This window comes from Rattus norvegicus, chromosome 7 (assembly GCF_021556685.1).
Source record: "Rattus norvegicus strain SHRSP/BbbUtx chromosome 7, alternate assembly SHRSP_T2T, whole genome shotgun sequence".
In the NCBI taxonomy this organism is placed as follows: Eukaryota; Metazoa; Chordata; class Mammalia; order Rodentia; family Muridae; genus Rattus; species Rattus norvegicus.
In genome coordinates this window covers 22022154-22166332 of record NC_141540.1, presented here as the reverse complement: position 1 = coordinate 22166332, position 144179 = coordinate 22022154, and the positions used below count along the sequence as shown (strand labels likewise).

At 37.0% G+C, this 144179-nt stretch overlaps 1 long non-coding RNA gene and 1 pseudogene across 1 annotated transcript; one reads left to right on the top strand and one right to left on the bottom strand.

Annotated features, from left to right (window-relative positions):
* The first annotated feature begins 17974 nt into the window (after nucleotides 1–17974).
* LOC148004514 (large ribosomal subunit protein eL22 pseudogene) lies at nucleotides 17975–23801 on the top strand (annotated as a pseudogene).
* Nucleotides 23802–56059: 32258 nt separating this feature from the next.
* LOC148004513 (uncharacterized) lies at nucleotides 56060–139611 on the bottom strand. Its single transcript, XR_015624498.1, has 4 exons — nucleotides 139398–139611; nucleotides 63021–63084; nucleotides 57876–57934; nucleotides 56060–57062 (listed from the first exon to the last, which is right to left on the bottom strand). It is a non-coding gene; the product is annotated as an uncharacterized LOC148004513 (long non-coding RNA).
* Between the last annotated feature and the right edge of the window lie 4568 nt (nucleotides 139612–144179).

The following is a 144179-nucleotide window of genomic DNA, read 5'->3' as shown; positions in this document are numbered from 1 at the left end:
AGTCTTTTAATAACTATGTCTACTTCTTTCGGATTCTTGGGGTTGTTTAGATGGTTTATTTGTTCCTGATTTAACATTGATACCTGGTATATGTCTATTAAATTGTCCTTTTCCTACAGATTTTCCAGTGTTGTAGCTTTTGTAGTAGGATTTGATGATTTTTTTAATTCCTTCAGATACTGTTTTTATGACTTGCTTTTTACTTCTGATTTTGTTAATTTGGATACACTCTAAGTGAACTCTGCTTATTCTGGTTAAGGGTTTATTTATCTTGTTGATTCTCTCAAAGAACCAGTTCTTGGTTTTGTTGATTCATTTTATAGTCCTTTTCGTTTCTGCTTGGTTGATTTCAGCTCTGAGTTTGATTATTTCCTGACTTCTACTCCTCTTGTGTTTATATATTTCTTTTTGTTCCAAAGCTTTTAGGTGTGCTGTCAAGCTGCTGATATATGCTCTCTCCTTTATTTCTTCCTTGACCAAGTTGTCATTGAGTAGAGCATTGTTCAACTTCCATATATATGTGTGCTTTCTCTCATTATTGTTGTTATTGAAGACTAGTCTTAGTGCGTGGTGATTTGATAGGATGCATGGGATAATTTCTATTTTCCTGTATCTGTTGAGGCCTGCTTTGTGACCGATTATATGGTCAGTTTTGGAGAAAGTTCCATGAGTTGCTGAGAAGAAGGTAGATCCCTTTCTTTTAGGATGGAATGTTCTATAAATATCTGTTAAATCCATTTGGTCCATTACTTTTGTAAGTTTCTCTACATCTCTGTTTAATGTTTTCATGATCTGTCCAGTTAGGAGAGTGTTGTGTTGAAATCTCCTACTATTACTGTGTGAGGTGCAATGTGTGCTTTGAACTTAAGTAAGGTTTCTTTTATGAATGAAAGGTGCATTTGCATTTGGAGCATAGATATTTAGGATTGAGAGTTCATCTCGGTGAACTTTTCCTTTGATGAATATGAAGGGTTCTTCATTACCTTTTTTTAAAGACTTTTGGTTGAAAGTCAATTTTATTTGATATTAGAATGGCAACTCCAGCTTGTTTCTTTGGGTCATTTGCTTGGAAAGTTGTTTTCCAGCCATTTACTCTGAGCTACTATATGTCTTTGTCTCTGAGGTGTTTTCCCTGCATGCAGCAAAATGCTGGGTCCTCTTTATGTATCCATTCTGTTACTCTATGTCTTTTTATTGGGGAATTGAGTCCATTGATGTTGAGAGATATTAAGTAATAGTGATTGTAGCTTCCTGTTATTTTCATTGTAAGAGGTATAATTATGTTTCTTTGTGTCTCTTTTGATTTCATTGCAAGGAATTTGTATTCTTGCTTTCTTTATGGTGTAGTTTCTCTCATTGAGTTGGAATTTTCCATATATTATCCTTTGTAGGGCTGGATTTGTAAAAAGATATTGTGTAAATTTGGTTTTGTCATGGAATATCTTGGTTTCTCCATCTATGTTAATTGAAAGTTTTGCTGGATACAGTAACTTGGGCTGGCATTTTTGTTCTCTTAGGATCTGGGACATCTGTCCAGGATCTTCTGGCTCTCATAGACTCTGGTGAGAAATCTGGTGTAATTCTTATTGGTCTGGCTTTATATGTCACTTGACCTTTTTCCCTTACTGCTTTTAATACTCTTTCTTTGTTTTGTGAATTTGGTGTTTTAACTATTATGTGACGGGAGGAATTTCTCTTCTAGTATGTTTATGGGCATCCCTTTCTTTAGGTTAGGGAAGTTTTCTTCTAAAATTTTGTTGAATATATTTAATGGCCCTTTAAATTGGGAGTCTTCACTTTCTTCTATACCTATTATCCTTAGGTGTAATCTTATTGAAGTTCTTATCATACAGAATTTTCACTTGTTTGGTTAATGTCACACCTAGGTATTTTATGTTATTTGTAACTCATATGAAGGGTGTCATTTCCCTAATTCCTTTCTCAGTCTGTTTTTCCTTTTAATAGAGAAAGACTGCTGATTTGTTTGAGTTAATTATATACCCACCCACTTCGCTGAAGTTGTTTATCAGGTTTAGTCATTCTCTGGTGGAACTTTTGGGGTAACTGAAGTACACAATCAGTCATCTGCTAACAGGGATATTTAAATGTCTTCCTATCCAATGTGTATTCATTTGATCTCCTTTTCTTGTCTGATTACTCTGGATGTACATTGAGTACTATATTGAATAAGTAGGGAGAGAGTGGGCATTGTTGCCTAGTCACTGATTTTAGAGGAATGGTTTCCAATTTCGCTACGTTTAGTTTCATGTTGGCCACCGGTTTGATGTTATTGCCTTTACTAAGTTTATGTATGGGTCATGAATTCCTGATCTTTATAAGCCTTTTTTCATGAAGGGGTGGTGAATTTTGTCAAATAGTTTCTCGGCATCTAATGAAATGATCATTTTTTTTCTTTCAGTTTGTTTAAAAAATGGATTTCCTTGATGGATTTCTGTATATTGAACCATCCCTACATCTCTGGGATGAAGCCCATTTCATCATGATGAATGATCATTTTGATGTATTCTTGGATTCTCCTTTTGAGAATTTTATTGTGTATTTTTGTGTTGACATTCATAAAGGAAATTGGACTGAAGTTCTCATTCATTTTTGGTCTTTTTTGCTTTAGGTATAAGCATAATCGTGGCTCTATAGAAGGAATTGAGTAGTGCTCCTTCTGTTTCTATTTTGTGGAATTATTTGGACAGTATTGTAATGAGGTCTTCTTTGAAGTTCTGATAGAATTCTGCACTAAACCCATCTTGTCCTGGGCTTTTCTTAGTTGGTAGACTTTTAGTAACTGCTTCTATTTCCTTAGGAATTATGTGACTATTTAGATGGTTTATCTGTTCCTGATTTAAGTTTGGTACCGGTATCTATCTAGAAAATTTTCCCTTTGCTAAAGATTTTCTTCTTTTGTTGAATATATGCTTTTCTCATAGGATCTGATTGTTTTTAATTTCCTCAGATTTTGTTATGCCTCCCTTTTGATTTTTGATTTTATTAATTGGGATAGACTCTCTGTGCTCTCTTAGTCTGGCTAAGTGTTTTTCTATCTTTTTGATTTTCTCAAAGAATCCTCTAAATTTATGGGACACAATGAATGCAGTGCTATGAGGAAAACTCATAGCTTTGCGTGCCTCCAAGATTAAATTGGAAAAAGCATACATTAGTAGCTTGACAGCACACCTAAAAGCTCCAAAACAAAAAGAAGCAAATATATCCAAGAGGTGTAGAAGGCAGGAGACACTTAAACTCACGGCTGAAACCAACCAAGTAGAAACAAAAGGGAATATACAAAGAATCAACAAACCCAAGAGCTTCTTCTCTACTCTTAACAGAAATAAACCTGCTTTATCTCTTCCTTAGTTTTCAACTCTTGCAAGGTTTCTCTAAATATTTTTTTCTTCTACCTTTATGTATTTTTGAGCATCATGATTTCATGTTCCACATTTCTTCGTCTGTCCTATACTTCCCCATAAATCACTGAAACTATCACTCATTCATATATATTCCATCTATGTACAGTATTGTTTTAAATTATTTTATTTACTTACATTACAAATGTTGCCTCCATCTCCAAGTCTCTCATACTGGAGTTCTTCCTCCCATCTTCCCTCACCTTTATATCAGTGAGGGCACTCCCCACTTTCCAGAAGCTTAATGGGCTGTATAGCATTCTTAAGAATCAGAATTCTATATTCCCAATGATTGAATAAACATTCAGCAACACAATTCCTATTGCTGTCGATGTAGACAAATCCTGTTGATCTAATTCTTGGCCTATACATATACAAATACTATTATCTATACAAAGCCTATATCTGTACAAATTCTTACACAAATTCTTTTTGGGATTGTAGATTTGCCTGTGTTTATTACTACTTGTAGGAATAATTAACATGCAGAAAAGTATTAATGAAAGTTTTAAATGTCAACTCAAATTGATAATTAGTCAGACTTTCTTTTTAGCAGTCATACTACAATGCAGAAGATGTTTAGAACTGTAAGAGGAGAAAATGATGGATAGTATCCTAAAAGCTGCATATGGTATGCTAATTTATGTAATAGCATCAAGCCTAGTCAGAGATATAACAAAAAAATCCAGTTATCTATGCTTCCAAATATAGACCAAGGGTATCACTCATATAAAAAATGATTTCAAACCCTGTTGTTCTAATTCTTAGCATAGATCTATTCAGTAACCTATGGAATATAATTGATATCCCTATCTATGATCTTGCTAATATTGTTGATTTATTCATTCTGACTATTGTGGAAAACTAAGCAGACGAGTATAGATCATTTTTTTTCAAATGTGAACAAGGATAACACCTAATCCAAGGAATTGTTTTGGGAATTAAGGTCCCAGAAAGAGAGGATGGAGGAAAAAATCCCAGGGCACAATTTAATTTTTTCACGTCTAAAAAGCCATAATCCACTTGAAATCAAATTCTTATACTCTTGACCAATATCTTGTCTATAAAGTCATTTTCTTTTCAGTGTAATATTTTTATAAATTCTTTAAAAATTAATGAGTTTACAAAATGAACTTTGATCAATTTATCTAGCATTCTTTCCACTAACTCAATTATAAAAGCTATTTCTGACTACATACAAGGTTTTATCATTTTTGTTTCTGGAACCTCAAAGGTCAAGTCCATGCTGCCCATATATTAACATAAACATGGCCAACCAAAAATCAAGGTCAATATACCATGGTTGTAGTGAGTCTATGAAAGTTCTTCCTTTGAACCACTATATCATCAAGAAACTTAGAGTACCCTTAAAATGTATTTCTATTTCAATAACCTTGTTGTTTAAAGTAAATGAAGGAAAATAGTATTGTGAACATTCATAAGCCAGCATAGATATGTGTCTAGGTGTCTTTGTACAGGAGGACTTGAAAGAATGTGACAAACTATGGCTTAATACTGTATACTGTCTTCACTTCAGTTTCATTGTACTATAATAAACACATGAAACATATATAGCAATAATCAAAGAAAATATGACTTCAGAAAAATCAGTTAGAAAAATATGTAAATGAATGTAATGAAGCACAAGCTACATATTAACAAAACAATCCTTTCTTGGTACTATCACATACAATTTTGGGGCATGTACTGGGGATTAAATCTGAAAGTCTTAAAAGAAGGACAAAAGACTATATCCCAATTCAGGGTACACTGAGAAGTTTTGGTTCTGTATTTATGTTCTGATATGCCACAAGAATAACCATGTGCTATGAATTGAATGCAAATGACTATTACAGAAGGCATAAAATCATGTATAAACTAGCTTAGGAAATATAATTCATCTGAGGTAAAGAGTTGTCTACAGTTTTTCCTGGAAACTTTCTCACAGTTCCTTTTGCTATTGTTCACCACACATCATTCTTTGAGCATGGAACAATAACATGACAAATGCTAATTTATTCTGGTTCTGACCATTTTCAGTTTTCTGTAACGTATTCAACTATCTCATAATTATATGTCTATTAAACCTTGTACCAGTAAGACAGATAATCTGACTTATTTGATTATGTCACAAAGAAGCCAAGAAATGACAAAAATTAAGATTCTAGAGATAATAAACATGTTATGAATTATTTAAAGCCTACCAAAAACTAAGAGAAAGTACAAATTATGAGATACATAACTGAAGAATCATGTTCACTATGTGGGAAAATATTTTGCTTCCTCAACATATATGAATATAAAATGAATGTGTATATACATATGCATATACATGATATATTTATATGTGTGTGTATATGTGTTTGTAAATATGTATACAAATATGAACATATATGCTTGTATGTAATATTTTATTATTAGAGATTTTAATTTCACATGATGCTAAGATATGACTTTGTTGAAAAATTTCACAAAACAAACACATCAATAGGGCATTCCTCTTTTGTTTTTTACTTTTCATTTACTTTTTATTTTTTTCTTTTTAATTATTTTAATTTTATTTTGTTATTAATAATTTTATTCATTTACACTCAAAGGATATCTAACTTCTTGTTTACCCCTCCACAAAGCTGCCATCGAATACCTCCTCATTTCCCTCCATTTTGTCTTTATGAGGGAGTTTTTCCACCCACTCACCTATTCCCTCCATTCCACTCTAGCATCCCCATACGCTGGGGCATGAAGCCACAACATGATGAAGAGCTTCCTCTCCCAGTGATGTCACATGATGGCATCCTTTTCTACACATGTTTCTATTGCCATAGAGCCCTCCACGTGTACTCTTTGGTTGCAGATTTAGTCTCTGGGAGATATGGGTGGTGCCGTTATTTGATATTGTTCTACTTATGGGGTTGCAATCCCCCTCTGCTTCTTTAGCCCTTCCACATCTTTTCCATTGATGTCCCCAGGCTCAGTCTGATGGTTGGATGTGAGTTTCTACATCTGTATTGGTTAGGTATTCATAGAGCCTCTCCAGGTACAACTATACCAGACTCCCATCAGCAAGTGCTACTTGGCATCAGCAATATTGTTCTGATTTGTTGTCTGCAGATGGGATGGATCTCTAGGTAAGGTGATCTCTGGATGGCCTTTCCTCCACTCAGTGTTCCATGTTTGTCCCTGTTGTTCCTTTAGACTGGAATATTATAGGATTATCATATTTCAGATGGGTGGGTGGCCCCAAATCTCAACTAGGGAGGGAAGGGAATACCTATCTACTGTAAGTAGTCTCTACAGGTTCTATCCCCTGTTTGTTGCTTATTTCAGCTAAAGTCACCGCCACACACCCCATTGGGTCCTGGGAGCCTCTGACATCCCTGGCATCTGCGATTTTCTAGTGGCTACCCCCATTTGCCTATACCCAACTCCTACATAATTCTTTTCAATTTCCTAACCCTCTGTACTTCTCTCCTGTATATTTAAAAATCTGATCATATCACTCTTTCCCCTCCCCAACATTCTTCCTCTCAGGTTCCTCCCTCCCTCCAATTGCTGTGCATATTTTGTTCCCCCTTCAATGAAGGATTGAAGCATCTATATTTTGGTCTTCCTTCTTAAAGCTACATATGTTTTCTTGTTTGTATCTCCGATATTCTTAGCTGTTGCCCTAATATACAATTATTGTGAGTGCATAGCATATATGTACTTTCTTTCAAGGTTACCTCACTCAGGATCATATTTATTAGTTCCATTCTTTTGTCTGTAAATTTCATGGTGTCATTGTTTTTAATAGCTGGGTAGTGCTCCAATGTGTAAGTGTACCACATTTTCTGTCACCATTTTCTGTTGAGGAACATCTGTGTTTTTTCGAGCTTCTGGTTATAGTGTGTTACAAACATAGTGGAACATCTTTCCTTCTTACATGCTGGAGTATCTTTTGGGTTTATGCCCAGTCTTGGTATAGCTGAGTCTTCAGGTAGAATAATTTCCAGTTACTTCGGTAAACACCGGATTTATTTACAAAATGTTTTTAGTGGCTAGCAGTCCAACTAGAAATGGAGGACATTGCCTCTTTCTCTACATCATCACCAGTATCTACTGTCATCTGAGAATTTTTTATATTAGCCACAGTGAATGGACCCCCAGTAGATACTCAGGGTCATTTTGATTTGCATTTCCCTATGACAAAGTATGTTGAACATTTCTTTAAGTGCTTCTTAACTATTCAAGATACCTCAATTGAAGAGTTTTTGTTCAGCTCTGTATCCTTTTTTTAACTCGGTGATTTGGTTTTCTGGAGTCTGTCTTAAGTTTTTTGTGTATTTTGTATATTAGCCCTATATCAGATGAAGGATTGGTAAAGATCTTTTCCCATTTTTTACTGCTATTTTGTCCTATCATCAGTGTCCTTCGCCTTACAGAAGCTTTGCAATTTTATTAACTACCATTTGTGAATTCTTGATCTTAGCACATAAGCCATTGGTGTTCACTTCAGGGAATTTTTCCCTGTGTCCATATGTTTGAGGATCTTCCCCAGTTTCCTTTCTATTAGTTTGAGTGTATCTGGTTTTATGTGGTGGCCCTTGATCCACTTGGGCTTGAGTTTTGTACAAGGAGATAAGAGTAGATCAGTTTGCATTATTCTACATGCCAAATGCTGACCTCCAGTTGAACCAATAACATTTGTTGTAAACGCTGTCTTTTCTCCACTGGATAGTTTTGGCTTCTTTGTCAAAGATTAAGTGACCATAGGTGTGTGAGGTTATTTCTGGGTATTAAGTTCTATTTCTTAGATCTGCCTGCCATACACCAAGAGAACTTTATAACTATTGCTCTGTCGGGAATGATGATTTCCCCAGAAGTTAGTTTATTGTTGAGAATAGTTTTCACTATCTTAAGTTTTTTTGTTATGCGAGGTGAATTTGAAAATTAGTCTCTCTATTTCCATGAAAAATTGAGTTGAAATTTTGATGGGGCTTGTATTGAATGTGCTTTTGGTAAGATGTTAATACTGCTCATCTATGAGCATGAAAGATCTTTCCATCTTGTGAGATCTTCCATTTCTTTCTTTAGAGAATTGTTCTTGTCATATAGATCTTTCACTTACTTGGCTAAAGTCATACCAAGATATTTTATATTGTTTGTGATTATTGTGAAGGGTGTTTTTTCCTTAATTTCTTTCTTTGCCCATTTATCCTTTGAGTAGAGGAAGGCTACTGATTTGTTTGAGTTAATTTTATATACAGCCACATTGCTGAAATTGTGTATCACCTGGAGGAGTTTCAAGCAGAATTTCTGGAATAGCTAATATATATTATCATCTGCAAATAGTGCTATCTTGACTTCTGTTTTTACATTTTATAGAAATTTGATCTACTTATTCGTCTAATTGCTCTGGCTACAACTTTAATTACTATATTAAATACAGAGGGGAGAGTAGGTACCTTGTTTTGTCCTTACTTTTAGTGGGGTTGCTTCAAGGTTCTCTGCATTTAGTTAACGGTGGCTATTGCTTTGCTATGTATTGCTATTATTATGTTTATATATGAATTTGAATTCCCAATCTCTCCAATACTTTTTTAAAATTAAAATTATATATACATATATATATATATATATATATATTCAAATGATTTTTCAACATCCAATTAGATGGCCCTGTGTCTTTTCGTTTGTTAGTTTGAGTTTGTTTAGTTAGTTAGTTACAATGATGTATTTCAGACATTAAGCCATCCCTGCATTCCTGGGGTGAAGCCTACTTGATCATGGTGAATGATTGCTTTGATGTGCTTTTAAATTGGGTTTAAATGCAAGAGATTTATTGATTATTATTTTCAATATTTATAGGTGAAATTGGTCTGAGGTTATTTTTCTTTGTTGGGTCTTTGTGTGGTCTTGGTCTAAGTAAATGTTACTTCATAAATTAATTGAGAAGTGGTCCTCCTATTTCTATTATATGGAAGAGTTTTAAGGACTGTTGACACTATCTCCTCTTTGAAGATATGATAGGATTCTTCAGTAAAACCATCTGGCCCTGGAATTATTTTGGTTGGGAAACTTTTAGTGAATGCTTCTATTTCCTTGGGTTATGTAACTTTTTGGATGATTTAACTGATCTAGGTTTAATTTTGATATCTGATATCTGTCTAAAACGACATCCATTTCATTGATATTTTCCAGAATTGTTGATTAAAGGCTTTCCTAATAAGATTTGATGATTTTTTTATGTCTCACTTTTCATTTATTTTGTTAATTTGGATAATCTGTATGTGTCCTTTACTTAATTTGGCTAGGAGTTTATCTTGTTGATTTTTTCAAAGAACCAGCTTTTGGTCTTCTTGGTTTTGTTTTTGTTTTGTTGTTGTTTTTGTCATGGATGTTTTTGTATTACTCTTTATGTTTCTCATTGGTTGATTTCTACCCTGATTTTTATTATTTTCTGCCTTCTACTCTTTGTTGATATGCTTCCTTCTTTTTGTTCTAGAGCTTTCAGGTGTGCTCTTATTATGCTAATATTGGTTCTCTCTGGATTCTTTCTGACAGGCACTTAGTTTTAGGAATTTTCCTCTCAGTACCTCTTTCATTGGGCCGCAAAAGTTTGGATATGCTGTGTCACAATTTAAATTGAATACTTGGAATTCTAGGATGGCTTTAATTTCTTTCTTTATTTCTACTCTGACAAAGTTTACAAGTAGAGAATATTTCTGTTTCCATGCATATGTGGATTTTTTGTTCTTTTTGTTTTTATTGAAGATTGGTCTTTGTGTGGAGTGATCTGATAGGATTTCACAAGTTATTTTAATGATATTCTATCTGTTGAGATTTGTTTTATGGATGGATATATGGTCAATTTTCAAGAAAATTCTGTGAGGTGCTTAGAAAAAACTATATTCTTTTGTTTGGCTTTGTATGTATCTGTTACAATCATTTAGTTCATGACTTCTATTAATTTAACTGTGTTACTCTTTAGTTTCTATTTCAATAACCTGTGATTTAGTGAGAATGTGATGTTGAAGCCTCCCACTATTATTGTGTGACATTCAGTGTGCGTTTGGAACTGTAGTAAAGTTTCTGTTATTAATGTTGATGCACTTGCACATGGGAAGTAGATGATCAGATTTGAGACTTTATCTTGGTGTATATTTATTTTGAATAATATGAATTGTCCTTTCCTATCTCATTTGATAAACTGGATTGAAAGTATATTTTTTTCTTTATTAATCGAGTGTTTCTTATTTACATTTCGATTGTTATTCCCTTTCCGGTTTCCAAGCCAACATCCCCCTAGCCTCTCTCCCTCCCCTTCTATATAGGTGTTCCCCTCTCCATCCTCCCCCTATTACCGCCCTCCTCCCAACAATCACGTTCACTGGGGGTTCATTCTTAGCAGGACCAAGGGCTTCCCCTTACACTGGTGCTCTTACTAGGCTATTCATTGCTACCTAGGAAGTTGGAGCCCAGGGTCAGTGCATGTATTGTCTTTGGGTAGTGGCTTAGTCCCTGGAAGCTCTGGTTGCTTGGCATTGTTGTACATATGGGGTCTTGAGCCCCTTCAAGCTCTTTCAGTCCTTTCTCTGATTCCTTCAAAGGGAGTCCCATTCTCAGTTCAGTGGTTTGCTGCTGGCATTCACCTATGTATATGCTGTATTCTGGCTGTGTCTCTCAGGAGAGATTGACATCTGGTTCCTGTCTGCCTGCACTTCTGTGCTTGATCCATCTTGTCTAATTGGGTGGCTGTATAAGTATGGGCCACATGTGGGGCAGGCTCTGAATGGGTGTTCCTTCTGTTTTAATCTTTGCCTCCAATTCCCTGCCAAGGGTATTCTTGTTACCCTTTTAAAGAAGGAGTGAAGCATTACCATTTTGATCACCTGTCTTGAGTTTCATGTGTTCTGTGCATCTAGGGCAATTCAAGCATTTGGGCTAATAACTACTTATCAATGAGTGCATACCATGTGTGTTTTTCTGTCATTGGGTTACCTCACTCAGGATGATATTTTCCAGTTCCCTCCATTTGCCTATGAATTTCATAAAGTCATTATTTTTGATAGCTGAGTAATATGCCATTGTGTAGATGTACCACATTTTATGTATCCATTCCTCTGTTGAAGGGCATCTGGGTTCTTTCCAGCTTCTGGCTCTTATAAATAAGGCTGCTATGAACATAGTGGACCATGTGTCTTTGTTATATGTTGTGGCATCTTTTGGGTATATGCCCAAGAGAGGTATAGCTGGGTCCTTAGGTAGTTCAATGTCCAATTTTCTGAGGAACCTCCAGACTGATTTCCAGAATGGTAGTACCAGTCTGCAATCCCACCAATAATAGAGGAGTGTTCCTCTTTCTCTACATCCTCGCCAGTATTTGCTGTCACCTGAGTTTTTGATCTTAGCTATTCTCGCTGTTGTGAGGTGAAATCTCAGGGTTGTTTTGATTTGCATTTCCCTTATGACTAAAGATGTTGAACATTTCTTTAGGTGTTTCTCAGCCATTTGACATTCCTCAGCTGTATATTCTTTGTTTAGCTCTGAACTCCAATTTTAATAGAGTTATTTGTCTCTGTGGTCTAACTTCTTGAGTTCTTTGTATATTTCGGATATAAGCCCTCTATCTGTTGTAGGATTGGTAAAGATCTATCCCAAATCTGTTGGTTGCTGTTTTTTCCTAACCACAGTGCCTTTTGCCTTGTAGAAGTTTTGCAGTTTTATGAGATCCCATTTGTCGATTCTTGATCTTAGAGCATAAACCATTGGTGTTTTGTTCAGGAAATTTTCTCCCGTGCTCATGGGTTCGAGATGCTTCCCCACATTTTCTGCTATTAGTTTGAGTGTATCTGATTTGATGTGGAGGTCCTTGATCCACTTGGACTAAAGCTTTGTTCAGGGTGATAAGCATGGATCAATCTGCATTCTTCTACATGTTAACCTCCAGTTGAACCAGCACCATTTTCTGAAAATGCTATCTTTTTTCCATTGGATGGTTTTGGCTCCTTTGTCCAAAATCAAGTGACCATAGGTGTGTGTGTTCATTTCTGGGTCTTCAATTCTAATCCCTTGTTCTATCTGTCTGTCTCTGTACCAATACTATGCAGTTTTTATCACTATGGTTCTGTAGTACTGCTTGAGTTCAGGGATCGTGATTCCCCCAGAAGTCCTCTTATTGTGGAGGATAGTATTAGCTATCCTGGGTTTTTTGTTATTCCAGATGAATTTGCAAATATTTTTGTCTAACTCTCTGAAGAATTTGATTAGTATTTTGATGGGGATTGCATTGAACCTGTAGATTGCTTTTGGTAAAATGCCCATTTTTACTATATTAATCCTGCAAATCCATGAGCATGGGAGATATTTCCATCTTCTGAGGTCTTCTTCAATTTCTTTCTGCAGAGGCTTGCAGATCTAATTGTACAGATCTTTTACTTGCTTGGTTAAAGTCACACCGAGGTATTTTATATTATTTGGGACTATTATGAAGGGTGTCGTTTCCCTAATTTCTTTCTTGGCTTCTTTCTCTTTTGTGTAGAGGAAGGCTAGTGATTCATTTGAGTTAATTTTATACCCAGCCACTTTGCTGAAGTTGCTTATCAGCTTTAGTAGTCCTCTGGTGGAACTTTTGGGATCACTGAAATATACTATCATATCATCTGCAAATAGTGATATTTTGACTTCTTCTTTTCCAATCTGTATCCCCCTTGATCTCCTTTTGTTGTCTGATTTCTCTGGCTAGAACTTCAAGAACTATATTGAGTAAGTAGAGAGAGAGTGGGCAGCCTAGTCTAGTCCCTGATTTTAGTGGGATGGCTTCAAGTTTCTCTCCATTTAGTTTAATGTTAGCAACTGGTTTTCTGTATATTGCTTTTACTATGTTTACTATATTAGGTGTTTTCCTCTGGAGTCAGAAATGTGGGCAGTGTGTAGTCTCTTCTGGCTTCCCAGGCGTGTCTGCCTCTCTGAAGGTTTAGCTCTCCTCCCACGGGATTCGAGTTCACAGAACTGTTGATCCGATCCCTTCAGGTCCTGGAGGTGTCTGGAGCTCAGGGGACCTGCAGCTCCAGTGCCCCTATCTTCCACTTCCCCGTAAGTATATTTTATTGGATATTAGAATGAGAACTCACGCTTATTCCTTGGGACCATTTTCTTGGAAAACATTTCTGTCCAACCACTTAATTTTGAGAAAGTGGCTATCTTTTTCATTGAAGTGCCTTTTTAGTATGCAGCAAAATATTGGATCCTGCTTGTGTATATAGTCTGTTAGCTTAAGCCTTTTCATAGAAGAATTGAGTCTATTTATGTTGAGAGATATTTACGAAATAATTGTTGGTTCCTATTATGTTTGTTTTTATAGGTGGGATTGCATGTATGTGATTCTTTCCTTTTGGTTTATTGTGACCTGATTAATTCTCTCTCTCTTTCTCTCTCTCTCTCTCTCTCTCTCTCTCTCTCTCTCTCTCTCTCTCTCTCTCTCTCTCTGAGTATCATCCTAGTGATGGATTATTCCTTCTGTAGGTATCATTTGGGAGATAGATAATTTTTAATTTTGGTTTTCTCATGGAATATTTCAGCTTCTCCATCTATGATGTTTGAAAGGTTTGGTTTCTTCTTGTTTGTACCTGTGCCCATGGAAGGATCCTATTCTGCAACTGCCTCACAAGCTTCCAACACCCAGAACCTACCCCTCCTAGGGATCAAATCCATTTGCAGACTCAAAACCACAACCCTATTTCTGATGCCAGAAAGTGCTTGCTCTGAGAAACGGAGTATAGCTGTCCTCTTAGGATTTATTCCTGTATGTGACTAATACAGATAAAGATATCCACAGACAACCATTGGCCTGATACTGGGACAACAATGGAAGAGCTAGGAGAAGGTTTGAATAAGCTAAAGGAAATTGCAACCTCATAGGAAGAACAATATCAACTAAGTGAACTACCAAGACCTCCCAGAGACTACACATCAAACCAAAGAGTATACATGGAGAAATCCATGTCTCTAGCTACATAAGTGCATGGGACAGACTTATCTTTCATCAGTGTGAGGGGCAGGTCTTGCTTCTGAGTAGGCTTGATGCCCAGCATATAAGGAGGTTTCAGTGCTGTGCCAGGAATTGGTGAATAGGTGGAAAAGCACCCTAGTAGAGGAAAAAAGAGATGGGGTGTTTGCAGAGGTGAATCCATGAAGGGAGATATATTTTGAAATGGAAATGAATAAATATAATAAACATACCTTTACCCATGGACTATCTCATGATCAAACTCTTATTCTGTACATTAGACACAGTTTACATCTGAGCCACATAGAAGAGGCTAAGCCAGTCTACTTGCAGGAAAAGTAAAAGGTTTCCCAAACTCCACCTTCATCAGCACGCCAACCGGCAAGGCCAGGCCAAGTAACTTTATTTATAATACAAATAAATACGGTAGGACACATTGCCAAGGAACATTGGAAATTTCACCAAGAACTCGATATCCCCTAATGGATCATGAACCTCAGTCTGGATCAAAATGAGTAGAATCTGATGCTACCTTAACCGCTTTATTTTGGGACATTTTCAAATCAAGACTAAATCTACTAGCCTTTGGACTTAATTTGGAACAAGGAAGTGTTGCTGAAATCGGGTTTTATTTATGAGACTAGACAGGCTTCAGTAAATGCTGTGTGTGCCTTGAATGCACTCTCGCGCTTGTCTTCTGTGAAGAATTCAGTAGGAGACTCCTGTGATAATACAATAAACTCTTTTCCCGACCAAAAAATAAATAAATAAATAAATAAATAAATAAATAAATAAATAAATAAATAAAGACAGATGATTGTTAGTTCTTATTATGTTCATTGTAAAAGGTGATATTATGTGTTTGTTTCTCTCCTTTTGGGTTTATTTTGAGATGATTAATTTCTTGTTTTCATTAGTATCCTCTCATTGTCATAGTGTTTTTCTTCTAGAATCCTCTGTATGAGTAGGTTATTAGATATATATTGTTTAAATTTGGTTTTGTCATGAAATATTTTGGTTTCACCAAGTAAGATGACTGCGAATTTTCTTAAGCATAGTAGCCTGAGGGGAATTTGTATTTTTATAGGTTCTGCATGACATCTGTCATGGATCTTCTGGCTTTAATAGTCTCTATTGAGAATTCTCGTGTATCTCGTGTAGGTCTGCCCTGATATGTTACTTCTTGTTTTTCTACCTATAACTTACAATATTCTTTTTTGTTCTATGCATCTTGTGTATAGATTATTATGTGACAAGAGTATTTTCATTTCCAGTTGAATCTATTTTGTTTTCTGTAGACTTCTTGTAATTTACGGCCACATCTTTCTTTAGATTGTGCAAGTTTTCCTCTATGATTTTGCTGAAACTGTTTTCTGGTCCTTTGAGCTGGTAATCTTCACTCTCTTCCAATCCTATCATCCTTAGGTTTGGTCTTTTCATTGTTTCTTAGATTTCTTGGATGTTTTGGGTTAGCAGTTTTTATGCTTTGAATTTTTGTTTACTGTTATGCCAATATTTCCTATAGTATCTTATATGTCTGACATTCTCTGTTCTATCTCTTATACCAGTGGTTGATGCTTTCATCTGTGGTTCCTGACCACTTTCCTAGGTTTTACATTCCCTCTATTTGTGATTTCTTTATTGTTTCTATTTCCATTTTTAGATCTCAGATTGCTTTGTTCAATTTTGTCACCTCTTTGATTATGTTTTACTGCATTTCTTTATGAAAATTTTGTTTGTCTCCTCTTTAACCACTTGTAATGGTTTAACTGTGTTTTCCTGTGTTTCTTTAAGTGATTTATTTATATCCTCCTTTAAGGTCTATATTATTTTCATGAGATTGGATTTTAGATCACATCACACTTTTCTGATGTGTAGAGGTATCCAGGGCTTGCTGTATTGGGAGAGCTGGATTCTAATGGTATCAAAGTATATTGGTTGCTGTTGTTTATGATCTTGTGCTTGCCTCTTACCATCTGGTTATCTTAGGGTTTAGCTAATCTGCATATCTCTGTTTGTGACTTACTTCCTGTGTTTCAGGGTTGCAGCAGATCTTGTAGGAGCTCTCTGGGGCCAGCTGCAGTAGATCTCCTCAGCGATTCATAGATTGCTATGCTGACTGTGGCCATCTCCTAGAAGACCTGCAGACTTATGAGGAAGGAGCAGGAAAGCTTATCTGCTCTGTAGCAGGTGGAGACAAGAAAGGAAGTGACATCTGCACAGAGAGAAATGGCCCTGTTGCTGCTTGACTGCACAGGACTCACAATACTGTGATTATTTAGATTATTTGGGAGGGTGTCAATCATGCTCTCATGGTTGCAGTGGATCTGATGGGAGAGACTTGTGGTACTGATATGGCAAACAGGCCAATCTGCCTCAGAGCAGGTGCAACCCAGAACAGAAACGGTTTTCATTCAGAGAGATGGGGGTCCTGTCTGCTGGGATTCTTGGGGTCACAGCTGCTGCAGTGTTATGGGAAGGTCTTATGTACTGCCCCAAATGCAGCAGATCAACTGAAAGTTCTGCAGATGTGTTGAGAAGGATGAAAACAAGGCTATCTGGAACAGAGCAGGTGCATTACTAAAGAGCTTTTAAAGTCATTTTTACAGATTCCTCAATCTAAAATTTACCATGGTTTGGATGAGATCTTACTGGCCAATTCAAAAGATGTTACCATAGGAAAAAAAATATTTGATGATATAAAGATTATTTTGTTTTGCCAAGAACTACAAATATCTCATGAAAAAATACAAGGAGGGGACTCTGTTAATTAGATAGAGTAAAAGAAATGAAAATCCTCTATTGAATACAACACACATCACATTCTATATTTGGTTTTGAAAACATCTAGCAAAATAATGATCAAACACATCAGCTATAATAGGAAATGAGGTATCAGCTTCAGAATTTCATAAATAACATCATGATAAGAAGAAAATAACTTTAAATAAGATTTCTCTATCATATGGCAACAAGGGAAGACAGTAATAAGAAAATGTTCTACTTTTTCTTTGTATAACTAAACTCGATTACCTGCAGTAAATCAAAAAGTACACAAAGACAAAATTTTGGCTAATGCACTTGTTTTATTTTGCACAATTTGGAATATTAATGCACATCCACTATGAAATGTGTACATGTTTAGGATTTCAATAAGCAACTGTTTATGTCCTAAAAAGGCTGATACTGTCATTACAAACTTATCTGAAACACCAGTGACAGCACATACTGGCAAGAATATGGAGAAAGAGGAACACTTCCCCATTGCTGTTTGGATTGCAAACTGGTACAACAACTCAGGAAATCAATCTGTAGATTCCTCACAAAATTGGAAATAGATTTACCTGAAGACTCAGCTATTCCACTCTTGTTGATATACACAAAAGACACCCTACCACACCACAGGATCATGTGTTCTGCTTTGTTCATATCCACTTTACTTATGATAGCCAAAACCTGGAAACAACACAGATGTTCCATAATGGAAAGATGAATATAGAAAATGTTTTTCATTTGCAGGATGGAATACTACTCAGTTATTAACAATAGGGACAGCTCCTCTGCTCCCATGTTACCTGTGAAGAAGCTTGAGTCAATGGGGGACAAAAAAGAAGCAGGTTTGAAGTTCAGCTTTGACTTCACTCACACTGTAGAAGATGGAATCATGGATCTGCAATTTTGAGCAGTTCCTCCAGGAGGAATCAAAGTGAATGTGAAAGCTGGCAACTTTGGCAGAATGGCTGTAACTTTCAAGTGGGACAAGAACAATCACTGTCACTTCCAAGGTGCCTTTCTCCAAAAGGTATTAGAAATATCTCCCCAAAGATATTTGAAGAGCAACCTCTGAGTTTGGCTGCATGTTGTCAACATGAAAGAGAGTTATGAGCTCTGTTGCTTCAAGATTAACCAGGATTAATGGTAGAAGAGTACTAGGATTAAAATTGGTCTGCAATGTCTTATATTAATTCATAAAAAATTAGGAACAACAACAACAAAATGAAGACATCCTGAGTTTTGCAGGTAAATGAATGTAAGTAGAAAATATCATGCTGTGTGAGGTAACTCTGGCCCAAAAGTACATGCATGGTATATACTACCTAATAAACAGATATTAGCTAAAAATAGTACAGAATACACAGGAAAAAACCCACAGGACTCAAGATTTAACAAGTCAAATGACCCAAGCGAGGATGACTCAATCCAAACTGGAAGGAAGAAGATAACTATCATGGGGAAAGGGCAAAATGAGGTAAGGATCTGATAGGGGAAGGAGGCAGAGAGAGAAAATTGGGAACATGATCAGGCTATGATAGGGCATGATGGAAACCCTGAAGGCCAAAAGAAAGGATAGAAATAGGCAACATTGGGAGGTAGGAGATGGAGAGACCTTTAGAAGACACCAGAAACCTGGGATGTGAGAGACATTTAGGACTCAAATGGAGCGACCTTGGATGACTTGCTCTACAGTGGGGTGATGGAACTTATACAGTCCATCTCCAGTGGAGGGACAGGACATCAAGTGGAGGGATGGGTTTGATATCCCGCAGTCAAAAATTATGACTCAGAATTGTTCCTGTCTGAAGGAACTGTAGATAAAAAATTGGAGAAGAGAGAAAGGATCAAATTGGGAACTAGCTCAAGGGCAGGCCTGGGGTCCTGGAAAATTTACTGATGTTATCCTGTTCTTGCACATAGGCACCTAGCATGGCTGCCGTCTAAGAGGTCTAACTAGCAGCTGAAAATATCAGATGCAGATATTAACACCCAACCAATAGATGGAAGACAGTGACCTCTATAGTTGAATTGGGGAAAAGGTGAAAGAAGCTGAGGAAGAGGGTAGCCCCATGGGAAGACCAGCAGTCTCAACTGACCTGGAGATCTCTCAGACACTAAGTCACAACCCATGGAGCATACATCAGCTGATATTAGGATTCTGACACACATACAGAAAGGACTGCCTGGCCTACCCTCAGTAAGAGAATTACATAACTCTTGAGAGACTTGAGGCCTCAGTAAGTTAGGAGGTTTTCAGGAATGGGGTTGGTGGGGTGGGGACAGCCTCTTGGAAAGTGGTGAGGAGGAACGGAATGAAAAACTGTCAGATGGTAGAAGGTTATGGGGATAATGTCTGGACTATAAAAAATATTAAAATAAAAAACGAAATCATCATCATTGACAAGTGTTAGTGAGCCATCATTAAACATTGCCATATCTAGTGAATATTTTATTTGATTTGGGCTACTAGATATTTGTACAAATATCCTCTTCAAAAACTGTATCTCTTTTTAATTAGTTTCATTGTTACTGTGATAAACACCATGTACAAAAGCAACTTGGAGAATAGTGGGTCTATATTTTTATATAAAACTGGAGTGACATTTCTTTGATGAAAGCAAAGACAAGAACACAAACTAGATAGGAAAATGAATATAGGACATTATATATGAAGAAGTGTTTTTCACTGGATTGCTTCTATAGATTTATTTATCCTGATCTCTTATAGAACCCAAGACAAATATACAAGAGTTATCAGAAACCACATGGTGATGAGTTCCTTCAGATCACACATCAATCACCAATTTAAAAGAAAAACATATGGGTCTCTTTATAGCTTGTTTTTCCAGGGAATTTCCAGTATCAAAGCTCTCTCTTCTCAAATATTGCTGGCTTATGTCAAGCAGGCATAAAAAAGTAAGCACAGATCATGACTACTTTTCTGAGTACTCTTGATATTGCAAGAACTCTCTTAGCAAGGGACATATAGTTATATTTTCAACAGTTTGTATTGAATTTCAACAATGTTATCATTGCAAAATGAATCAACTCTCAGCAACTACTATGGATGTAAACTCTCCATTACACAGTTGTCTAATGTTCCTTTCAGTATGGATACTAAATTTTGGTATATTTTTACTATTGACAACAGGGCTGCAGAGGAGCACTTAGCCCATCAAGTCTCTATCAAGAATACTAAGCTTAAGTAAAATATGAGAGTCACTAGGCTACCTATTTCAACTAACTCTACCATTTCATGAAGACAGACAAGGAAATACACATCAATAATATTAAAATAATATGAACCATGGCACTTTATAAGGCTAAAATGCTTTATTTATCATATCTAAACACACTGCTAAGATTTCATGATTTTGACATGATTGCTAATAAAGACTAAAAATGTTAATGATTTTAATGGTTGTACTCAAATGTATTTTAGGAAGATCATATTTAAATCAATAGTAACCCAATGTCTCCACAATTTTATTTCTCATTAGAGCTTTCTGTATCATCAAATATGTTAGTCTTCTGATAAACTCGAACTATCTGGAAAATAGAGAGCATTTTCTTGTGAGTACCAGAAGTCTATTGAAGGCAGAAAAGAAGAAAATTAATTTAGATAGTATGCTAGGTATAACTACTATAACTACCAATGATAGTTCCTTAATTTGGAAACACCAGAGGTCATCTTTCATCATCTTTTTTTTTCAAGCCAATCTTGTATCCACAATTACAAAATTATAATACTAAGCATTTCTTTTTGTGTGTACTTATACAGAACTGCTTCATCTGTATACAGTGATCTTCAGTAGATGACTGCAAGCTTGAGACTACATAGTGACCTAAGATTATGTTCTCCATTTAGGGCAAAATTTCCAATATCACAGCCAGTTCCACAAAACTGATTTGAATAAGAATCTCTCTAAAGAAATATATTTTAATACCCTATATTGCAAAATGAAGCAAATAATTTTTCTCACATTGGTCCAAATTTCCTCTGAAAGACACCTGTAAGTAGAATGTGTGATTTTTCAAGATTACACCATTGAAGTAGGGATCCAGTTTCAGTACTGGATTCCTTTTAACCAAACAAACTATTTGTTATTACTTGGGTCAAAGAAATCAAATTCAAAACATGTGTATTCATATATATGTGTGTGCATGTGTATGTATATCTATGTGCATAAACCATGCATATAATATGAATATGTATTCATAAGATATAGTAATATAATATGATATATGATATAATATAATGCAATATAATTCTGATTATGGTTTCCTTTCAAAAAAACTTCTTGAATTCTGAGATTTTCCCCCAATCCTAAATTTTTGTACTTTGTTCATAACGTCTTAGGAAATTGATGGGTATCTAAATAATTCTTACTATTAATAATAAATTAAAGTAAGATAAAAAACATTCATATGGAATAGGGAAAAAAAGAACAAACATTAAAAACTGTGACTGAATATAAAAGATAAGAAATACATGTAGACACAAAGGTTTACATAGCCTAACATTCAGAAGTTTTGTAGAAACACTTCAACTGTGACTCAATATTTATAAGAAAAATATCTATAAAGTTAGAAAATAAAACACAGTCAAAACATTAAGAGCAAAACTTCATTTCTTTTGGGTTTGTCATGTCCTTTGGTATAGTTCTTTCCTTTAGTGCTATTTGCATGGGCAGCAGATTATTTTGCAATAAACTTTTTTTCTTTCTTTGAAAACAGTTATCTATTGGAGTTACAGTCTGAATTAATAACAGAACATGTATTCATGTTTGCTATCAAAATAGAAAACCAATTGCCTAGGCAAGAGTAATCTGATTATATGCTGTGCCAGTATGTGTGAGTTTATACTTACCCAAACATATTCGTAGGAATTACTAAGTTAACTGCTACCCAGACTCCGTCTAGTAGACGTTCACCTATAGAACATAAAATATGTCTTTGAGACATATTTTTGAAAACTTGTTCTCTATGGCTTTTATATAGAAACGCAGACCATGACAACATAAAACACTGAATGTTTAGATTCGATTTTAAGTATAATTTTTGTTGGCTAGATTTAATATAATAAAAATAATTAGAATCAAATTCTGTGAAAGGATGTTGAATGTGCTTTCTTTAACTATCATTCCTCTAAAGCAAAATTCAAAGTGTCCTTCGAGATGTGAGAAATGAAAATATTATTAAAAAATATGAAGAAGCAAAATTGTTCTTTGGAGTAGAAAGCAGAATTATATTCATGAGCCACTGCTGCCATGTCTAATGTCACAATGTCCACTTTTTCATAGAGATGCACTAAAGCTTACTCCATTACCAAACATTCAACCACTACTAGACCTTGTTGATCAAAATCCCCAGACTGATCTTTCAGCTTTCAGAGGGAACACCTGAGCCCAGCAGTCCATTCCCACCTAGGAATTGTACATCACTGTGATGGAGAACTATATGATGGAGAATTATATGTCCATAATCACTACAAAACAAATTTACTAATTTCTTCGCCATTTACAAAAATATAGAAACATGAAAATCCAAGTTTATGTTATGATGAAAGTTTGACATTTCTTTGATATTTTATAAAGTTTTCTGGTAAGCTGAATATCATAGTCACATAAATCATGTTACTGCCACTTACATTGTATTTTGTTCAAAAATACCATTCACCAAATGCATTCCACCAAATTACATCTTTAAAATGTTCCTGTATTTTGTATAATTCTATTCTCAAAGTACTATATGTCACCACAAGATTATTTTTAATAAATTTTATGATGAAAAATGTTGGGTGAAATTACTGTAACCAAAGCCATGAATTTTGAAACTCAAGAGATTTTTTCCATTTTTTTAATAATGTGTTTCTGCCAATGTAAATATTTTTAAGGTAAACAAGAATGAAACAAAGTTATCATGAGCAAATATGGTTTAGTCAATCCCATTTTCATCAGTCTTTTCTTTCCAAATTTTCCTGCTGTGTATCTAGCCTTGCAAATTTATCCTGTTTAACATTCTTTTTTCATGAAAACGTTTAGGTGGTGTACTAGAAATAATAGATTTTACTATCATATGACAAGTTAGAAAGTTTTCTGTTCTGGAAGACAAACTTGGAATCAAAATCATGTAAGTAATTTCCCTAGAAACTACACCATATGGAATACACTATAAATTGAAATGGAATTTAGTTCTTACTGAGAAAATGTCCGCAGTGGGAAACAATGGAATATTTACTCTTCTTAACACTGCTCTCAGTAATATGAATTTTAATTACAAATTTCCCATGTATTCACCTCTATTTTCTACTAATTATAACAATCTAACATAGAATCCTCTACTTTAATGAAATAATAAAAGAGCCTTATGGTCTCAGAATATCATAAATATTTCAAGAACAGAAGTTGTCCTGAACGACCCTGTCCAATCCATGACACCTTACTTTATTCTCCAATGAAAGTATTAAGTTACCTTATAGCACTTACTTAATAGATAATAATAATAATAATGAGGAGGAGGAGGAGGAGGATGAGGAGGGGGAGAAAGAGAAGGAGAAGGAGAAAGAGAAGGAAGGAGAAGGAGAAGGAGAAGAAGAAGGGAGTACAAGGAGGTATTAGCTATCTTCAGTTCAATCTATACACACTATTCCCAAGTATAATTTCTTACAACTGATAATGGACTACTTTCAATAGATGACTTGAACCAGAAATCCCATGATCACCTATGTTCCACTATTCTTTCCTCATTGGAAATGTTAATATATGATACATTAATATAAGATTAATATATAGCAAAGAAATAAAATATCTTAAATACTTAGACTATGATCACCGAGCACTCATTGAATGAAATGACAACCCAATCCACTGGCATCTTCACTAATAATACCATATCCTACTTTCCCATTTCTGTGAAATATAAGGCTCCATTTGTTAAACATGTTTCTCCTTGCCCTCTTTGTCCATGTCATACAATCTACAATAAAAAAATTGTCAACTGAAGATTTCTCAATAAACTTAAACTCAAATTGCTTACTAAAAAATTAATTCACCTAAGATAATAAGCCTTTATTAAACTACCTAATAATTCTATACTAAGGAACTTGTTAAAAAACGATTTTCAAAACTAGGTATCCAGATGAAATTTCACTTCAACTTATATTTCTCAACAATTCATAGTCTAAAACTGTAATACAAAATTAAATGTTATTCAATAAAATAAACAAACCTAAAAGACCCAGTCTTTTCTCTTCAATAGCAAATGTGAGATTTCTCCATTTTGAATGAGATATTAGTTTGTTGATCATCTCAGTAACTAAAATTAGGTAGATTACCTGGCATTATTTGCATGAAGATGCCAATTTCGCCCCCAGACATTAAAACGTTAAGCATATTTCTTCCAGATTCATTAATTCTAGACATGTGCTTTGCAGATGCATACAATTTGAAGGTTACATTTCGAAGGTTGACATAATTTTCACTGTTACTTTCCACATTTATTTCACCTGTAGGATATAAAATGTATATTGCAAGGGATTCTGGATGTATTTATGAATTCAGTATAATCCTTGCACAAAAGTCAATTTGGTTTAGTTCCCACACAAAAGAATCTTGTAGTGAAATCATTAATCCCTGAAACAAGTATACCCAGGATTTGGAAAATGAAAACACTCTAGTATTTTGGTGCTTACTGTTGCAAATGACGAAGAATCCCACAAGTGAGAAGAGAATAATCACTTTCATGTTGATCATTTAGGATCCAGATGAAGAGCCTTGTATCCTGGAGATCAACTCCTCCAAAGAACATCTGGCTTGCACATTTCTACTGTGTCTCAGAATTGTTCAGGTCTCTAGGTGGTGTGGTGAGCTTGGTAATGACAGACAGGTAATCATTGTCACATGTCCAAGATAGAACAGTGGCTATCACTTAATGTCAATTTTCTGTAATATCTTCTAAGATTTTGTCCTAATTTAGTTCAATCCTAATCTATAAAATTCCATTTGCTCCCTGTGTAAATAGCAAGTCCTAAAAATAAGCATTTCAGGATAAAACAAAACAAGTATTTCAAACATAAGCTGTGATTTGTGCTCTTTCAATCAGAGTCTAAGTCTTAACATCTCGAAACAATCAAGCATTATGATTAAATAAAACAATTGTATTATTTCACAACATAATATGTTTTGAACATTTCCAACCTTTCAAAAACAACAACAACAACAGCAAAGCCTTAAACCATTAAAATTCATCATTTTCCTCCTTAGGAAAACATAAAATATCAGACAAGTAGAGTTGTCACATAAATCAGAAAGTGAACAGCCACAATTTGTATGAGAGAATCTGTTACAGTGCCTTGCAATCCTCATGGTGTTTGTGAGCTCATGTGAATTGATGAATAAATAGGCTCTATTCACAAGGTGTCTTCTAAACCTTCTGACTCCTACAGTATGATTTGTGAATTAAATTCAGAGCCTAAATCTTTCAAGGAAAATATGTGAGAAAGTGCAAGATGTCTTCCTGGGAGATTTTCTGCTTGTTTGACAGAATTTTAACTTGCATGCAAAATATATTAGATATTTAGTAGTTCTTTTGTTATCTGTTTCCTTGTTTTAATATTCTCTGAAGTTTGTCTTGCTATGACTCAAAATCAACAGGAGATATGAGTTATTTTCAAAGTTAATAAAATTATCCTGCTAAATATTAAAGGATAATGGAAAATTGGCCATACCAATCAAGATAGGTGCATAAACAGCACAGTTATCTTCCAACATTCCCTTCCATGGCTACTTTTATCTCAGTGATCCTCTAAAACGGACTTGAAAAATTATAAAGACTTTGTCCTCTTTGTTAAATGAGCCTAAATTCCACTAAAATTCATATTGTCCCAATGAATATCTTATGAGAGGAGGACATGTTCATACCAAGTACATTCTCTCAAATTGAAAAAAAAAGTGATAGATTAAAAAGCAAACAACTATAGGCTACTCACAAGTCATTAAAGCATCTACTATTCTTACACAAAAGACACCAAAAGTCAAGAGGAAATTTTTCATTTTAATTTTCTACAGCAGTGTGGTCTTAGAACCTCAGTAGGTAACCACAATACACGTGATAATATTACAAAATAAAATCTTACTATATAACTCCTAAAAAGAATCATCTTTTCACATTAGTTAATTGGAGAATTTATGCACTAAATTTATGGAAAATTAAATGTAGGTTTACACAGATTCAAATTATGTATAAAAATTGTAAGACACTCCAGTTTCTCTCACTTTGATAACATGTATTGCAGTGCTCAACAGTGCTAGATGGAGCTTTTTATTTAAAAGCACAAGCTGATACATAGAAGGTCCTTCTTCAATCAGTGAACCTAACACAAACAAGCTTATTCTTCAAAAATCTCTTTAAGACCCATGTAAGGTGAGTTCAGTTATAAACATTTGACAGGCAGAATCTGACTAAATTATTACAAATAAGATATAATTATAATGTATATATTATCAAGCATTTGCAGCCCACAAATGTTCTTTTTTTGGACGCTGTTAAAACTTATAAACATGTTCTACTCTATGTTCAACTGTTAAGTAATTCAATCTCAGTCATTGAAAACACATCTTTACTGTCTGCTATGCTATATTACAAAAATCTACAGCAGATACTATCATATAACTCAGGCTTGTTAGACAATCCATGTACATTTTCCCAATATTCAACATATTTTCCTAACACTGTCAATGAATCTCATTAACAGAAAACAGAGCATCACTGAAAACCTGCTCTGTACTATTTCTTTAATACCTAACTTTTAGCATTGATTGATTATATCTACATTCATTTGGTCTTCCAAAATAATACTCTTCCAACCAATAGTTCTGAGATTAGCACAGACTCTTGCCATCAGGCTTTACTCACTGAAAAGTAAATTGTTTCCTAGTTCCATGCATCACACTGTGTTCTCTTCTTCCTCCACTTCTTCTTTCTTCTTTCCCCACTTCCTCTTCCTCCTCATCATCTTCCTCCCCTTCCATGTTCTCTACTTCCTCGTTTTCCTTTTCCTCCTTTTCCTCTTCCTCTTTCTCTTCCTCTTGCACTTCCTCTTCTTCTGCTTCTGCTTCTGCTTTTTTTTAAAGGACGTCTTTGACCTTCCCCCCCCCTCCATTAAACTTATTTACATTGCTCTAAAATTTCAAACTCTAAAATTTCCACACTTCAAGATGGATTTAACTATTTTTAAATAAATTCAAGAGATTCATCTAAAACAGTGTGTAAATGTTTGGTCTTAGTCACATAAACCCACTCTAACTGATCTTAATTGTTCTATGAGTTCGTTACTACTGACCATTTTAGTGCAAGCACTCTAAACAACATTACACACAATTTTCTGGTAATATTGATTTTTCTTGTTAGTCACTATTATCAGATTTAATTGATGGCTCTCACAACTGGCACCCTCATATTCTCTACAAGATCTCAAAGCATCCCCTTCATGTGACAACCGCTCACACTGCTTATAAAGCTTCAATGTACTGGGCAATGGAGTAAATATTTAAGGCAGAGAAGCACTCCTATTTTTGCTAATCTGAGAATAAGATTTTGGTTTTGGACATATCTCAACTATCTTACTCAAGATAAGACCTTTGTGTCACAGGGATTCCTGGTCATACCTAAAAACACATATCAATTTACTAGCAAAAACCAAACATTTCTGATAACTATATTTCAGATCATACATTAATCTACGTAGATTTTCCAACAAATTTGTTTGATTAATATAAACATACTATAGTATACTATAATATGATATACTATACTACAATTAATATATATTCTTCCTCTTGCATTCCTTTATCTAAACTGTTTCATGCACTCAGTTAAATCTTGCAAATTTATAACCACTTTTATCCTAGTGTCCTAGTGGTTATTGCACACATTCACACACACACACACACACACACACACACACACACACACACACACACACACACATAGTAATACAAACTGACTAGTCTACATATATTATGTTTTGTGTATGTTTTCAGACTGGATGGTAGCAGAAGGTGAGAGAAAGGTACTTTGTGAAAAAGAGGGAAAGAAAACAGCAGTCAGGCTGTAAAGTAAACAGATAATTTCATCTAGTGGAAAAAATAAACAGAAACTGAGTGTCTACATAGCTGTGTCATAATAGAATCATTCTCCATTTGAAACAATTTTAGTGTCACTTGTTGAATAATATGAAATAAGGAAATCTAGTTAAAATATTAATAAAATATCAGAGAGTATACTATATTGACATGAATATCTATGTCAATGAGACTTCAGATATATTTTAGAAACTAAGGCAAAGTTATTAAAATGAAGATTATTATTAGAAGGAATTCACTTCAAAATGATTTTAACATCAATATACGACCTTGTCCATTGAATTTAGTTCCAAGTTTTACAAGTTTGTGGTACCTCGAACAATGAACGACTGCTCTTCTCCCATGTCCTCGCCAACATGTGTCACCGGTGCTTTGATCTTAGTCTTTCTGATTGGTGTAAGGTAGAATCTCAAAGTCATCTTGATTTGCATTTCCCTGATCACTAAGGACTTTAAACATTTCTTCAAGTGCTTCTCAACCTTTTGAGACTCCTTCATCCTGAATTTTCGGTTTAGTTTAAGACCACATTTTTTTAATTGGGTTGTTTGGTTTTTTACATGTTTGCTTCTTGAGTTCTTTATGTATTTTGGATATTAGCCCTAGATAAAATATGGTATTAGTGAAGATTCCCAGTCTGTTGCCAATGTGTCCTTTTGACTATTTCATTTGCTGTACACAAACTTTTCAGACTCATGAGGTTCTATATATATCAATTCTTGATCTTAGAGCTTGAGCCATCGGAGCTCTATTTAGGCAATTTTTCCCAGTGTCAATGAATTTGAGGCCCTTTCTCACTCTCTTTTTTTTTTAAGTCATATTTAGTGTAATTATTGTGTCATTATTTCCCCATCCCAATTTTCATTTGTGCAAATGAAGTCTACTGATTTAATTGAGTAAATTTTATTTCCAGTCACTTTGGTGAAGTTGTTTTTTAGCTGGTGAAGTTCCCTGTAGGATTTTGGGGGTGACTTCTCTATATTACCATATCATGTACAAATAGTGTTACCTTGACTTCTTCTTTCTTATTTTATATCCACTTGATTTCCTCTTATTGCCTTATTACTCTAGCTAGAATTTCAAGTACTATATTGAATAGACATAGAGAGAGAGGGCATTGTTGTCTTGTCCCTGATTCTAGTGGGATTGCTTCAAGTATCTCTCTATTTACTTTTATATTGGTTGTTAATTTGTTATATATTGCTTTTATTATGTTTAGGTATAGGCCTTGAGTTACAGTTTATCAATACTTTGAAATGAAGTGGTACTGTATTTTGTCAAATGTTTTTTCAGCATCTAATGAAGTGACCCTGTGACATTTTTTGTTTTTTTTAATGTATTAGATTATGTCCATTGATTTTTTGTATATTGAGCCAACCTTGCATCCCTAGGATGAAGCCTACTTGATTGCGGTGAATGAAGGTTTGATATGTTTTTGGATTTGGTTTGCTGTGGAGAGCTTATGGTCCTGCTTCTAGAAATTTTGTAAGAGTTTGACATTAGGCCCAGACAAGGAGTAGGTTTCAGGCAGGTATATGATAATGGGCCAGCACAGAGATGCAATTTCAGGAAACAAAATGATTTGGGGTAGAACAAAGAAGTAGGATTCAGGTAAGAATAAGACTTTGGACTGGGATAGGGAAGAAGGCTGAGCTACCTTGGTCATCCTGTTAAGCCCTTAGATTCAGTGATAATGGGATTTTGTTTATTGCCTTGCTTATCCATTGACTATTGTGTTTATTGTTGTCCTGTTGTTCCTTAATCTAGAACTGACTTTTTATTTGCATGTAATTAAAAAGATATAAAAATAGAGTGGTAAAAATAAACTTGGCTCAGCATCAGAACTGACTGGAATTATGCTTCAGTGTTGTCTAATTATCTTGTTTTCTTTTTAAGCTGTGTTCTGGCCCTGAAGAACCTATTGACTCCCCAAGCTGGCTCAGTCATTTTGTATTGAGTATTTTTCATTGATAGTCATCTGGGAAATTGGTCTTTTTTTTTTTTTTTGGTGTGGGGTGTGGGGGCAGGGGATGTAGTATCCTCGTGTGGTTTAGGTATCAGAGAAATTGTGGTTTCATGCAATGAATTATGCAGTATTTCTTCTCTTTCTATTTCATGTAATAGTTTGAGGAGTGTTGGTATTAGTTCCTCATTGAAGGTCTGGTAGAATTCTGCATGAAAGCCACCAGACCCTGGGCTGTTGTTGTTGTTGCTGTTGTTATTGCTGTTGTTGTTGTTGTTGTTATTAGGTTTTTAATGACTTCTATTACCTTAGGTTATATGAACGTGTTCAGATAATTCATCTATATTTGATTTAACTTTGTACATGGTGTCTGTCTAGAAATTCATCCATTTCACCTAGATTTTCCAGTTTTCTTGAGTATAATATTTTGTAGTAGGATCTGAAGATTTTTTTCTATTTCCTCAGTTTCTGTTGTTATGTCTCTCTTTTCATTTCTGATTTTGTTAATTTGGAAACTGTTCCTGGGCCCTGTAGATAGGTTGGATATAGGTTTATCTACCTTGTTGGTCTTCTCAAAGAACCAGCTTTTGGTTTTGTTGGTTCTTTGTGTCATTCTCTTCGTTTCTATTTGGTTGATTCCTTCCCTGTGTTTTTCTACTTCCTGCTGTCTAATTCTCTTTGGTGTTTTTGCTTCTTTTTGTTCTAGAGCTATCAGGTATACTGTTAATTCGCTAGAGTAGGGTCTCTCCAATTTTTCACCAGGACAGAATGGTATGAATTTTTCTCTTAGCTTTCATTGTGTCCATAAATTTGAATATGCTGTGTCATTATTTTCATTAAATTGCAGGAAGTCTGTAATTTCTTTGTTTATTTCTTCCCAGACAAATTAGCATTGAGTTGAAAGTAATTCACTTACCATGGGTATATGTATTTTCTGTTGTTTTTGTTGTTATTGAATTGAGCCTTAATCTGTCATGATCTGATGGAATTCATGGCATTATATCAATTTTCTTTTACCAGTTGAGGCTTGCTTTGTGACTGATTATACGGTCAATTTTGGAGAGCGTACCATGAGACCCTGAGAACAAGGTATAGTCTTTTGTTCTAGGGTGAAATATTTTGTAGATTTTTTTAAATCCATGTGGTTCATAACCTTTATTAGTTCCTGTTTCTTTGTTTATTTTCTTTTTCATTATGTCTGAAATAACCTTCTCTCTGCTTCCTTGAGAAATGGAAAAAAAAAATTCTGCCATTACTTTGAAATGATTCCAAAGATAATCAAGTTAGGGGAGCTATTTCATCTTAAATAATGTAAATGTTTGATGAAAATAAAAGATCAAAAAGAGAAATCTATTGAGCATCTTACTGCCTATCTAAATAAATTAAACATTACCTATATCCTTCAACTATGTCAGACACTTATGCAAATTTACATGAAATAACATGTACTTGTTATACTTGAGAGCCTCAGAACTTGTATCATAGTGTGGTTTTTTTTGTTTTGTTTTGTTTTGTTTTGTTTATTTTTCAGTTGGGGATTTGATGTTACATTTTAAAACTGTGTTTTTACACTTTAAATTAGCCTATATCTAGTAACAGTGATATGCAGTTTGGTGAAGGCTATAGAAACTTTATGTCTATGAAACTTAAAATTCTGTTGTTTTTATTATTTTGCAGATAGAGGAGGAAAATATGACAAATGAGTGAAATAGTATCCTGGATTTTCTGCATCTTGCCCTTATAATGCTCGATATGAATTTGTTAGAACCTAGAGTCGAAAAATGTTGGGTGATAAAATGATAGATAACTCTTGAAGAAGCTTCCATTAGGTTTCCATTGAAGGTTGTGTGATACTTTGCAATATTACTGCCCTTTAATGGATATCAACACATATACGTATAAATAACCAACACATGTTATTTATTTTTAAGTAGAACTGGTTCATAATATTTCTAAAATATTAATACCAACAATCCCCATATGCTTCATTATTTGTACCTTTGGCTTGCTCATGGAGACGTTAATACAAAACCACCAACTTACTATAACAATGTACATAGCACAGGGCTTTGATGGCACTTTCTTAAATATTGCCCATTTATAATTTAACTGTTAGCATCTAAAATGCTTAAATCTCATTTCTGAATATAACCTGAACAACAGACCTTGTCTTAACCTTTGATAAAAAGAACATTGAACAAAGACTCATAGATAAGTTTCAGGTCTAAATGTATCCATTGATATTTCCACTGTGTACTGTGTTAATCAAATTTCACTAAAGATGGATTAACCTTTCCTGTGTCACAAGCAGTTTGCTGATCAAACAAACATAATGTTCTAAGTGTGGAAGGCAACTCATTGAAGGAAAATATTTATTCAAAGGATTTAGGTACCTGATGATCCATCTATATTACGCTTGGGCACCTACACTAAGGATTATTCTCCTTATATAATTGCTTAGCTATGTTCATTGATGGTCTTTACACAACTTCTTTAAAGTGCATAAAATATAGTTGTTCATCACCTACAGGATAGAAAATGAGAATGCATTACAATCCAAGGAATGTTGTCCAGTTGGTAATACAACAGAAATAATAAACCTTAAAGATTTATTGATGAAATAGAATACTAAGTGAGGAAACACAATGTAGGAAAACAGTTGTCACATATTTGCTTACATTATGTTAAAACTATTTTTAAATATTTAGATACCAATGCTTGATTTGGATATTCCATAAAAAACAATAAATTTATAAGATTGAATGGGTGGTCATAGTCTTAAATGTAGGGGACACAGAAAGGAATAAAAGATACAATAGCTAATATTCGATCATGTAATATTATGTGTGATGAATGTTGGAAGCATAATCATTAAAGTTCTTTTAAAAGTGTTGTGTGCAAGTATGCTACTGATAACTTCCTAAAATGTATACATATATACCTACAAATAATTTAAATTGAGTATCATATAATAAAAGACATTTCCTTTATAATACATATCAAGCTAAAAAGCAAAATCTCATTACCATAAGTAGGCTACAGTTTTTAAGCTATTTGACACAGCACTAATATATAACCCTAATTATTTCAAGTTATTGACATTGCTCTTAGTTAACCTCTAAAACTTGTGAGTAAGACCCTGTCACTCTAGGTACTATTTACTTGATATATCAAACAAAGAGCAATCGAGTTGATATAGATATAGAAACATATTCTCTCCTTGCTAATTTTCATAATGATAACAAAAACTAATGAAAGAGAAAAGTAATCAAGAACCTTACTTAATTTTTGTGTGGCAACTATTATATGTCATCAGCTCTAAGGCATTGTGATCATCAAGAAAGATGAATAGAATGGATATTAAAGTCAAAAATTCAGAATTAATATAGAGACAGATTTTCTGGAAACAGGGTAGCTTTTGTATACCTGTGGCCCAATCAGTGTGAGAGTATGCACAAGTCATCAGAATTTCAACACATAAAAAGTCCCAGTATAGTGAAGCAATATGGACAGAAATTCCCACAGTAGCTGAAGATCTATGGGTAGTAGACATCTATTTGGAAAAAGACTGTCACTTTTTCAGATGGGTGCAACCAAAGCATTTTTGGTCACAGTTCAGTGAATGACCCCATATCTAATGACCTCAAAGAATAGCAAATAAACTCATGGTTGTTTTTTTTTTCAGTTACTTTTGTTTTTGTAGAGAATCTGAAATTATGAGTTAATTTTTTAAAGAAAATGATCTTATTTTAACATAGAATTGAAGAGTTAGCATATAAAATTTTTAACTCTTCCTTATATATTTCCTATACACTAACATTTCAGAATATGGGGAGCCCTAACTGGAACAGTAAAAGTTTCAAACTTTCATTTGCCTTTCAATGCAACATATGAAATAGGCTTTAAAATCAAGTTTATTGTAAAGCTTTCATGAATGTGTGAATAACTGGGTTTCCATCTGCACCCCAGAGTTGACCATGTGCCCTAGCCCTCTGTGGCTGAACCCTGCCTGGTAAAAGGTTGTATACCAGAATTGCTGACCCACCTAAGCTCACTGGTGAGAACTCCACTATGGCTTAAATCTGGTCCAAGTGAGACCCATCTGGGGCCTAGTGGATTCAGGAACCACAGAGCAATCAGGGACATGATCCATCCAGTTTCTGTTTGTGCACTGGGGCTAAACCTGTGTCACAGTTCTCCACATCCCAATCCCTCCTCAAAGGAATTAAAGCAATTTTAAAGAATTACTATCTGCTGAGATATGGTTTCTCCCTGTCTCTTGCCTTTGTTCCTACACTTGATATCAAAGGTTTGGATTTCTTTTTTCCTCTGTTTTATGGATATTTATTTTTAACACCTTTTAATGTGTTTATTACTTAAAAATATTAAAGCGTTTCTCAATGTTTCTCACTTCTGTCCTTAAAACAATGTCATTTTCATCTATTTTGCCCTTCTGTGGAGATTAATATCACTTTATTATTATCCAAGATCAAAAAGTTTTATTGCAACCTTGATATTGGATATCACAGCCTTAGTAGGTATGATTTCTAGTTTTGACTTATTCAGTAATCATTAGTTAAAGGGATTCATGCAACATAGTATGTAAATCAGTTAACAAAAATTTGCAAATAGCCTTAATAATGATCGACAAGAATAGTGATGGGCTATTTCATGATAGGCTTAATGCTTTAGAGGAAACAGTTTATGAAAAATCAATTTCAAAACATTAAGGTCAGGTTCTAAATGCAACTCCATTCACTGTTGAGTTTGGTTTGTTTAATCCCCTGGTAATATAATAGGTCTGATCATGACTAGTAAAATTCAGTATCATTTAGAAGGGAGTTGGAATAATTTCAATTTCGCTTTGGATACAGATTTCCAATATCATAAAATCATGCATAGTAGTAGTTATACAATGGACTCTACTTGAATTGAGGATGTGTCTGCAGCTTTTGTCTTCGCTGTTCATAAATTTACTTCTTTGTCTTCCTAGACAATTTTGAGGAGAAATTGCAGTTGGTTTGTTCTTACTGGTTTTGTTCTTCATTCAGTCTGCATTAACCACATCATTTGCATTCCTAAATTAAAAACAAAAAGGGAGATTTTGTGTTTAGCATGGCCTTCTTAGGAGTGGAATAACCTAGTTCTCACCAGTGGAAAAGGACCAGCAGTGGATAGTTCTCCTAAATTTTCAATGCTTGTTGTGGATATAAGGCTTGTTTGTATAGTTTTATATATACATATATATATATATATATATATATGTATGTATGTATGTATGTTTGTATTCCTCCTTTAAGGAATGCCCTCCTTCTTAACATAAATGACTCCATGAAAATCAAGGCCAGCATGAGTCTGTACGTTGAAGCTTTGACTAATATCTCAGCAAAATTGTAAAAGCTGAGACTTTAAGGAGAGCCCTTAAAGCTGTGGAAAACAACTCTGAAAAGATGAGTTGAAAAATACACAATTTCTCAACTATGCAAAAAATAAGGATGTGATATAAATTATATTAGTGCCTTTACATATCTAAAAAACAACAGAAGCTATACTGTGAACCAACTTGTCAGAAAGGTTAAGAAAATAATAAATAGATTTAGTATGTAGTGATCACAAGGGAACCCACCCAGATAAGCTTTCTGTGTATACTTAAAAAGTCAGGTAAATTCTTGAGTTCAAGATAAGCCTGGGACAGACAGACTTTAGGTTAAGACCAAAGCATGGTAGTGTACTGTCAGGGAAATGACACACATTTTTGTTCTGCTCTTTTTAGTGATTCCCCCCAAAACCAGACAGGAACCAATTTGATGCAACTCACAGCAGGGAATATTTTATTTGAGCTAGCTTGAGTCCCTCCCCCAACACATCCCTGTTACACAGCACAGTTTTATTGGAGGGGGAGGCCCAGAATGTCTATCAGGATAAGGCTTTATAGTAAACATCAAACAGGGAGTACATTTGCAAGCATCTAATTGGAAAGCTATTGTGACCCTTAACATAATGCTGGGAGTCATATCATAAACTTAATTTCTGCTCCCGTCTACATTGGTAGTTGTTAGGCAAGGGATGGACTTGTGACCTGGGGATGCATGCTTGTTGGGGGGAATAACCTGGAGGTGATGATATTGTTGAGGGTGTAACCAGGAGAAAGTGATATTATTGTGGATTAGCCAAGAGATTAGAGCTAGATTCTTGTTTTGTTGGGGGGGGGGGCAGGTTGGAAACTAATGCTAGGTGCCAGCCTATTAGTTTACCTGAGTTTAAACTTAGGTTAAGTTCTCTAAAATGGAGTCTGAACTTAAAAGATTTGGCCTCTCAAAAGAAATATTAATTTCAAGGCAGGACTCCTGCCCCTGTCCACCCAGCTAGCTCATGGTGTATCTTTAACAAAGACAGACAGATCTCTGAACTATGTTGCAATGTTAAAATATATTGTGCTTGATGTCTCCTATGGACCAAGGGTCTGGGGTCATGGGATGCTGATTCATCGGATAACCAAAATGGACCCTGAAATAAATAACTGGATTAATGTGTAAAATAAAAGACTGGATTTACGATCTGCAAGAGATGAGCTACCAGAGCCTTTTATAGAACAGCAAGAGAGAACTGCTTAGAAACTGTATAAAACAGGAACTGGAGAGAGAAGTGCCTGGAAATAATCCAAAGAAAGCAGAATAGAGACAAAGCAGTCTGGAAAGCTGTCCATAGTTGAACATATGCTGTCAATTTAGATCCACCAGTTGACTTCACCTTGTTTGTTTCACTGCTCTCAAACACTTTCTCTTAGAATCCCTCTCTAAGTTGAAGCTGATCCTTGCTAAAGAATTACCATAAAATATTTATACTACTTTCTAGTAAGTCTTTAAAAAATCTCAATGCAAGGGAAAGTTTGAACTGACAATAAATTATGAATGTCTTTTCTCAACAAATCTCTGCGACTAAATTATAGTGGTACAACACTTGGATTCATTTTGCATGCCAACTTCAGCTCATGAATCTCAAAAATAGTATTCAGATATCCTGAAGGCACATATTAGTTCATCTTTGAAGTCCATCGCAGCAGAGTTCTTAGAGAGCTCTTGAGAGGATAGTCCTGTGATCTTCAGGAGAACATATAACACCTATTGAAAAAGAAAACAAGTGAATTTGTTCCCTCTATCATGGACATTCTCTTGATCTCAGTGACAAAAGGGACCTATAATTTTAGTCAACAGTTTAACGATGTAAAGGTTCTCAAATCATTTAGTGGTGTGTGTGTGTGTGTGTGTGTGTGTGTGTGTGTGTGTGTGTGTGTGTGTGTAAACAATCTCAAAACTTTGTTAACTCAGCTTATGAAGTCCTGCATATAATGCCTCACTATGTCATCTTAAACCCAATTTCACATTTCTAGATATCTTCTCAAGTGGACATCAATCAGGAAAGTGTTCATCTTTCAACATGCAAGGCCTCTCATGTTCTTGATCCTAAATCGCTGCAATTTCTGTATCAAGCCTAAAGGTATATAAGCAGCTGGTGAGAAGTTTAATCTCCCACAATATATATAGTTGTTGCAGGGCCTTCTTCATAACGTTAGGTGATTCTATAGAAAAGCATGGACTTGATACACATCTACCAGGATTAATGGCCTACTAGAAACTTTCATTAGAAACTCTTTCTTGTTTTCTATCATATACAGTCACCCTATAACCTTGACACCTAGAATTTTCTTTTTGTCTGTGTTGCCATAATGTCTAATACAACTGGGCTAGTATGATTCTTAATAAGTATGATCTGTTTTCTATCTCCCTTGGTTTTCCATTCTAACAAGGTTTCTCTAACTTTCCATTATCGTTTCTCTTTTCACATTTATTTTTTTATGAGTCTGATGATTTGTTTGTTCCACATTTATTCATTTGTTCTGTGCCACCCCAGGAAATCACTGAAACTAACAGTCATTTATATGTATTTAAACTATGTATAATACTACTAATAATCAGACTTCATTTTTGCGTGTGGGGCTGTTCTTTTTTAAAACTGTCTTATTTGTTTACATTTTAAATGATATACCCTTCCCTGTTACCCATCCACTATCCCTCCACTGCTTCCCCCCTCTCTTCCCTCATCTTAGCCTCTAAGAGGGTACTTTCTCACCCATTCACCTCACTTGCATCACCCTCCAATGGGGTATCAAGTCTTCTTCCCCTCCCACTGATAATACATAATGGCATCTTCAGCTTCATATGTATCTGGAGTCCTGGCTCCCTCCATGTATACTCTTTGGTTGGGTGTTTAGTCCCTGGGAGTTCTGGGTGATCTAGTTAGTTAATATTGTTCTACTTATGGGTTTGCAATCCCCTTCAGCTCCTTTAGTGCTTCCCCTATATCTTTCACTGGGGTCCCCAGGCACAGTCCAATGGTTGGCTGTGAGTATCTACATCTGTGTTTGTCAGGTGATGATAGAACCTGTCAGGGAACAGCCATAACAGGCTCCGGTCAGCAAGTGCTTCTTGACATCCGCAATAGTGTGGGGGTTTGGTGTTGGCAGATGGGATGAATCCCTAGGTAAGGTGGTCTCAGGATGACCTTTCTTTCAGTTTCTGTTCCATTTTTTTGTCCTGGTCCCTCCTTTGGATAGGAACATTTCTTTGTTAAAATTTTGAGATGCATGGGTTCCATCTCTCAACAGGGAGCCATATCTATCTAATGGAGGTAGTGTCTACAGGTTATATCACCCCTTTGTTTAATCTTTCTGCTAAAGTCATCAACATTGGCTCCTAGGAGCTTCTCCCTTCCCTCAAGTAAGGTACATTTTAGTGGCTACTGCCTGTTCCCCAAACCCCACTGATACATGTTTCTATTCAATTTCCTGACCCTGTGTACATTTCTCATTTTCCCTTCCAATACCTGTTTCTGTCCCCTTTTTTTTCCTTCCCCATCCTCTCTCCCTCTAAACTGCATATGGTTTATGGTTATTCTGAGATTTTGAGCTAAAATCCACTTATCAGTGAGTATATACCATATATGTTCTTTGGATTATGGGTTACCTCACTCCAGATATTTTCTAGTTCTATTTATTTGCCTGTGAATTTCATGATGTCACTCTTTTTAATAGTAGTACTCCATTATGTGAATGTACCACAATTTCTGTATCAATTCTTCTGTTAAGGGATATCTGGATTGTTTCCAGATTCTGGCTATTATAAGTAAGGGTGCTATAAACAGAATGGAACATTTGTTCTTGTTATATATTGGAGCAGCTTTTGGGTATATGCCTAGGAGTAGTATAGCTGAGAATTCAGGTAGAACTATTTCCAGTTTTCTAAGAAACTGCAAGGTAGATTTCCAAAGTGTTTTTACCAGCCTGCAGTCCCACCAGCAATAGAAGACTCTTCTTTCTCCACATCCTCTCCAGCATCTGCTGTTCCCTGAGTTTGTGATCTTAGTCATTCTGATTGGTTTGAGGTAGAATCTCAGTGTAATTTTAATTTGCATTTCCCTGAGAAGAAGGAATGTTGAAGATTTCTTTTTTCTTTTTTTATTAATCATTCCATTCATTTACATCTCAAATGATATCCCACTTCCAGGTTACACCTCAATCAAGCCTCCATCCCACATCCTCCCTCCCCCTCCCATTTGCCAGGATGAGAGGGTTCCTCCACCCACTTATACTCTCTTACCTCACCGCACCAGCATGCCCCTACACTGGTCCTACCCTCCAGTTTCTATCTGGCAAGTCTGTCGTCTGCTGCATATATATCTGGAGCCATAGATCCCTCCAGCTGCACTCCTTGGTTAGTGCTGTAGACACTGAGATAACTGGGTGGTCAGGCAAGCCTACAGTATTCCTCCAATGGTGATCTTACCCTCTTCTCCACCCCCCCGTCCTTCTGCCAGATCCCCCATCAGGTTTCCTAGTTCGGTCTGATGATTGGCTCCAAACAACCACATCTGCATTAGTCAGTTGCTGGCTGGACTTCCTCAAAAAACTGCCACACTAGGTTCTTGTCAGCAAGTGCCTTTTGACCATGGCAACATTGTTGGGTTTGCCTTCTGCAGATATGATGAATCCCCAGGTTGGGCAGTCCCTGGTTCGCTCTTCCTTCAATATCTGTTCCTTTTTTGTTCCTGCTTTTTCTTTGGACAGAAACATTTCTGTGTTAAAAACCTTGAGATGCATGGGTGGCTCCATTTCTCAACCAGGGGCCATACCTCTCTACTGGAGGAGGTCTCTAAGGTTCTATCTCTCCTTTCTCTGCACATTTCAGCTAAAGTCATTTCCCTTGGTTCCTGGGAGCCTAACATTTCCCTGATGCCTGGAACCCTCCAGTGGCTATCTCCAGTACCTAATCTACTATGTTACATATTTTTGTTTGATTTCCTGACAAATTTTACCTCTCTACAACTCCTCCAATTCTTGATGCTGCCATCCTTATTTCCTTCCCCTCCTTATTGCTTTCCCTGTACCCTCTCCCTCCAAAATTGTCCTACCCCCCCCTTCAATGCAGGACTGAAGCGTCTGCACACTTGTCTTCCTTACTTCTATGCTCCATATGATCTGTGGGTTGTATTATAGGCATTATGAGCTTTTGGGATAATATCCACTTAGTGAGTGCGTACAATGTGTAATCTTTTATGTCTGAGTTATCTCATTCCAGATGATATTTTCTATTTCCATCCATTTGCCTGCAAATTTCATGAAGTCATTGTATTTAATCTCTGCATAGTACTCCATTGTGTATATGTATCATTCCATTGTTTATATGTACCACATTGTCCGTATCCATTCTTCTGTTGAGGGGCATTGGGTTTTTTCAGCTTCTGGCTTCTACAAATAAGGCTGCTATGAATATAGTGGAACATGTGTCCTTGTTATGAGTTGGAGCATCTTTTGGGTATATACCCGAAGTGGTATAGCTGGATCCTCGAGCAGAACTACTTCTAATTTTCTCCGGAACTGCCAGACTGAATTCCAAAGTGGTTTTACCACATCATTGTCCAACCAGTAATAGAGAAGTGTTCCTCTTTCTCCATATCTTCACCAACATTTGCTATGCCCTATGATTTAGATCATAGCCATCATGACTTGGGTGAGTTGGAATCTCAGGGTCATTCATATTTGTATTTCCCTGATGAATAAAGGGGCTGAATATTTCTTTAAGTTCTTCTATGCCATTCAAGAATCCTCTGTTGAGAATTCTATATTTAGTTCTGTACTCCAATTTTTAATAGGGTTATTTGGTTCTCTGGCATTTACCTTCTTTTTCTTTTATTTGCTTGCTTTTCTTTTCTTCTCTTTTCTTTCTTTGTTTCTTTGTTTCTTTCTTTGTTTCTTCATTTCTTTGTTCCTTCCTTTCTTTGTTCCTTTCTTTGTTTCTTTCTTTCTTTCCTTCTTTCTTTCTAAGCTCCAGATTTTATTATCCTCCTGTTCCACCTTCCAACTGTTCTACATCCCATAACTCCTCCCCACCCCACCTGTGTCTCAATGAAGATGACCCTACTCCACCCACTCCACAAGAACCTTAAACTCACTGGGGCCTCAGTCTCTAGGGGGTAGTTGCATATTCTCTCACTGAACCCAAACCAAGCAGTTCTCTATTTAAGTGTTGGGGGGGCCTCATATCAGCTGGTGTATGCTTCCTGGTTGCTGACCCAGTGCCTGAGGGATGTTGCAGGTGCAGGTCAATTGAAACTGCTGTTCTTCCTATAGGTTTGCCCTCCTCCTCACCTTTCTCCAGCTTTTCCTTAATTCAAGCACAGGGGTCAGCAGGTTCTGTTCATTGGTTGGGTACAAATATCTGCTTCTTGGGTCTTTTGGAGGGTAGTCATGATAGAAACCTTTTTATGAGTGCTCCATAGCCACAGTAATGGTGTCTGCCTTGAGGCCTCCCCTTAAGCTAGATCCCACTTTGGACCTGTTGCTGCAACTTCTTTTCTTCAGGCTCTTCTCCATTTCCATCCCTGTAGTTCTTTCAGACAGGAACAATTATGAGTCAGAGTTATGACTGTGGGATAGCAACCCCATTCCTCACTTGATGCCCTGTCTTACTGCTGGGGCTGGGCTCTATAAGTTCCCTTTCCCCACAGTAGGGCATTGTATCCATGGACACCCTGTTGACTCCTGAGAGTCTCTCACCTCCAAGGTCTCTGATATATTCTGGAGGATCGTGCCAAACTTCTACCTCCCAATGTCACCCATTTCATTCTTGCTGCTGGCCCTCAGGGCTTCAACCCTTTTCCCCTCCTAATACCAGATCATGCATATCCCACTCCAACTCCTTTGTTTCCCTCCCCTTTTGTGGTTGCATTCCTCTCCCTCCCAAGTGGGTGTGAGGCATCCTAAATTGGACCCCTCAGCTTGCTGAACTTTTTGAGTTCTATGAACTGTATCTTGGGTAGTCTCTACTTTTTTGGCTAATATCCACCTATTAGTGAGAACATATTATGCATGCCCTTTTGGGTCTGAGTTACCTTACTCAGGATATTTTCTAGTTACATCCAGTTGGTTACAAAACTCAGGATGTCCTCGTTCTTTTTTTTTTTTAAGATTTATTTATTTTTATGTATGTGAGTACACTGTTGCTTTCTTGAGACACAACAGAAGAGGGCATCAGATCTCATTATAAATGGTTGTGAGCTACCATGTGATTGCTTGGAATTGAACACAGGACCTCTGGAAGAGCAGCCAGTGCTCTTAACTGCTGAGCCAGCTCTCCAGCCCAAGCCAGCTCTCCAGTCCATCCTCGTTCCTAATAGCTGAGTAGTATTCCATTGTGTAAATGGACCCAGGATCATATGTAGCAGAGGATGGCCTTGCTGGGCAGTCTTGGGAAGAAAGAGCCTTTGTCTTGTCAAACCTTGATACTACAATGTAGGGGAGTGTATGGGCTGGAAGTCAGGAGAGAGTGGGTGAGTAGGTGAAGAAGCACCCTCATAAAAGCAGGAGAGGGTGATGGGATAGCAGGTTTCTAGAGGGGAAACCAGGAAAGGGAGGTAAACAATTGAAATGTAAATTTAAACAATCCAATAGAAGAGTCTGCCTTCTTGAGTTCTTTATATTTTGGATATTAGCCCTTTATGGTATGTAGAGTAGGTAAATATCTTTTCCCAATCTATCGGTTGTGGTTTCTTCCTATTGATGATTCCTTTCTCTTTAATTTTCTGAGGTCCCATTTGTCATGTGTTGCTTTTTAAATCATAAATCATTGGTGATCTCTTAATGAATTCTTCCCGTACCCAACTATTTGAGGCTCTTTCCCACTTTCTCTTCTATTGGATTCAGCATACCTGTTTTATGTAGAGGTCCTTGATAGACTTGAACTTGAGCTTTGTACAAGGAGATAAGAATGAATCAACTTGCATCCTTCTACATGCAGACTGCCAGTTGAATCAGCACTATTTGTTTAAAATGTGGACTTTTAGTCACTGGATGATTTTGGTGTCTTTTTCAAAGACCAAGTGGCCATAGGTGTGAGTGTTTATCACTGGTTCTTCAATTCTATGTTTTTAAACTACCTCCACATCTCTATACAAATACCATGCAGTTTTTAATCACTATTGCTCTGTCGTACAGCTTGAGGTCAGGGATGGCAATTCCTTCAGAAGTTCTTTTAGTATTGAGAATTTTTTGTTGTTGTTAGCCTGTTTTCTTTTTCATTTATATTCCAGATGTATTTGAGAATTGTCCTTTCTATTTCTATGAAGAATTGATTTGGAATTTTGATGGGGATTGCATTGAATCTGTAGATTGCTTTTCGTATGATGGCCACTTTTACTATGTTCCATGCTGATCCATGAGAATGGGAGATTTTTCCATCTTCTGAGGTCTTCTTCAATTACTTTCTTTAGAGACTTGATGTTCTTTTCATAACAGTTTTTTACCTACAGGTTTAGATTCACACCAGGATATTTTATATTATTTGTGACTATTGTAAATGGTTCACTTTAATAATTTCTTTCTCAGATAATTTATCCTTTGAATAGAGGAAGGCTATTGATTTGTTTATGTTAATTTTATATGCAGCAATTTTATGAAGTTGTTGATAAACTTTAGGAAGTCTATGGTCGATTCTTTGGAGTCACTTATGTATACTATCATATGATGTGCAAATAGTGATATCTTGATTTCCTTCTTTCCAATTTGTATCCGTTGGATCTCTTTTTATTGGCTAACTGTTCTGGCTAGAACTTCCAGTAATATATTAAATGAATATGCCGCATCTTGTCCCTGATTTTAGTGGGATTGCTTCAAGTTTCTCTCCATTTAGTTTGATGTTGGCTATTGGTTTGCTCTACATTAAGTTAATTATGAACTTTGAATTCGTGATACCTCCAACACTTTTACCACGAAGTAGTGTTGTATTTTGTCGAATGCTTTTTTAGTATCTAATGAGATGATCATATGTTGTGGGCTTCTTTTTCCTTTATTTTTTCTATATTTGATTATGTTGATGGATTTCTGTGTATTGGATCATTTCTGCATCTCTGGGATGAAGTCAACTTGATCACAGCGAATGATTGTTTTGATGTGTTCTTTGCAAGAATTTTTTTCAGTATTTTTGCATCAAAATTCACAACTGAAATTTGTTGGAAGTTCTCTTTCTTTTTTGGGTCTTTATGTGGTTTACTTATCAGTGTAACAGTATCTCCATAGAACATATTAGGTAATGGTCTTTCTGTCTTTAGTTTGTGAAATAGTTTTTTTTATTAATTTGAGTATTTCTTATTTACATTTCGAATGTTATTCCCTTTCCCGGTTTCCGGACAAAAATCCCCCTAATCCCTCCCCCTCCCATTTGAGAAGAATTGGTATTAGATCTGCTTTGAAAGTCTGATAGAATTATGCACTAAAACCATGGGACTGTTTAGATGGTTTATCTGATCCTGATTTAACTTTGATACCTGGTATCTGTCTCAAAAATCACCCCTTTTATCTAGGTTTTCCAGTTTTGTTGTGTATAGGGTTATGTAGTAGGATCGTTTGATTTTTCAATTTCTTCAGTTTCTGCTGTTATGTCTCCCTATTCATTTATAAGTTTGTTTATTTTGATTCTGTCCCTATGCCCTCTGGTTATTCTGGATAAGTGTTTATATCTATCTTGATGATTTTCTCAAAGAAGAGAAAAGAAAAGAAAAGAAAAGAAAAGAAAAAAGGAAGGAAGAAAGAAAGAAAGAAAGGAAGGAAGGAAGGAAGGAAGAAAGAAAGAAAGAAAAGAAAAGAAAAGAAAAGAAAAGAAAAGAAAAGAAAAGAAAAGAAAAGAAAAAAGAAAAGAGAAGAGAAAAGACAAGACTCCAGGTTTGCTTGATCTTTTTGTATATTTCTCTTTTTTCTGTTTGGTTGATTCCAGCCCTGAGTTTAATTATTTACAGTTGTCTACTACTCTTGGATGCATCTTCTGCTTTTTGTTCTAGAAATTTCAGGTATATTTTAAGTTCAGTGTATGCTCTCTCCAATTTCTTTATGGAGGCACTCCGATCTATAAGTTTTTCTTAGCACTGCTTTCACTGAGTCCTATACTTTTCAGTATGTTATGCACTCATTTTCATTAAACTCTAAAATGTCTTTAATTTCCTTCTTTATTTCTTCCCTGACCAAGTTATCATTGAATAGAGAGTTGTTCAGTTTCTGTATTGTTTGGGGCCAACCAGCCTGCTTATGACTTTCTTTGCCTGAGCTTTATGTTTTCCACCTCATGGGCCCTTGTTTCCAAATAACATACATGGGGGTTCTTGTTCCTCTTGGCCCATCCATTCCCACGTACTTCTCCAGGGTCTCCGTTGATGTCCCATGGGCTCGGACACAGTATATGTGGGCTTTCTGGTTTGTTGTTGTTTTTTATATTGTCATTGTTATTGAACACCAGCCTTAATCTGTGGTGATCTGGCAGGATACAGAGAACTATTTCACTCTTCTTGTATTGGTTGAGGCTTGCTATGTCTGATTATATAGTCAATTTTGAGAAGGGATCATGAGATGCTGAGAAGTTATAATCTTTTGTTTAAGGGTGAAATGTTCTGCAGATGTCTGTTAAATCCATTTGGGTCATAAATTCTGTTAGTTTCACAGTGTCTGTTTAGTTTCTGCTTAAATGATTTATCTATAGGTGAGAGTGCGGTGTTGAACTCTCCCAATACTATTATGTGAGGTACAATGGGTGCTTTGAGCTTCACACTTCTACCAATGATTGACTATACATTCAGAAGTAGGATCTCTATTGAAAGGCCTTCTTTAGGGAATGTAAATATTCCAATGTTTTCTAGTGCTGGTAGAAACAACGTTCAGGAAAGACTTAATGAAAGTTTTGAAAGCCAATTCAAAGCATTTCATTTGACAACATTTAAGCAGTCATATTACATATCAGAAGAGGTTAAGATCCTATTTTTTCCCCTTGCTCTGCTGATGTATACTGTTTATTTTCTCTTTTTTTCATTTTCTTTACTAGACCTTTTAATTTACATTTCAAATATTATACTCTTTCCTGGTTTTCCATCCATAAACACCCTATTCCATCTGCCTTCCCCCTACTTCTATGAGGGTGTTCTGCAACCCAAACGCTCATGCCTTCCCAGATCCCCACCCTGACATTCCTCTACACTAGAGGGAGATGGGTTCAGCTTTGGTAGGACCAAGTGCTTCTCCTCCATTCGTGCCCAATAAGACCATTCTCTGCTACATATGCAGCTGGAGCCATGGGTCTGATCATGTGCACTCTTTGGATAGTGGTTTAGGCCTTAGGAGCTCTGGTTGGTTGGTATTATTGTTCTTATACGGTTGCAAAACCCTTCAGCTCCTTCAAACTTTTCTCTAACTCCTTCAAAGGAGATACCATTCTCAGTTGAATCATTGGCTGTGAGCATTTGCCTTTGTATTTTTCATGCTTTGTCAGAGCCTCTCAGGAGACAGCTATAAGAGGCTCCTCTCACCACAAAATTTTGCATCAGCAATAGTGTCTATGTTTGGTGGCTGTATGTATATGGGCTGGATCCCCAGGTGGGGCAGGCTCTGAATGGCCATTCCTTCAGTCTCTGTTCCAAACAACCTACATATTGCCTCCTATGAATATTTGTGTTGCCACTTCTATTTTTTCTCCATCCTTATTAAATTGAGTATTTTGTTTTTACATTTCAATTGTTATTCCCTTTCCCAGTTTCCAGGCCAACATCCCCCTAACCCGTCCCCCTCAAATACTATATGGCTGTTCCCCTCCCCATCCTCCCCCCATTACCACCCTCACCTACAATGGGGGTTAAGTCTTGGCAGGAGAAAGGGCTTCCCCTTCCACTGATGCCCTTACTAGGCTATTCATTGCTACCTATGCAGTTGGAGCCCAGGATCAGTCCATGTATACACTTTGGTTAGTGTCTTAGTCCCTGGAAGCTCTGGTTGGTTGGTATTGTGGTTCATATGGGGTCTCATGCCCCTTCAAGTTCTTTCAGGCCTTTCTCTGAGTCCTTCAAGGGGGGTCCCATTTTCAGTTCCGTGGTTTGCTGCTGGCATTCGCCTATGTGTTTGCTGCATTATGGCTGTGTCTCTCAGGAGAGATATACATCCAGTTCATATCAACCTGCACCTCTTAGCTTCATCAATCTTATGTAGTTTTGTGGCTGTATATGTATGGGCCACATGTGTGGCACACTCTGAATGGGCATTCCTTCAGTCTCTTTTCTAAACTTTGCCACCCTATCACCCTCAAAGGGTATTCTCATTCCCCTTTTAAAGAAGGAGTTAAGCATCCACATTGTGGTCATTCTTCTTGAGTTTCATGTGTTCTGTGCATTTAGGGTAATTCAAGGATTTGGGCTAATATCCACCTAATAATGAGTGCACACAATGTGTGTTTTACTGTGATTGAGTTGCCTCACTAAGGATGACATTTTCCAATTCCATCCATTAGCATATGAATTTAATAAAATCATTGCTTTTGATAGCTGAGTAATATTCCATTGTGTAGATTTACCACATTTTCTGTATCCATTCCTCTCTTGAAGGGCATCTGGGTTCTTTCCAGCTTCTGGCTATTATAAATAAGGCTGCTATGAATAAAGTGGAGGATGTGTCTTTGTTACATGTTGGGGCATCTTTTGCATATATGTCCAAGAGAGGTATATCTGGGTCCTCAGGTACTTCAATGTCCAATTTTCTGAGAAACCTCCAGACTGATTTCCAAAATGGTTGTACCAGTCTGCAATCCCACCAGGATTTGAGGTGTGTTCCTCTTTCTCCACATCCTCGCCAGCATCTGCTGTCGAAGGAGTTTTTTATCTTAACCATTCTGACTGGTGTGAGGTTGCATCTCAGGGTTGTTTTGATTTGCATTTCCCTTATAACCAAAGATGTTGAATATTTCTTTAGGTGCTTCTCAACCACTCGGGATTCCTCAGCTGTGAATTCCTTGTTTAGCTCTGAACCCAGTTTTTAATAGGGTTATTTGTCTCCCTGCAGTCTACCTTCAGGAGTTCTTTGTATATTTTGGATATAAGCCCTCTATTAATTGTAGGATTGGTAAAGATCTTTTCCCAATCTCTTTGTTGCCATTTTGTCCTAACAACAGTGCCCTTTGCCTTACAGAAGCTTTGTAGTTTTATTAGATCCCATTTCTTGATTCTTGATCTTAGAGCATAAGCCACTGGTGTTTTGTTCAGGAAATTTTCTCCAGTGTCCATGTGTTCCACTTATTCTTCTGTTAGTTTGAGTGTATCTGATTTGATGTGGAGGTCCTTGATCCACTTGGACTTAAGCTTTGTACAGGGAGATAAGAATGGATCAATCTGCATTCTTCTACATGTTGACCTCCAGTTGAACCAGCACTATTTGCTGAAAATGCTATCTTTTTTCCATTGGATGGTTTTGGCTCCTTTGTCAAAAATCAAGTGACTATAGGTGTGTGGGTTCATTTTTGAGACTTCTATTCCACTGGTCTATCTGCCTGTCAATGTACCAATACCATACAGTTTTTATCACTATTGCTCTGTAATACTGCTTGAGTTCAGGAATAGTGATTCCCCCAGAAGTCCTTTTATTGCTGAGGATAGTTTTAGCTATCCTGGCTTTTTTGTTATTCCAGATGAATTTGCAAATTGTTTTGTCTAACTCTAGGAAGAATTGGATTGGAATTTTGATGGGGATTGCATTAAATCTGTAGATTAGTTTTGGTAAAATGGCCATTTTTACTATATTCACCCTGCCAATCCATGAGCATGGGAGATCTTTCCATCTTCTGAGATCTTCTTCAATTTCTTTCTTCAGAGGCTTGAAGTTCTTATCATACAGATCTTTAACTTGGATGGTTGAAGTCACACTGAGGTATTTTACATTACTTGGGACTATTATGAAGGGTGTCATTCCCTAATTTCTTTTTTGGCTTGTTTCTATTTTGTATAGAGGAAGGGTACTGATTTGTTTGGCTTAATTTTATACCCAGCCACTTTGCTGAAGGTGTTTATCAGGTTTAGTAGTTCTCTAGTGGAACTTTTGGGATCACTTAAATATACTATCATATCATCTTCAAATAGTGATACTTTGACTTCTTCCTTTCCAATCTATAACCCTTTGATCTTTTTCTGTTGTCTGATTGCTCTGTCTAGGACTTCGAGAAATATATTTAATAAGTACTGAGAGAGTGGGCAGCCATGTCCAATCCCTGATTTTAGTGGGATTGCTTCAAGTTTCTTTCCATTTAATTTAATATTAGTTACTGGTTTGCTGTATATGGCTTTTACTATGTTTAGGTATTGGCCCTGAATTCCTGTTCTTTCCAGGACATTTATCATGAAGGAGTGATGAATTTTGTCAAATTCTTCCTCAGTACCTAGTGAAATGATCATGTGCTTCTTATCTTTAAGTTTGTTTATATAGTGGATTACATTGATGGTTTTCCATATATTAAACCATCCCTGCATCCCTGGAATGAAGCCTATTTGATCATGATGAATGATTGTTTTGATGTGCACTTGAATTCAGTCTGCAAGAATTTTATTGAGTATTTTTGCATTGATATTCATAAGGGAAATTTGTCTGAAGTTCTCTTTCTTTGTTTGGGTTTTGTGTGGTAATTGTGCCTTCATTAGAGGTATTCGGTAGTGCTCCATCTGTTTCAATTTTGTAGAATAGTTTGGAAAGTATTGGTATGAGGACTTATATTGACTATTCCTATTTCTGTAGGAGTTATGGACTTATTTGAATGGTTTATGTGTTCCTGATGTTACTTTGGTACCTGGTATCTGTCTAGGAAATTGCACATTTCCTCGAGATTTTCAAGTTTTGTTGAATATAGGCTTTGTAGTAGGATCTGATAATTTTTTGAATTTCCTCTGATTTGTTTTTATGTGTGCCTTTTCATTTCTGATTTTGTTAACTTGGACACACTCTCTGTGTCCTCTGGTTAGTCTGGGCTAAGGATTTATCTATTTTGTTGATTTTCTCAAAGAACCAGCTTTTGGGTTCTGTTGATTCTTTGTATGGTCCTTTTTGTTTCTACTTGGTTGATTTCGGCTCCGAGTTTGATTATTTCCTGCCTTCTACTCCTCCTGAGTGTATTTGCTTCTTTTTTTCTAGAGCTTTTAGGTGTGCTATCAAGCTGCTGATATATTCTCTCTCCTGTTTCATTCTGCAGGCACTCAGAGCTATGAGATTTCCTCTTAACATAGTTTTCATTGTGTCCCATAAGTTTCGGTATGTTGTGCCTTCATTTTCATTAAATTATAAGAAGTCTTTAATTTCTTTCTTTATATCTTCCTTGACAAAGTTATCGTTGAGTAGAGCATTGTTCAACTTCCATGTGAATGTGGGCATTCTTTCCTTATTGTTTGTGAAGAGCAGCTTTAGACCATGGTAGTCTTATAGGGCACATGAGATTATTTCTATGTTTCTGTATCTCTTGAGGCCTGTTCTTGACTGATTATATGGTCAATTTTGGAGAAAGTACCATGAGGTGGTGAGAAGAAGATATCCTTTTGTTTTAGAATAGAATGTTCTATAAATATCTGTTAATTCCATTTAGTTCATGACTTCTCTTAGTCTGTCTATGTCTCTGTTTAATTTCTGTTTCCATGATCTGTCTATTGATGAGAGTGGGATGTTGAAATCTCCTACTATTATTGTGTGAGGTGCAATGTGTGTTTTGAGCTTTAGTAAGGTTTCCTTTATGTATGTAGGTACCCTTTTATTTGGAGCATAGATATTTAGGATTGAGAGTTTATCTTGGTGAATTTTTCCTTTGATGACTATGAAGTGTCCTTCCTTATCATTTTTGATAACTTTTGGTTGAAAATCAATTTTATTCGATATAGAATGTCTATTCCAGCTTGCTTCTTCAGACCATTTCCTTGGAAATTTGTTTTCCAGCCTTTTACTCTGAGGTAGTGTCTGTCTTTGTCTCTGAGGTGTGTTTCCTGTAGGCAGCAAAATGTTGGGTCTTCATTGCATATCCAGTTTGGTAATCTGTGTCTTTTTATTGGGAGATTGAATCCATTGATGTTGAGAGATATTAAGGAAGAGTAATTGTTGTTTCCTGTTTTATACTTAAGCATCCACACTTTGCTTGTCCTTCTTAAGCTTCATTTGGCCTGTGGATTGTGGCTTGGGTAATCTGAGATTTTGGGCTATTATTCACTTATCAGTTAGTGCATAACATATGTGCTTTTGTGATTGGGTTACCTCACACAGGATATTTTCTAGTTCCATCCATTTGCCTATGAATTTCATGAAGTTATTGTTTTTATAATTTTGTATTTGTTTTAATAGTACCATTGTGTAGATGTACCATATTTTCTGTATCCATTCTTCTGTTGAAGAATATCTGAGTTCATCCCAGCTTTTACCTATTATAAATAAGGCTGCTATGAACATGGTTCCTTTTATATACTGGACTATCTTTTGGGTATATGCCCAGTAGTGGTATAGCTTGGTCCTCAGGTAGTACTGTCCAATTTTCTGAGCAGTACCAGCTTGCAATGCCACCAACAATGGGGAAACTTTTTCTCTTTTTCCATATCCTTACCAGCATCTGTTGTCACCTGAGATTTCATCTTAGCCATTCTGTCTGATACAAGGTTGTATCTCAGGTTTGATTTGTATTTCCCTGATGACTAAGGATATTGAATATTTCTTTAGGTACTTGTCAGCCATTCAATATTTCTCAGCTGAGAATTCTTTGTTTAGCTTTGCATCCCATATTTTAATTGGATTATTTGATTCTCTGGAGTCTAATATCTTATGCTGTTTGTATATACTGGATATTAGCCCTCTATGGAATAAAAGACTGTTAATGATATTTTTCCAATTTGTTGGTTGCTGTTATGCCCTAATGACAGTGTCCTTTGCCTTACAGAAGCTTTGCAGTTTTATGAGGTCCCATTTCTCAATTCTTGATCTTAGAGCATAAGCCATTGGTGTTTTGTTCAGGAAATGTTCCTCAGTGCACATGTGATCGAGACTCTTCCCCAATTTTTCTTCTATTAGTTTGAGTGTATCTGGTTTGATGTGGAGGTCCTTGATCCACTTGGACTTAAGCTTTGTACAGGGTGATAAGAATGGATTGATTTGCGTTCTTCGACATGCTGATCTCCAGTTGAACCAGGACCATTTGGTGAAAATGCTGTCTTTTTTCCACTGGCTGGTTTTAGCTCCTTTGTCAAAGTCAAGTGATCAAAGGTGTATAGGTTCATTTGTGGATCTTGAAACCTATTCCATTGATCTACATGACTCTCTCTGTACCAAAACCATACAGTTTTGTTTTGTTTATTTTTTATCACTATTGCTCTGTAATTCAGCTTCAGTTCAGGGAAGGTGATTCCCACAGAAGTTCTTTTATTGTGAAGGGTAGTTTCTATATGCTGGGATTTTTTTGTTATTCCAAATTAATTTGCATATTGCTTTTTCTAATTATTTGAAAAAATGATTTGGAATTTTGATGGTGATTGCACTTAATCTATAGATTTTTTTGGCAGGATGTCCACTTTTTCAATAGTAATCCTGCTAATACTTAACATGGGAGAGCTTTCCATCTTCTGTGCTCTTCTTCAATTTCTTTCTTCAGTGACTTTAAGTTTTTGTCATACTTATCTTTCACTTGTTTGGTTAGAGACACACTGAAGTATTTTATATTATCTATAACTACTTTGTAAGGTGTTATTTACCTAATTTCTTTCTGAGCCTGTTTGTCCTTTGAGTAGAGGAAGGCTACTGATTTGTTTGACTTAACTTTATACCCAGCACTGGGCTGAAGCTGTTTATCAGGCTAAGTTGTTCTGTGGTGGAACTTTTGGGATCACTTAAGTATTCTATAATAGCATCTGCAAATATTGATATTTCAACTTCTTCCCTTCCAATTTGTATTCCTTTGACCTCCTTTTGTTGTCTAATTTCTCTGGCTAGGACTTGGAGTACTATATTGAATAAGTAGGTAGAGAGTGGGCAACATTCTGTAGTCACTGATTTTAGTGGGATTGCTTCCAGTTTCTCTCCATTTAGTTTGAGGTTAGCTATCGATTTGCTGTATATTATTTTACTATATTTAAGTATGGGCCTTGAATTCTTGATATTTCCAAGCCTTTTAATGTGAAGGGATGTTGAATATATCCAATGCTTTATGAGCATTTAATGTTATAATGATGTGTTTTTTTACTTTGAATTTGTTCTTATAGTGGAATACATTGATGGATTTTCATATATTAAAAAATCCATGCAACCCTGGGATGAAGCCTACTTCATCATGATGGATGATCATTTTGAGGTGTTCTTGGATTCGGTTTGTAAGAATTTTATTGAGTTTTTTTTTTTTGTGTTGATATTCATAAGGGAAATTGGTCTAAAGTTCTTGTTCTTTGTTCGGTCTTTGTGGGGTTACATATAAGCATAATTGTGACTCAATAGATGGAATTGGTTAGTGTTCTTTCTGTTTCTATTTTGTGTAATAGTTTGGACCATATTAGTATGAGGTCTTCTATTAAGTTCTGATAGATTTCTACAGTAAACCCTTCTGGTTCTGGGCATTTTTTTGGTTGGGAGACTTCTAATAACTGCTTCTACTCAATGATAACTTGGTCAAGGAAGAAATAAAGAAGAAATTAAAGACTTTTCAGAATTTAGTGACAATGAAAGCACAACATACCCAAACTTATGGAACTCAATAAAAGCAGTGCTAAGAGGAAAACTCATAGTTCTGAGTAATTCCAAAAAGAAATTGGCAAGAGCATACATTAGTGTCTTCACAGCATACCTAAAATCTCTAGAACAAAAAGAAGCAAATATATCCAAGAGGAGTAGACAGCAGGAAATAATCAAACTCATGGCTGAAATCAACTAAGTAGAAACAAAACAAACTATATAAAGAATCGATAAAACCAGAAGCTGGTTCTTCGAGAAAATCAACAAGATAGATAAATCTGTATCCAGACTAACCAGAGAGAACATAAAGAATATCCAAATTAACAAAATCAGAATTGAAAAAGGAGACATAACAACAGTATCTGAGAAAATTCAAAAAGTCATCAGATTCTACTACAAAAGCCTATATTCAACAAAAGTGGAAAATCTGAATGAAATAGACAATTTTCTAGACAGGTACCAGGTACCAAAGTTAAATCAGGATCACATAAACTATCTAAACACTTTCATAACTGTGGGATTGCAGGCAGTGAAAGGTACCATTATTCCTGGTCAAGACAAGTTGAATCCATGGGATACCCTAAAAGGGATGGCAGGTGCATTCCCTTTCAGCTCAGAGCCTCACTCACTGCAGCCCCCCACAAACTCCTATATAGAGGATTGAGACAGACCAGTCACATAGAGCAGTAACCTAAACCCCTCCCAAACAGGTGAGGCTATGACCACAGGTTACATAGGCTCAAAACAGATCAGTCATAGAGACAGGACCATGCCCCTGAATACGTAGATGTGGTCTTCCCTGGCTCTAAGGCCAAACCAATAGGAATTAACTGCTGTCAGACACTGACCCATTTGAAAAACGATTTAACTGTCATGTTCAGATTAAAGGTGTGCAAGAAATATTCCATTATCTCGGTACTTCTGTCTTAAGAGCTGTAACACCTCTACTTGGAGAAGAGATCTTCTCTCCCCAAAATCACTGCTAGAAGCTTCCCTTCACCCCTTGAAGGCTAGTCATTCTCCTGCTGGCTCAGCCGGGGCCAAGCAACTAAGGTGAAGTAGGACCAGCAGTGGAGGTGGTGGAAGCAGTCTCCTCTCCCCACCTAAGTTCTCTCCTCTTTTCCTGAACACACACAGCTAACTGGGTGAGAGATCTCCAGGCAAGATCACTCTGGCACCAGAGCACTATACATAACTACCAAATAGTTGATTCTTATGCAAGTATAGGAGAAAAGATTGTGGGACCAAAGGGGCTTGGAATTCAATATTAAGAACAACAGTGTTAACTCACGTGAACCCTTGAACCTCTCAGAATCTGAACTACCAATTAATGAACATGCACGTGCTGAACCTAGTCCTCCCAGTATATGTAGAGGATGTGAAGCATAGATTTCATGTAGGTCCCAAACAATTGGCACAGTGACTATTACAAAATATGTCTTTCTAGCTGGGCTTCTATATTTCTTTAGCCTCAATGGTAGAGAAAGCACCTAGCCTTGGAGAGACTAAATATCAGGGTGGGAGGACAAACATTTGTGTGCCAACCAGCTCAGAGGAGAAGGGGCAGTGGATGGGGAAAACATTATTGGAGGAGATGACCAGGAGTTGGACAGTGAATTGGTGGTATAGAGAATAAGTAAAATAATAATAAAATTAAATTTAAAAATAAGTCCATAATCATGAAAACTGTGGCACCTTGTAATATTAAATACTTTATTGATCATATTTACATATACGCTGATTCATGCTTTGAGGTAATTCCTAATCATGATCCCTAGTGTTAATGATTTTGACAGTTGAAAGAAAATGTATGTAACAATCACAATGTATATAAATTCACAATGAATCAATGAGTAACAAATTTTTCTAGTATGATAGGCCACTGTACCATCAACAACATTGTAATGAGATTTGATTCTCAGAAAACTCAAACCAGCTGGATGTTTTTGTTCATGAAATCATGATAACAAAGCAAGACATTCCTAGGGGGAAATCAGAATGTAATTAATCAGAATGTCAAAGGAGAATGTAATTAATTAATATAATATTCAAAATATTTCTACATAGAACAGGTCCTTATTGATGAACTCGCCACAGCTTAACTCCTGAACTTTCAGAAATACCAGTGGCGCATTAAGCATTTTTATATCACTGAAGACATATATTCATAAATATAAAATTCTAATACTAAGCATTACTTTCAGTGGGTTATGATACAAATTTGCTCTATCTGTAGATACTAATTCTCTGTACCTATATTATGGTAAACCTTAAATTACATAGAGCCTTCAAATCATTTCCTCAATTTCCAGATAATAATTCCTCATTACATTCATTGCCAAAAAGTTGATATAAATCAAAATCTATTAAAAGAACTTAAGTTTTCTACCTATATCTCCTAATAAAGTAATCTCACATTGCTGAAAAAATATTATTCTGGAAAATGATGATGAAAAATTTAAATCTAATTAAACATTTTTGAAAGTGCCACATAAGAATAATAGTCTAGTTTTATAAATAATACCAGTGACTTAAGGACCCAATTTCAGCAGAGGATTCTATTAATATTCTTTGTAAGTATCCCTTTTTACCAAGCACAGTTTCAAAATCCCCTGGACCAATGACATCATATTCAAAGCATTTTTGTATATACATGGTTTCACTTCTGGGATCCTCGTAAAGAACAATGCTGCTCCTAGTGGGAAATAAGAAGTCAATTAAAGGCAAGGGAGAAGGAAATGAAATGAAGTTATTATAAATGTATAATATATAATATATAAATACATAAATGTATGATATTTTATAAAATTAATTGAAGTAGTTTATATATAAATATATTTATAATAAACATGTGCATATATGTTATAAACCATGTAACATAACATTTTGTAAATATGGGTACCCCTCATTCAGCCCCTGTCAGGTCACCCTAATCTTCCTCAATAACCCAAGTCCTCATCCTTTCTTATTTCTCTCCTTATAAACCACTAATGTCTAAAAAATAAAATAAATCCTAATAGTAAAATAGAATGAGATAAAAACCCACAACCAGAAAAGAAAATATCAAAACAACCAGCAAAATGAAATATCCAAAGGAAAAGCTCTAAAAAAACATATAAACACAGTGACAAGCCTATTCTTACACAAAGAGATCCCTTAGAAACTCAAAAGAGTAAATCTCAAGAGATAAGCAAAATAAACTCTTGATAGATAAGCACATCTGTTAAGTAAGAAAAGACATACAGGCAAACATGAAACAATAATACTCCCAAACTGTCACTGAATTGGCTTTCTTTTGGCCTACTAATTCTGTGAAGAACTTGAATTTAAATGTGTTTTTATGAATCATGACTATTTTGGAGTAAACTAATTTTCCTTTTCTAAGCAGTTGTCAATAGAGGATATCTTCTTGTTTAGTGAAGAAATGGACATTGGTTTGTGTCTATTTCCTGTACTCAGCAAGCACAGTCTGAATACATACTCTCAGTATCTGTGAAAGCATACTTACAAAATATTTTCTAAGTCAGCATTGGGAGATTGATTGTACAATTCCTTGAAGAAATTTACCTGTAGGATATGAAATATATGTTTGAGAATATAGTTTCTAATAACCCTGCTAACTAAGGGTTTTATGTAGAAAATAATGCATCTCCATACAAGACACTGACATTTTAGATTCTATTTCATGAATAACTTTTTTTGTATGCCAAGTTTAATACAAGCAAAATGATTTGAAACAAAAGAATGTACTTCCTGCTTACTTTCTCTATAATTTCTCAAAAATAAAATTCAGAATGTCCCTTGCAACGCAAAAGTAAAAATATGACTAAAAGACATGATGAAATGGAAATTAGTCTTGGCAAGAGAAATCAGGATTATATTCCTGAGCCACTGCCACCATATTCATGACTACAATGTCTAGTTCTCCATAGAGATTCACTTCTGCTCTTTATATTCCCACACTTCCAATACCTATAGGTCCTTGTTGATCACAAATCCTAGAATAATCTTTGACCCTGCACAGATAAGACCTTAGTATGTAGTCCATTTTCACCCAGGAATTGTACAATACTCTGATGAAGACCTACATACACACAGAGTAAAATTATTACAAATGAATGTATTCTTTTCTTCCTGATCACATAAAATTTCAATCCCATGTATAGGTTTCTTGAGAAAAGTGAGATTACAAATTTATATCATGATAAAACTTTGAAATCATACTGACACCTTAAAAAGTGTTCCGTTTGGTTGAATGTCCGAGTGACATGGATCACACCTGAGACTCTGGGATTTAGTGCCAGCAAGGATCCTGCTGTTCAGACCATTGTCCCCTCTTCAAAATTTTTATTCACCAAATGCTCTCGACAAAATTCACAAATTTTCAATATGTTAAGTTACTTTGAAAAAATTCCTTTCAAAATATTTTGTGTCACTACCATATAAGTTTAATGAACATAATAATTCAAATTTTCTATATGATGAAATTTTTGATGAAGAAATTGCTGCATTCTTGGTCCTTGAACCACAACACATTTTCTTTTTCAAGCAGAAATATTTAAAAAAAGTTAGTTCTAATCTTTTGTTCTCAATGGCAAATATCACATAGCATAGAAACTCTCAGTGTCAAATCAGTAGAGCTGCTTAAAAGTATAAATATTTAGAGTATTTGATAAATATTGAGAACATTGATTCAACTTTCAGAGTTTCCAGCTAAAAGACATGGTGACCCTTAATCAACTGGAAATCCAATCCCGTAGGATCCTACATTTTTTTCTGTCCTCCTGGACTATTGCATGGAAACTATGGACATATATGCATGCAAATAAAACATATACAAATATTTTTGAAATTATATAATAATAGTGAAATGTTAATCCACTTTTACCTCAAGTTCTTTCTGTGGAAGTGAAAGTCTTAGCCAATGGTGATTGTACCACTACTGCCAGTTGCTGTTTCACCAATTTGTGAAACTGAGGTCACAAATTGTCTAGCTATCCTTTTTTACATGTTTGCCTTCTTACTTGAAAAATGTAAGATGATCTTTCAAGAGATTTATCATTAAGCTTAACATAAATTATATATTTAGACAAAATAAATATTAACACCTATGCCCCAGACCCTTGATATTCTGTGCCTTTTGTGCAATCTTCAGGATGGTTTATGATACAAACTGGATGTGAAGGGTGATTCTTATGAATTACTTTAATGCCATCTTTCTTTTCCTCAGTACTTACAAACCATAAAGCTACATCTTGCCCACAAAACAAAGTCAAATATTATAAGGAAAATCATTAATTCCAAAGTATAAGATTCAGACACTCCTGTTGATGTGGAATGAAGAACATTCCATGTGCATAATATCATATCAGAGATATAGGAAACTGTGCAGATTTCATCACTGTGTACGATCAGATATAGTACCATCCACAGTAGGTAAAATTCCGTGTACTCTGTGGTGTCTGACACAAGGAAAACATCAATAAATCCCATCAATTCCAGAACAACTTATTAGGGCCAAGTCTAGATTCTCGAGAGTTGTGTTAAAGAGATTGATAATCTCTGGGATTGATACAGAAATTTTTTCACTTATTAAAGTGATGAAATGTGAGCTCCTTCAACACAGTGTACTAATTTATACAATATATATATTTATTTATTTTGCAACCAGATATTTTACTAATATCCACTTCTAACCATGAATCTTGTTGTAAATAAGTTTACCAATACTCTGATGAAACACCATGATGAAAAACAACTTGTGAAAGAGATAATTTATTTGAGTGACATAACAGAAGTGCTAGGTTATGGAGGAAAGGAAAGGTACAACCTTGACAGAAAACTGAAGGCAGCATATTATGCAACAGGTCATGAAAAAGTACTTCTCACTGTCTTACTCCTATGGATTTATTTAGCCATATATATTATATAACTCAGGACAAGAAAAGGGCAGGTGGAACCAAGCTCAATATAGGGCTTTCCTTACAAAAACAAATTTACAAAAAAGAAATTCCATACATGCTAGCTTGGGTCAAACAGGCATAAACCAGTAATTACAGATCATGAATACTGTTCTGAATATTGATGCTATTAGAAACATTTGCTTGTACACATTCCTATTGTTATTTTCTCTTCAGACTTAATTGATTTACAATAATTGTATCAGTACCAAAGAGAGTCATATATCAGTTATAACTATTATTGCACAATTTATAGCATACTATCATGGAATCTTCCTTTTAATGCAAATTCTAAATTTTGTTACATTTACATGGTTAGAAAGGAAACTACTATATACCTAAGGATGACCGTGAATTTCAGACCATCTTCTCTCTCTTGCCTGCATGTTGGAATTATAGGTGGGTTTCACCACGCTCTGCTTCATCTGGTGCTAGGAATGAAACCCAGGCCCTTGTGCATACCAGACAAGCTTTTACTAACTGTGCTATGTAACTGCCCTGTTTGTTTTTTCTAATAAATCTCATTTAAACCACAAAATAATTGGCCAGTATAAACTGGACTGAATGGATTTAAAGAAACAGGGAGGATTGAAGGAAGGGAGAGGTGGGAGAAAGGGAGAAAAGGAGAAAGAAAATTCAAGGTCAGGTGAGTAGGAAGCAGGGTATAATCTGAAAGAGGGTGTGAATATGATCGAAAGACACTGTATGGAATATTGCATAGTAAAGTTTATAATTAAAAAGTCCTCTGTTGGAAGGCATCTGGAGTGGCTAGGCAGGGAGTGGTGTATGCATGGGATGGGGGGCACTCTCACAGAAGAAGGGGGAGGGGGCTGGTACAGTGGATTTATGGACAGGAAACTGGGAAAAAGGATAACATTTGAAATGTAAATAAATAAAAATCATCCAAAAATTAGTTTCCCAAAGGAAAAAAAAAAAAACAAAGCAAACTCTAAGATATACTCTCCCCATTATGTCTTCATCTAGCATAGCAAATTTAAAGTAAAAGATAGAGCAAATACATTCCCTACTTTAATAATATCTAGATGAATTTTTCATGAAGACAGACAAGAAAATCCAAATAATTAAGTTCACAATCAAAAAAACTGTGGCACCTTATAACATTACAAGGCTTTATTGATTATAGATAAATACATCTCAAGATTTATTTGACTTGAATTTTGATTATGATTTCCAAAAATATTAATTTTTTTCTGTTGTGTAAAAATGTGTTTGAAAATCACAATTTTAAAGTTCAAACTCACTCAGTACCTAAGAAATTCTAATAATGTAGACATTAGACTGTCAAAGACAGTAAAACAAGACTTTTTTAGATAACTCAAGTTAGTTTGATGCTTACATTTTGGGGATTGTGGGAAAATGCAAGCTGCCCCTAGTAGAAAATCAGAAAGCAATTACAGGCAATGGAGAAAGATATTAATTGAGATACTATTCAAAAGTATTTCTGTAAGGTGGCCTTATAGAGGAAGTTGCCCCAGGTTGACTCTTGAAATTTAGGACAAACCAGTGCATCACCAAGACCCTTTTGTGTTATGCATTATGAATGAATGTATAATGATAATACTAAGCATTAATTTTGGTTTAGCAATATAGGTAATTGCTCCTGTTTAGATACTGATACACTGTAGCTAGATTATGGCAAAGCTCAGGCTAAATAGAATGCTCAAAAAGTTTTCTCATTTTTCAGAGAATTTTCCATCAGTTATTGCCACAACATGAATTTGAACCCGAATCTCTCCAAAGAAATTATTCTTTTCATCCTGTATATCAAAATGGAGAAAATCAATTTTCTCACTCTGTTGAAAATTGCTGTCCTTGAAATGATGAAATTGTGAAATTTAATTAAATTTCTTTTAAAATCCATTTAAGTAGAATACATGATTTTTAAGTATAATACCAGTGTATTAGAGATACAATTTCAGCAAAAGATTCCCTCACTAAGCTTTCTACAAATTCCTTTTTACCCCAAACATTATTCCAGATAACATGGGCCATGAATATCAGATTTAAAGTATATATCATCATACAATACAATATAACATAATGTTGTACAATATAACATACTTTGATAATCGGTCTTCTCCATTTGCACTAAAATACTTGCAATGTCCCACAACCCCACAAGTCCACTGCATATTTTATTTGTTATTATAAAATGATCAGGAGTCTAAAGAATAATGGATAATGGATAAAATAACATAAGACAAAATAAAAATACTTACAACCAGAATAAAAGATGAAAACTATGATAAAATATATCTAAACCAAAAGACAAGAAACATATTTAGGTAGAGTGACAAACATAGTCCTACACACAGAAATCCCATAGCAAACCAAAAATGGATATCATGATAAAAAGTGAACTATCTGTAAGGGAAGAAAAGGTATACAGAGAAAAATTTATGAGGCAAAATCTCTGCAACAATGGCACCAAGTTAGCTTGGATTTTGCTATCAATAGCTGTGTATGCCATTGCACTCACTGTGTTTTATATAAAGAGTGACGCTGTATTAGTGCAAACTAATTTTTTCTTTGTGAGCGGTTATCAATTGGAATAATATTATGTGTAATGAACAGGTATGTGTGCACTTATGGTATCAGGACTAGAAGAACAGGTGGCTCAGAGGAATGCATTCTAAGTAAATGTTGCATGGTATCTATGAATTCATACTTACAACAACTTTCATAACTAAATGTTGAAATTTTTTAACAGTATTTCCATCAGTTTTAAAAATTCACCTGCAAAATATAAAATGATTGTCTTAGAACATAGCTTTGAACAATCCTGCTATCTAAGGCTTTAACATAGAAAAACAAAACATCACAATATTAAAAGCTAACATTTTAATTTGCATTCCATATCTATGATTTGTCAATTTAACATGAGCAAACTGATTTGAATCAAATGCTAAGAAAAAGAGTCCTTCTTACTTTCTTTCCATATCACTTCTCATAAACAAAATTCAGAATACCCCCTCAATTAGAGAAATGAAAACAGGATTAAAAGACATAAGGAAGAGGAAGTTTGTCCTAGGACTACGTAAGAGGATTATATTCCTGAGCCATTACTGTTACTTTGAACACTACAGGATCTAGTCAGGCAGATAAATGAACTAAAGTTCTTTCCTTTGCCATACTTCCCACAATCCAAGGTTCTTGTTGATCACAAACACCAGAATAATCTTTGATACTTCAGAGGCAACACCTTAGTCATGCAATCCATTCCCTGAGTCTTGTACTTCAAGGTATTTTTTACTTTATCCCATGTTATTGTCAGACTTCAAACAAAAATTTAAACACCAATATTAGTTCTAATCTTTTGATCAATGGCAAATATAAAATGACATAGACACTGTCACTGTCAGAGAAATGGGTATTTAAAATTAAAAATTTAAATCTGGAGTAATGGATCAGTATTAAGAGCACTGATTCATCTTTCAGAATTCCCAGCTAACAGACATCATGGATGTTATCCACATGTAATTCCACACCCACAGGATCCAACATCTTTTTTCGTATGCAGTGGTTAACATAAACATATATGCATATAATACGCCCATAAACATGAAAAATTTATGAAAATACATAGCAATAATGTTAGATTAATCCATGTTATCTTAGTTGTCACAGTAGAACTTAAACTTGAGATACTGGCAGCTGCTTCACTGCTCCTATTCCTTCCTTCACTCTATTTGTGAAACTGGAGTCTTTAGATGGTCACCCATTTCTCTGAAATTTTCTTTTGGTCTTGTATCAAAGACTCTGGTGGTGCACAGTAGAGCCAAAAATCCCCATGGGAAAGTTATCTATAGACTATAGAGTTTATAAACCTTTTCCATATGAGGAGCTCTTCTTCTAATCAAAAGGAATTATTGATCAAATGTCTAAAAGCATTATTCAAAATCTGTGGCATGAAACTAACCAAAATGAAAGACCACTTCCTTTTGATAAAATGTCTTTGAGATAACCTCCTGGATCATGGCATATGACACTTATAACCTCAAAACACAGTTGCATATTGCTTAACTTGCCCACTACTAAGAAAACCGGGAAGATAATCCCCCTCAATGCATCCTGATTATCATAATGGCCATCTGTCAATGTGTGGACCACTGTAAAGAGGACACAGAGAAGGCATTTTCTTCCCTACTCTAATAAGTCTAATGATGACTGAAGACTGCTTTTTAGTAGACCTTGAAGTACTTTTGAAAAGGCTCTTCCCAGTAAAAAAAAAAGGAAAAATATTGATGACAAATGAAACTCAGCTCAACAATACCTGTCACCTCATTTCTTAAGGCCTGACAGCACAAAGCTATAACATGTGAATTTCAAGAATTATGGACAGGATTTTTGCATTGTGTGATAACACAGCTGATCTAAAACTAGTTTTTCTTTTCATTGATTTTCATTTTGTTATTTCACTCTATTTCTGGAAATAAGTCATAATCAACTGTCCCTTCATGGGAAACAAATTTGATGGAGCTAAATTTTTAGTTCAAAACTAAACACACTGAAGACTTAACACACTAAGTCATTGTCGTTTAAATTTCCAAAGGTATTAGTAATTCATTATAAAAATCATAGTTTACTGGCAGATTCAGACACAGATATCTTAAAATAATGTGTGATAAATAAAGTGAAATTTGACTACTTGGGGATAACAAATTGCTCCTAAAATAGAAAGAGAAAACCTTTGACATATATAGTATATAACATAGGTGTGCAGAAATTTACAGCTGAATTAAACCAGTCTATGTATCATCAATGTATGTTAACCTCAGAATTAAAGTGAAAAAATTGTGATGTTTTGGAAACAGAGTATGTTCTTTCATCAGTAAGTGAAAAGCTGTGGATTCCTACAACGTTAATGAAGTTTAGATTTAACCAGGGCAGATTTTCTGAAAATCTTAGCTGCTGACATGAAAAAAAGACTCTTTCTGACCTTAATCTTAAAACTAAAATGACCCTAAAATTAAAATGTCAACACCTCATCCTAAACTTCCTTTAAAATGTCATTCAGGTATAATTTCTGATTACAGGTTCATGTGCTAGAACCTCAAAGATAAACACTATAGATGGATTTTGGCCACTTTGGATATTGGGAACATATCCCATTGTGCTGCCTACATTTTGTAGGCCTTCACAGCCAAGATTAAATTAGAAGAGGCTTGCCTTGAATGTTTAAAACAGAGACACAGGAAAGGCAAGTACCCTTAGGGGACCAACTTCACCAGAATTGCCACCGCACCTAACAGTCTGTCCCTGATGCTGAAGGGGCTTCTGTTGGAAAACAGATAGTCATTAACTAGTCACTAACATTAAAGATGGAAAATGACTGCACTCTTTAAACTTAAAACAGGGCAAGCCCTATGCCTCAAAGTAAGAAGAAAAATGGTTCCAATAGAGGCTTTGTGGTTGTCTAGCATCTCAGAATTTTCTCAATGAAAGATAACAATTCATATAGGTAACAAACCACTTAAACAAACTTCACCATATGCACTCTTCCAGCAACCTATGGAATATTTTTGTGTTTTCTATTAAAAAAAGAGGTGTGTGTGTGTGTGTGTGTGTGTGTGTGTGTTTGTGTGTGTGTGTGTATTGCTACAAGACTTAGAGCAATTAATAAAACAATTCAAGTTTGAGTGTCTCTAAATGTACCCCTTTTCTCTGCCATTACTGCCAATGGGCCTCACTTTTGAATAGACATTAAGGCCTGCTTTGTCTCTATCTCTCACAACACCAAGGTATGCCAATGCTTCACATTCTCAATACCCCCAATTAACCACTCTGGGCAGACCTCACAATATCAATGGACAGTTCTTCCCTATGGGATGGCAAATAGTCCCACCACTTGCCAAGACGCTGTTGCCATAGCATTAAGGTTCTGCTTAAACAATGTTATCCAAAATTATCATTATATGGATAACATCTTGGTGTGGAGATGACCTTCTATCTCTACCTCCCGGTATTTAAAATATCACTCCTCACAAAGCTGATTCTCTTCATCACATTTTTGGGAACAGAAATTTCCCTCTCCTCATTATGCACACTTAACATACCTTTTCTTGACTCAAATCTTAACTATTACTTATTCTAAAGCTTTCTGGGAAACCTTAATTGGATTCTACCATAGATTTCCCTCCTCATGAGACCAAACATCTTCTCTTTGTTCTCATAAAATAATATAAAACTTCCTTTTTTTCCAGGAGTGCCATGTTCTGAGATAGTCGACGCGTTCACAATCAATGAACCTTTAAAAGAGATAGGACTTGCTATGTATGATCCCACAATGCCTGTACAGGTTTTTAATTTTAATTCATCCCATTCTTTCTTGAGAGTGCTTTAACAGCTCAAGGGGATAACTTGAATGGCTCCATACCCCAGTATTTGCTGCATCTAGAATTTGAATTGAGGCTGATAAAATCACTATAATTGTTAGAAATGACATGGTAGAGCTCTGAAACCTTGGGTAGATGGAAAGAACCATACATTTTTGTCTTCTTTTTCTGATATTAACCATTTAAATGCAATGGCTACTCAGAAATAACTCTTGCTTTGTTATGAGACTAATAGAATTTCTGGGACAAATTAATAATCTTTTCCCTAAGAAAGGTTGGGGTTTTGTCCTACTTTTGTTGTAGTGGCTGCCTACTCCCCATCCCTACTAGCAACTTGAAAAAGCCCATCACAAAGGTCACCTCACTACTTACTGATGGTGTAAAGAGAAGATCCTTAATTTTTAAGGATTCAAAATATTGACAATTATAACAATTTAAACTATTTAGTGTCATAAACAATCACCACTACAAAGAGATACAATGAGAATGGAAATTCTCATTTCCATTAGGAGAAATGTTGAAATTTAACTATCTCCTTGCAGTACTTTAGTTAAATTTAAGAGACAACAATATAATGTTTTTTCTTTCCTCTGTATCTATACAATTTAGTTGATTTCATTTGTGATATTCATAGTTACTGAGATTCAGGTGCGCATAGTTCCTGATTTCAAATGCATTTGAGAAAGGAAGAGAGTGGTATATAGCTGTCACTTTGACATATGCCTCCATCCAATACCAGTTACTCTCAAGAAAACATTTAAGGAACTAATCATGTCCCACAGTTCCCTGCTCCCAAATCTCATGGGGGAGAGAGCTAAACACCCAGAATTACGGGCCATCCTGAGACTGCAGAACAGACTGCCACTTTTACCCACATTTGCCCAAATCCCTGGGAAAAGAGGAAACTGCATAGTGCCTCTGGACACAGGAATATAGGAGCAGGCAGTGGCAGGTACCTGTGCTTCTGCTCTGTACCCAGAACTGAACTGAATCAAACAGCTGCCTACACCCAAATAGGGGAGAGGGATGGACCCTCAGAAGTGTGGACACTCCTGAGAAAACAGAGGAAACTAACCTCTGCACACATTACTGACCCAACAGGAAATCACCTAGTGCCATCTGTACCACCTGGGCACATGGACCTAGGAGCAGTTACGGGCAGGACACTTCTGATTCCTCCCTGTGCCAAGAGCTGAAAGACAGTCACCAGGAAAACCTACACAGCTGAGAGCAGAACACTCTGTTCCCAGAACCAGCTAAAAGAAAATAGGAAAACAGGTCTACAGGAGTGCTGACATAGAAGCTTACAGGAGGGTCAAGCTACTTTCAAAAACAGTAAGACAAGATAATGCCAGAGACAAACTGATGACAAGAGGGAAGCCCAGGAACCTAAGCAACAGAAACCAAGACTAAATGACATCATCAGAGTCCAGTTCGCCCACAAAAGCAAATACTGGATATCCAAACAAACCAGAAAAGCAAGACTTGGATTTAAAATCACAGCTCATGATGATGATACAAGACTTAAAGAAGAACATAAATAAACTCCCTTAAAGGAATACAGGACAACACAGGTAAACAAGTAGAAGCCCTTAAGGAGAAAACACAAAAATCCCTTCAAGAATTATAGGAAAACACAGCCAAACAGGTAAAGGAATTGAAGAAAACCATCCAGGATTTAAAAATGTAAACAGAATAAAGAAAGCACAAAGAGAGACAAACCTGGAGATTGAAAACCAAGGGAAGAGATCAGGGCTATAGATGCAAACATCATTAACATAATGCAAGAGATAGAAGAGAATATGTCAGGGCAGAAGATACCACAGAAAACATCAACACAAGATCAAGGGTAATGTAAAATGCAAAAAGCTCCTAGCCCAAAATATCCAGAAAATCCAGGACACAATGAGAAGATAAAACCTAAGGATAATAGGTACAGAAGAAAGTGCAGACTCCCAAATGAAAGGGTCAATAAATATCTTCAAAAAATTATAGAAGAAAGCTTCCCTAACCTAAAGAAAGAGGTGACCATAAACCTGTAAGAAGACTACAGGGTCTGGGTATACAAGGAAGTCAAACAAATTACTAGACTTCCTGTACTCAAAGGATAAACAGACTGATAAAGAAATTAAGGAAATGACAGCCTTCACTAAAGTCCAAAATAATATAAAATACCTCAGTGTGAATTTAACCAAGCAAGTGAAAGATAGGTATGTCAAGAACTTCAACTCTCTGAAGAAATAAATTGAAGAAGATCTCAGAAGATGGAAAGACCTGCCACGTTCATGGAGTGGTAGGATTAATATAGTAAAAGTGGGCATTTTCCCAAAAACAATCTACAGATTCAATGCAATCCGCATAAAAATTCCAATTCAATTCTTTATACAGTTAGAAAAAGAAATTTGCAAATTCATTTAGAATAACAAAAAACCCAGGATAATAAAAACTATACTCAACAATAAAAGAACATCTAGGGTAATCACCATCCCTGACCTCAAGAAGTATTACAGAGCAACAGTGATAAAAATTGTATGCTATTGCTACAGAGACAGGCAGGTAGATCAGTGGAACAGAATTGAAGAACAAGAAATGAACCCACACACCTATGGTCGCTTGATTTTTGACAAAGGAGCCAAAACCATCAAATGGAAAAAAAGATAGCATTTTCAGCAAATGGTGCTGGTTCAACTGGAGGTCAACATGTAGAAGAATGCAGATCGATCCATGCTCAGCACCCTGTACAAAGCTTAAGTCCAAGTGGATCAAGGAACTCCACATCAAACCAGATACACTCAAACTAATAGAAGAAAAAGTTGGGAAGAATCTCGAACACATGGGCACTGGAGAAAATTTCCTGAACAAAACAACAATGGCTTATGCTCTAAGATCAAGAATCGAAAAATGGGATCACATAAAACTGCAAAGCTTCTGTAAGGCAAAGGACACTGTGGTTAGGACAAAATGGCAACCAACAGATTGGGAAAAGATCTTTACAATCCTACAACAGATAGAGGGCTTCTATCCAAAATATACAAAGAACTCAAAAAGTTAGACCACAGGGAGACAAATAACCCTATTAAAAATGGGGTTCAGATGGGTTGGGGATTTAGCTCAGTGGCAGAGCGCTTGCCTAGCAAGCGCAAGGCCCTGGGTTCGGTCCCCAGCTCCAAAAAATAGAAAAGAAAAAAATGGGGTTCAGAGCTAAACAAAGAATTCACAGTTGAGGAATGCCATATGGCTGAGAAACACCTAAAGAAATGTTCAACATCTTTAGTCATAAGGGAAATGCAAATCAAAACAACCCTGAGATTCCACCTCACACCAGTGAGAATGGCTAGGATCAAAAACTCAGCCCTGATGTCTCTCGACAGAGGAATGGATACAGAAAATGTGGTACATTTACACAATGGTGTTCTATTCAGCTATTAAAAACAATGACTTCATGAAATTCACAGGCAAATGAATGGAACTAGAAAATATCATCCTGAATGATATAACCCAATCACAAAAAAAAAGACATATAGTATGTGCTCACTGATAAGTGGATATTGGCCCAAAAGCTCAGATTACCAAAGATACCGTCCACGGACCCCATGAAGCTCAAGAAGGACCAAATTGCTGATGCTTCAGTACTTCTTAGAATGGGAAACAAAAATATTTATAAGTGGAATCATGGAGACAAAGTTTGAAGCAGAGTCTGAAGTAAAGGCAATCAAGGGACTGCCCCATCTGGGGATCTAGCTCATATACACACAATCACCCAACCCAGGCAATATTGCTGATGCCAAGAAGTGAATGCTGACAAGATCCTGATAGAGCTGTCTCCTGAGTAGCTCTGCCAAAGCAAGATAAATACAAAGGTACACACTCACAGTCAACCATTGAACTGAGAGTGGGGTCCCCATTGGTGGAGTTGGAGAAAGGAATGAAGGAGCTGATGTGGTTTGCAACCCCATAAGAACAATATCAACCAACCCGAGCTCCCAGGGACTAAACCATGGGCACATCGACAGACCCATGTTTCAGGCAGCATATGCAGCAGAGGATGGCCTTGTTAGGCAACAATGGGAGGAGAAGCCTTTGGTCCTGCCAGGATTTGAACACCGCCACCCCCAGTGTAGCTGAATGTCAAGGCATTGAGGCAGAAAAGTTGTGTGGATGGGTGGGGAACAGCATCCTAGAAGAAGGGGGAGGGAGCTATCATAGGGAAGCTATGGAAGGCAAACCAGGAAAGCTAATAACAATTGAAATGTTAATAAAAATATCTCATAAAAAGAAATTAAAGATCTCAGAAATCTAAAATATAACCAATGCTAATGAACCCATGATTTTTATGATAAAACTGTCCATTCTATTAAAGCAGTCTTACAGATTCTATGCAAGCCTCTTCAAAGCAACAATACAATTACTCATAGATCCTGAAAAAAACAAGTTCTAACTCATGTGGATATATAAAAGTTCTGGGTCAATAAATTTTCGTGAATAATAAAATAACTGATGTCTAAATAACCTTCTCAGATATCAAATTGTACTAGAGAATCAGAATATTTCTTATAGTCCTTCACACTAACATGGACCTCATAAATCAAAAGCCTACAAAAGAAATATAATAAAAATCTAAAAATGTCATGGAAAACCTGTGTAAATAGGAAATTTCCATGGGAATTACCTCTAATCAAGTGTCCACATAAAATGTACCAACATGAAAGAAATAATATTCAAGGTTCAATGATAAAATTTATATTATAACACACACTATTGCAAAATGAGTTCAATATTCCTTTGGCTGTCACAACTCACTATGCTAGTCATGTGGAAGAAAAGTTTATAGCTCAATTACTAGAGAAAAAAAGGACTTGGCTATTAGTATGATAAAGCATACAACTCTGATACACTTTCAGAATACCTTGTAAATGCAGCTTAGTAAACAACAATTTTTTGCAATAGGCAGCAAAAGTCTTCAACAGGGGTATGGAGTAGTGATCCTCTCTTATACTGAGTAATCTTCATGCCAAATACTTATCTATCAATAGACTTGATTTTCATCACAATAAATTACCTGAATCTTCTATATTGGCATTTCAGACTACCATCTTTGGTTTGATTTGTTCTGATTTCTTCTTGCCTAGGAACTGTGAGTGGCCAATTTGAACATTTATGCTTTCAGATACCAGGCTTTGACAATTAATGCTAAGTAACAAATGTGGTTCTATGTAGCTCACTGCTGTAGAGGTACAAAAGAATGAAAATGAAAGAAGTAGCTAGGAATCTATTATTCTATTTCACACACTGAAGTTGTTTACATTTCTTTTTTTCCACCATGACTGACTATAAACTCTTACCAAATTCAGTTATAAGGCTGTACATCTTTTTGTTATTTTATTCAGAGACTGGAAAAGAGAAAATGGGCTTACTAAGCTGTGGTAAAATTAGAACCTTATAAAATTATTTTCCAACAATTTAACGCTTGAAATTATACAATTTAGAAAATGAAGAGGAAAAATCGGAAAATAGTTCAACTTTTCTTTTGTTATCTTATTGGTTATTTTATTTATTTACATCTCAAATGTTATCCCCCTTCTCAGTTTCCCTTCCATAAGTCTTCCTATTCCCTCTTCCTCCCCCTGCCTCTATTTGTACTTTTCCACGTTTTTTTTTTTGTGAACACATGAGGGAATTGTCTTTGTAATCATCACATAATCTCTATTCTCTTCAGATATTCTATTCTCCTTCCTTTCTTCTTAAGTATTTCATAGAAAAATATTATTATGCATCATTTTAAAATTAATCAAAATAAAATTTATTTTATTTGTATCCTATCCAAGGAGTATCATTTACCAAAAATAACAATGAATCTTTCTAGCAGGAAACAAGTAATAATAGGGATGATGTGTGCCTAGCCTTAGAGACAAGGTATTCTTTACAACTGGAGAAGATTCCTTAATCCCTACCAACCAAGGGTTTGTTTACATTCTAACTCTGGAAATAGAAAATGGTGAATAAACCTGATAATCCAGAAAGAACTGAGAAAAGCATTATTATAAATAATTTTCAGAAATATAATTTGAAAGCTTAAAAAAAGAATTACTTGCATACTAAATTCTTTCTTTTTTTGAAGCAAACTGTAATCTGTCTTAAAATTTTTAGGTGAATGACTTAATGAATTTACTCAAGACATAAACAACATATTAGTAAAACTAAGTCAAGAACCAAGAGTGAATTCAGGGAAAGTGCAGTTTGTCATCCACAGCCTTGTCACCTGAATAAGTTCAGAATCAAATTTTGTACAAAACATTACTTCATTTCTCATCCAAGAAAGTATATCTCTTTTTTTTCACCTTTATTAAATTGGGTATTTCTTCTTTACATTTCAATTGTTATTCCCTTTCCCAGGTTCCAGGCCAACATCCCTTAACCCCTCCCATTCACCTTCTCTATGGGTGTTCCCCTCCCCATCCTCCCCCCATTACCGACCTCCCTCCAACAATCACATTCACTGGGGATTCAGTCTGGGCAAGACCAAGACTTCCCCTTCCACTGGTGCCTTACTAGGCTATTCATTGCTACCTATGAGGTTGGAGCCCAGTCAGTCCATGTACAGTCTTTGGGTAGTGGCTTAGTCCCTGGAAGCTCTGGTTGGTTGGCATTGTTGTTCATTTGGGGTCTCAGTCCCTTCAAGCTCTTTCTGTCCTTTCACTGATTCCTTTAATGGGGCTCCCGTTCTCAGTTCAGTGGCTTGCTGCTGGCATTCGCCTATGTATTTGACATATTCTGGCAGTGTTGCTCAGGAGAGATCTACATCCAGTACCTGTTGCACTACTTTGCTTCATCCATCTTATCTAGCTTGGTGGCTGTGTATGTATGGGCCACATGTGGGACAGGCTGGGAATGGGTGTTCTTTCTGCCTCTGTTCTAAACTTTGCCTCCCTATTCCCTCCCACGGATATTCTTACTCCTATTTTAAAATAGGAGTGAAGCATTCACATTTTGGTCATCCTTCTTGAGTTTAATATGTTCTGTGCATCTAGGGTAATTCAAGCATTTGGGCTAATACCCACCTAACAATGAGTGCATACCATGTGCATTATTCTGTGATGGGCTTACCTCATGTAGGATATTTTCCAGTTCCATCCATTTGCCTATTAATTTCATAAAGTCATTGTTTTTGAGAGCGGAGTAGTATTCCTTTGTGTAGATGTACCACATTTGCTGTATCCATTCCTCTGTTGAAGGGCATCTGGGTTCTTTCCAGCTTCTGGACATTATAAATAATGCTGCTATGAACATAGTGGAGCATGTGTCTTTGTTGTATGGTGGGGCATCTTTTGGGTATATGCCCAAGAGAGGTATAGCTGGATCCTCAGGCAGTTCAATGTCCAGTTTTCTGAGAAACCTCCAGACTGATTTCCAGAATGGTTGAACCAGTCTGCAATCCCACCAACAATGGAGGAGTGTTCCTCTTTCTCCACATCCTCACCAGCATCTGGTGTTGCTGGAGTTTTTTATCTTAGCCATTGTGACTTGTGTGAGGTGGAGTCTCAGGGTTGTTTTGATTTGCATTTCCCTTATGACTAAAGATGTTGAACATTTCTTTAGGTGCTTCTCAGCCATTCAGCATTCCTCAGCTGTGAATTCTTTGTATAGATCTGAACCCCATTTTTAATAGGGTTATTTGTCTCCCTGCAGTCTAACTTCATGAGTTCTTTGTATATTTTGTATATAAGCCCGCTATAAGTTGGAGGATGGTAGAGATCTTTTCCCAATCTGTTGACTGCTGTTTTCTCCTCACAACAATGTCCTTTGACTTATAAAAGCTTTGTAGGTTTAGGAGATCCCATTTGTCGATTCTTAATCTTAGAGTGTAAGCCATTGGTGTTTCATTCAGGAAATTTTGTCCAGTGCCCATGTTTCGAGATTCTTCCCCAGTTTTTCTTCTATTACTTTGAAAATATCTGGTTTGATGCAGAGGGCCTTGATCCACTTGGACTTAAGATTTGTACAGGGTGATAACAATGGATCGATCTGCATTCTTCTACATGCTGATCTCCAGTTGAACCAGCACCATTTGCTGAAAATGCTATCTTTTTTCCATTGGATGGTTTTGGCTCCTTTGTCAACAATCAAGTGACCATAGTTGTGTGGGTTCATTTGGGGCCCTTCAATTCTATTCCACTGGTCTATCTGACTGTGTCTGTACCAATACCACATAGTTTTTATCACTTTTGCTCTGTAATAATGCTTGAGTTCAAGGATAGTGATTCCCCCAGAAGTCCTTTTATTGTTGAGGATAGTTTTAGCTATCCTGGGTTCTTTTCCAGATGAATTTGCAAATTGTTCTGTCCAACTCTTTGAACACTTGGATTGGTATTTTGATGGGGTTTGCATTGAATATGTAAATAGCTTTTGGTAAAATGGCCATTTTTACTATATTAATCCTGCCAATCCATGAGCATGGGAGATCTTTCACTCTTCTGATATACTCTTCAATTTCTTTCTTCAGAGGCTTGAACTTTTTATCATACAGATCTTTCACATGATTGTTTAAAGTCACACCGAGGTATTTTGTATTATTTGGGAGCATTATGAAAGGTGTTGTTTCCCTAATTTCTTTCTTGGCTTATTTCTCTTTTGGGTAGAGGAAGGTTACTGATTTATTTGAGTTAATTTTATACCGAGCCACTTTGCTGAAGTATTTATCAGGTTTAGTAGTTCTATGGTGGAACTTTTGGTATCACTTAAATATATCATATCATCTATAAACAGTGATATTTTGACTTCTTCCTTTCTAATCTGTACCTTTTGATCTCCTTTTGTTGTCTGATTGCTCCGGCTAGGACTTCAAGAACTATATTGAATAAGTAGGGAGAGAGTGGGCAGCCTTGTCTAGTCCCTGATTTTAGTGGGATTGCTTCAAGTCTCTCTCCATTTAGTTTAATATTAGCTACAGGTTTTCTGTATATGACTTTTACTATGTTTAGGTATGGGCCTTGAATTTCTGTTCCTTCCAGGACTTTTATCATGAAGGGGCGTTGAATTTTGTCAAATGCTTTGTCAGCATCTAATGAAATGATCATGTGTTTTTTATCTTCCAGTTTCTTCATATAGTGGATTACATTGATGGTTTTCCATATATTAAACCATCCCTGCATATTGGGGATGAAGCCTACTTGATCATAGTGGCTGATTGTTTTGATATGGTCTTAGATTCAGTTTGCAAGAATTTTATTGAGTATTTTTGCATCAACATTCATAAGGTAAATTGGTCTGAAGTTCTCTTTGCTGGGTCTTTGTGTGGTTTAGGTATAAAAGTAATTGTAGCTTCATAGAAGGAATTCTGAAGCGTTCCATCTATTTCAATTTTGTGAAATAATTTGGACAGTATTGGTATTATGTCTTCTATGACGGTCTGATAGAATTCTGCACTGAACCCATCTTGACCTGGGCTCTTTTTTGGTTGGGAGACTTTTAATGAAAGCTTCTATTCCTTTAGGAATTATGGGGTTGTTTAAATGGTTTATCTGTTCCTCATTTAACTTTGGTACCCAGTATCTGTCTAAGAAATTGTCCATTTCCTTCAGATTTTCAAGTTTTGTTGAATATAGGCTTTTGCAGTAGGATCTGATAATTGTTTGAATTTCCTCTGACTCTGTTGTTATGTCTCCGTTTTCATTTCTGATTTTGTTAATGTGGACACACTCTCTGTGTCCTCTTGTTAGTCTGGCTAAGGGTTTATCTATGTTATTTATTTTCTGAAAAAAAAACAGCTTTTGGTTATTTTGATTCTTTGTGTGGTCCTTTTTGTTTCTACTTGGTTGATTTCAGCTCTGAGTTTGATTATTTCCTGTCTTCTACTCCTTCTGGGTGTATTTGCTTCTTTTTGTTCTAGAGCTTTTAGGTGTGCTGTCAAGCTGGTGAAATATGCTCTCTCCAGTTTCTTTCTGCAAGCACTCAGAGCTATGCATTTTCCTCTTAGCACAGCTTGCATTTTGTCCCATAAGTTTGTGTATGTTGTACCTTTATTTTCATTAAATTCTAAGAAGCCTTTAATTTCTTTCTTTATTTCTTCCTTGACCAGGTTATCATTGAGTAGAGCATTGTTCAACTTCCATGTATATGTGGGCATTCTTCCCTTATTGTTATTGAAGACCAGCTTTAGCCTGTGGTAGTCTGATAGGACACATGGGATTATTTCTATCTTTATGTATCTGTTGAGGCCTGTTTTATGACCAATTATATGGTCAATTTTGGAGAAAGTACCATGAGGTGGTAAGAAGAATGTATATCCTTTTGCTTTAGGATGGAATGTTCTAGAAATATGTGTTAAGTCCATTTGGTTCATGACTTCCCTTAGTCTGTCTATGTCTCTGTTTAATTTCTGTTTCCATGACCTCTCCATTGATGAGAGTGGGGTGTTGAAATCTCCTACTATTATTGTGTGAGGTGCAATGTGTGTTTTGAGCTTTAGTAAAGTTTCTTTTACGTATGTAGGTGCCCTTGTATTTGGAGCATAGATATTTAGGATTAAGAGTTAATCTTGGTGGATTTTTCATTGATGAATATGAAGTGTCCTTCCTTATGTTTTTTGATGACTTTTACTGGAAAACCGATTTTATTCGATATTAGAATGGCTACTCAAGCTTGCTTCTTCAGATCATTTGATTGGAAAGCTGTTGTCCAGCCTTTCACTCTGAGGTATTGTCTGTCTTTGTCTCTGAGGTGTGTTTCCTATAGGCAGCAAAATGCAGGGTCCTCATTGCATATCCTGTTTGTTAATCTATGTCTTTTTTTTGAGGAGTTGAGACCATTGATGTTGAGAGATACTAAGGAATAGTGATTATTGCTTCCTGTTATATTCATATTTGGATGTGAGGTTATGTTTGTGTGCTTTTCTTCTCTTTGTTTTGTTGCCAAGACGATTATTTTCTTGCTTTTTCTAGGGTGTACCTTGCCTCCTTATGTTGGGCTTTACCATTTATTATCCTTTGTAGCGCTGGATTTGTAGAAAGATATTGTGTAAATTTAGTTTTGTCATGGAATCTTGTTTTCTCCATCTAAGTTAATTGAGATTTTTGCAGGATACAGTAACCTGGGCTGGCATTTGTGTTCTCTTAGGGTCTGTATGACATCTGTCCAGGATCTTCTGGCTTTTATAGTCTCTGGTGAGAAGTCTGGTGTGATTTTGATATGTCTGCCTTTATATGTTACTTGACCTTTTTCCCATACTACTTTTAATATTCTTTCTTTATTTTGTGCATTTGGTGTTTTGACTATTACATGATGGGAGGAGTTTCTTTTCTGGTCCAATCTATTTGGAGTTCTGTAGGCTTCTAGTATGTTTATGGGCATGTCCTTCTTTAGGTTAGGCAAGTTTTCTTCTATAATTTTGTTGAAGATATTTACTGGTCCTTTCACCTGGGAATCTTCACTCTCTCATCCTTAGGTTTGATCTTCTCATTGAGTCCTGGATTTCCTGTATGTTTTGGACCAGTAGCTTTTTCCATTTTACATTATCTTTGACAGTTGTGCCAATGATTTCTATGGAATCTTCTGCTCCTGAGATTTTCTCTTCTATCTCTTGTATTCTGTTGGTGATGCTTGTATTTACGGCTCCTTGTCTCTTTGGTTTTCTACATCCAGGGTTGTTTCCCTGTGTTCTTTCTTCATTGCTTCTATTTCCATTTTTAATTCCTTCAACTGTTTGATTGTGTTTTCCTGGAATTCTTTCAGGAATTTTTGTGATTCCTCTCTATAGACTTCTACTTGTTTATTTATGTTTTCCTGCATTTCTCTAAGGGAGTTCTTCATGTCTTTCTTGAAGTCCTCCAGCATCATGGTCAAATGTGATTTTAAATCTAGATCTTGCTTTTCTGGTGTATTTGGATATTCAGTGTTTGCTTTGGTGGGAGAATTGGGCTCAGATGATGCCATGTAGTCTTGGTTTCTGTTGCTTGGGTTCCTGCACTTGCCTTTTACCATCAGATTGTCTCTGGTGTTACTTTGTTCTGCTATTTCTGGTGGCTAGACCGTCCTATAGGCCTGTGTGTCAGGAGTGCTGTAGACCTGTTTTCCTGTTTTCTTTCAGCCAGTTATGGGGACAGAGTGTTCTGCTTTTGAGCGTATGGTCTTTCCTGTGTACTGGTCTTCAGCTGTTCCTGTGGGTCTGTGTCCTGAGTCGACCAGGCAGGTAACTTGGAGCAGAAAAGTTGGTCTTACCTGTGGTCCTGTGGCTCAAGTTGCTTGTGGGGGACTGCTTTTGAGCTCTTCGTGAGGGCAGAAGGGCCTCTACTGCATTTTTGGGGAGCCCCTGTGCACTAGGGTCCCAAATGGTGTTAGGTGTTTTCCTCTGGAGTCAGAAATGTGGGCAGAGTGTAGTCTCTTCTGTCTTCCCAGGCGTGTCTGCCCCTCTAAAGGTTTAGCTCTCCCTCCCACAGGATTTGGATGCAGAGAACTGTTGATCAGGTCCCTTCAGGTCCGGGCAGTGTCTGGACTGCGGGGGGTCTGCAGCTCCCAAGGGATCTATTTTCTAAGCCCACATTGTTATTTCTTAAGTAAACATTTTCTTTGTTTCTGTGACAAAATTTACTCCCCTAACTTTTGACTGTTAGCATTTTTCTTTATAGGATTCTAATGGCAATTAAGTTAGCTTAGATATTTTCTAATAAATAGTTTAAATTGGTTTTGAAAGTAAAATGACAAAGTGTAGTAAGCTATTTACATGCTATCTAAAAAGAACTATCTACTATTTTGTCTCATATACACTAATGATTGCTATGCAACATTTTTTTTATTAACTTGAGTACTTCTTATTTACATTTTAAATATTATTCACTTTCCCGGTTTCTGGGCAAACGTCCCCCTAGCCCCTCCTCCTCTATATGGGTGTTCCCCTCCCCATCAGCCCCCCATTACCGCCCTCCCACCAACAATTACGTCCGCTCGGGGTTCAGTCTTGGCAGGACCAAGGGCTTCCCCTTCCACTGTTGCTCTTACTAGGCTATTCATTGCTAACTATGAGGTTGGAGCCCAGGGTCAGTATATGTATAGACTTTGGGTAGGGGCTTAGTCCCTGGAAGCTCTGGTTGGTTGGCATTGTTGTTCATATGGGGTCTCAAACCCCTTCAAGCTCTTTCAGTCCTTTCTCTGATTCCTTCAACTGGGGTCCCGTTCTCAGTTCAGTGGTTTGCTCCTGGCATTCGCCTATGTATTTGCCGTATTCTGGCTGTGTCTCTCAGGAGAGATTTACATCTGGTTCCTGTTGGCCTGCACTTCTTTGCTTCATCCATCTTGTCTAATTGGGTAGCTGTATATGTATGGGTCACATGTGGGGCAGGCTCTGAATGGGTGTTCCTTCTGCCTGTTTTAATGTTTGCCTCCCTATTTCCTGCCAAGGGTATTCTTGTTCCCCTTTTAAAGAAGGAGTGAAGCATTCACATTTTGATCATCCGTCTTGAGTTTCATTTGTTCTGTGCATCTAGGGCAATTCAAGCATTTGGGCTAATAGCCACTTATCAATGAGTGCATACCGTGTGTGTTTTTCTGTGATTGGGTTACCTCACTCTGGATGATATTTTCCAGTTCCAACCATTTGTCTATGAATTTCATAAAGTCATTGTTTTTGATAGCTGAGTAATATTCCATTGCATAGTTGTACCACATTTTCTGTATCCATTCCTCTGCTGAAGGGGATCTGGGTTCTTTCCAGCTTCTGGCTTTTATAAATAAGGCTGCTATGAACATAGTGGAGCATGTGTCTTTTTTATATGTTGGGGCATCTTTTGGGTATATGCCCAAGAAAGGTATAGCTGGATACTCAGGCAATTCAATGTCCAATTATCTGAGGAACCTCCAGACTGATTTCCAGAATGGTTGTACCAGTCTGCAATCCACCAACAATGGAGGAGTGTTCATCTTTCTCCACATCCTCGCCAGCATTTGCTGTCACCTGAATTTTTGATCTTAACCATTCTCACAAATGTGAGGTGAAATCTCAGGGTTGTTTTGATTTGCATTTCCCTTATGACTAAAGATGTTGAACATTTCTTTAGGTGTTTCTCAGCCATTCAACATTCCTCAGCTGTGAATTCTTTGTTTACCTCTGATCTCCATTTTTAATAGGGTTATTTGACCTCCTGCGGTCTAACTTCTTGAGTTCTTTGTATATTTTGGATATAAGCCCTCTATCTGTTGTAGGATTGGTAAAGATCTTTTCCCAATATGTTGGTTGCCATTTTCTCCTAACCACAGTGTCCTTTGCTTTACAGAAGCTTTGCAGTTTTATGAGATCCCATTTGTAGATCTGGATCTTAGAGCATAAACCATTGGTGTTTTGTACAGGAAATTTTCTCCAGTGCCCATGTGCTCAAGTTGCTTCCCCACTTTTTCTTCTATTAGTTTGAGTGTATCTGGTTTGATGTGGAGGTCCTTGATCCACTTAGACTTAAGATTTGTACAGGGTGATAAGCATGGATCGATCAGTATTCTTCTACATGTTGACCTCCAGTTGAACCAGCACCAAGTGCTGAAAATGCTATCTTTTTTCCATTGGATGGTTTTGGTTCCTTTGTCAAAAATCAAGTGACCATAGTGTGTGAGTTCATTTCTGAGTCTTCAATTCTATTCCATTGTTCTATCTGTCTATCTCTGTACCAATACCATGCAGTTTTTATCACTATTGCTCTGTAATATAGCTTGAGTTCAGAGATAGTGATTTCCCCTGAAGTCCTTTTATTGTTGAGGATAGTTTTAACTATCCTGGGTTTTTTGTTATTCCAGATGAATTTGTAAATTGTTCTGTCTAACTCTTTGAAGAATTGGATTGGTATTTTGATGGGGATTGCATTGAATCTATAGATTGCTTTTGGTAAAATGGCCATTTTTTACTATATTAATCCTGCCAATCCATGAGCATGGGAGATCTTTCCATCTTCTGAGGTCTTCTTCAATTTCTTTCTTCAGAGGCTTGAAGTTCTTATTGTAGAGAACTTTTACTTGCTTGGTTAAAGTAACTCTGTGGTTCTTTATATGATTTCGGACTATTATGAAGGGTATCGTTTCCCTAATTTCTTTCTTGGCTTGTTTCTCTTTTGTGTAGAAGAAGGCTACTGATTTATTTGAGTTAATTTTATACCCAGCCACTTCCCTGAAGTTGTTTATCAGCTTTAGTAGTTTTCTGGTGGAACTTTTAGGATCCCTTAAATATACTATCATATCATCTGCAAATAGTGATATTTTGACTTCTTCTTTACCAATCTGTATCCCCTTGATTTCCTTTTGTTGTCTGATTGCTCTGGCTAGACCTTCAAAAACTATATTGAATAAGTAGGGAGAGAGTGAGCAGCCTTGTCTAGTCCCTGATTTTAGTGGGATTGCTTCAAGTTTCTCTCCATTTAGTTTAATGTTAGCAACTGGTTTGCTGTATATGGCTTTTACTATGTTTAGGAATGGGCCTTGAATTCCTATTCTTTCCAAGACTTTTATTATGAAGAGGTGTTGAATTTTTTCAAATGCTTTTTCAGCATCTAATGAAATGATCATTTAGTTTTGTTCTTTCAGTTTGTTTATATAATGGATCACGTTGATGGTTTTCCTTATATTAAACCATCCCTGCATGCCTGGGATGGAGCCTACTTGATCATGGTGGATGATTGTTTTGATGTGTTCTTGGATTCGGTTTGCCAGAATTTCATTGAGTATTTTTGCATCGATATTCATAAGGGAAATTGGTCTGAAGTTCTCTTTCTTTGTTGGGTGTTTGTGTGGTTTAGGTATAAGCGTAATTGTGGCTTCATAGAAGGAATTCGGTAGTGCTCCATCTGTTTCAATTTTGTGGAATATTTTGGATAGTATTGGCATGAGGTCTTCTATGAAGGTCTGATAGAATTCTGCACTAAAACCATCTGGACCTGGGCTCTTTTTGGTTGGGAGACCTTTAATGACTGCTTCTATTTCCTTAGGAGTTATGGGGTTGTTTAAATGGTTTATCTGTTCCTGATTTAGCTTCGGTACCGGGTATCTGTCTAGGAAATTGTCCATTTCCTCCAGATTTTCCAGTTTTGTTGAATATAGGTTTTTGTAGTAGGATCTGATGATTTCTTGAATTTCCTCTGTGTCTGTAGTTATGTCTCCCTTTTCAATTCTGATTTTGTTAACTTGGACACACTCTCCGTGTCCTCTCGTTAGTCTGGCTAAGGGTTTATCTATCTTGTTGATTTTCTCAAAGAACCAACTTTTGGTTCTGTTGATTCTTTTTATGCTCCTTTTTGTTTCTTCTTGGTTGATTTCAGCTCTGAGTTTGATTATTTCCTGCATTCTACTCCTCCTGGATGTATTTGCTTCTTTTTGTTCTAGAGCTTTTAGGTGTGCTGTGAAGCTGTTGACATATGGTCTCTCCTGTTTCTTTCTGCAGGCAGTCAGACCTATGCGTTTTCCTCTTACCATAGCTTTCATTGTGTCACATAAGTTTGGTTATGTTGTACGTTTATTTTCATTAAATTCTAAGAAGTCTTTAATTTCTTTCCTTATTTCTTCCAGGTTATCGTTGAGTAGAGCATTGTTCAGCTTCCACGTATATGTGGGTGTTCTTCCCTTATTGTTATTGAAGACCAGCTTTAGGCCGTGGTGGTCTGATAGGACGCATGGGATTATTTCTATCTTTCTATATTTGTTGAGGCCTGTTTTTTGACCAATTATATGGTCAATTTTGGAGAAAGTACCATGAGGTGCTGAGAAGAATGTATATCCTTTTGCTTTAGGATAGAATGTTCTATAAATATCTGTTAAGTTCATTTGGTTCATGATTTCTCTTAGTCTGTCTATGTCTGTTTCATTTCTGTTTCCATGATCTGTCCTTAACTTTTTTGATGATGTTTGGTTGAAAATCAATTTTTTTCAATATTAGAATGGCTACTCCAGCTTGCCTCTTCAGACCATTTGATTGGAAAGTTGTTTTCCAGCCTTTTACTCTGAGGTAGTGTGTGTCTTTATCTCTGAGGTGTGTTTCCTGTAGTCAGCAAAATGCTGGGCCCTCATTACATGTCCAGTTTGTTGATCTGTGTCCTTTTATTGGGGAATTGAGTGCAATAATGTGGAGAGATTTTAAGGAATACTCATTGTTGCTTCTTGTTATATTTGTGTTTTGAGGTGAGATTATGTTTGTGTGCTTGTCTTCTCTTTGTTTTGTTGCAAAACAATTAGTTTCTGCTTTTTCTAAGGTGTAGCTTGCCTCCTTGTATTGGGCTTTACTATTTTTCATCCTTTTTAGGGCTAGATTTGTAGAAAGATAGTGTGCAAATTTGGTTTTGTCATGGAATATCTTGGTTTCTCCATCTATGTTAATTGAGAGTTTTGCAGGATACAGTAACCTGGGCTGGCATTTGTGTTCTCTTAGGGTCTGTATGACATCTTTCCAGGATCTTCTGGCTTTCATAGTCTCTGGCGAAAAGTCTGGTGTGATTCTGATAAGTCTGCCTTTATATGTTACTTGACCTTTTTCCCTTACTGCTTTTAATATTCTTTCTTTATTTTGTGCGTTTGGTGTTTTGAGTATTATGTGTCAGGAGGTGTTTCTTTTCTGGTCCAATCTATTTGGAGTTCTGTAGGCTTCTTGTATACCTATGGGTATCACTTTTTTTAGGTTAGGGAAGTTTTCTTCTATGATTTTGTTGAAGATATTGACTGGTCCTTTGAGCTGGGAGTCTTCACTCTCTTCTATACCTATTATCCTTAGGTTTGATCTTCTCAATGAGTCCTGGATTTCCTGTATGTTTTGGACCAGTAGCTTTTTCTGCTTTACATTATCTTTGACTGTTGAGTCGATGATTTCTATGGAATCTTCTGCTCCTGAGATTCTCTCTTCTATCTCTTGTATTCTGTTGGTGATGCTTCTATCTACGGCTCTTTTTCTCTTCCTTTGGTTTTCTATATCCAAGGCTGTTTCCATTTGTTCTTTCTTGATTGATTCTATTTCCATTTTTAATTCCTTCAATTGTTTGATTGTGTTTTCCTGGAATTCTTTCAGGGATTTTTGTGATTCCTCTCTATAAGTTTCTACTTGTTTATTTATGTTTTCCTGGAATTCTTTCAGGGATTTTTGTGATTCCTCTCTAAAGGCTTCTACTTGTTTATTTATGTTTTCCTGCATTTCTCTAAGGGAGTTCTTCATGTCTTTCTTGAAGTCCTCCAGCATCATGATCAAATATGATTTTGAAACTAGATCTTGCTTTTCTGGTGTGTTTGGATATTCCGTGTTTGCTTTGGTGGGAGAATTGGGCTCCGATGATGCCATGTAGTCTTGGTTTCTGTTGCTTGGGTTCCTGCGCTTGCCTCTTGCCATCAGATTATCTCTAGTGTTACTTTGTTCTGCTATTTCTGACAGTGGGTAGACTGTCCTATAAGCCTGTGTGTCAGGAGTGCTGTAGACCTGCTTTCCTGTTTTCTTTCAGCCAGTTATGGGGACAGAGTGTTCTGCTTTCTAGCCTGTAGTTTTTCCTATCTACAGGTCTTCAGCTGTTCCTGTGGGCCTGTGTCTTGAGTTCACCAGGCAGGTCACTTGGAGCTGGAAGGTTTGTCTTACCTGTGGTCCTGAGGCTCAAGTTTGCTCATGAGGTGTTGCTTATGAGCTCTCCAAGGCAGCAGCAACCAGGAAGATCTGCACCGCCCTTTCCGGGAGCTTCCATGCACCAGGGTTCCAGATGGTGTTTGGTGTTTTCCTCTGGAGTCAGAGATGTGGGCCGAGTGTATACTCTTCTGGTTTCCCAGGCGTGTCTGCCTCTCTGAAGGTTTAGCTCTCCTTCCCACAGGATTTGGGTGCAGAGAACTGTTTATCCGGTCGTTCCCTTCAGGTTCCAGCAGTGTCTCAGATGCAGCGGATTTCCTGCTCCTGTGCCCTTATCCAAGGGAACCCAGAGGCTGTATACAGTTTCCTCTTGGGCCAGGGATGTGGGCAGGGGTGGGCAGTGTTGGTGGTCTCTTCCGCTCTGCAGTCTCAGGAGTGCCCACCTGTCTCAGCGGTGAGCTCTCTCTCCCTCCTGTATTTCTTTAAGGAGATCTTTATGTCTTTCTTGAAGTCCTCCAGCATCATGGTCAAATGTGATTTTAAATCTAGATCTTGCTTTCCTGGTGTGTTTGGATATTCAGTGTTTGCTTTTGTCAGAGAATTGGGTCCAACGATGCCATGTAGTCTTGGTTTCTGTTGCTTAGGTTCCTACTCTTGCCTCTAGCCATCAAGTTGTCTCTAGTGTTACCTTGTTCTGCTATTTCTGACAGTGGCTAGACCATCCTATAGGCCTTGTGTGTCAGGAGTGCTGTACACCTGTTTTCCTGTTTTCTTTCACTCAGTTATGGGAACAGAGTGTTCTGCTTTCAGGCATGTAGTCATTCCTGTCTGATGGTTTTCAGTTGTTCCTATGGGCGTGTGTCCTGAGTCCACCAGGCAGGTCACTTGGAGCAGAAAAGTTGGTCTTACACCTGGTCTCGGGCCTGAAGTTATTCCTCAGGGCTGGGTTACAGCTCTCTGTGAGGGCCTGCCCCACCTTCTTCCACGTCCCTGTGCACAGGGGGCCCAAATGGTGCAAAGCAGTTTCCTCTAGAGTCAGAAACGTGGACAGAAAGTAATCTCCTCTGGCTTCCCAGGTGTGTCTGCCCGTCTGGAATTCTAGCTCTCCCTCCCACAGTATTTGTGTGCAGGGAGCTGTTTGACCAGGTCCCTTCAGATCAGGGTGCAGTCTAGACCGTAGGGCTCCTGCAGCTTGAATTCCCCTATCCTCCTCTTCCCAGTGGCCCTATACAGTTTCCTCTTGGGCCAGTGATGTGAGCAAAGATGGGCAGAAATGGCAGTGTCTCCTGTCCTGCAGTCTCAGGGATACCCACACTTTTGGGCAATGAGCTCTCTCCCCCATGGGGTATGGGAGCAGGGAGCTGTATGCTGTTTTGTGCTGTAGACCTGTTTTCCTGTTTTCTTTCAGCCAGTTATGGGGACAGAGTGTTCTGCTTTCGGGCGTGTAGTTTTTCCTCTCTACAGGTCTTCAGCTGTTCCTGTGGGCCTGTGTCTTGAGTTCACCAGGCAGGTTTCTTGCAGGGGAAAAGTTGGTCCTACCTGTGGTTCCAAGGCTCAAGTTTGCTCGTGGGGTACTGCCTAAGTCCTCTCCGCGGCAGCAGTAACCGGGAAGATCTGCGCTGCTCTTTGTGGGAGCCTCCGTGCACCAGGGTTCCAGATGACATTTGGTGTTTTCCTCTGGCGTCTGGATGTGCACAGAGTGCAGTCTCTTCTGGATTCCCAGGCGTGTCCGCGTCTCTGAAGGTTTAGTTCTCCCTCCCACGGGATTTGGGTGCAGAGAACTGTTTATCCGGTCTGTTTCCTTCAGGTTCTGGCGGTGTCTCAGGCGCAGGGGTCCTGCCGCTCCCGGGCCCTCCCCTACGGGAACCCAGAGGCCTTATACAGTTGCCTCTTGGGCCAGGGATGTGGGCAGGGGTGGGCAGTGTTGGTGGTCTCCTCCGTTCTGCAGCCTCAGGAGTGCCCACCTGATCAGGTGGTGAGGTCTCTCTCCCACCGGGTTTGGGAGCAGAGAGCTGCTGCCTAGTTGTCTTATTTCTATTCTGAAACAATATATCATTTTAATTTTATATTTGCTGTAGTATTGTATTGTAATCGAAAAATTTCAGTCTATGCTGATGAATGTTATGTTTTGAAATTATGCGTTATTGGCAGTCTCTCCTGCCCTGCAGTCTCAGGAGTGCCCACACATCTAGGTGATGACCTCTCTTTCCCACGGGGTTTTGGGACAGGCAGTTTTGGGCTGGGGTCAATGAGGTTCAGGCTCCAGCTAGAAACCAAAAGTGTCCAGTCCCAGAGGAATTTTGCCTTTGTGTGTCCTGAGTCCACCAGGCAGGTCACTTGGAAAACTAAGAAAAGTTGGTATTACCTCTGGTCTTGGGCCTGTAGTCGCTTCTTGGGGCTGGGTTTCAGCTTTCTGTGAGGGCAGCAACCAGAAGGGCCTGCCCCACCTTCTCCTGGGTCCCTGAGCACAGGGTTCCCAGATGGCGCTAGGCATTTTCCTTGAGAGTCAGAAATGTGGGCAGAGAGTAGTTTCCTCTGGCTTCCCATGTTTGTCTGCCCCTCTGAAGGTCTAGCTTTCCCTCTCACGTAATTTGTTTGACTGGGTCCCTTCAGATCCAGGCACAGTCTGGATGGCAGGGCTCCTGCAATTTGAGTGCCCCCACAGATGCCTTTCAACAGAGGAATGGATACAGAAAATGTAGTATATCAACACAATGGAATACTTCACAGGTATCAGAAACAATAACTTCATGAAATTCATAAGCAAATGGATTGAACTAGAAAATATCATCCTGAGTGAGGTAACCCAGTCACAAAAAACACACATGGTATATACTCACTGATAAGTGGATATTAGCCCAAAAGCTCAAATTACCCAAGATATAATCCACAGACCACATGAAGCTCAAAAAGAAGAATGATAAAAGTTTGGATCCTTCAGTCCTTTTAAAGAGAGAACAAAAGTATTCAGGAGGAGATATGGAGACAAAGTTTGGATCAGAGACTTAAGGAATGGCCATTCAGAGCCTCCCCCACCTGGGGATCCTTTTCAAACTGATGCTAAGAAGTGCAACCTGACAAGGAGCCTGATATAGCTGTCTCCTGAGAGACTTAGCCAGATTGTGAGAAAAACAGAGGTGAATGCTAGCAGCATTTAACCATTGAACTGAGAATGGTGTCCCCGTTGGAAGAGTTAGAGAAAGGATTGAAGGAGTTGAAGGGGCTTGCAACTCCATAAGAATAACAATACCAAAAAAACAGAGCTCCCAGGGGTGAAACCACTATGAAAAGTGTACACATGGATAGACCCATGGCTCTAGCTGCATATGTAGAGGAGGATGGCCTTGTTGGGCACCAATGGGAAGAGAAGCTCTTGGTCCTGCATAGGCTGGACCCCCTATTGTAGGGGAATGTCAAGATGGTGAGTCAGAAAGGGAAGGGTTGGAGAGGGAGAACAAAAAAATTAAGAAAAAAAGATTTCATTTTCATGAAGGGTAGGAGTAAAGACAGTGAAAGGTTTTTTCATACTCATCAGAGGATAAATCTTCAGAGGTAAAATCTCAATTCTGAACATCTATTTCCCAAACACAGGAGCATCTTCATTTGTAAAATAAACATTGCTAAAGTTTATATTGTGCATCTATCCTCACATTAATATTGGGAGACTGCAACGCCCATTCTTAACTATTGATAGGACTTCCAGAAAATAGTAAGCAGAGAATAATGAAAGTATAAGATCTAATGAGTCATATGGACCTAATAGACATCTATAAAATATTTCACTCAAACACAAAAGAATACATCTTCTCAGCACCATATGGATCCTTTTCAAAAATTGACTATGTATTCAGTCACAAAACAAGCCTCAACAGATACAAGAAAATTGATATAATGCCTTCTACCGTACCTGACCACCATGGATTAAAGCTGGATGTCAACAAAAATAGAAACACTGGAAACCATACAAACTCATAGAAATTGATCAATATTCTATTGAATAATCTCTTTTTCAGTAAAGAAAAAAGAAAGAAATAAAGAAATTAAGCACTCTAGAATTCAATGAAAATGAAAGCACAATATACCAAAACTTAAGGAACAACGTGAAAAGTATTTTAAGAGGAGACTTCATACCACTAAGTGTCACCATAAAGGAATTAGTACTTTCTCTTTCCTTCAATTTAAAATCTATCTGAAAGTTCTAGTGAAAATAAAGAAGAAAACACACCAAAGAAAAGTAGAAGAAAGGACATAATCAAAATCAAGGCAGATGTAAATCAATTAGACACAAAGAAAACAATACATAGAATCAACAAAACCTAAAACTGGTTCTTTGAGGAAATCAACAATAAAAAAAAAAAAAACTTAGACATACTGAATGTGAATGAAGATTGAGAAACAGTATCCAAATCTAAACTTCCAGAAATGAAAAGTAAGATGCAACTATAGACAACAAAGAAATTCAAAGAATCAATAAGTTTTACTTCAAAATATGTTACTCCTCAAAATTGAAATGTATTGCTAAAATGAATTTCTTTTTTTTTTTTTTTTGGTTCTTTTTTTCGGAGCTGGGGACCGAACCCAGGGCCTTGCGCTTCCTAGGTAAGCGCTCTACCACTGAGCTAAATCCCCAGCCCTAAAATGAATTTCTTATACATATATCACTGACAAAGGTTAAATAAAGATCAAGTAGTCCATTTAAACAACCATATAACCCCTAAATTGATATAGGTAGTTATCAAAATTCTTCCAACCAAAAAGTGTCCAGGGACAGAATGTTTTAGCACAGAATTCTACCTGATGTCCAAAAAAGGGTTAATATCTATACTCCTTAAACTATTTGACAAAATAGAAACAGAAGGAACACTACCAAATAAATTATATGAATACACAGTCTCATTGATACCAAAACATCACAAAAAACAACAAAGAATGAGAATTTTGGACCAATTTCTCTTAGGATCATTTATTAAAAAAAAGTAAAATAATCACAAGCTGAATGCAGAAACACATCAATACATCATCTATCTTATTCCAGTAGATTTCATTCAAGACATGAAGGGATGATTCAATATGTGGAAATCCATTGTTATAATTCAGTATATAAAAACTGAAAAAAGTCACATGATTATATCATTAGATGCTGAAAAATATCGGGAAAATGCCATCATTTCTTAATGTTAAAAGTCTTAGATCAAGAATGGTCACTTGATTTTTGACAAAGGAGCCAAAACCATCCAATGGAAAAAAGATAGCATTTTCAGCAAATGGTGCTGGTTCAACTGGAGGTCAACATGTAGAAGAATGCAGATCGATCCATGCTTATCACCCTGTACAAAGCTTAAGTCCAAGTGGATCAAGGACCTCCACATCAAAGCAGACACACTCAAACTAATAGAAGAAAAACTAGGGAAGCATCTGGAACACATGGGCACTGGAAAAAATTTCCTGAACAAAACAACAATGGCTTACGCTCTAAGATCAAGAATCGACAAATGGGATCTCATAAAACTGCAAAGCTTCTGTAAGGCAAAGGACACTGTGGTTAGGACAAAACGGCAACCAACAGATTGGGAAAAGATCTTTACCAATCCTACAACAGATAGAGGCCTTATATCCAAAATATACAAAGAACTCAAGAAGTTAGACCGCAGGGAAACAAATAACCCTATTAAAAAATGGGGCTCAGAGCTAAACAAAGAATTCACAGCTGAGGAATGCCGAATGGCGGAGAAACACCTAAAGAAATGTTCAACATCTTTAGTCATAAGGGAAATGCAAATCAAAACAACCCTGAGATTTCACCTCACACCAGTGAGAATGGCTAAGATCAAAAACTCAGGGGACAACAGATGCTGGCGAGGATGTGGAGAAAGAGGAACACTCCTCCATTGTTGGTGGGATTGCGAACTGGTACAACCATTCTGGAAATCAGTCTGGAGGATCCTCAGAAAATTGGACATTGAACTGCCTGAGGATCCAGCTATACCTCTCTTGGGCATATACCCAAAAGATGCCCCAACATAAAAAAGACACGTGCTCCACTATGTTCATTGCAGCCTTATTTATAATAGCCAGAAGCTGGAAAGAACCCAGATGCCTTTCAACAGAGGAATGGATACAGAAAATATGGTACATCTACACAATGGAATATTACTCAGCTATCAAAAACAACGACTTTATGAAATTCGTAGGCAAATGGTTGGAACTGGAAAATATCATCCTGAGTGAGCTAACCCAAACACAGAAAGACATACATGGTATGCACTCACTGATAAGTGGCTATTAGCCCAAATGCTTGAATTACCCTAGATCCCTAGAACAAATGAAACTCAAGACAGATGATCAAAATGTGAATGCTTCACTCCTTCTTTAAAAGGGGAACAAGAATACCCTTGGCAGGGAATAGAGAGGCAAAGATTAAAACAGACACAGAAGGAACACCATTCAGAGCCTGCCCCACATGTGGCCCATACATATACAGCCATCCAATTAGACAAGATGAATGCAGCAAAGAAGTGCAGGCCGACAGGAGCCGGATGTAGATCGCTCCTGAGAGACACAGCCAGAATACAGCAAATACAGGGGCGAATGCCAGCAGCAAACGACTGAACTGAGAACGGGACCCCTGTTGAAGGAATCAGAGAAAGAACTCGAAGAGCTTGAAGGAGCTCGATACCCCTTATGAACAACAATGCCAATCAACCAGAGCTTCCAGGGACTAAGCCACTACCTAAAGACTATACATGGACTGACCCTGGACTCTGACCTCATAGGTAGCAATGAATATTCTAGTAAGATCACCAGTGGAAGGGGAAGCCCTTGGTCCTCCTAAGACTGAACCCCCAGTGAACGTGATTGTTGGGGGGAGGGCAGTAATCGCGGGAGGGTGGGGAGGGGAACACCCATAAAGAAGGGGAGGGGGAGGGATTAGGGGGATGTTTGCCTGGAAACCGGGAAAGGGAATAACATTCGAAATGTAAATAAGAAACACTCAAGTTAATAAAAAAAAAACAAAAAAAAACAAAAAAAAGAAGTACAAATTTCATATATAAATATAATAAAAATATATACAGCATGCCAATAGCCAACATCAATTTAATTGAACAAGATAATGCTGTCCACTCTCTCACTATCTGTTCAGTATAACATGTGAGGTTCTAGCTACAGCAGTAAGACTACCAAAGGATATCAAGTGGATAAAAAATGGGAGACTAAGAAGTCAAAGTATTGCTATTTGTGAATGATATGATACTACACATAAATGATCCCAAAATTCTGACAAGAGCTGATGAATCTGTTTAGGAAAGTGGCTGAATACAAAATTAACTAAAAACTCATTAGTCCTCCTGTACAAAAATGATAAATTGACCAAAATAATTTGGAAAAAGCATTGATTACAGTAGCCACAGATAATATAAAGTATCTCAGTACAAGTATAATCAAGAAATTGAAATATCAATTTGACAAGAACTTGAAGTGGATGAAGAAAAATTGAGGAAGATATCACATGATGGAAACATCTCCTATACTGAATCAGTACTATGAACAAAGTGGAAATGGTCATCTTACCAAAGGATATCTCTAGATTCAATGCAATTCTGATGAAATTTGCAACACAATTATTTACATACCTTGAAAGATAAATTCTCAAAATTATATGGAATATCAAAATAACTAGAATAGGATAAACAATTCTGAACAATTTAAACCCGTCTAGAGAAATCACCATGACTGGCCTCAAGCTTTACTATAAAGTAAGAGTAATAAAAAACTGCATGATATTGGCATAGAAACAGAGTGGTTGATCAAAGGAATTGATTTGAAGCTTCCAAAATAAACCTACACACCTACAGACACTTGATTTTGACAAAGAAGGAAAAACAATAAAATGGAAAAACGAAAGCATTTTGAACAAGTGTTGATGGTCAAACTAGATGTCAGCATGAAGAAGAACACAAAGAAATACATATATATATATATATATACATATATATATATATATGTATATATATACATATATATATATGTATATATATATATATCACCTTGCATAAAACTCAAAAATCCAAGTGGATCAAAAATCTCAACAGAAAATCAGATACACTAAATCTAATAAAACAGATAATGGAGGATATTCTTAAACGTGTTGCTATAGGGGAAAACATCCTGAACATAACACCAATAGGTCAGACAGTAAGATCAACAATTGATGAATGAGAACTCATGATACTGGAAAATTTCTGTAAGACAAAGGACATTATCCATAGAAAAAGACATTGTAAAGATTGAGAAAATTATTCTCACACCTTACATCTTGACAGTGGACTACTATCCAAAATACCTCATGAAACTGAAAAGTTTCTGTAAGTCAAAGAACACTGTCAATAAGAAGTAACAGAAGCCTACAGATTGAAAAAGTTTCTGCACCAACCATACATCTAATAGAGAACTAACATAAAAAGTTATAAAGCCCTCAAGAAGTTAGACACTAGCAATCCAAACAACACAAAAAACGAGGTACAAGGCTAAACACAAAGTTCTCAAGTGAGAAATCTCAAATGACTGAGAAGCATTTAAAGAAGTGTTTCTATGTCCTTTGTCATCATGGCAGTGCAAATCCAGAACAGCCCTAAGATTTATCTCATATCTGTCCAGATGGCAAAGATCAAAAACTCAAGTGATGCCACATGCTTGCAAGAATATGGAAAAGGAGGAACACTCCTCTATTGCTGGTGAGATTGCAAACTGGAGTCACCCCTCTAGAGATCATTTTGGTGGCTTATCAGAAATCTGAATAGTTTTACTCAAGAACCATATAGAATCACTCTTTTGTGTATTCCAAAAGTTTTTCACCATAGCTCATAGACATTTGCTCAAATATGTTCACGTCAGACTATTTTTAAAACCCAGAATCACAAAAAAATTCTATATGTCCTTCAACTAAAGAATCTACAAAGAAAATGGGTTACATCTACACAATGTACTGCTATTCAGCTATTATATAAGGGACTTTATGAATTTTTCATGAAAGCTGTTCAGATTTGAGAATATCATTCTTAATGGTATAACCCAGACCTGGAAAAATTGTATAGTATGTGCTTATGCATAAGCGCATGTTAACCGTAAAGGACAGGACAACGTTGCCCTGACACAGACCCAAAGAAACTGTGTAAAATGAAAATGCATAGAAGATGCATTAATTTCATTCAGAAAGGAGGAACTAAATATTCATGAGAGGTAGATGGACTGAGGAAAATGAGTAGGAAAGGAGATAAATGGGGTACAGGGGTGGTAATCATGTGAAGGGAGAATGCTCAGAGTGAGAATGGAAATCTGCAAGTGGGGAATCTTGCTCTTTGCCTGAGTCAGGAGAGAAAAACAGGAACATATGTGGTGACAATAGCCTAGATAGTCTGACAGAGCAGAATATGGAGACTAAAATGACTATCACCTATAACCAGGTAGGAATTCCAGAGGAGGGAAGGGATATCAATCTACCCACAAATACTACCACCACAAAATTTGCCTTGCTTACAAATTATGTAGGGATGAAGGTGGAGCACAGACTGAGGGAACAGCCTTACAATGACTGCCCCTATTTGAGATACACCTCATGAAAGAGAGCCAACCCCTGAGACTATTAATAATACTTTGATGTGTTTGCAGACATGAATCTAGCACAACTGTCTGCTGAGAGGCTTCATCCTGCAGTGAATGGAGACAATTACAGAAACCACTAGATAAGTATCAGGTGGAACAGGTGAAGTCTTGTGGAAGTGTAGATGATAGAAGTGGAAATAGAGGAAATCAGGATGTAAATTGAATGAAATAAAATAAAATAGTAATGTTTCCGGTTTCTGCCTGTGCCCTGAGCTGACCTGTTCCCATGCCTCTCTGTTCCCAAATTACGGGGGTAGAGAGCTGGACTCTCAGAAGTGTGGCCAATCCTGAAAGCTCAGGGAAGACCATCACTTCTGCTCTCTCAGAAGTATGGACAAACCTGACAGCTCAGGGAAGACCACTACTTCTGCTCACTTGCTGGCCCAAGAGGAACTTGCCTGGAGCCTTCAGAACACATAAACCCAGGAGCAGTCTGGGACAGAACCCTTCCAGTTTCTATCAGCACCTGAATTTGACCCATTCCCACACCTCTTCATACCCAAATCTCATGGAGGAGAGAGCTGAACTCTCAGAAGTGTGGAAAATCCTGAGAGTTCGGGTAAACTATCACTTCTGCTCACATTCCTGACCCCAGAGGACACAGGAATATAAGAGAACTCTGGGGCAGGACTCTTGCGGTTTCTGCCTGTTCTCAGAGTTGGCCCTGTCCCACAGCTCTCTGTACCCAGATCCCACTGGGATAAAGCCAGTCTCCAGGAGTGCTGACAAAGGCTTACAAGAGGGTCAAGCCGCTGTCATAGAAAGCAAGAACAGCTAATACCATAGTCAACCAGATGGCAAAACGCAAGCACAGGAACCTAAGCAATAGAAACAAAGACTAATTAGCATCATCAGAGCCCAGTTCTCCCACTAAAGCAAATACTGGATATCCCAACACACTGGAAAAGTAAGATTTGGATTTAAAATTACATATCACAATGATGTTAGAGGACTTTAAGAAGAATATATATCTTTAAGAAATACAGGACACCAAAGGTAAAAAGTAGAAGCCTTTGAAGAGGAAAGACAAAAGTCCCTTAAAGAATTACATTAAAACCACAACCAAACAGGCGAAGGAATGAAAAAAAAATATCCAGGATCTAAAAAATGGAAATAGCAACAATAAAGAAATCACAAAGGGAGATAACCCTGGGAATAAAATACCTAAGAAAGAGATCAGGAATCAAGCATCGCCAACAGAATAAAAGAGATAGTAGAGATAACCTCAGGGGCAGAAGATACCATAGAAAATTGACACAATCATCAAAGAAAATGTAAAACGCAAAAATCTTAGACAATTTCACCGAAAAAGAAAATAAAGATTAGGGCTAGTGTTCTGTCTGTAGCGTATGAAAATGATTACCTGTACTGTCCTCATAAAATTTACCACAGCAACGGGAGTCCCAGCCAATTTTACAAGATGTATAACTGTACAAGCTGGATTTACCTTAACAGGCTAATCCTCCAAATTATCAGATTCTCCTGCATCCCAAATTATCAACATGAAGCTGATTTTTCTCTAATCAATTGTACTATTCTCTATCATTTCAAAACCTAAATAACTAAATGAAATATTTTTTGTATCACATATATACTTGGTTCAATGATTAGTGATTTCACTTCAATGTTGTTCTATGGGGAGTTTTATGTAAATTAATACCTAATATTTGTGTATAAATCATTTGGGTTCCTGAAATATGTTTTATGTCCCCTGCAACTTGCACTTCATATTCTGGAGGTGAAATCAATGTGGAAAGAAAAAATGGGAAAAAATCAATCCCACTCAAATTAAGATAAAAATGTTATAATGTATGGGATACAGGGAAACCTCAGGAACTCAGCTGTCATGCATCTGGTAATAATCCTGGAATGAGGCTCATCATACACAGATTCCACATCACAAATTGCAGGTCCTTATATATCATTGAAATCAATTGAACCCTGAACTAGGTAGGACAAGGCTCATATAATGTATCAGAGTCTCAGTACCTTCAATACCATAATGTTTAGATGTTAAATGCAGTAATTTCCCCTTACTATTTAGTAACTCCAAAAGGCAATTGGTTTGCTTACGCCTTAGGACTCTCTATATTGGTCCCTTTATCCTCACATTAACTTCTGACTTTTGCTTTTTGTACGTCTATTATTGCCTTAGGTATACTATTATTTTGGATAATGAGGCTGGATACACCTGGGATTTTTACACCAATCCCAAATAGCCAGAGCAGCTTCAATACTAATGTCCTTCCTAATGGGCAAGGTCTGCCAAAATAAGAGCAGCAACATTTATTAAAGGAGTTCGATGTTTCAATTTTTTTAAGCCAACAAACTGCTAATAATCTCTGATATAAAAGCTTGTTAAATTAGTCCTCTGGCCTCAGAAAACTATTGAGTCAATGATTTATCTCACTTAATCAACTCAAAAGGCATAATTTTGAGTCCCCCTGCATGCACTATGTTGTCCCATCTTTGTAGGCTATTCCATATTGTTGCTGTAATATGCCTGTCAGTCATTGACACAGAAAAATAACTCGTCTTAGAGTAGGATTATGCTGGCAACATCCCCTGTTACTTTTTTTAATGTTCTGAGGTTTATTATTCTTACAAAATCCCACGAAGTTTTATGTAGGACCTATCAAATTAAAGGTTAATATGAACTGTTGTGTTTAAAATGGCTTGAGTCAGAGCTGACAACTGGCAGCCACATCCTGTGTATGAGCTCATTGTGGTTGTTGTGTTTTTCATTCTATAAGTGGACAGAAAAAATATTTAATGCTTCAGCTTGGAAATTTTTGAGCTGTGATGCTGATTTGATCAGTATTAGAGTGTGTGTTCAATTAACTATCTCTGTTTGACCAAAATCAGTGTCCTTGTGATTTATGGAGCAACCCTCAGATCACAACCGTTTCTAATGTCTTTTGCTTTCTTTTAATTTTAGAGTATTAATCAAAAAATTCATTCACCACATTTTTGTTGTCAGTTTCGTTTCTATGTCAGTGGGAAAAATGGGAATAACTTGATGTTGGGATTGAGTTCACCTGAAAAAGGCGAAACTGGAGCTACATTATATTACATAATATATGGTACAAGTCAGGTGACTGACATTAAAATTAATAAAAAATAATGCAAATTTTTGATCTTCTTATATAGTTACTGGTAGTAAATGACTATGCACAGATATTTTTAATCTAAATAGTTATTGAACAAATTGTTTGTATGAAAAATTTTCTTCATGATAGAATATCATTGTGGTATACATATAGCAAATAATGAGAATTTGGAATATTAAATTTGGTAGAATAATATGTAATAGAGTACTGACTGAACAAGCAACCTCCCCTCTGCTGAAACTGGATCTTTGGCTTTGTATATCCTACCCTTTCTTCTAACATTGATCTATCAAATGAATTTAAATATCTTTCAATTTTTCATAATAAAATATTTTTATATGTGAATGCTTCACTCCTTCTTTAAATGAGGAAAAAGAATACCCTTGGCAGGGAAGGGAGAGGCAAAGATTAAAACAGAGACTGAAGGAACACCCATTCAGAGCCTGCCCCACATGTGGCCCATACATATACAGCCACCCAATTAGACAAGATGGATGAAGCAAAGAAGTGCAGACCGACAGGAGCCGGATGTAGATCGCTCCTGAGAGACACAGCCAGAATACAGCAAATATAGAGGCGAATGCCAGCAGCAAACCACTGAACTGAGAATAGGTCCCCTATTGAAGGAATCAGAAAAAGAACTGGAAGAGCTTGAAGGGGCTCGAGACCCCAAAAGTACAACAATGCCAAGCAACCAGAGCTTCCAGGGACTAAGCCACTACCTAAAGACTATACATGGACTGACCCTGGACTCTGACCCCATAGGTAGCAATGAATATCCTAGTAAGAGCACCAGTGGAAGGGGAAGCCCTGGGTCCTGCTAAGACTGAACCCACAGTGAACTAGTCTATGGGGGGAGGGCGGCAATGGGGGGAGGGTTGGGAGGGGAACACCCATAAGGAAGGGGAGGGGGAGGGGGATGTTTGCCCGGAAACCGGGAAAGGGAATAACACTCGAAATGTATATAAGAAATACTCAAGTTAATAAAAAAAATAAATAAAATATTTTTATACATTATGACCATTTGGAAATAGCTATTTTCTACAATTTGTAAAAGATAAATTTAAAAAAAATAAAATTTTTGGAGACATTGTCAAGTCAGTTTTATGGCAATTAACGTAAAGGAGTGGAATTTAATGCATTATTGAAATAGGGTCTGAGGTTAAAGGTAGTCCAAGACTACTCATACTCCTCCATACTGATCATCCATGAACTCATAAGTAATGAACAATGTTTACAGTGAGAATTAAAATTGATATAACACAATTATGTCCATCACAGGGGTGTTCAAGCAGAACGAAATAGGCTTGGCCAATTTATTAGTTTCTCTAAAGATTTAGTCATAAATCTCTGCTTTCTTATCAATAAGCACCTGGGAATGCTAAGAGACTGTGCCATGAGATCTTAACAATTTTTAACTTACCTAATTTTCAATAACTTTTAATTATACAATAGTTTGTTATATTTTATTTACAGTAACAGAGGGAGCTGCATGTGGAGCTGTATGGATTCTTTTGGAACTTACCTGTGATATAAAAAATGCTGTATTTAGACATGAGAGATTAAGCATTGAGTGGCACTTATGATCAAAATGTTAAGATGAATAAATACTTTTGAGCCCTTCCACCTGACCCTTTCTGCTGGGACGAACCACTAATTAGTATGCTCTCTGGAAGAGGCTATATCCTGAGGCATACCAGAGGACTCACTCCACTCAGAACATTTGGTAAGTGCCCACCCAAAGTCCCACAGCTGCCACTGGGAGCCCAGTGGACTCAGGGACCCACCAGCCCCCAACCCCTGCCCCATCCTCCAAATACTACACCCCTTCCACCTGGTCATTTCTGCTGGGACAGACTGCTCCCTAGTCTGCTCCCTGAAAGAGGCCCACTGGAGGATCCACTACACTCAGGGCATTTGACAACAAGCTATTATGCTTCTCAGAAGATACCATATCCCCAGGCATATCAAAATTGGGTAGACCCAGAGCATTTGATAGCATATCCTGAGGCATTCCAGGAGATCTGCTGCATGCAGGGCATCTGACACCACAGCTAGAGACATCCCAGGAGATCTAGTGCACCCAGGACTCCACAGCTTGAAGACATCCCTGGAGAACCTCTGTACACAGGGCAACTGGGCAATCTACACCACAGTCTGAAGAAAACCCAGGGAATCTGTGATATGCAGGGAAACTGACCCAAAAGACTGAAAACCACATCAGAGTTCTGCTGCAAACAGGCAAACAGAAACCACAGTCCATAACACCCTCCCACCCCCCAGAGAACAGCTTCCCACAGGACAACAGTTTGACTGCTCATCTGAAGACCCAATGGTCTAAAGTCCTCTCAGGAGATCTACTGCAGCTAGGGCAACAAATTAGAAGCTTTTCTGACCCTCTGAACACCCTCCAGTAGGAAGGCCATACAGGAGATCGACTATAGCCAGATCAGCAGGCCCACAGTTAGACCTATAGCAACCCAAGGACAAAAGAGGCAGATTTCAGATGCAATCACCCAGACCAGCAAAAAACAGAGGTAACCAGATGGCAAGAGGCAACTTCAAGGCCATAAGCAACAGCAGCCAATATATGTGGGTAGACAAATAAACAGGTGAAGGGATTTCATAAAGCTGTCCAAGACGTAAAAGTGAAAGTAGAAACAATAAAGAAAAAGCAAATGAAGGCAAACCTAGAAATGGAAAAATCTAGGAGAGAGGTAAGGAATTGCAGATGTAAGTATCACCAACAGAACACAAGAGACAGAAGAGGGAATCTTGGATGCAGAAGATATCATAGAAGAGATTGACATAACTATCAAAGAAATTCAAAACATAAAAATTTCCTAATCCAAAACATCTAAGAACTAAAGGACACAATGAAAGACCAAATCTAAGAATAAAAGGAGTAGAGGAGAATGAACATTCCCAGTTCAAAGGACCAGAAACCATCTTCAACATAATCATAGATGAAAATTTTCTAAAGAAAGAGATGGCCGGGGTTGGGGATTTAGCTCAGTGATAGAGTGCTTGCCTAGGAAGCGCAAGGCCCTGGGTTCGGTCCCCAGCTCCGAAAAAAAAAAAAAAGAACCAAAAAGAAAAAAAAGAAAAAAAGAAAGAGATGGCCATAAAACTACAAGAATCCTATAGAACATGCAATAAATTAGACCAGAAAAATTCTTGCATCACATAATAATCAAAACACTAAACCCACAGAACAACAACAACAAAAAATATATTAAAAGCTGCAAGGGAAAGGGGCCAAGTAGTATACAAAGGTGTACCTATTAGACACTAGACTTCTCAACAGATGCTAAGAAAGCCAGAAGAGACTTGTCAGAGTTCATGCAGACTCAAAAAGAACACAAATTCCAGCCCAGTCTACTACACCCAACAAAAATCTCAATAAAGATAGATGGAGAAACAAAAATATTCCAGAACAAAAGCAAATTCAAACATTATCTATCTACCAATCCAGCCTCATAGAGGATCCTAAAAGGAAAATGCTAACACAAGGAACATACCTACACCAAAGAAAAGACAAGATATTAAATATCTCACAAAGAAGCCAAAAGGAGAGAGGCACAAGCACATAGAGCCACCTACAAAAACAAATATCGCAAGAGCCAACATTCATCTATCTTTAATACCTCTCAATATTAATGGACACAACTCACCTATAAAAAATAAAAGCTAACAGATTGGATACATGAAGTAGATCCAGCATTTTGCTATGTACAAGATACACACTTCAATAAGAAAGACAGAAATTGCCTCAGAGGAAAAGGATGGAAAATTATCTTCCAGGCAAATGATCTCAAGAAATAAGCTGAAGGTACAATCCTAATATACAAAAAAATAGACATTCAAACGCAAGTTATCAAGCACGATGTGGAAGGACACTTAATATTCATTAAAGGGAAAAGTCTACCAAGAAAAAGTCTCAATACTGAACATCTATGTCTCAAATGCAAGGGCACTGACATTCATAAAAGAAACTTTACTAAAGCTCAAAACATATATTGAACCACACAGAGATAGTGGAAGACTTCAACACCTCACTCACCAGTATACAGGTCTTTGAAACAAAATCTAGATAGAGACACTGTGAAACTAATAGAAGTTATGAACCAAATGGATTTAACAGATATCTACAAAATATTTCACCCTAAAACAAAAGAATATACCTTCTTTTCAGCACCTCATGGTACTTTCTCCAAAACTGACCATATAATTGTTCATAAAACAACACTCAACCAATACAAGAAGATTTAAATAATCCCATGCATCCTATCAGACCACCATGATCTAAAGTTGGTCTACAATAACAGCAAAAGCAACAGAAACCGCACATACATGTGGGAACTGAACAACTCTCTACTCAGTGATAATTTTGTCAGGGATGAAATAAAGAAAGAAATTAAATACTTCCTGGAATTTAATGAAAGTGTTGACACATCATACCCTGACTAATGGGACAAAATGAAGGCAATACTAAGTGGAAAATTCATAGCACTAAATGCACTGATAAGAAAACTGGAAGAAACTAACACTGGGAACTTAGCAGCACACCTGAGAGCTCTAGAACAACAACAACAAAAGAGGGAAAGTCACCCAAGAAGAGTAGACAGCAAGAAATAGTCAAATTCAGGACTGAAATCAACCAAATAGAAACAAAGAGACCGATAGGAAGAATCAGCAAAATCAAAATTGCTTCTGTGAAAGAATCAACAAAATAGATAAACCCCTAGAGAAACTATCTAAAGGGTCAAAGGCAGTATCCAAATTATCAAAATCAAAAATGAAAAAGGAGACATAACAATGGAAATGGAGGAAAATTGTTTAAAAAGCATCAGATCCTACTACAAAATCCTATAATCAACAAAACTGGAAAATCTAGATGAAATGAGTGGTTTTCTAGAAAGGAACAACATACCAAAGTTAAATCAAGACTAGGTGAACTTTCTAAACAGGCCCATATCCCATAATGAAACAGAAGTCATTAAAAACATCCCAACTTAGGATGATATTTTCCAGTTCCGACCATCAGAGCTTCCAGGGACTAAGCCACTACCTAAAGACTATACATGGACTGACCGTGGACTCTGACCCCATAAGTAACAATGAATATCCTAGTAAGAGCACCAGTGGAAGGGGAAGCCCTGGGTCCTGCTAAGACTGAACCCCCAGTGAACTAGATTGTTGGGGGGAGGGCGGCAATGGGGGGAGGATGGGGAGGGGAACACCCATAAGGAAGGGGAGGGGGAGAGATTAGGGGGATGTTTGCCCGGATACTGGGAAAGGGAATAACACTCGAAATGTATATAAGAAATACTCAAGTTAATAAAAAAAAAAAAGAAAAGAAAAGAAAACATCCCAACTAAAACAAGACCAGGACCAGATGGACTTAGTTCAGAATTCTACCAGAACTTCAAGGAAGACCTGAAACCAATATTCCTCAAACTATTCCTCAAAATATTAGGAACACAACCTAATTTATTCTATGAAGCCACAATCATTCTGATACCTAAAAGAGATTGGTTCAATGGATGATTTTCTAGACAGATACATGTACCAAAATTAAATCAAGAGTAAATTAATCTTCTAAGCAAGCCATTATCCCATGAGGAAAGAGAAAATAGAGAACACCTAAGATACAGTCCATAGAATTTGTAAAGGTCACAAGCTGATGGGCCCAAGTGAGGATGCCTCAGTACCACTTGGGAGGGAGAAAAATAAAATTGACTTTCAATCAAAAATTATTTAAAAAGACAAAGAAGGACACTTCATATTCATTAAAGGAAAAATCCACCAAGATCAACTATCAATCCTGAATACCTATTCTTCAAATGTGTGAGTACCTACATTCATAAAAAAAAAAAAACTTTTATTTATCCTCAAGTCATACATTGCAGCACACATAATAATAGTAGGAGACTTCAACAACCACTCTCATCAATGGACAAATTATGGAGAAAGAAACAAAACAGAGACACGAAGAAACTAACAAAAGTTATGAAGCAAAAGGATTTAACAGGTATCAATAGAATATTTCATCCTAAAACAAAAGAATACACCTTTTTCTCAGCATCTCATGGCACCGTCTCAAAACTGACCATATAATTGGACATAAAACACACCTCAAAAGATAAAGGAAAACAGAAATAATCCCATGCATCCTATGAGATTACCATGGACTAAGGCTGTTCTTCAATAGCAACAAAAACAACAGAAAGCACATATACACATGGAAGTTGAACAACTCTCTACTCAATGGTAACTTGGTCAAGGAAGAAAGAAAGAAAGAAATTAAAGACATTTTAGAACTAATGAAAATTAAGGCACAACATACCCAAACTTATAGTATACAGTGAAAGAAGTGTTCAGAGGAAAGCTCATAGCTTCCAAAAAGAAACTATAGAGAGCATGCATTAGCAGGTTGACAGCACAACTAAAAGGTCTAGAACAAAAAGAAGCAAACACACAAAAAAGAGGAGTAGAAGGCAAGAAATAATCAAATTCAGGGCTGAAATCAACCAAGTTGAAGCAAAAAGAACTACAGAAAGAAGCAACAAAAACAGGAGCTGGTGCTTTGAGAAAACCAAAAAATAGATAAATCCTTAGCCAGACTAACCAGGGGCAAAGAGAGTGCATCAAAATTAACAAAATGAGAAATGAAAAGAGAGACATAACAAAAGAAACCTAGGAAACACAAAAAAATGATCAGATCCTACTGCAATAGACTATACTCAAAAAACATTGAAAGTTTGGGTGAAATGGACAATTTTATAGACATATACCAGGTACCAAAGTTAAATCAGAATCACATGAACCATCTAAAAAATCCCATAACTCCTAAAGAAATTAATAGCCATTAAAAGTCTCCCACCATAAATATCCCAGGACCTGAATGGTTTAGTGCAGAATTCTATGCTATGTTCATAGGAGATCCTACACCAATAATGTTCAAACTATTCTGAAAAATAAAAATAGAAGTAACAATACACAATTCCTTCTATGAAGCCACAATTACACTAATCCCTAAACCAAACAAAGGCTCAACAAAGTAAGAAAAGTTCAGACAAATTTCCCTTATGAATACTGATGTAAAATACTCAATAAAATTCTCACAAAACAAATCCAAGTATACATCAAAATGATCATACATCATGAACAAGTAGACTTCATTTTAGAAATGCAAAAATGGTACAATATACAGAAACCCATCAATAAATTCACTATGTAAAAAAAAACTAAAAGGAAGCACACACACACACACACACACACACACACACACACAATCATCCCAGTAGATGCTGAAAAAGTGTTTGACAAAATACAACACACCTTCATGTTAAAAGTCTTGGAAAGATCAGGAATTCAAGACCAATACTATATAGTATACCAGTAGTCAACATCAAACTAAATGGAAAGAAACTTGAAGCAATCCCACTAAATTTGGAGATTAGACAAGGCTGCCTACTTTCTCTATACTTATTCAATATAATACTTGAATTCATAGTCAAAGAAATAAGACAACAAAAGGAGCAAAAATTGATACCACATGGAATGGAAGAAGGCAAAATATCACTATTTGCAGATGATATGGTAGTACACTTAAGTAACCCCAAAAGTTTCACCAGAGAAATACTGGATGGATATAAAATTAAATCATAAATCGGTAGCCTTCCTCTATTCAAAGGAAAAATAAGCTGAAAAAGAAATTAGAGCATTGACACCATTAACTATAGTCACAAATAATAGAAAAAACCTCAGCGTGACTCTAACAAAGCATGTGAAAGAATTTTATGACAAGAAATTCAAGTCTCTGAACAAAAAATTTGAAGATCTCAGAAAATGGAAAGATTCCCCATGCTTATGGATTGGCAGGATTAATATTGTATTTGCCAAAAGCCAAATACAGATTCAATGCAATGACCATCAAAATTCCAGCTCAAATCTTCATAGAGTTAGAAAGAGTGATTTGCAAATTCATTTGGAAAGGCAAAAATCACAGGACAGCAAAAACTATTCTCAATAATAAAATATCTTCTGGGTGAATCACCATCCCTGACATAGCAATATTATAGAGGAATAGTGATCAAAACTCTATAGTATTGGTAGAGAGATAGACAGGTAGATCAGTGGAATAGAATTGAAAATCCCAAAATGAAGCCCTACACCTATGGTCACTTGATCTTAGTCAAAGAACCTGAAATAATACAGTGGAAAAATGGGTAGCATTTTCAACAAATGGTACTGGTTCATTTGGAGTTCAGCATGTAGAAGAATGCATATCAACACATACTTATTGCCCTGTACAAAGCTTAAGTCCAAGTGGATCAATGACCTCCACATAAAACTAGATACTCTTAAACTAATAGAAGAAAAAGTGGGGAAGAGCCTTGAACAAATGGGCACTGGGGAAATTTTCCTGAGCAGAACACCAATGGCTTATGGTCTAAGGCCAAAAATCAACAAATGGGACCTCATAAAATTGCTAACATTCTTTAATGCAAAGGAAATTGTCATTAGGACAAAATGGCAACAAACATATTGGGGAAAGGCCTATACCAATCCTTCATCTGATAAAGGGCCAATATCCAATATATGCAAAGAACTCAAAAAGTTAGATTACAGAGAATGATATAACCCTTTTAAAAGTGGGGTATAAAGTGACAAGGAGATTTTTTTTTAACTGAGGAATATCGAATTGCTGAGAAGAACCCAAACAAACATACACTATCCTTAGTTATCAGGGAAACACAACTGAAAACAACCTGAGGTTCCACCTCACACCAGTCAGAATGGCTTAGATAAAAAAAAAAACTCCATAAAAGATATGGAAAAGGCAAAAAGCTCCTAACCCAAAACATCAAGGAAATTCAGAACTCAATGAGAAGATCAAACCTAAGGATAATAGATATAAAAGAGAGTGAAGACTCCCACCTGTAAAGAGACAGTAAATATCAGCAACAAATTTAAGAAGAAACTTCCCTAACCTAAAGAAAGTGATACCCATACACATAAAAAAAAGCCTACAGACCTCCAAATAGATTGGACCAGAAAATGATAGTCAAAAACCAAAGGCACAAAACAAAGAAACAATATTAAAAGTAGTAAGGGGAAAAGGTCAAGTAACATATAAAAGCAGAACTATCAGAGTTAAACTGGACTTTTTACCTGAGACTATGAAATACAGAAGATCCTGGGCAAATGTTATACAGATTGTAAGAGAACACAAATGACCGCCTAGGCTACTATATACAGCAAAATTCTCAATTAACATACATGGAGAAATAAAATTATTCCATGACAAAACCAAATTTACGTAATATCTTGTACAAATCCAGTGTGACAAAGGATAACAGATGAAAAACGCAACACAAGGAAGGAAACAACACCATAGAAAAACAACAAAGTAATCTCCTCACCAAAAATAAAAATAGAAACAAAAACAGAGAACCACACAAACATAATTAACCCCTAAGAACAAAAATAACAGAAAACAACAATCATTATTCCTTAATATCTCTTAACATCAATGGTCTCAATTCCCCAATAAAAAGACATAAACTAACATACTGGATACATAAAGAGGACCCAGAATTTTGCTGTATACAGAGAACACACCTCAGTAACAAAGACAGACACTATCTCAGAGTCAAAGGCTGGAAATCACTTTTCAAAGCAAATGGTGTCAAGCAAAAAGGTAGAGTAGCCATTCAAATATTAAATAAAATCCACTTTCAACCAAAAGTTACCAGAAAAAGGTAAAGAAATACACTTCATATTCATCAAAGGAAAAATCCCCAAAGATGAACTCTCAATCATGAATATCTATGCTCCAAATGCAAGAGTATCTACATTCATAAAGAAACTTTACTAAAGCTGAAAGCACACATCACACCTCATATAATAATAGTAGTAGATTTCAAAACACACTCTATTCAATGGAAGATCTTGGAAACAGAAAATAAACAGAGACATAGAGAAACCAACAGAAGTTATGAAGCAAAAGTATTTAACAGATGTTGGTGGAAGAGTTCATTCTAAAACAAAAGAATGTACCTTGTTCTTAGCACCTCATGGTACCTTCTCCAAAACTGACCATATAATTGCCCACAAAACATGCCTCAATTGATACAAGAAGAATGAAATTATCCCATGCATCCTATCAGATCACCATGGAATAAGACCGGTCTTCAGTAACAACAAAAACAACAGAAAGTGCACATACACATGGAATTTGAACAATGGTCTACTCAATGATAATATGCTCAAGGAAGAAATAAAGAAAGAAGTTAAAGACTTCTTTAATTTTAACAAAAATGAAGGCACTGCATAAAGAAACTTATGGGACACAAAAGCAGTGCTAAGAGGAAAACTCATAGATCTGTTCGCCTCCAAAAAGAAACTGGGGAGACCACATATTAACAGATTTGCAGCACACTTCATAAAAGACCTCATACAGAGGACGAAACTATTCTGCAAAATAGAAACAGAAGGAGTGCTACCCAATTCCTTCCATGAATCTACAATTATGCTCATACCTAAACCACATGAAGACCCAACAAAGAAATAGAATGTCAGACCAAATTCCCTTATGAATATCAACGCAAATATACTCAGTATAATTCTGACAAACTGAATCCAAGAACATATCAAAATGATAATACATCATGATCATGTAAGCTTCATCCCAGGGATGCAAGGATGGTTCAAATATGAAAATCCATCAATGTAATCCAGTATGTAAAAAAACTCAAAGAAAAAAAAAACACACATGATCATCTCATTAGATGCTGAGAAAGCATTTGTCAAAATTCAAGACCCCTTCATGTTAAAAGTCTTGGAAAGATCATGAATTCATGGCCCATATCTAAAAATAGTAATAGGAATATACAGCAAATGAGTGGCCAATATCAAATTAAATGGAGAAGCAATCCCATTAAAATTGGGGACTAGACAAGGCTGCCCACTTCCTATTTATTCAATATAGTACTCAAAGTCCTAGCCAGAGCAATCAGACAACAAAAGTAGGTCAAAGGGATACAAATTTGAAATAAAGAAATCAAAATACCACTATTTCCAGATGATAAGATAGTATATTTAAGTGACCCCAAAAATTCCACCAGAAAATGTCTAAACCTGATAAACAACTTCAACAAAGTGGCTCAATACAAAATTACCTCAAACACATCGGTAGCCATCCACTCCTCAAAGGATAAACAGGATGAGAAAGAAATTAGGAAATGACACCCTTCAAAATAGTCACAAATAATACAAAATACCTTGGTTTGACTCTAACCAAGCAAGTGAAAGATCTATATGACAAGAATTTTAAGTCTCAGAAGAAAGAAATTGAAAAAGATCTCAGAAGATGGAAAGACCTCCCATGCTCCTGGTTTGGAAGGATTAATATAGTAAAAATGGCCATTGTGCCAAAAGCAATCTACACATTAAATTTAATCTCCATCAAAATTCTAATCAATTCTTCATAGAGTTAGAAGGGGGAACAAACTTATTTGGATTAACAGAAAAAACAGAATATCAAAAATTATCCTCAAAAATAAAAGAACTTCTAGGGAAATCAACATTCCTGACCTCAAGCATTATTACAAAGCAATAGTGATAAAAACTGTATGGTATTGGTATAGAGACAGGCATGTAGATCAGTGGAATAGAATTGAAGACCCAGAAATGAACCACCACACCTATGGTCACTTGATCTTGATCAAAGGAGCTAAAACAATACAGTGGAAAAGTGGGTATCATTTTCAACAAATGGTGTTGGTTCAATTGGAGTTCAGCATGTAGAAGAATGCATACCAACGCATACTTATTGCCCTGTACAAAGCTTAAGTACAAGTGAATCAATGGCCTTCACATAAAACCAGATACACTTAAACTAATAGAAGAAAAAGTGGGGAAGAGCCTTGAACACCTGGGCACTGGGGAAAATTTCCAGATCAAAACAGTAATGGCATATGCTCTAAGATCAAGAGTCAACAAATGGGACCTCATAAAACTGCAAAGTTTCTGTAAGGCAAAGGACAATGTCATTAGGACAAAACAGCAACCAACATATTTGAAAAAAATCTTTGCCAATCCTACATCTGATAGAAGGCTAATATCCAAAATATATAAGGAACTCAAGAAGTTAGACTCCAGAGAGCCAAATAACCCTAATAAAAATGAGGTACAGAGCTAAACAAAGAATTCTCAGCTGAGGAATATCCAATGGCTGAGAAGTAGCTATAGAAATTTTCAATATTCATAGTCATCATGGAAATGTGAATCAAAACAACCCTGAAATTTCACCTCACATGAGTCAGAATGCCTAAGATCAAAAACTCATGTGACAACAGATGCTGGTGAGGATGTGGAGAAAGAAGATCACTCCTCCATTGTTGGTAGGATGGCAAGCTGGTACAACCACTCTGGAAATCAGTCTGGAGGTTCCTCAGAAAAGTGGATATTGCACTACCTGAGGACTGAGTTATACAGTCCTGGGAACACACACACACACACACACACACACACACACACACACACACACACACACACACATATATCCATCAAAACTAGACAATGTTGATGAAGGCAAGAAGTGCATGCTGACAGGAGCCTGATATAGCTGTCTCCTGAGTTGCTCAGCCAGAATATGTCAAATACACAGGCAAATGCTAGCAGCACACTATTGAACTGAGAATGGGTTCCCCATTGGAGGAGTTAGAGATAGGATAGAAGGAGCTGACGGGGTTTGCAACCCCACAAGAACAGCAATACTGACCAAGAGCTCTCAGGGACTAAACCACTAACCAAAGACTAAACATGGACAGACTCATGGTTCCAGCTACATATGTAGCAGAGGATGGCCTTGTTTGTCACCAATGGGAAAAGAAGCCCTCGGTCCTACCAAGACTGAACCCCACCCTCCAGTGTAGGAGAATTTTAGGGCAGGGAGCCTGGAAGAGGGAGTGGTTGGGGAGGGGTAACACCTTTATAGAAGACAGTAGAGGGGGATTAGTTAAAGGGCTTATGGACAGGAAACCAGAAAAGGGAATAATATTTGAAATGTAAATAAAAATGTGAAAAAACTCTTTGAGAAGTAAAAAAAAAATAAAATAAAAACTCAGATGACAATACATGTTGGTGAGGATGTGAGGAAAGGGGAACACTCCTCCATTGGTGGGATTGCAAGTGGGTACAACCACTCTGGAAATCAGTCTGGTTGTTCCTCAGAAAATTGGACATAATGTTACCTGAGGACACAGCTATACCACTCCTGGGCATATACCAAAATGATAACCTATAACATGCTTCACTATGTTCATAGCAGCATTATTTATAATAGTCAGAACCTGGAAAGAACCTCGATGCCCTTCAACAGAGAAATGGATACAGAAAATGTTGTACATTTAAACAATGGAGTACTACTTAACTATTAAAAACGATGGTTTCACTAAATTCTTAAGCAAATGGATGGAACTAGAAAATATTATCTTCAGTGAGGTAACCCATTCACAAAGAAAACGCACATTGTGTGCACACACTGATAAGTGGATAATAGCCTAAAAGCTCCAACTACCCAATATACAATCCACAGACTACACGAATCTCAAGAAGAACAATCAAAGTTTCAAAGAGAGCTGAGAAAACATTCCCTATTACAGGAAGTAGAGAAAGGATTGAAGGGGCTGAAGGGACTAGTAACCCCATAAGAACAACAATACCAACCAACCAGAGTACCCAGGGACTAAATCACCATCCAAAGAGTACACAGGGACAGATATATGTCTCTAGCTGCATATGTAGCAGAGGATGGCTTTTTTGGCACCAGAGGAAGGAGAAGCCCTTGCTCCTGCCAAGGCTGGAGGCCCAGTGTAAAGGAATGTCAGGGCAGGGAGATTGGAAAGGATGGGTTGTTGGGAGGAGTAAAGGGGATAACATTTTAAATGTAAGTTAAAAATATCCCCCAAAATATACCTGATAAAGAAAAGAAATATGATTCTAACTTTTCAATGCAGCTGTCTATTGTTCATAGTTCTTTAGCTACTGCTGGAACTTTGTGTCCATGACATTTTGATATACTGAGTATTTTTGTGATTTGAGCTTGCGAAAACTTGTACATGATTTCACACTGATGAAAGCTGAGATGTACAGACGTCTTCAAGAAATTTCTGTTTTCTATATTCATGCTGAGGCTCTGGCTGTTCTTCTTAATGATCATAAAGACTTAGGGGTAATGGCATAGGTTCTATTAAATTTATACCACACTAAAATTAAGTAAGTTAATTGGTTTCTTTTCTCTTTCATTAATGAGCATTACACCCTCTATCATTATGAAAAAGTCAGTATTGATCAAGTTTTCATATCAATTCCAACCAAAATTTTCCACATTCTATGCCCCATTATCTTGAGCAGCAGGGTCTAACACAAGTTCTAGAGGTTAACTAAAGGGATTAGCAATAAGTTGTAAACTTTTAATGTCTATATTGCCAAGTGACCAATATATTAAAAAAAATGGTGCTCCATTTCTAGTAATGAGGCTTTTGCTTGTTAGTCTGATATGTCTATTAATGACATTGTCTCCTTGTCATTGACTATTCGATTTAAAATATTTTCATATATGTTTGTGTATATTGTTTAGGAAATTTCACTGTTGTATGTTCATATGCATATTTTCCAAAGATATTTAATGATACTTATGCTTTCCACTAATCTTTCTACCATACAATCTTCTCTTCATCCAATCTTACATGATGCAATATTCACTGTTGCATTTTTTTTACTACTTTCTATCTCCCTTCCATTGAAGATCACCATCACCCATACCCCTTATCACATTTACAGAATTCTATTGGTTATACAAATCAAACTCTCATAACAAAACTTTCAAAGCTATTATTCACATTTGTAAAGCTATATGTAAGAATTGTCCACCTCACTTTGTGTTTCCTCACTTTCAATGACTGTTTCACACTTTTTCTATTTATATGTAAGTCTTATTATTTCTGTTTTATTAATAATTAGATAATATTCCTACTGTCATTGTACGTTTTCATTTTTTTCTTTTTTCTGGTGATAGAAATTTTTCATCTGCATTTTGAGGGAAGTAGAAATGAAAGCCAATGAACGTTAATGAGCAAGTATCTCTACAAGATGTAGATTTCTTTATGTAAGCATCCCAAAAAGTTCTATATATGGATTATGCGATAAGTAACATTAGAAAAAGTAGTTCCTGGAATAAGGGATCCTACCAGAGGACCTGCTGGAAGGATCCTGCACCATGGCAAGTGACACTCCAAAAGATACTAGAAACTTGTCCCCTTGAGGGAAGAGGAGGTGCACATCCAGACTCCACAAGATGGCAAGAAATGTAAACAGTTTCTTTCTCAGTACTGATATGTCAGATCTATTCCTGTTTGTGGGTATGTGAGAAAACCACTGTAATGCATACAGCACTTCAGTGAGGAAGAGGATCTTCTTCTCACACGCAACCACCTCACTTCAGCAGGATTCAAAGTCCCCAGGGTGCACCATCAATGTGTGAAGAACCATGAGCCTTGCTCCCAAAGAATCATGCTCCCAGATATGAATGAGGTCCTGAACAAGTTTCTTAGCCCAATAATAACATGGATTAAAGTTTTCCAAGACTCCATAGGAAATGAAATTTGGAGTTTAGTTAAAAACACAACAGATACATTTAATAGAGAAATAAAATTCTTATGAGTATCACCTTAGAGACCCAAGAATCCCCAAGCATTGGAGACATCTGGCTTATTCCTGAGATAGAAACTATCACAGAAGGTTGCACCCTGAACTATTTACATTGTGTAACAGAAACCAGAAAGTTGGTCTGAAGGTGTTTGTTTTTTCTTTTTCCCAAAGTCTTTACAAAAGAGTCTTTCCATGGTTCAAAAGTAAAACAAACTGTTTTCATTCCCAGCCAATAGGGACCTGAAATCTACTAAGAGGACTTAGGTCAGGCACCCAATACAACTAGAAACTCCAAGGACAACCTGGCTGCCTTACTGTCTTCCTTTAGGAGGATGGATGCATGAGGCTGACTGTTGGAAGTCTCTCTCCTGAGAACTCTGCATGGACCCAGAGTACCAAGAGTGTGAGAGAAGAGGAAGAGCAAGAGAGAGAGGAAAGGAAAGGGAAGGAGAGGAAAGGAGAGGAAAGTAGAGGAAAGGAAAGGAAAGGAGTGGAAAGGAAAGGAAAGGAAAGGAAAGGAAAGGAAAGGAAAGGGAAGGAAAGGAAAGGAAAGGAAAGGAAAGGAAAGGAAAGGAAGAGTTTTCCTCAATAGCTCATGGTAAGGCAGATGGGTCCAGTTTCATAAAACCCCCATTCTACAGTCCAGACACAGCCCACAAAACACCAGCGAACACACTCAACAGGAACTATGGGAGACAAAAAAAAAAAGAGTGACAGCAGAGAACTTGCCTACAAACATTTAGTTTAAAAAAAAGAAAACCTTCCCAATACTGGAACTCCTAACCTAGGAGTTGTGACTGGAGAGCAGGACAGTGGGAAACCCAACAGGAGGAGGCAAGGACAATGAGGACTACATAGGCTCATGTCAATGCCTGTGACGCACTTAAGAAAACCTGGGCAGTAATCCTTAAGGGAACTTGAAGAACCTTCAAGGACTCTGATCTCCCAGTTGTCCAATTTAAGAATCTTTTTGCTTTCTGCTATATCCTTCTCTGCCACTCCTGCAGAATCAGCTATGTGGAATGGGGTTTCAGAGGCTGCCAGCACTTTCCTGGGCCTCCCCTTTACTCCTCTGGTGTGCTGTCTCCTCTTTGTCACTATCCTCTTTGTCACTATCAGCAATGTCATCCTAATGATTTGATTACCAGTTTGTTTCATTCACAAGTAAGTGTTTGGAATTACAAATAAAAAAATAACTTCTCACCAACAGTTGATGTAACAGGGTTAACATGCTTGGAATATCATGTTTTCTCAATACAAGTAGTACAGATCACAGTGGAAAGGAAAATGGATGCAGTTAGAATTGGAGAAAAATTAAATCAATTTGTTTTTATTACATATTAAAATATGATCAGATGTCTTGATTATATTTATAAAACAGATTTAAGCATTTTGTGTGCCAACAAATAAATTCTAAATGTGAAATAATTAAAGAAGAAGACATGGTAGCCTTGTGCTATGTACAATATGATGGAAACTGAGTGTTATTGTATTAGTGTCTCCATAAAATGTTCAAAGTGATTAACTGTCACCACAAACAGTGTTCTATGACACTAAAATAAGAGAAACATAAAGAAAATTTTCTTAAAATTCTTCAGTAATGAAAACCCATGAAAATAGCATAGAAACTGCACAAGCATACCTCTTCCAATTTATACTGAAATTATCTTCTATTTTAATTTCTTAAAATAAAACTTTGAGCATGGTAATGGAAGAGGCTGAAAGTTCTAGAACATTGGTTCACTCATGTATCACCTTCTATTAGTCTATCAACCAAATAAGGGTTATGAGGAAATTGTATCAAATGTACGATTGGTAATGATCCTTTCCCAATCTGATGGTTGCCGTTTAGTCCTAATGTCAGTGTCCTTTGCCTTACAGAAGCTTTGCAGTTTTATGAGGTCCCATTTGTCGTTTCTTGATCTTAGAGCATAAGCCATTGGTGTTTTATTCAGGAAATTTTACCCAGTGCTCATGTGTTGGAGGCTATTCACCACTTTTTCTTCTATTAGTTTGACTGTATGTGGTTTTATTTGAAGGTTCTTGATTGTCTTGATCTTAAGCTTTGTACAGAGTGATAAGAATGGTTCAATTTGCATTCTTCTACATGCTGACCTCCAGTTGAATCAGCACCATTTGTTGAAAATGCTATCTGTCTTCCATTGGATGCTTTTAGCTCCTTTGCCAAAGATCAAGAGACCATAGGTGTGTGAATTCATTTCTGGGTCTTCAATTCTGTTCCACATATCTATCTGCCTGTCTCTGAAGCAATAAAATACAGTTTTTATGACTATTGTTCTGTAATACTGCTTGAAGTCAGGGATGGTTATTCCACCAGAAGTTCTTTTATTGTTGAATATAGCTTTTGCTATCCTGGGTTTTTTGTTATTCCAAATGAATTTGCAAATTGCTCTTCTATATCGATAAAGAATTAAGTAGGAATTTTGATAGGGATTGCACTGAATCTGTAGATTGCTTTTGGCCAAATGACCATCTTTACTATATTAATCCTGCCAATTCATGAGCATGGAAGATCTTTCTATCAGAACTCAAGAAATTAGAACCCAGAGAGCCAAATAACCCTATTAAATATGGGGTATAGAGCTAAACAAAATATTCTCAGCTAAGGATAATGGAATGCCCAAAAAGCACCTAAAGAAATGTTCAACATCCCTAGTCATCAGGGAAATGCAAGTGAAAATCCTGAAATTTCACCTCACACCAGTCACAGAGGCTAAGATATAAAACTCACGTGACAGCAGATGCTGGCAAGGATGTGCTTGGTGGGATTGCAAACTGGTACAACCACCCTGTAAATCAGTCTGGAGGTTCCTCAGAAAATCACACATTCCACTACCTGAGGATCCAGCTATATCTCTCTTGGGCCTATATCCAAAAGATGCTCCAACATACAGCAAAGAAATATGGTACACTATGTTCATAGCAGCCTTATTCATAATAGCCAGAAGCTGGAAAGAACCCAAATGCCCTTCAACAGAGGAATGGATGTAAAAAAAATGGTACATCTACACAATGGAGTACTACTTAGCTATCAAAAACAATGACTTCATGAAATTCATAGGCAAATGGAATGAACTAGAAAATGTCATCCTGAGTGAGGTTACTCATTCACAGAAAAAACACACTTGGTATGCACTCATTGATAAGTGGATATTAGCCAAAAAGCTTGAATTACCCAAGATACAATCCACAGACCACAGGAAGCTCAAGACGGATGACCAAAATGCAGATGTTCTCACTCCTTAAGAGTGGAAAAAATATCCATAGGAGGGGATATGGAAGCCACGTTTAGAGCAGCCACTCAAGTAATGGCCATTTACAGCCTGACCTATATGTGTCCCGTATATATACAGCTACCAAAACTAGGTAAGGTTGATGAAGCTAAAAAAATGCATGCTGAAAGGGACCGGATATAGATCTCTCCTGAGAGACACATCCAGAGCATGTCCAATACAGAGGTCAATGCTAGCAGCAAATCATTGAACTGAGAACAGGAACCCCATTTAGGGGAATTAGAGGAAGGATTGAAAGAGCTATAGGGGCTTGCAACCCCCTAAGGACACCAATGCCAACCAACCAGAGCTTCCAGTGACTAAACCACTACCGAAAGACTATACATGGACAGACCCAGGGCTCCAACTGCATATGTAACCGAGAATACCCTTGTTGGGACACCAGTGGAAGGGGAAGCACTTGGTCCTGCCACGGTTGGACTCCCAGTGCAGGAGAATATGAGGGGAGGGTAATAAGGGGGATGTATATGGGGAATACCCATATGAGGGAGTGGGATGGGAGGGAATGGGAGTTTATGGTCAGGAAACCAGGAAGGGGAATAATATTCAAAATGTAAGTAAAGAAATATATCTAATAAAAAATTTTAAAAAATGATGTTATTTCACTGATTTTAAGAACAAAAAAATACTTTTGTAAAAAGAAAATAATGAAATTGCAGTTTTCATAGACCTGGTGCTTTCATAATCTTCACTGACTACCATGCCTCAGCTACCAGATAAAGGAAGTTCTAAAACCAAAAATTATACATATGGTAGTCATCAAATCCTTACCAGAATAAGTCACATTGTAATATAAGTCCTGAGGCTGCCATATGAGGTAGGTATAATGTGTGGTGTAAAAAGTATCATACTAGGCTATATTGTCTGGCTGAGTAGCTGGAGGCTTGTTAGAAGAAAGAGTAGTAAGATTATTTTGGATAGTAAGTAAGAATTTACTATATGTTTTGTCATTTAACGTTCAAAAACTATTTACACTATTTAGGAGAAAGGATCTAACCCAACTTTATTGCTATTAGATTCATATTAAAAAACTGATAATCAAAATTGAGGGAAGTAATTTTTCAAAGAAAAAAAATAGATAGCTTATAAAGAAATAAAGATGTTCTTAGAGACAAAATATTTGTTTAGGTGAAGTCTCAGAAAAAGATTGAAAACCTAACATGAAATGGGAATTTTACTTTAAAAATGTCTTCCTTCCCTTTTGTCTTTAAACATGATTTAAATATTTATGGAGAAATCTCTTTCATAAGAATAACAGTTCACATCACCAAATGTCTTACATTTTATCTATTACAAGGATTATTTAAAATCAAAGTGATAACTGATGAATTTTACATTTATGGAATTATGCTGCATTAAAGGATGTGAGTTATGTTTCAGTCAAATACTAACATTACTTAAATATGATATGTTTTTTATGAAAAGAAGTAAGCATTTGTATTGATTATAGTAACTGAAATATTTTAGCTAAAATCGATTTGAGATTAATGTCCAGTGTCCTGGAGGACATTAATCATAACAAAATTTTATATAAACAAAGGGAAAATTACATTGATTATCATGGTGTGGAGTTATGGTATGATGATGTTGATAATATTGACTTATTATACATGTACTCAATACACGGCAATGATAAAAGAAAGAAGATAGACTCACAAACAAAACTCCACCTCTAACAACACAAATAAAAGGAAACAACAATCACTATTCCTTAATATCTCTTCACATCAATGGACACAATTTCCCAATTTTTAAAAAATAATAGACTAACAGACAGGATACTTAAACATGATGCAGTATTGTACTACAAAAATGAAACGCTCCTCAATGACAAAGAAAAACACTACCTCAGAGTAAAAGGCTGGAAGAAAAGTTTCCAAGCAAATGGTTCCAGGGAACAAGCTAGATTAGCTATTCTAATATTGAATAAAATCAACTTTCAACCAAAATTTATCAAGAAAGATAAGAAGGACACTTCATACTCATCAAAGAAACAATCTAACAAGATGAACTATCAATTCTGCACATCTACACTCCAAATGCAAGGACAACCACATTCATAAAGGAAACTTTACTAAATGTCAAAGCATATATTGCACCACACACAGTAATAGTAGGAGACTTCAACATCCCACTCTCATCTATGGACAGACCAGGGAAACAGAAGCTAAACAAAGAAAGAGTGAAACTAATGGAAGTTATGAACCAAATAGATTTAACAGATATCTATAGAACATTTAATCCTAAAACAAAAGAATATACCTACTTCTCAGTACCTCATGCTACCTTCTCTAAAACTGACCATATAGTTGGTAAAAAAAATAGGCCTCAACTGATACAAGATAATAGATAATCCCATACATCATATTAGATCACCACCAATTAAGGGTAGTCTTCAATAACAACAAAAACAACAGAAAGCACACATACACAGGGAAACTGAACAATGCTCTACTTAATGACAACTTGGTAAAGGAATAAATCAAGAAATTAAAGACTTTTTAGAATTTAATGAAAATGAAGGCACAACATACCCAAACTTGTGGGGAACAGGGAAAGCAGTGCTAAGAATAAAACTCATAGCTCAGAGTGCCTACAAAAAGAAATTGGAGAGATCAAAAAGTAGCAGGTTGACAGTACACCTGAAAGCTCAAGAACAAAAAGAAGCAAATATACACAAGAAAAGTGGATGCCAGGAAATAAATTCAGAGCCGAAATCAACCAAATAAGAAACAAAAAGTAGTATACTATGAATCAACAAAGCCAGTAGTTGATTCGTTGAGAAAATAAACAAGATATATAACCCTTATCCAGATTGACAGGAGGACACAGAGACAGTATTCAAATTAACAAAACCAGAAATGAAAAGGGAGGTATAACAACAGAAACAGAGGAAATTCGAAAAATTATCAGATACTATTACAAAAACCTATACTCAACAAAACTAGAAAATGTGGATGAAATAGACAATTTTCTAAACAGAATAAATGTACCAAAGTTAAATCAGGATCAGATAATCTAAACAGTCCCATAATACCTAAAGAATTAGAAGCAGTCAATCTCCTTGCAAGGAAACCAAAAGAAGAGAGATACAAACATAATTGCAAAGATAATAGAAAGCAACAATCACTATTCCTTAATATCAATGGACTCAGTTCCCCAATAAAAATACATAAATAAGCAGACTGGGTATGTAAAGAGAACCCAGCATTTTGGTGCATACAGAAAACACTCCTCAGACATAAAGACAGACACTACCTCAGAGTCAAATGCTGAAAAACAACTTGGTCCAAGCAAATGGTCGGAAGAAACAAGTTGGAGTAGCCATTCTAATAGCAAATAAAATTGACTTTCAAGCAAAAGTCATCAAAAAAGATAAGGAAGGACAGTTCATATACGTCAAAGAAAAAAAATCCACCAAGATGAACTCTCAGTCCTAAATATCTATGCTCTAAATGCAAGGACACCTACATTCATAAAAGAAATATTAATAAAGCTCAGAGCACACATTGTACCTCACACAATAATAGTAGGAGACTTCAACACCCTACTCAGTGGACATGATCAGTGGACAGATCATGGAAACAGAAGCTAAACAGAGACATAGAGAAACTAACAGAAGTTATGAACAAAATGGATTTAACAGATATTTATAGAACATTTCATCTTAAAACAAAAGAATTTACCTTTTCACAGCACCTTATTGTACCTTCTACAAAATGGATCATATAATCGGTCATAAAATTGGTCTCAACTGATACAAGACGATTGAAATAATTCCATGCATCCTATCAAATCACCACAGAATAAGGTTGTTCTTCAGTATAAAAAAACAACAAAAAACAAAAACAAACAAACAAAAAACACAGAAACCCCACAGATACATGGAAGTTGAACAGCACTCTACTCAATGATAACTTGGTCAAGGAAGAAATAAAGACAGAAATTAAAGACATTTTAGCATTTAATGAAAATGAAGGCACAGCCTACCAAAAACTTATCAGAAACAATGCACAAAGTACTAAGAGAAAAATTCATAGCTCTGAGTGCCTCCAAAATAAAACTGGAGAGGTCATACAATAGCAGCTTGACAGCACACCTAAAGTTCTAGAAACAAAAGAAGCAGATATACCCAACAGGAGTGTAAGGCAAGAAATAATCAAACTAAGGGCTAAAATCAACCAAGTTGAAACAAAAAGAAACACAAGAAACAACAAAACTAGAAGCTGATTCTTTGAAATAATAAACAACATAGATAAACCGTAAGTCAGATTAACAAGAGGGCACAGAAAGAGTATCCAAATAAACAAAATCAGAATAAAAATGGAGGTATTACAACAGAATCTGAGGAAATACAAAAAATTATTTGAATCTACTAAAAAAGCCTATGTTAAACAAAACTGGAAAATCTGGAGGAAATGGAAAATTTTCTAAACAAATACCAGGTATGAAAGTTAAATCAGGATCAGATACATAATCTAAACATCCCATAACTCCTAAAGAAATAGAAGCAGTTATTAAAAGTCTCCCCCACCAAAAAGAGCTTAGGACCAAATGGGTTTAGTACAGAATTCTATCAGACTTTCATAGAAGGCCTCATACCAATACTGTCCAAACTGTTGCATAAAATAGAAACAGAAGGAGCACTACCCAATTCTTTCTATGAAGCCACAATTACACTTATACATAAACCACACAAAGACCCAACAAAGAAAGAGTATGTCAGACCATTTTTCCCTTATGAATATCACTGTAAAAGTACTCAATAAAATACTTGCAAACTGAATCCAAGAACACACAAAAAATGACCTGATCATTTCATTCGATGCTGAGAAACCATTTGACAACATTCAACACCCATTATACTAAAAGACTTGAAAAGGCCAGGAATTCGAGGCCCATACATAAACACAGCAAGAGAAATGTACAGCAAAAAACCAGGAGCCAACATCAAACTAAATGGAGAGAAATTTGAGGCAATCCCACTAAAATCAGGGACTAGAAAAGGCTGCCCTCTCTCCCTACTTATTCAATATAGTACTCGAAGTCCTAGTCAGAACAATCTGACAATGAAAGGTGCTCAAATGGATATAAATTGGAAGGGAAGAATTCAAAATAGCACTATTTTCACATGACAAGATAATATATTTAAGTGACTCCATATTTGCCCAGTGAACTTCTAAGCTAGATAAACAACTTCAGCAAATTGGCTGGGTATAAAATTACCATAAACAAATTAGTAGCCTTCTGATAGTCAAAGAATAAACCGACTGAAAAAGAAATTAGAAAAATGACACCCTTCACAATAGTAAAAAAAAAAAAAAAAAAAAAAAAAAACATCAGATACCTTGGTGTGACTCTAACCAAGCACTGAACAATTTGTATGACAAGAATTTCAAACCTGTGAAGAAAGAAATTGAAGAAGACCTCAGAAGATGTAAAGAACTCCCATGCTCATGAATTGGCAGGATTACTATAGTAAAAATGCCAAGAGCATTTTACAGATTAAATTAAATCATGTCGAAATTCCAGTCAATTCTTCATAGAGTTAGAAAGAGCAATTTGCAAATTCATTTTGAATACCATAAAATCCAGGATTGCAACAACTATCCTAAACAATAAAAGTGCTTCTGGGGGAATCACCATTCCTGACCTCAACCAGTATCGCAGAGCAATAGTGAAAACCTGTATGGTTTTTGTACAGAGAATGGCACATAGATGAGGGCAATAAAATTAAAATACCAGAAATGGACCCACACACCTATGGTCACTTGGTCTTTGACAAAGGAGCTAAAGCCACCCAATGGAAAAAAGATAGCATTTTCAACAAATGATGCTGGTTAAACTAGAGGATAGCATGTAGAAGAATGCAAATTGAACCATTCTTATCACGCTGTACAAAGCTTAAGATCAAGACAATGAAGAACCTTCAAATAAAACCACATACACTCAAACTAATAGAAGAAAAAGTGGTGAAAAGCCTCGAACACATGAGCACTGGGTAAAATTTCCTGAATACAACACCAATGGCTTATGCTCTAAGATCAAGAAACGACAAATGGGACCTCATAAAACTGCAAAGATTTATGTAAGGCAAAGGACACTGTCATTAGGACAAAATGGCAACCAAGAAATTGAGAAAAGATATTTACCAATCCTGCATCTGACAGAGGGCTAATATCCAAAATATACAAAGAACTCAAGAAGTTAGACTCCAGAGAGCCAAATAGCCTACTAAAAATGGGATACAGACCTAAATAAAGAATTCTCAGATAAGGAATACCAAATGGCTGAGAAATACCTAAAGAAATATCCAACATCCTTAGTCATCAGGGAAATGAAATTAAAACAACCCAGTGATTCCATCTGACACCAGTCAGAATGGCTAAGATCAAAAACTCAGGTGACAACAGATGCTGGCAATGATGTGGAGAAAGAGGAACTCTCCTCCATTGTTGGTGGGATTGCAAACTTGTACTACCAATCTGGAAATCATTCTGGAGGTTCCTGAGAAAATAAGACATTGCACTAACCAAGGACCCAGCTATACGTCTTCTGCACAAGCACCCAAAAGATGCTCCAACATACAATAAAGACACATAGTCCACTATGTTCATAGCAGCCATATTTATAATAGCCAGAAGCTGGAAAGAATTCAGATGCCCTTCGAGAGAGGAATGGATTCATAAAATCTGGTACATCTACACAATGGAGAACTACTCAGCTATCAAAAGCACTAACTTCATGAAATTCATAGGCAAATGGAATGAACTAGAAAATATCATCCTGAGTGAGGTAACTCAATCACAGTAAAACACACATGGTATGCACTCAATGATAAGTGGATATTAGATCAAAAGCTCAAATTACCCATGATGCAATCCATAGACCACATGAAGCTCAAGAAGAAGGATGACCAAAGTACAGATGCTTCTTCAAAAGGGAAAAAATATTCATAGGAGGGGATATGGAGGCAAAGTTTGGAGCAGGGACTGAAGTAATGGCCATTCAGAGACTGCCCCACATGAATATACAGCCCATATGTATACAGCCCCCAAAATTAGATAATATTGATGAAGCTAACAAGTGAATTCTGACAGGATCCCTGATATAGATGTCTCCTGAGAGACACAGCCAGAGCATGTCAAATACAGATGAGAATTCTAGCAGCAAACCATTTAACTGAGAATGGGGTCCCTGTTAGAGGAATTAGAGAAAGGATTGAAGAAGCTTGCAATTCCATAAGAACAACAAAAACAACCAATCAGAGCTCCAAGGGACTAAACTACTACACAAGGACTATAAACGTATAGACCTATGGCTCCAGCTGCATATATAGCAGATGATGCCCTTGTTTGGCACCAATGGAAGGAGAAGCCCTTGGTCCTGACAAAGCTGGAACCCCCAGTGTAGGGCTAAGTTGGAGGGAGTGAGAAGGAGGTTATTGGGGAGGGGGAACACCCTTATAGAAGAAGTTGTAGGGGTATGGGATATCGGGCTTATGTTCAGAAAACCGGGAAAAGGAATAATATTTGAAATGTAAATAAAAATATCCAAAACATAATACAAAAAAAAACAAAAAATATAAAGCAAAAGAAAATATTCATTATACTTCCTGGGACATAAAGTAAACCACAAGCCTCTCTTTTACTCGCCAACAATTATTTCTTAAATGAAAACTTTGTGTTCTTTATGTTAGTAGTTTCATCTCTGTTTCTTCATGACATAAAAATAAAAATATAAGACTTCTTCTATCTCACATAGGGAACATCAGGAAACACAAGAGCCATAGATTCTTCAGAAGACCATATATAATATCAATTTGTTAGCTGAAATACTTAATTAATATTACCACAACAAGGAGGTTATTAGTATTTTCTTCAGTCAGATAATAATATAAATAAAATACGTATATTTAAGAGAAAAATTCTCCTAAACAATCAAAGCCCAGGACCAGACAGGTTTATTGCTGACTTCTATCAGACCTGCAAAGAAGAATTAATAGCAATACTCTACAAACAATTCAACAAATTAGAAACAGAAGGAACAATACCCAGTTCCTTCCATGAAGACATAATCACACTTATAACTAAACCACACACAGAACCAACAACGAAAGAGAACTTCAGACCAGTTTCCCTTATGAATATCAATTCAAAAATAATAAATTCTTGCAAAATTAATCCAAGTTCACATGAAAATGATCATCCATCATGATCAAGAAGGCTTCATACCAAGGATGCAGGGATGATTCAATACACGAAAATCCATCAACATAATCCACTATGTAAACAAACTCAAAGAGAAAAAACATATAATCCTCTCATTGGATGCTGAGAAAGCATTTGACAAAATTCTACACCCCTTCATGATAAAAGTATTGTAAAGATCAGGAATTCAAGACCCATACCTAAACATAGTAAAACCAATATACAACAAACCAGTAGACCACATTAAACTAAACGAAAAGAAACTTGAAAGAATCCCATTAAGACCAGGGACTGCACAAGTCTGTTCTCTCTCTCTCTCTCTCTCTCTCTCTCTCTCTCTCTCTCTCTCTCTCTCTCTCTCTCTCTCTCTCTCTCTCTCCTCTCTTCAATATAATAGTCAAAGTTCTAACCAGAGCAATCAGACAACAAAAGGAGGTCAAAGGGACACAAATTGGAAAGGAAGAAGTCAAAATATCACTATTTGTTGATGATATGATAGTATACTTAAGTATACTATCCAAAAATTCTCCCAAAAATTCCACCAGACAAGTTCTAAACCTGATAAACAACTTCAGTAATGCGGCTGAATATAAAATTACTTCAAACAAATCAGTAACCTTCCTCTACTCAAAGGATAAACAGGATGAGAAAGAAATTAGGGAAATGACACCCTTCACAACTGTTGGGCCCAAACCCTACCCCTGTGGTATGAGTGGCTCTGCTAGCTTGTTGCTCAAGGCTGTAGCACACAATTTAGCAGCTGTGGTTTAAATGGAAAAACAACAAAGTCCCGAGTTATTTCCCTGTTCTTGTTTTTTTTTTTTTTTTTTTTTTTTTTTTTTTTTTTTTTTTTTTTTATCCTGAGAATGTAAACTTGTTTTCCCACTGTGCTTCCAGGGTTTTTCACAATAGTCACAAATAATAATAAAAAAAATTTTGGCATAACTCTAACCAAGCTAGTGAAAGATCTATATGACAAGAACTTCAAGTCTCTGAAGAAATAAATTGAAGATCTCCCATGCTCATGAATTATCAGGTTTAATATTGTAAAAATGGCCATCATGCCAAAATCGATCTACAGATTCAATGTAATCCCCAACAAAATTCCAATTCAATTCTGCGTAGAGTTAGAAAGAGAAATTTGCAAATTTATTTGGATTAACAATAAATGCAGTTTAGCAAAAACAAGTCTAAACAATAAAAAGCTTCTGGGGGAATCACCACCCTGACCTCAAGCTGTATTACAGACTAATCGTGATAAAAACAGCATCCTATTAGTACAGAGTCAGGCAGGTAAATCAGTGGAATAAAATTGAAGACCCAAAATGAACCCATGAACCTACATATCTATGGTCACTTCACCTTTGACAAAGGAGCTAAAACTATCCAGCTGAAATAACACAGCATTTTCAACAAATGGTGCTGGCTCAAATGGAAGTCAGCATGTAGAAGAATGCAAATCAATCATTTCTTATCTCCTGTATAAAGCTCAAGTTCAAAGCCTCCACATGAAACCAGATACACTGAAACGAATAGAAGATAAAATGAGTAAGAACCTTGAACACATGGGCACAGGGGAAATTTTCCTGAACAGAACACCAATAGGACCTCATAAAATTTTAAAACTTCTGTAAGGCAAAGGACACTGTCAATAGGACAAAACGTCAACAAACCAATTGGGGAAAGATCTTTACCAATCAACATCTAATACATGGCTAATATCCAATATATATAAAGAACTCAAAAAGTTATACTCCAGAGAATCGATTAACCCAGCTAAAAGTGGGGTACGGAGGTAAACAAAGAATTCTCAATTAAAGAATGTCTAATGGCCATGAAACTTCTAAAAAAATGTCCAGCATCCTTAGTCATAGGGAAATGCATATCAAAAAAAAAAAAAAAAAACCCTGAGATTCCACCTCACATAATTCAGAATGGCTAAGATCAATAGCTCAGGTAACAGCAGGTGCTGGCAAGGATGTGAAGAAAGAGGAATACTCTTCCATTGTTGGTGGAATTGCAAGCTGATACATAACCACTCTGGAAATTAGTCTGGCTGTTCCTCAGAAAATTGGACATAGTACTACAGAGGACCTAGTTATACCACTTCTGGGCATATGCTCAAATAATGCTCCAACATATAACAAGTATACATACTCTGCTATGTTCATAGCAGACTTGTTTACAATAGCCAGACTCTGGAAAGAACCCAGTTATCCTCCAACAAAGGAATGGATACAGAAAATGAGGTACATTTGTACATTCTGCTATTAAAAACAATGCCTGCAGGAAAGTGTTTGACAAATGGATGGAACTAGGAAGTATCATCCTAGTAACATAATCATAAAAAGAAACATAATCACAAAAGAAAACAAATGGTGTGCAGTTGCTGTTACATGGATATTAGCCCAAATGTTCAGAATACCCAAGATGCAATTTACAGACCACATGAAGCTCAAAACGGAAGACCAAAGTGTAGATGCTTCAGTGCTTCTTAAAATGGAGAACAAAATACTCACAGGAGGAAATACAGAGACAAAAACTGGAGCAGAGACTGTAATAAAGATCATATAGAGACTGCCCCACCTGGGGATCCATCCCATATGCAGCCACCAAATCCAGTGACTATAGATGATGCCAAGAAGTACTTGCTGACAGCATCCTGATATGGTTGTCTCCTGAGAGGCTCTACCAGAGCCTTAATGATACAGATTAGGATGTTTGTACCTAACTATGAGAATGAGCACAGGGACCACAATGGAGGAGTTAAAGAAAGGACTGAAGAAGCAGAAGACTGCAACCCCATAAGAACAACAATATCAACCAACCAGAACCCCGCCAGAGCTCCCATGTACTGAACCACCAAACAAAGAGTACACATGCACAGACCCATAATTTCAACCACATATGTAGCAGAAGGTGGCATTGTCTGGTATCGGTAGGAAAATAAGTCCATGGTCTTATGAAGGTTCATTTCCCCAATGTAGGGGAAATGTAGGTGGTGAGGTGGGAGTGGGTGTGTGAGAGAAGGGAGGGAAATGGGAGATCAGGAAGTGAAAAAAGAGATAACATTTGAAACGTAAATACATAAAAAATCCAATACAATGAAAATAAAATAAAATAAAGTTGTCATTGAAAAATTAAAAGTAAGGGGGTCTTGGAATTTCTTCTTGAGTAGCACAGTCAGGGTAATTAAACAGTTTGGATATTTGTTGTTCTTCAATGAATTCATAGTTTATTGCTTTGTTTTCTTTAAAGATTGATTCATATTAGTTTTATATGTATTGGTAGACTCCATGCTTGTATGTCTGTATATTCCATTCATTCACCAAAAATGGACGCCAGAAACGGTATCAGATACCCTAGGACTGGAAGTACAAGCACTTGTTAGAAGCTACGTGGAACCAAATGCTGTAATCAGGAGGATGAACAAACAGATTTTTTTGAACGCTGAAATACCTCCATTCTAAATTAGAAGTTTTAAACTATATTTTTTTGAATTGCAATAAATACATTCCTGTCCATCACATTCTCTTTTAGAATTGATAATGTTGATAATGAGACATGCTCTTTTTGTCTTCTTCATTAACAAAAGAGAAATAGCACTATGAATTGATGGTCGAAAAACTTGTATTTTCGAGTTTAGTGAACTATTTATGTAAATTTGATTTGGATTACAAAACTGTATCTTCAGATGGTAAAATAGAATATTGGAGAAAGTGAAAATTGTGTTTTTATTTAGAAATGGTTATTTTGAAGTTGCTTGGATGATTAAAGCATTCTACATGAAATGTGTTGGGAGGGAGTTTGATATTACATTCCAAACAGAGAGATTGCCACAAAAAGTTTGTCAGTCTATGCAAAAATACTCAATAAAATTCTGGCAAACCGAATCCAAGAGCACATCAAATCAATCATCCACCATGATCAAGTAGGCTTCATCCCAGGCATGCAGGGATGGTTTAATATACAGAAAACCATCAACGTGATCCATTATATAAACAAAATGAAAGAACAAAACCACATGATCATTTCATTAGATGCTCAGAAAGCATTTGACAAAATTCAACACCGCTTCATGATAAAAGCCTTGGAAAGAATAGGAATTCAAGGCCCATACCTAAACATAGTAAAAGCCATATACAGCAAACCAGTTGCTAACATTAAACTAAATGGAGAGAAACTTGAAGCAATCCCATTAAAATCAGGAACTAGACAAGGCTGCCCACTCTCTCCCTACTTATTCAATACAGTTCTTGAAGTTCTAGCCAGAGCAATCAGACAACAAAAGGAGGTCAAGGGGACACAGATCGGAAAAGAAGTCAAAATATCACTATTTGCAGATGATATGATAGTATATTTTAGTGATCTCAAAAGTTCCACCAGAGAACTACTAAAGCTGATAAACAACTTGAGCAAAGTGGCTGGGTATAAAATTAACTCAAATGAATCAGTACCCTTCCTCTACACAAAAGAGAAACAAGCCGAGAAAGAAATTAGGGAAACGACACCCTTCATAATAGACCCAAATAATATAAAGTACCTTGGTGTGACTTTAACCAAGCAAGTAAAAGATCTGTACAATAAGAACTTCAAGACTCTGAAGAAAGAAATTGAAGAAGACCTCAGAAGATGGAAAGGTCTCCCATGCTCAGGGATTGGCAGGATTAATATAGTAAAAATTGCCATTTGACCAAAAGCGATCTACAGATTCAATGCAATCCCCATCAAAATACCAATCCAATTCTTCAAAGAGTTAGACAGAACAATTTGCAAATTCATCTGGAATAACAAAAAACCCAGGATAGCTAAAACTATCCTCAACAATAAAAGGACTTCAGAGGGAATCACTATCCCTGAACTCAAGCAGTATTACAGAGCAATAGTGATAAAAACTGCATGGTATTGGTACAGAGACAGACAGAAAGACCAATGGAACAGAATTGAAGACCCAGAAATGAACCCACACACCTATGGGCACTTGATTTTTGACAAAGGAGCCAAAACCATCCAATGGAAAAAAGATAGCATTTTCAGCACTTGGTGCTGGTTCAACTGGAGGTCAACATGTAGAAGAATGCCGATCGATCCATGCTTATCACCCTGTACAAAGCTTAAGTCCAAGTGGATCAAGGACCTCCACATCAAACCAGATACACTCAAAGTAATAGAAGAAAAACTAGGGAAGCATCTGGAACACATGGGCACTGGAAAAAATTTCCTGAACAAAACAACAATGGCTTATTCTAAGATCAAGAATCGACAAATGGGATCTCATAAAACTGCAAAGCTTCTGTAAGGCAAAGGACACTGTGGTTAGGACAAAACGGCAACTGACAGATTGGGAAAAGATCTTTACCAATCCTACAACAGATAGAGTGCTTATATCCAAAATATACAAAGAACTCAAGAAGTTAGACCGCAGGGAGACAAATAACCCTATTAAAAAATGGGGTTCAGAGCTAAACAAAGAATTCACAGCTGAGGAATGCCGAATAGCTGAGAAACACCTAAAGAAATGCTCAACACCTTTAGTCATAAGGGAAATGCAAATCAAAACAACCCTGAGATTTCACCTCACACCAGTGAGAATGGCTAAAATCAAAAACTCAGGTGACAGCAGATGCTGGCAAGGATGTGGAGAAAGAGGAACACTCCTCCATTGTTGGTGGGATTGCAGACTGGTATAACCATTCTGGAAATCAGCCTGGAGGTTTCTCAGAAAATTGGACATTGAACTGCCTGAGGATCCAGCTATACCTCTCTTGGGCATATACCCAAAAGATGCCCCAACATATAAAAAAGACACGTGCTCCACTATGTTCATAGCAGCCTTATTTATAATAGCCAGAAGCTGGAAAGAACCCAGATGCCCTTCAACTGAGGAATGGATACAGAAAATGTAGTACATCTACACAATGGAATATTACTCAGCTATCAAAAACAATGACTATATGAAATTCGTAGGCAAATGGTTGAAACTGGAAAATATCATCCTGAGTGAGGTAACCCAATCACAGAAAAACACACATGGTATGCACTCATTGATAAGTGGCTATTAGCCCAAATGCTTGAATTACCCTAGATGCCTAGAACAAATGAAACATAAGACGGATGATCAAAATGTGAATGCTTCACTCCTTCTTTAAAAGGGGAACAAGAATACCCTTGGCAGGGAATAGAGAGGCAAAGATTAAAACAGACACAGAAGGAACACCCATTCAGAGCCTGCCCCACAGGTGGCCCATACATATACAGCCATCCAATTAGACAAGGTGGATGAAGCAAAGAGGTGTAGGCCGACAGGAGCCGGATGTAGATCACTCCTGAGAGACACAGCCAGAATACAGCAAATACAGAGGCGAATGCCAGCAGCAAACCACTGAACTGAGAATAGGACCCTTGTTGAAGGAATCAGAGAAAGAACTGGAAGAGCTTGAAGGGGCTCGAGACCCCATATGTACAAAAATGCCAAGCAACCAGAGCTTCCAGGGACTAAGCCACCACCTAAAGACTATACATGGACTGACCCTGGATTCTGACCTCATAGGTAGCAATGAATATCCTAGTAAGAGCACCAGTGGAAGGGGAAGCCCTGGGTCCTGCTAAGACTGAAGCCCCAGTGAACTAGATTGTTGGGGGAGGGCGGCAATGGGGTGAGGATGGGGAGGGGAACATCCATAAAGAAGGGGAGGGGTGATTAGGGGGATGTTTGCCCGGAAACCGGGAAAGGGAATAACACTCGAAATGTAAATAAGAAATACTCAAGTTAATAAAAAAAAAGTTTGTCAGTCTAATTACATGTAAAAGAATATAGAACAAGGTTGTAAATGAAGCAATGCTTTAGAAGCATTATTTAACTAATTATGGACTTTTTAGACAAAGGGATTATGGCATTTTGATGGAAGCCTGGGACAGAAATTGGACAATTGCCAATAATCTATTGGTGACAGCATGATTTTCACCACTATCATATTGACTGTGAAGTTGAGAAAGTACCTATATACAGACAAAGATAGGAAAGAATAGAGAAGAGAGTAAGGATATGGGTGATAAATCAACGTAAGTGAGATGTATTATCTCAGACATATACCTGATTAACTGCTCTAGGCTTTATATTGGAAAGTATGTCAGTTATTGTGGGATGTTTTGGAAGTGAGAATTTGTAAAACAAAACAGTAGCCTATACATAGAAATCACCATCATGAACCAAAGTTATCCAATTAAGAAATATTCTCCACCAATGTTTGATGGTGAATTTCTTCTGTGTTTAACCTGTACAAGAGTTGAAATTTTCCATCTTGCTGAAGATACTATTCTCTTTATATTTTCTTCTCATGAAATCTTAACAAGTTAAATGATCCCAAGAGTGACTGTAATTGGAACACTGGTGAAGACATGAATAGGACTTGATGATATGTTTTTAGTGGTCTTTTGTCCTGCAGAAGCTTTGAGAATAGATATCATACAACATTACATCAACGAAATGATTTAAATTGGACAGACCAGACTATAACATGCACTTCTCTGGTTGCTAGTACAAGCTTGAATTGAGAGCTATAATGCTGTAACTTATAAACAATCTCTGTTAATAATGAAATTCAAAATTGTGACATTAAACAATTGTAGATAGTACTACACTTTAACATACAGTCACTTCTTTTACACTGACACAATAAAATGTAATTTTTGTGGAGTCTAAGCCTAACTCCCAATGACCTTTGGTACTTCATCTAGTTTTGGCAATTCACGAGAAAGATAATATTGTAATAGCTATTACCTACCATAATATTGAGATGGTCACCTTTTTCCTGCTCAAAAAACAACCCAGACAAATGTCAGAGAAGCTTAGATCATGTGATCTTTCTGATTGTTGTGAATATACCCATGCCAGTTTATGGAGGTGCAGACTATGTTTTCTGTGAAATTCATGGTGCTACATATTTCTCTTGAATGAATTGTATTTTATTTAAATGTTTATACCAATTATAGTTTTGTAAAGATTTTATAACATGGATGGCGTGGTCATGTGGTAACTTCCATTACAAGTAACAGTGAGCATTTAGAAATATAAAATCCTCGGTGATTGAGAATAAATTATTGAATAGCACAAGAGGGCACTAATCAAGTTTCAGTACTGCAAACCCTAGCTTTATAGCCACACCTATTTCGCAAAAACAATGATACTAGATTTAATATTTCATAAACAAATAGCTAGGTCAAAATCTGATTTTTTTCTGTGACTAGCTTATAACTAAATTATCCCATTTAATCTATTCTAAACCCTGCCACCAGGTAGGTTACCGCTCTTTAATTTCATGAGACTTTCTATATAGTATTTGTTTGTTAATCTTCCACTCCTGACTCAGATGTCTTCTCTTTCTCCTTGTTGGATGTCCTACTTTCTAATATAACCTCAACTCATTTGCCATTTGCTTTCTTATCTATCTATCTATCTATTTATTTATTTTTATCCCAAACAATGCCTCTCTTCCCATACACCCTTACACAGTCCCTCCCCCATCCAACTCCTTCTTCTCTGAGGAAAGGCCCCTGGGATTCTCCCAAACCTAGGACATCAAGTCTATGCAGAATTCTGTCACCAGAGAAGGCAGCCCTCTTGGGGAACAGATCCACAGTCAGGGTATAGCTTTAAGGATAGCCAGCACTCCAATTGTTAGGGAACCTATGTTCTTGGTTCAGTCCAAGTATTCTTTTTCATTGGTGGCTCATCCTCTGATGGTCCTAAGGGTCTAGGTTAATTGAATATGTTGGTCTTCCTGTAGAGTTCTCATTTCCAGGCCTTCAATTCATTCCCCATGACTTTTGTAAGAATACCTGATGTCTAACACTGCAGATACGGACCTTATTCCAATAACCATGCAGTATCTCTAGTGAAGGTATGAGGATAACACCCCACCCACCAAGCTTTCAACCCAAAATCTGTTGTCTCTAAAAGAAATATAGGGACAAAGATAGAGCAAATACTGAGGTAGTGGTCAAGCAATAACTAACTTAATGTGAGACCCATAGGCAAGCACCAATTCTTGGCACTGATAATAATACTCTGCTATGATTGCAGATAGAAGCTAGCATAAATGTCCTCTATGAGGATCTATACAGAAACTGATTGAAAGAGATGCATATATCCATAACTTTTTAAAAATTATCGTAAACTCTGTTATTTTTTTATTATTTTTAATTTTTTTACAGTCCAGATCTCCTCCTGGTCTATCCTCCCACAGTTCCTCATTCCATTCCCCCTTTTCCCTGTCTCAAAGAGGATGTCCTCCCAGCCCCCACCCTTAAACTCACTGCCAGGCCTAGCTACTCCCTGGTGTTAATGTTATCCCTGGTGGCTTCTGGAATCCCCTTGTTTCCCTGGTTTCTGGGACATTCTACTGGCTACTAACAATTGTCCACCCCAAACTGCTACATATTTCTATTCATTGTCCTGACCCTCTGTACTTCTCTCCTGTTATTTTTCATCCCTGATCCTGCCCTCACCTTTTTCCTTCCATGCCCTCTCTTGCTCCCTGGTCCATCCATCCCTTTACCTACTATGATTATTTTGTTCCCCCTTTTACGTAGGATTGAAGCATCCACACTGTAGACTTCCTTCTTCTTAAGCTTAATATGGTCTGTGTATTGTATCACGGGTATTCTGAGATTTGTGGCCAATATCTATTTGTGAGTGATTACATACTATGTGTGTTACTTGGTGCCTGGATTACCTCATTCATCATGATATTCTCTAGTTTCATCCATTTGCCTGAAAATTTTATGGAGTCATTTCTAATAGGTGAGTAGTACTCCATTCTGGAAATGTACCACATTGTCTGTATAAATTTTTCCACTGAAGGATATTTGAGTTGTTTCCAGCTTCTGGCTATTATAAATAAGGCTGCTATGAACATAGTGGAGCAGGTGATTTTTGTATATGTTGGAGCATCTTTTGGGAGTATGCACAGGAGTGGTCTTCAAGTAGAACTATTTCCAATTTCCTGAGGAACTGCCACATTGTTTTCCAAAGTGGTTTTACCAGCTTGCAATTCCACCTGCAATGATGGATTGTCCTCTTTCTCCACATCATTGAGGGAATCTGTGGTTACCTAAGTTTTTCAGCTTAGCTATCCTGATTGGTGTGAGATGGAATATCAATGTTATTCTGATTTGTATATCCCTGATGACTAAGGATGTTGAACATTTGTTTAGGTGTTTCATGGCCATTTGATATCTTTCAGTTGAGAATTCTGCATTTAGTTCTGTACCGCAATTTTTGTCATTTTTATATTGGATATCTTTTATTTATTTACATTTCAAATATTATCCCCTTTCCCAGATTCTCATCCTTAAGATTCCTATCCCATCCTCCTTCCCTCTTCTTCTATGAGGGTATTCCCCCACCCATCCACCCACACATTCCCACCTCCTGGACCTGACAGTTCCCTTCACTGAAGTGTTGAGCAGGACCAAAGGCTTCTCCTCCCATTGGTGCCCAACAAGGCCATCCTCTGCTACATACACAGCTGGAGCCAAGGGTCTGTCCATGTGTACTCTTTGGATGGTGATTTAGTCCCTGGGAGCTCTTGTTGGTTAGTATTCTTTTTCTTGTGGGGTTTCAAACCTCTTCAGATCCTTCAATCTTTTCTCTAACTCCTCAAATAAGGATCCCATTTGAAGTTTAATGGTTGGCTGGCCTCTGTATTTGAGATGCGTTGGCAGAGACTCTCAGGAGACAGCTATATCAGGCTGCACTTCTTGGTATTAGCAATATTATCTGTATTTGGTGGCTGTATGTGTATGGACTGGATCCCCAGGTGTGGTAGTCTCTAAATGGCCATTCCTTCAGTCTCTGCTCCAAACTCTGTATCCATATCACCTCCCATGAATATTTTGTTCCTGCTTCTAAGAAGGACTGATGCGTTCACATTTTGGTCTTTCTTCTTCTTGAGCTTCATGTGGTCTGTGGATTGTATCTTGGGTAATTCGAGCTTTTGGACTAATATCCACTTATCAGTGAATGCATGGTTTTTTGTGATAGGGTTACCTCACTCGGGATGATATTTTCTAGTTTCATCTATTTGCCTATGAATTTCATGAAGTCATGTTTTTAATTGCTGAGTAGTACTCCATTGTAAAGCTGTTCCACATTTTCTGTATCCATATCTCTGTTGAGCGACATCTGAGGTCTTCTGAGCTTCTGTGTATTATAAATAAGGCTGCTATGAACACAGTGGAGCATGTATCCTTGTTATAGGTTGGAGCATCTTTTGGATCTATGCACAGGAGAGATATAGCTGGGCCCATTTTCTGAGGATGCTCCAGACTGATTTCCAGAGTGGTTGTACCAGCTTGCAGTCCCACCAACAATGAAGGCGTGTTCCTCTTTCTCCGTTTCCTCACCAGCATCTGTTGTCACCTACGTTTTTTATCTTAGACCTTCTGAGTGGTGTGAGATGGAACCTCAGGGATGTTTTGATTTACATTTCCTGATGACTAAGGATGTTGAACTTTTCTTTAGGTGCTTATTAGCCATTCAATATTCCTCAGTTGGGAATTACTTTTAGGTCTTTATCCCATTTTTAATAGGGTTATTTGATTCTCTGGAGTCTAACTTCTTGAGTTCTTTGTATATTTTGGATATTAGCCCTCTCTTGCATGTAATATTGGTAAAGATCTTTTCCCAATCTGTAGGTTGCTATTCTATCCTAATGACAGTGTACTTTGCATTACAAAAGCTTTTTGAATTTTATTCTCATGTGCATATACTTGTACTTGTGTGTCTGGAAGGAATGGATTGGTTTTGGAAGTATTCCTTGTTTATGCTATACCTTATTCCCTCACACTAGTCTTTGTCCATTCTTGGCTAGCTTTTACTAGTTTCCACTGTGACTGTTTCATGTATGCTGGGATATCAGGTGGATGCCACACATTCATGCAATCCATTAAGTCTAAAATCAGTATTTATTCTTCATTTATCTGGAAGATTCTACTCTTCCAGTACTCTTGAGTCTGAGTACCACAAGTACAAATAACAGAACCTTCATTAAAAGCATTAACTCCAAAAGAAAGAAATGCTTAAACCATTTTATCTTTGAAATTATGCACTCTGTGTAATAATGTTGGATGGGTCTTTGATAATAAAGATATTGATTATCTTTCTCCCTCTTCACTACTCATAAACCAACATGTTCCTTTATTCTATAATCTAACAGAAAAATTTCAACACATGTATATCACCTAAATGATGTTTTCTATGCAATTTACTCCTGGCAGTAAACATTTTCAAAAAGTCAGGGAATGTTTTCTTTGGACCTTGTGTGACTTCAAAAAGTGTTTCAAATCTTTTTCCAGTTTCGTTAACACTAAATGATTCAGAACTGGTTACAAAGTGCAAATGGAATGGAAGTTGATACTCTTCTTTTTTTTCTGCCAGATTTTCTGATTTTTCTAGGACCAACAAGTAATCTCATTAACTTTTAACTATTTATATGGTTTCATGAAAGCAACTTGTATTGGTGGAAGCAAATATCAAATTGACAGCTGTCTATCAGTCCTTTCATTTCTTAAATTCACTTGAAAGCATGAAAGCTTTCTTTCTCCCTCTTCATTACTCATAAACCAACAAGTCTTTCCTTTTATAACCTTACAAAAAAATTTCAACACATGTATATCCCGTAAATAAAGTTTTCTATGTAATTTTACTCCTGGCACTAAACGGTTGCAAAAAGTCAGGGAATGTTTCCTTTGGGCCTTGCATAACTTCAAAAACTGGTTCAAGTCTTTTCCCAGTTTCTGAGACTTGTTCCAAGTATTTATGGCTGCCAAGCAACACAAGGTTAAGGTTTCTCCTCATCCACAGCATGCACTTTTACCTCAGTAAAAACCTCTTCACCAAGGAACTCATCTTTAGAAATATCTCTACCTCTGGCTCTATTATGTCATCCTATCTCCTTCTACTCTTCCCCCCACCATTAGAGCCATTGTAAATGTGATGCAGGTTCTAATATTGTTTTTGCCACATCCTTCCAATATTGGGGGATTATTCTATCTTTAATAGCCCGAGAAGTCAGGATTTGTTTTCTAATCTCCAAATCCATTCCAAAATTAGTGAAACTTTTCTTAATTTTCCTCTGTGCTACAACATCCACAGGTTGTCATTCAAATTCCTGATAACCTTGTGGATGATCATTGTCCGGTGGGCTTTGTTATATAATACCAGATAAAGTTTGCCTTTGAACAAGCTTTGGTTTGTTTTCTCTAATTTTATCTTCTGTCTCTACATAAGTATTTTCCCCAGTTGATACTTTAACTTCCTTCATTAAGATCTGTGCCCAACTTTCATATTTCTCTTTTTATTGTTCCTCCTGTTGCATAAGTTCATGTATTCTCTCTCTAGGCCCTGTTTCCATAATTTTAATTTCTCTTTAAGTTGTAATTCTGATATTGTAGTATCTACCTTATTTTGATTTACTAACTTTAATAAATTTCCTCTACACTCTGCTTTTAAATTTTGCTATCACTTTGCTATTCAGGCCAATCTGTGATTTTCTGCATCTTTTGTTCTAGCATCCTTTCCAGCTCCTGTCTCCAACCTTCGTTTTCTTTTCTCTATCATTTATTTTGACCTGTGAATCTGGTTTCTTTAGTTCCAGTGTTCTTTCTAATTCCCTTTTTCAGGCTTATAATTTTTTTATATAGGGCCCTGTATTTTGAGAAGACAAAATAAACCAAGATAGCTAAATATTGTAATAATGATAACTGGCAACATGTCTATTTTCTTAAAATCCACCCCTGTAAAACTGTTCAAAATATAATCCCATAAAGCCCAAAATATATTGTGTTTCTTATATGTAAGTATCTTGAAACACAAATATATATATATATATATATATATATGTATGTGTGTATATATATATATGTATGTGTGTATATATATATATATACAGTCATTTTATAATTTCTACTACATGATCTGGAGCTTCTTGTACCTTTGTCTCTCTCTGCTGTTTTACTCGGTACACTGCATTCTGGCTTTGTTTGGCTCACAGCTGCTGATCTCAGATGGTGGCAGTTCAGCACGGCAAAGACTCTCTCAGTCATAGATGTTCAGATCAGCCCACAGTGCCCGAGAGACTCACCTGGCAAGCCTAGAAGCTATCGGGTTTATTTCTGTCCCCTCTCCACTCCATCTTGAAGTCCACATATGAATGTCTGATAATATTTATGCACTGCCTTGTCCCTGGAGGCTTGCTGCCGCCTTGAACAACCAGAGGCCTGAAGCCATCAGAGACCATAACCTCTGCCTGCAGCCCTGGAAGCCAGTTGCCAGCAAGGACAACCAGCTCTATAATCACAGAGTTCTGCTGCTTTCAGAGATCACCACGCCATCCAATATCAGGAGCTATCATATGGCTAAAAGCCAGCAGAAGCACACAATCAACAAAAGCCAGGGCAACATCACACCACCAGAAGTCCTTATCAGGAATTGCCTTTAGCAGTTTTGGTCACTGTTGCCATGCCAATGGTCATACATTCCCAGAAGACCTTTTGGCTCAATTTGCAGCTCCACCTGTGAACCTTTACTTCACATTCCAAATAAAAGGCAAAGTCTCTGCCCCCTAGCTCTCTTTTTCTCTTCTTTCTCTCACCCCTTCCCTTTGTCTCCTTTCCCATTAAAATCTCACCACGTGGAACCGTGTTGGTGTTGGTTTGGTGTGCTCTTTCCCCATAGATGCGGCCTATATTCTGATATTATTAACAACTGATATCTGATATTAATATCTGAGATTTAAATAACGACATTGGTGGACCCAGTACTCGGCTTCTGATTCCCCGCGACTAAGACCCCTTTCCTCCTTTCCCCCAAATCCCCCATCCCAGCCCGCTCCGGCAACCCCAAGCCAGCCGTGGCAGACACAGACCGCAGCACCGCGGTTCAGTTCCTGCTGCACCGCCACAGCACCGTTGAGCCGCAGCTCAATTGCAATCGCTCGGTCTTCTAAGCCTCCACCGCCACCTTCTGGCTGCTGCGGGACTCAAGACTTCAACCGAGTGAGTTCCAAACAGATTTCTGTTTAAACTGCAGCTCCCTTCTGTGACTGATTTGCTCGCTCCCACCTCCTAAACCCCATGGTTCCACACTCCAGCTACCAGAATGCAGACCCAAATTACGCACATACACCAGTCTATTAGTGGGTTGTTTTTTTTGTTTGTTTGTTTGTTTGTTTGTTTGTTTTTAAATCCGGTTAGCAGTGGAAAACTTGCTTTCCAGAGGAAAACCTGGCCAGTCTTTTTTTTTTGCCCCCTGGGATTGCGGATTTCCTTAGCTAACATAACGCTTGATAAAACTTCGATCATTGGGCGGAGTTTCCCTCGAAAGGGATCTCTCCTCATCTCCCCGCCCCCGCCTATTTTTTTTTCCAGTTCTGGGCTCTCTCAGCCAGTCAGAAAACCAAGGCCTGGGTGGGATTGCTTTCCCTTGGTAGCCTGTAGGTCTTTGAGTGACGATTCAGAAAACCTGGCCTTGGCTGATTTCTTCCTTTGCCATTATGTTTCCCTGGGACGCCGATGGGAATAAAATTGACAACTTCCCCCAATGGGAAATTCGAGGTCATCGACTGTGCCTACACATTCAACGTTAGGGTATCTTTTGGAAAATTTCAAAACTTTAAAATTAACCCCTCACCTACAGACATCAAAACTAATACACCTATGCAATAACGTCTGGACCCAGTGTTCATTAGGTAATGGTTCAAAACAGCCGCATAACGAGACTCTGAATCCCTCAATTTTATGGGATCTTCACAGTTACTGCCAGCACTCTGGTAAATGGAATGAGATTCCTTATGTCCAAGCCTTCATGTTTCTCCACTCTATCCCCTCTTTGTGTTCCTCTTGCAACCCTACCCAACTCCTCTTAGCTATGAAACAAGTACAGGAGGACAGACAGTACAACTATTGACCCAGCTAAACAACCACCTCCTCTTCGCTGCAGGCCTGCCTCCACACTTCCAAAAACCCAGGCCAATGCCTCAGTTCCACCTTCTCGCCAGGTCACTCCAGAGACTTCTCAGGACCCTCCAGAACCCTTTCCTCCTGTGCCAGCTACGGGAGGCTCCAATCTCCCTGCACTACAGCGAGCTTCACGTCTCCCCTTAACCTCTCCAAGAACTTAGCCAAACCCCCAAACCCCTGACTACCAGAGACGCCTGACCCAGCACTGGTCCTTCCACTGAGAGAGGTGGCTGGTGTAGATGGGCTGGTCAGGGTACATGTCCCTTTTTCACTGAATGACCTTTCTCAAATAGAAAGCAGACTGGGTTCCTATACTTCTAACTCATCCACCTTTATTAAAGAGTTCCAGTACATTACCCAATCTTGTAGCTTGACCTTTCATGATGTGCATATGATTCTTACTAATAATTTATTTCCAGAGGAATGCCAGCAGGTTTGGGAGCAAGCAAAAATACATGCAGATGAAATACATCAAACGGATGGGACATACCCTATTGGATCTGAGGCAGTACCTGACCAGGATCTCCAATGGAATTATAATTCCACAGGTGGTATTTTAGCCATAGATAGATTCATAACCTGTCTCCCAGCTGGTCTTCACAGGGCAGCCTTAAAACTGGTAAATTCTGAAAAACTACAAGCGGTCATCTAGGACAAACAAGAGAAACCATCCCAATTTTTACAATGCCTTACAAAGGCTTTATTACAATACACTAATCTAGACCCTGAAAATCCAGGAGGTAAACAACTTCTGATGACCTATTTCTTTTCCCAGAGCTACCCTGACATAAAGGACAAACTTAAAAAGCTAGAGAGGGGGTGCATAACTCCACAGGCAGAAGTCTTGGTGCTGGCCTTCAAAGTGTCCCATGGAAGAGATGAGAAGGTTCACAAACAAAAATACCATATGCTGGCAAAGACTGTCCGACCAGCCCCAGCTACTACCCCGGACTCCTGGCCTTCTCAGGCTAAGGAACCACCAGGGCCCTGCTATAAATGTGGCCAAAAGGGTCACTGGATGAGGGTTTGCCTTAATCCCTGCAAACCAAGGAGGCCATGCCCTAGATGCACAGGTCAGGGGGACATCATGTCCAGGCAACTGTCCAGATGTTTTCCTAGGCTTTGCTATGGACGAATGAAGGGGTCCAGGCTCCCTAGCTCCAACCATGGCCATTACCAGCAAGGAGCCTCGGGTAACTATCATGGTATGTGGGTGGTCTATCTCTTTCCTTTTGGACACTAGGGCTACTTACTCGGTCCTAACAGAATTTTGAGGACCCACATCTCTCTCTCATGTTTCCCTAGGTTGGGGTAGCGGGACAACCTTACCTTCCTCACCAGACCCCACCACTTAGTTGCACTTTTAGGGGTGTACCTCTCACCCATTCCTTTTGGTAGTGCCAACATGCCTGGTCACCTTGTTGGGAAGGAATCTTCTAGCTAAATTGGGAACCTCCATTTCCTTTGCTCCACCTATTCGCCTGAACCCAAGCTCTGCAGGAGCTCCTCTGCTTCTTCTCCTAGCTAGCCAACCTAGTAACACAGACATGTTGTTTCCTTTACCAGCTTCTCAGGTGGACCCCGGAGTCTGGGACATCCCTCTGTTGCTAAACACCATTCTCCTGTTGTCACCCAATTACTGGACTCTTCTAGGTACATAACCCAAGGTCAATACCCTCTCCATCTCCAGAGCCTTAGGGAACTTAAACCTATCATTTCCAACCTTTTAAGGGAAAAACTCCTTCATCCTACCTCTTCCCCTTTTAACACTCCTATGCTAGCAGTTAAGAAGCCTAATGGAACCTACTGCCTGGTTCAGGACCTCAGAGGCATCAATTCTGCAGTGGTTCCTATCCATCCCATCATGGCTAACCCCTACACACTTCTGTCCACCATACCCTCAGGGACTTCCTATTTCTCAATCCCGGATATCAAGGATGCAATTTTTTAAACTTTTTATTGCTTTTTTTTATTAGATATATTTCTTTACTTACATTTCCAATGTTATTCTCTTTCCCAACTTCCTGTCCATAAGCCCTCCATCCCCTCTCCCACCCCCATACAGGTATTCCTCCCATCCATCCCCCTTACTGCCCCCCCCATATTCCCCTGAACTGGGGTTTCAATCTTGGCAAGACCAAGGGCTTCCCCTTCTGCTGGTGCCCCAACAAGGCTATTCTCTTCTACATATGCAGTTGGAGCCCTGGGTCAGTCCATGCATAGTCTTTCGGTAGTGGTTTTGTCCCTGGAAGCTCTGGTTAGTTGGCATTGTTGTTCTTATGGGGTTGCAAGCTCCTTCAACTCTTTCAATACTTCCTCTAATTCCCCCAAAAGGGGGTCCTGTTCTCAGTTCAGTGGTTTGCTGCTAGCATTCACCTCTGTATTGGGCATGATCTGGATGTGTCTCTCAGGAGAGATCTATATCCAGTCCCTTTCAGAATGCATCTTTTAGCTTCATCAATCTATATGCCACATGTGGGGCAGGCTTTGAATGGCCATTCCTTCAGTCAGTCACTGCTCTAAATTTTGCTTCCATATCCCCTCCTATGGATATTTTTCCCCTTTTAAAAAGGAATGGGAGCATCCGCTTTTTGGTCATCCTTCTTCTTGAGCTTCCTGTGGTCTGTGGATTGTATCTTGGGTAATTCGAGCTTTAGTGCTAATATCCACTTATCAATGACTGCATTCTCCATCCCTCTAGATACTCGTTCACAGGGCATATTTGCCTTTATCTGGACAGATCCTGACACCCACTTCTCTACCCAACTCACTTGGACTGTTCTACCCCAGGGATTCTGGGACAGTCCACACCTGTTTGGCCAGGCCCTAGACATTTCCACATTCCTTACCACCCTCAATCATCAAGAAAGGTAGAAAGAACTAACCGCTCTTTAAAAACTACTCTT